General features: G+C 35.1%; 2 protein-coding genes across 4 annotated transcripts; one reads left to right on the forward strand and one right to left on the reverse strand.

The window, feature by feature from the left end:
* Positions 1–15,628: 15,628 nt before the first annotated feature.
* MTF2 (metal response element binding transcription factor 2) lies at positions 15,629–62,659 on the reverse strand. 2 transcript variants are annotated; one of them, XM_051993330.1, is made up of 15 exons: positions 62,545–62,659; positions 43,226–43,424; positions 43,017–43,098; positions 39,424–39,519; positions 38,883–38,983; positions 38,281–38,429; positions 33,592–33,687; positions 32,884–32,952; positions 28,943–29,066; positions 23,692–23,759; positions 23,116–23,286; positions 20,734–20,842; positions 20,545–20,597; positions 20,343–20,447; positions 15,629–19,398 (listed from the first exon to the last, which is right to left on the reverse strand). In XM_051993330.1, exons 1-15 carry the CDS (start codon positions 62,547–62,549, stop codon positions 19,041–19,043), a joined length of 1,785 nt encoding a protein of 594 aa, XP_051849290.1. In that variant the 5' UTR covers positions 62,550–62,659; the 3' UTR covers positions 15,629–19,040. The 2 variants fall into 2 exon arrangements, with proteins under 2 accessions (XP_051849290.1, XP_051849291.1); XM_051993331.1 differs by lacking the exons at positions 43,017–43,098; positions 43,226–43,424; positions 62,545–62,659 and adding an exon at positions 42,173–42,193.
* Positions 62,660–85,862: 23,203 nt separating this feature from the next.
* On the forward strand, positions 85,863–109,316 carry C4H1orf115 (chromosome 4 C1orf115 homolog). Of its 2 annotated transcripts, none has more exons than XM_051993333.1 (2): positions 85,863–86,486; positions 91,723–91,820. In XM_051993333.1, exons 1-2 carry the CDS (start codon positions 86,154–86,156, stop codon positions 91,801–91,803), a joined length of 414 nt encoding a protein of 137 aa, XP_051849293.1. In that variant the 5' UTR covers positions 85,863–86,153; the 3' UTR covers positions 91,804–91,820. The 2 variants fall into 2 exon arrangements, with proteins under 2 accessions (XP_051849293.1, XP_051849292.1); XM_051993332.1 differs by lacking the exon at positions 91,723–91,820 and adding an exon at positions 106,494–109,316 and having other exon boundaries at positions 86,009–86,486.
* The last annotated feature ends 34,863 nt before the right edge of the window (positions 109,317–144,179 follow it).

The raw sequence follows: 144,179 nt of genomic DNA on the forward strand, positions 1-144,179 counted from the left end.
CTAAAGGTAAAAGGATGGCCGAAGGAATAAAGTCAATTTGGCAGAAATGGGAATCTAGGCTGAAACGAAGATGAGAGGCAGCTAGGTAGAGAGCAATCAGCAGATTTAGATTGGACTTCTGTCTGCCCTGGTCTTGTCATCATGCGCATCTGACAAGTATAATCTTGCACACAGATCTTATGCTGCCAAGTTGACAAGATCTTATACTGCCTATTGGGCATCATTGGGAGGAAGACTCTCCCAAACTGATGATTCAATCTAAATTGTGCCATTGTTCCTGTGAGCTAAGCAATGAAGGGCCACAGCTTCCTCTGAATTTGATGGTTAGAGAATTGATAATGTTCACATGGTTATGGAGCAGTTAACTATTTTCAGTCATGTCCAATTTTTAGTGACCTCGGGTTCTAGCAAAGTTATTGGGTTGGATTGCCATTTCCTTCTCTGATTCATTTTATAGAGGAGGAAACTGAGGCAAAGAGACTCCAGGGTCACACAGTTGGTGCTTGAAGCTAAATTTGAACTCAGATCTTTCTGACTCCAGACTTGGTGGTCTAACTATTGTGCCACCTAGCTGTCCCAATATTCATGTTGGGCAACCTCAACTTTTTCATTGAAGTTAGAAAGCATATATTGAGGGAGTGAGGTTGAGTGGATCAAGTGTGGAAGGACCGGGTCATTACTATACCAGCATCATTGGTAATTTCTTCTTCATCCCTCCATTGTCCCACTGGCATAAACTAAGGTGATAAACAGTATGAAGATGGGGATTACATCTATTCTTTGTATTTCTTATAAGTATCTAGCACAGCGCAATACACATTTAGGTACAGAGATCTGTTAAATGTACCCACAATGACTTCTTCATAATTCCTTAGAAAAACTATTCCAAGTTTATCTTTTTCTTTAAAAAAAAGATTACTTTTTGAGAACATGTTATAGCCCTTAAACTTGAAACATTTGAATTTGAATCCACAGTAAAAACATCAGCAAAGACACTTATACTTTGGGGCTCATAAAATGCTTTACAGGCATTTTATTTGACTCCAATGAGATAGGTGCTATAGGTTTCATCTTCCTCATTTTACAGATGAAGAAACTGAACCTGAGAGGGAATACAATGATTTATCCAAAGTCACACAGCCAAAAGAGAATTAAGGCAAAATTTCAACCCAGGACTTTTTGACTACAAGGCTATTTGTAGTCTCCATCTCCATCTCACACTACTTAACCAAAAAACATGGTGGCTACCATATTGGCTGAGTCCATTTTTTGTTGCATGAATATAGCATGTCATTCCCAAATTCAAAATTTTAGTTATTTATGCTTTTCTCTCTTCCTCAAAGACAGCTCATTTTATCTCTGAGAATAACTGCCTTGAATTGTTAACTTGTGTCTTATCTACAAGTTAGTTGAGGTGCCTGCAAAAGAGTAACAAGACCATAGGTTTTTTTTTGTTGTTATTTTGGGGAGTGAGGATAACATTATTACTTAACACTTTGAATTAGTTGCCTAGATTAGTGGTAGTGGATTCACTTTTAGAAGTTTTTAGGTAGATAAATCTCAAAAGATTTTCTAATATAAATGTTAAGATGCACTGTGGTAGTAGATATTAAGTACCATGGTGGGAGACACATTCCTAAAGATGCTTCAATTAAAAAAGCATTTTAAGTCTTGCTAACTTTATGCTAGGTGTGGCAACTATATCATAGATACACAAATTAGTATGATCCAGAGTAGAATATGATATACTAAAGGACTACAACTAAGAATGAACTATTCAGCAAGATTGAACATAATCTTTCAGAGGAAGTAAAGGATCTTCCTTAAAGCAGAGGACTTTCAATTGTTTCTGATGAAAAGACCAGAACTAAACAAAATTTAATCTTAAAATACAAGCCTCAAGAGGACAAAAAGGTAAATATGAAAAAATTATTTTTAAATATTTTTATTATTTTCAAAATACATGCAAAGATAATTTTCAGCATTAATCTTTGCAAAACCTTGTGTTTCAAATTTTTCTCCCTCCCCATTTCTCACCCCTCCACTAGACAGCAAGTAATCCCATAGATGTTAGACATGTACAATTCTTATATATATATTTCCACAATTATGTTGCACAAGAAAAATGAGATCAAAAAGGGGAAAAAATGAGAAAGAAAACAAAAAGCAAGCAAACAACAACATATCACAGGTGAAAATACTATGTTGTGATCTACATTCAGTCCCCATAATACTCTTTCTATGTGCAGATGGTTCTTTCCATCACAAGTCTATTGAAATTGTCCTGATTGTTGAAAAGAGCCACGTCGATCAGAGTTGATCATCATATAATCTTGTTGTTGCCATGTACAATGTTCTCTTAGTTCTACTTGCTTCATGTTCATGTAAGTCTCTCCAGGCCTTTCTGAAAACAAACATTATTTAAAGGTTAAACTTCCCATGTAGGATTAATATTCCTACATGGGAAGATGATAATAACTCTTAGAGAAGTTAGAAGGGGTATACATAGACAAAGATGATAATACTCTTAGGGAAATTAGAAAGGGTATACATAGACAAAGGGTATGGGTATAAGTTGATTTTGATATGCTAATATAAGGGAAAAAGAGACAGTAAGAGGTAGAAAAAGGATTGTACTGGAAGAGGAGGAAAGGGGAAGTAAAATGGACTAAATTAGATCACAGGAAGAGGCAAAGACCTACGGAGAAAGAAAGAAGGGAGAGGGGGATGAGAATTGTCTGAAACCTAATCTTATCAGATCTGACACAAAGAGGCGAAGTAACATACACACTCATTTTTATATAGAAATTTATCTTATAGGAAAAGAGATGAAATGAGAAAGAAAAGGGAGAGGCTAAATAGAAGAAAGGGGTAAGAGAAGGGAGGAAGAATGATAGAGAAGGAAAGATAGATTGAGGGAGAAGGTGATTAGAAACAAAATGCTTATGAGGAAGGACAGAGTGGAAAAAGAAAAAAAGTATAAACAGGAGAAAATAAGATGGAGGAAAATATATAGCGAATGTGAATGGTATGAACTCTCACAATAAAACAGAAGCATATAGCAAAGTGGATTAAAAACCAGGATCCTACAATATGTTGTTTAAAGAAACACATTTAAAGAAAAGAGATACACAGAGAATAAAGGTAAAAGACTGGAGCAGAATATAATGTCCTTTAGCTGAAGTAAAAAAAAAAAAAAACAAAACAGGGGTAACATTTCTGATCTCAAAAGAAAAGCAAAAATAGATCTAATTAAGAGAGAAGGAAAGAAACTACATCTTATTAAAAGGTACCATAGATAATAAAATAATATCAATACTAAACATATATACACTGAGTGATACAGCATCCAAAATCTTAAAGAAGTTAAGTGAATTACAGGAAGAAATAAGATAGCAAAATTATACTAGTGGGGGACTTCAACTTCCTCTTCTCAGATCTGTATAAATCTAACCACAAAATAATCAAGAAAGAAGTTTAGGAAGTAAATAGAATCTTAGGAAACTTACTTATGAGAGACCCCTGGAGAAAACTGAATGGGAATAGAAAGGAATCTTAGGAGTACATGGCACTCACACAAAAATTGATCATGCATTATGTCATAAAAACATCACGGTGAAATGCAGGAAGGCAGAAATATAAAATGCATCCTTTTCAGATCATGATGCAATAAAAATTACATGCAATAAAGGAACATGGAAAGATCAACTAAAAACTAATTGGAAATTAAGCAGTCTAATTCTAAAGAATGGGTAGGTCTGATAGGAAAAGATATTGATAAATGTTGGAGGGGATGTGGGAAAACTGGGACACTAATACATTGTTAATGGAGTTGTGAAATGGTCAACCATTCTGGAGAGTAATTTGGAACTATGTCCAAAGGGCTATAAAACAGCATACTCTTTGTTCCATCAGTGTCTCTACTGGGTTTGTATCCCAAAGAGAGCATAAAAAAAGGGGAAAGGACTATGCAACAATGTTTGTAGCAGCCCTTTCTGTAGTGGCAAAGAATTGGAAAGTGAATAGATGACCATCAGTTGGGGAATGGTTGACTAATAATATAGCATATGAATATAATGGAATATTATTGTTTGTTTTATAAGAAACAATCAGCAGAATGATTTCAAAAAGGCCTGGAGAGACTTATATGAACTGATGCTAAGTGAAGTGACTAGAACCAAGAGAACATTGTACACAGCAAGAACAAGATCAACAAGATTATACGATGATTAATTCTGATGGACTTGGCTCGTTTCAACAATTCAGGTGATTCAGGCCAATTCCAATAGACTTGTGATGGAAAGAGCCATCTGCATCCAGAAAAAGGACTATGGGCACTGAATGTGGATCACAACATAGTGTTTTCACCTTTTTTTTGTTATTTGCTTGCTTTTTTTTTCTCATTTTTTTTTCTTTTTTGATCTGGTTTTTCTTGTGTAGCATGATGAATTTGGAAATATGTATGGAAGAAATGCACATGTTTAATATATATTTGATTGTTCGCTGTCTAGGGGAGGAAGAGAGGGAGAAAATTTTGGAACATAAGTTTTTGCAAGAGTGAATGTTGAAATCTATCTGCATATATTTTGAAAAATAAAAAGCTATGAAAAACATTTTTAAAAAAGGAAAAAAAAAGAATGAGTGGGTCAAACAACAAATCATAGAAACAATAACTTCATCCAAGAGAATAAAAATAATGAGACAACATATCAAAACCATGGGATACAGGCAAAGAAGGTCTTAGAAGAAATTTAAATCGCTATTAAATGCTTACATGAATAAAGTACCAAAAGAGGAGATTACTGAATTGGGTATGCAACTAAAAAAGCTTTTTTAAAAATCCCCACAAATTACCCCCCCCCCCAATTAAATACAAAAAATTATAAAAATATTGTAAAAAAAAATTAAAAATTGGAAACCCTGAAAGTCAAAAGAAAGATTAATAAAATTGAAACAAAACTATTGAACTAATAAAGCTAAGAGTAGGCTCAGATTAACAGAAGAGGAAATAAAATACTTAAACAATCCCATTTTAGAAAAGGAAATTGAACAAGTCATCAATGAACTCCCTTAGAAAAAATCCACAGAGCCTGATGGATTTACAAGTGAATTCTACCAAATATTTTTTTAAATTATTAATTCCAATAGTATACAAAGTATTTGGGAAAAACAAATATAGAGTCCTGCCAAATTCCTTTTATGATACAAATATGGTGCTGATACTTAAACCAGGAAGAATCAAAACAGAGAAACTTACAGACCAATCTCCTTACTGAATATTTATGTAAAAAACTTTAAATAAAATATTAGCAAAGAGATTATAGCAATTTTTTATCACCACGATAACACACTGTAACCAAAACTAAATATATATATATACATGTATTTACATACATATATATATTATAGAACTAGAATAAAAAATCAAAATTCATCTGGAAAAATAAACGATCAAAAATATCAAGGGAATTAAAGAAAAAAAAAATGCAAAGGGCAGTGGCCTAGCCATACCAGACCTAAAACTGTATTATAAAGTGGCAGTCATCAAAACTATTTGGTATTGGCTAAGAAAAAGAGTGGCAGATTAATGTAATAGGTTAGGTACAGAAGACACAATAGTCAATGACTGTAGCATTCTCCTGCTTGGTAAACCCCAAGACTCCAGCTTCTGGCATAAGAACTCCCTATTTGACCAAAATTTCTGAGAAAACTGGAAAACAGTATGACAGAAACTAGACATAGAACAACATCTCACACTCAGTACTAATATAAGGTTGAAATGGGTTCATGATTTAAACATAAAGGGTGATATTATAAACAAATTAGGAGAACAAGAGATAGTCTACCTTTCAGATCTGTGAAGGAAGGAGGGAATTTATGACCAAATAAGAAAAAAAACATTATGAAATCCAAAATGGACAATTTTGATAAAGCCAATGAAGTCAAGATTAGAAGGAAAGCAGAAAGCTGGGAAACATTTTTTTATAACCAGTCTTTCTGATAAAGGCTTCATTTCTAAAACATAGAGAACTGAGTCAAATTGATAGACTACAAGTCAATCCCCACTGATAATCAAAAAGAATTTTCAGATGAAGAAATTAAAGCCATTTCTAGTCATATGAAAAAATGTTCTAAATCACTATTGATTAGAGAAATGAAAATTAAGAGAATTCTGAACACTACTCAGATTGGCTGGCTGACAAGATGATAAATATTGGAGGATATGTTGGAAAACTGGAACACTAATGCTTGTTGGTGGAGTGAAATGATCCAACCATTCTGGAGAGCAATTTGGAACTCTGCCCCAGTGGTTATAAAACTGTGCATATTCTTAGATCCAAAAGTGTCACTATTGGGTTTGTATCCCAAAGATCATAAAAGAGGGAAAAGTACCAACATATGCAAAAATGTTTGTGGCAGCCCTTTTTGTAATGGCAAAGACCTGGAAACTGAGTGAATGTCCATGAGTTGGGGAATGGCCGAATAAGTTAAGAAAGTATATGAATGTAATAGATTACTGTTCCATAAGAAAACAGATGAACAGGCTGATTTCAGAAGTCTGAAAAGACATTCATTAATTGATGCTGAATGAAGTGAGCAGAACTAAGAAAACATTGTACACAGTAACAAGATTACATGATGATCAACTATGATGGACGTGGCTCTTCTCAACAATGCCATGATTCAAGGCCAATTCCAATATTGTTGGGATGAAAATGCCAATCGTATCTAGAGATAGAACTATGGAAATTAAATGTGGATTGAAATATAGCATTTTCAACCTCACTTTTTTTTTTTCTCATGGTTTTTGGTCTCATTTTTCTAGTATCACATGATAAATATGGAAATGTTAAAAAGAATTGCACATATTCAATATCAGATTACTTGTCTTAGGAAGGGGAGAAGATGGGGGAAAATTGGAACACAAAGTGTTACAAAAATGTTAATTTGCATGTATTTGGGAAAATAAAATATTAAAAAAATTTTGTAAGGGGGAGAGGGAAAACAGGTAAAGTGACAGTGAGAAACAAAAAATGTCAAAAGCATGAAAGAGGATAAATCCAGATGATGTTTATGATTATGTAATAGTGAATGATATTCTAGAAGACAATGGAAGGAGAATATAGTCCTAAATCCTTTTCTCTTCATCCATCACACTTTTTTTTAGTGATCTCATCTTCTTACCATTGCTTTATTACCTCTATGCAGATGGCTCTAAAATTTAAAACCCAATCAAGATTCTGGTAGCTATATCCAACAACCTCCAGGACATTCCTATCTCAATGAGTTTAGCACCTGGCTAATATTTTCTACCGGAAAAATTTTCTTGGCTTTATATTCCCAGCACAGTGCCTGGCACATGGTAAGCAATATATGTCCACTGATTGACTTCCAAAATTTTTCATCTGAAACTTTTAGCAATCTCTCTTGAGGTTCATCCTATCCAGTTAGAACATCCTATCCATGCATAGTGGCTATTATTTACTGATACCCATGTCTGCCTCCTTTCTGAAGTAAACATTGTTTAATACCTGGCTAAGTGTTTCTCTCAATCCTAAAATATCCTTCTACTCAAGACTTCAACATATATGCTGAAGTATCCTCAAATATTTTTGCTACCTGATTCATCCCGCTCCTTAATTTCCATGATCTGCAACATCATTCTCCCTCAATTACATATTGGGATATTGTACTCAAATAATGAAATTACTTACTCTATTATTAAATTATTTACTCAAATTAATGAAATTTTTTAGTTGATCAAAATCTTCTAGCTCTCCCTGAACCTTAATATGTTCTAAACTATTTACTAATCTCATCAAAATTTTCAGTCATACTATTCTTCCAAGTACAACACCTGATTTGGTCTCACCTTCCTCCCAAACATTAGAATTTTAAAAATCTTGAGCTTTTAACCAATGCAATTCTATACTGTCTTTGATTTTTGAATCTTATCTCCCAGTATCCTAAATCTACTCTTCCCAAACCCCAATTCTATATTACAACATTACATCCACATACCACTCCATTTGTATGTTCATCTCAACTGGATTTTCACTGCTATACCTCCACCTTTTCATTCTTCTGATTAAATGTGTGTTACAATTTCCCCATTTGGCTGCTGAACAAAACTTCAATTTACCTATACCCTCACCTTTCTGCTCCCTCTCAACATATAATCCTTTCTCAGATGAAAAAAAGTTAAGGCCATCTATCTCAAACTCTCCTTGTGATTTCCCACTCGAAAACCCTTTCTCTCCACTCTTCTGAGGTCCTCTCTGCATAGGATGAAGTGGTCATTCCAAAGTCAGCTCCACTTCACTTGGACCCTTCAGCCTCTCCTAGATATCTATCTCCATATCCAATCTATTTCTATTCCCATCCTGCATTTCTACCTGCTAGACATCTTCATAGGTATCTATCTTCTCCGAACTATTTCAATTTTAGTATTCCAGTCATGCTGGTTCACAACCTGTTATTTTCTATTTGTCTTACTCCCCCAACTCTACTCCATATCCAGTCATTTACCATCCTGAAGATACACCTTACATGACTGCTTCTCTTTACACCTATCCTAATTTGTCTTTCACTCCTCAGCTCACTCTGACCCCAAAGATATTGCTCTAAATGGTCTTCTTGTACTCATTCTCTATACAGTAATAGCCCATTCCCAGTGTAAAGTATAAACATACTCAATAACCCTAAAGTAAAATAAACTATTTTGGGAAGACTAACAAAGGCATAAATATTCATGTTAGGGATCAGTAGCTAGTATTGGAACTGGTGTTTTGGACCTAAGTTCAAATCAGACACTTGACATTTAAAGGCAACTGGTGGTACAGCTGAGAGCACCAGACCTGGTCAAGTTATACAGCTACAAAGTATAATCACAGAAGTAATTTAACCTTTGTTGGCTATTCATCAAAATGTAAAATGGGAACCACCACCTCCCAGGGGTGCTATAGGGATCAAATGAGACATCTGTAAAACCTAATTAATGCTGCCTGGCGCTAAGTCGCTAAGTAGACACAATATACTTATGTCCTTTACTTTTCCCCTTCCCTCTTACTGCCCAACGGACAAGCTGCAACCTTTTTGTGCCTTTTATGTGAAATGGGGAAAATTAGAATAATCAGCTTCTAGGACTATTTGGAAGGTCAAACCAGGCATTGTGAAGAAGAGCAATTCTAAAAATCTTATGGGAATATCAGGATATTTCTGTTAAGTGCTAGACTAGACAGTCTTTCAGGTTCCTTCTAATTCATATTATGTGATGGATATAGTATTTGAGAGAATGAGAAAGCCTTGGCAAAGAGACAGCAATGTCCATCTTTGAAGACAGAACAGGAAAGCAGATTGACAAATATGATACCTGGAAAATTCCAATAGTTACTTCAAATTCAGAAAGCATTTAAAATATGACAACAGAAAAAGAATTTGCTTTATTCCATTTAGTCTCACTCATTTTAGTCCATTAGTTTATAAATGGATACAAACCCTAACCCTAAATTCAAATTTATTCAAAAAAGCTATTAAGTTTTTAAAAAATAATTTATCTAAGATGAATGTGGAAATCTGTAAGTGAATTATTTTGCAATATTTATTTGAAAGGGTTTTTCAAGAAAAAACAAACTTTTAAAATAATAGATATGTTGTTACACATTCCAGTTTTATTTTAGATATAGTTGTAAAATAGACAAGATTTGGTAACTGCCAGGCTTGTCTTCATATTCTAGGCTATTCTTTAGTTTAGGTAGCAGTTATACTGGACATAGCTGGAAACTTAAATTTTCAGAGTGAGCATTTCCACCTTGGAAATTAACAATAGGGCTTGATTTATTTCATTATCTGGCTTAAGAATGTAAGGAAGAACTACATAGAATTCTCAATCCTTCTATTTTTGTCCGCCTGCATTTTTGATTTCCTTCACAGATTAATTGTTCACTATTTCAAAGACCAATTCTTTCTGTACAGCAAAATAACTGTTTGGACATGTATACTTATATTGTATTTAATTTATACTTTAACATATTTAACATGAATTGGTCAACCTGCCATCTGGGAGAGGGGGTGGAGGGAAGGAGGGGAAAAATTGGAACAAAAGGTTTGGCAATTGTCAATGCTGTAAAATTACCCATGCATATAACTTGTAAATAAAAAGCTATAATAATAATTTTTTTAAAAGAATGTAAGGAAAAAATGTTCATGGAAATTAAAAAGGATGGCATTGAGTGCATTTCTTTTTTTCAAAAAGTCCATTGTTAAACATTTACCAGGATATTGCAAGTTTAGGTACTCAGTTAAATCTCTGTTTTAGTATCACCAACATAATTATTATGTTTTCCTCTAACATTATTTAAATCAACAACTCAATATAGAGTAAGATTTGTTCTGTTAAGATTTTGGCACTAATGTAATCCCATTACATTAGTTACATTGCCTATAAATGATAAAATTGCATTTCAGTGATGTTTTCATTATAACATAAATTGTATACTATTTTCTTCTTACAATTCCCTAAGTGCTGCTTTGTAACTATAATATTCTCATAAGGTTCATGTTTCTTGGGTCCTTTAGAGAACATCTACATAAATAAATTTTAACCCTAAATCAGCTTTCTCCTACATCTTTTCACACATGTTCATGAGTTGTCATTTTTGCTACACAAATTATTTGGTTATAGCATGCTAAGGAAATGAAAACTAATTCTGACATAATGAAAAGAAAAAATATATTCTATTCTAAAGCTAGATTCAAAAGTATAAGTAATTTTGTATTTTTAATGTGTTGTTTTGGATGATCTCTAATAGTAGTTACCTAAAGTGAATGAAAATGGTCCAATAAAACACTTCCTTTCAAAATAAATGGTCCAACATAAGTTTAAATTATATTTCAAACATCTGGGCATTTAGCACTTATTCAAACATTGTCCCATAAGACAAAAATTAATGCATTTAACCATTTAACGTTATTAGTCATGGTTAATCTCTAACAAAAGAAATAACAAGCATATAGCATCTAAACTTTATTATCTATGAGAATGATCATACATCTACCAAGTTTCTGCTTATTAAGTCTGGGTCAAATTTGGAAAGAAAGTGTTGTGTGTATATGTATACACACATACATATGTATTTTTTCCTTTTAGGATCCCATTTCCAAAAATTACATGAGCCTACTATAAGAATAATCATCCCAGACACTAATTTCTGAAAGAGCAATAATTTCTAACAAAATAACAATTTGAAAGAAAAAGTGTTAAGTTTTAAAGGATCAATTTCATCGTTTAAGCTATTAAAAGATCATTAAAGAGTATTTCAGGCTTTCCAGTTGTCCAAAGGATTCATTTGAAATTGCTGCTAAAGATTAATGGTCTTATTCTCATCTCTTCTTTGATTATAGTAGGCATAAAATAATTATACTTAAGTAAAAATTTTTTTCTTCTTGCCTATATTATGACAACTATTATGATAAGATTTTACAGTTATGTGTTTTCCTGGAACCAATAGCTAAAGTGAGCCAATATAACCTTTCTTTTCCACATTTTCATTAATTCCAGAAAACCCTAATATACATGGCTCTGAATATTCTGGAAGCTAACAACCTGTATATTTATATTCCTTACATCAAGGATTCTAAATAGAACTCCTCTCATTCAAATAAGTCAATTTACTCCAATCTTTCTTAGTTAATATCTGCTGATCTGGCAGTCTAAAGCACTGTGCTATTGTAGCATTAGTCCTATCCATTACTATTAGCTTCTAGTTACCTTTGACCTTCAGCAAATCATTTGCCCTAATTAAGCCTAAGTGTCCCCAAATTAAGGGAATTGGATTAGATTATTTCTAAGTCCTTGTCAGTTATAATTCTGAATTTTTATTAACAATTATCTAGATTGGTGCTATCAAACTCAAATAATTTGACATGAAACCTCCAATCCATACAAAAGGACTCCCATAGCTTGCATGTTAAATTTTAAAATGTAAAATCCTATGTTTCATTATATTTTTATTTATTTTAAAATACATTTCTAAATTATAATCTGGTTTTGGTAGCACTTGGGAGTGCTGGTGCATGTTTGACACCTCATTTAGACCACCATTTCAAATTTTAAATACAAAGAACCCCAAACAGCAGCTGCTGTAAAAGCCCATATACTTTACTTCAAATAAAGAATATAGTCACTTCCAGATTCTGACTAAAATTATTTATTTAGCTAAGGCAATTAGGATTAAGTGACTTGCCCAGGGTCACACAGCTAGGAAGTGCTAAGTGTCTGAGGCCAGATTTCAACTCAGGTCATCTTGACTTCAGGGTTATTAGTACTCTATCCACTATACCACTTAGTTGCCCCAACTAAAATTATTTATAAAATAACATTTAATGATTTTAATTTTCTGGGGCAAGTTTAAATACCTTAGGTTAAAACATTTTAAAGTTAGAAGTTTTAAAACAGATAAATTAATAGTTGTGAGAACTATGAAAACAAAACTAACAAAAAAATTATTTTATTAAAAGGGAAAAATATAATAGCATATGATAAAAGCTGTACTAGGTAGAGACAAGCAGCCTATGCATCTCAAGAACTCCTGAGAATAGGAACATTTTATTTATTTAATAACTGATGTTCACAATTAACACTCTGAGGCATCAAGAAAACCAATATATTCTAAGAAATCAAGGAATTATGGAATGTATTATTTTAAAATATTTTATAAATTTTTTAAGCTTAAAGAACAAGTTTTAGGGTGGTAATATCTTAGTAACCAAAGAAATACATTTATTATTTACTGTTCAGAAACTGAAGCAAATCTAGTAACAGGGAAGAATGGAGTAAAAGGGAGAGCAGTATGCACCTAGTGATTATCAGCTGGTAATAACACGTGACAAAATCCTCCAAAGTTCACAGTTAAAAATTTATCCCATTTATTTGCTACAGATTAATGATTTCATTAGTATAGGGAACTCTTAACTCAAGTAGGGAAAATTATTTCCTTCAATGTAGATGAAAAACTGCTATATATAATTGGTGCTCTTCATAGTCACTATGGTTAAATTATCTTCCTTTGAATGAACAGCTAGTCTATCTATGGACTGGAAATTACAAGATGAATTCAGATCTTGGTACTGCCAATTTTTTTTTTTGATTTTGCACAAATCACTTAATTACTTTAACCTATTTTCTTCCCAGAAAAAAGGACCTCTAAGCTACATTCTATCTCTAAATAAACGATCTTACCAAAAGCAGAGCTAAAACCCAGATCAGTCTTCTTGATTTTAGTGCCTGAGGTAATGCAATAAGCAGCAAAGCATTTAAGTATTTTTCATGCAGGAACAATCTAAGACTTCAATCGTAGGATTTGTGGTAATGGGCAGAGTGTTGATAACTTTTCAAAATATTGACTCTCCTTTTACATCATATTCATTTTCCAAATATGTTCATTCTCTATCCTCTCCTCAGTGAACAATCACTTTTTAAAAAGAGAAAAAAAGACAATTCAGTCAAATTAACTTATCCATTAAATAAGGGCATCAAGCAAAAGAGCGCATTTCGAAAACTCACTTATATGGAATCTTCATGTAGTGGCCTAAATGAGGTGTTCTAAATGTTTCTTTCCAATCCTTCTACACAGTGGCCAAGGAGATACTTCTAAAACACAGACCTGACCCAGAGCATCTTATTACTTCTATGATTAAAAAAAAAAACTCATGTTGGGCATTTAAAGACTTATATCACCTACTCTAATCTAGCTATCCAGGCTTACTGTGTGAAGTCAAAAGACTTACTCCCTTTCACAGTCCACATTTCTAGTAACAGGACTTATTTTCTCTCCCCTCCCTCTTTTGCATAAGATTCCCATACTTGGAACATGTACTTTCTCATCATCTCTTAGAAATGTCCAACTTCCTTCAAAATTCAGGTCATGTTTCAACTTCCACATGGTGGGCCTTTCCTGATCTCACTCCACCAGCTGTTTGTGCTTCCCTCCTAAATTATCTATTTATACTGTATATTTTCGTAATATTTTTATTTACATGTTAATTCCCCTAAATAGCAAACCTTCTTTGGTTTTAAAATGGTAGCTTGATTTATGTCTTTGCATCTCCAGCACCTAACATAGATCTGGCAATATTGTAGACACATTATAAATGTTTGCTTAATGGCTGGGAGTAGAAGTGTTGCTAATTTGAAAACTTTAAAATTAAAACGGGATAACAAGTCATTGCTCCTACATACTTATTCTGATACTTTGATAACATAAGTTTAAACATTTTTAAAGTATAGCTGTTAATGCAACTAAAATTAGAAGGCAAACAGGTTAACAGGAGGGAGGATGCCCTTGCAGCAAGTTTCTCTAACAAAGGTTTCATTTCCAAGATATACAAGAAATGGATTCAAATTTATAACAATTAAGTCATTCCCCTAATTGTAAAAAGTCAAAGGCAGCTTTATAAAGAAGAAATTCAAGGTATCTATAGCCATATTGGCAGAAGGGTAGCTGGTATAGCAGGGGACCTGGAGTCCAAATGAGTCTAGTTTAAATTTAGCCTGACATTTACTAGCTGTGTGACCTTGGATAATCCGTTTCAATTTCCTCAACTTTAAAATAGAAATAATAATAGCATTTATTTCAAGAAATATTGTGAGAATCAAATACTATGAAGTTCTTAAAATGTATTTCGCATAGTGCCTGGAACATAGTAGGCACCATATAAATATATACTCGCTTCCCTTATAAGAATTGTTCAAATCACTAATAGTGAGAAATGAAAAATTAGAGCAATTCTCAGGGTTCCATCTCACCTAGAACCATCTGCCTGACAAAGCTGAGAAAAAAGGAAAATGACAAAAGATGGAGAGATTGTGGAAAGAGGGGAATCTGTAGCTATGTTCTAAAAGTTACTAAGCCATGCAAGCCTTTGGCTCAGCAATATAGATCAAAGAGAAAAAAGAAATCTCTACAAAAATATTTATAGCATTATTCTGAGGGGGTCCCAAGAAGTTGAAACTGAGGAGCATCCATCATTTAGCAGAACAAATCACAGAATACAAACATAAGGGAATACTTTTGTTGCTCTAAGAAATGATGAAGGGGACAATTTCAGAGACACCTGGGAAGACTTGTATGAACTAAATGCACAGTGAAGTGAGTCAAACAAGAACAATTTATACAATCACAACCACACTGTAAAAACAACTTTAAAAAACTTAAGAATTCTGATCAATGAAATTTCCAGTCAATCTCAGAGGATACATGATAAAACAATACTACCTACTTCCCTAATGAAGGTGTTGGGACTCAGCAATCATATTAAAAATGTTTTTGGACGCAGCCAATGTAGGAATTTGTTTTTCTTAAAAAGAACTTTGATTTTCACTTTTTTCTTGTTGGGGTGAGAAAATATATAAGGGAAGGAAAATCAATTTTTGTTAACAGAATAAAAACCTAAATAAAAATTTTTAGATTAAGGTAGAATTCACTACTTTAACTGAAACAATTTGTGTTCTGAGAACCATAGCTCATATTAAATAGTTTTTTCCATGCCATATATTTATGCCAGATAAACAGTAACTTAGATTTAATTGTCCCCATTGAAAAACACTCACTTAAATCACATTAAAATCTCTACTTTAGATATGTTTAATTTTTTGGTTTTTTTTTTCTCTTCCAAAAAGCATGCCTGATCAATTACCACAAAGAAGCAGAAGAAAATTTCAGGCATGTATACTTAGGAAAGCATTCATATAAAATTTGGAAAAAAAATTCCCACATTTAAGGCTGAACTCATATAAATATATTCCAAACAATACAGTTTTGTAATAAAGTCATTATGCCTTATAACTAAATTCCACTTAACACTGTTGCATTTCTAACATTTTAAAGATAGTTCCTATGGAACTAACTGCTACCTGTATACTGTTTCATCTAATATTGTTTCCCTGGTACAAATAAGTACCATTAAGGATGAGTATACCTAGAACAGTCATTTTAAAAATTATTTTCCAAAATTACAGAGAAACATTTCTTTTCTAATCAATCACAAGACCACTCCCAATCTATATAACCACCTAATTATATGACAGTCTATTATTATTTATATAAACCAGATCATGTCTTCTCCCTCCAAACCTAACAGTATACAGTAAAAGCCTCAGCAAGAAAGAATTGTTGTACATTCTACATTATCAAACATATACTGTACATAAATAAACACACACAAAATACAAAAAATGGTCTCTCACACTCCTAGTTTGCTTTCATTTCTTGGCAAAGTTTGATACAAGAATATTGAAGACCTTGACAACTGCATTACATCTTACAAAAGACAAGAATATTTACTAGCATTATTTTGATATTTGTATTATGGTCACATTTATCTGAAATTCTAAAGATATATCATTTCTTAGTAGCAGAGTAAAGAAAACCATGGTTAAAAATAATTCCTTGCATGACAATTTAACTCTGGATAAAATGAATTTTAAAAATCAGTATCTTCCTTTACAGTATGTAGCAGATTTTAAAACTGAATTCTGGAGAATCCTAACACAAAGATCCTGTTGAAAAGCAGGATGAAAATTTAATTGGGTTACTTTTTTGAGGGGAAGAAATCAAATATTTAATATGCATGACGGATAAATGTTAAATTTATTATTTGTCAAGCAGGCAATTTAAGATGGTCCTGAAATAATTACTTATTTACTTTGGAAGGTAAGGGGGGAGAATGAGTGCAGTAAAAGTTTTCAACCATCAATTAGAACTAAATATATTAGCAGTGGAGTTGGAAAATCCTTACCTCCATGGCTAAGATCAGTTAATTACTGCACCAGTGTGTATTTTAAAACAAATACAAAAGCAAAACTCATTATCTCTTTTAAAAATACACACATTTAATATTGGTCTGTTTTAATTCTAAGTAAAGCAATTCCAAAAATACAAACTGAACATCAGAGCCACGTGAATCACCAAGATAAAATTGAACAGACATTCACAATAATTAAATCTAAAGACAGTTTAGCTGGATAAATTGTCTTCCAAGCATGTTATAGAAAGCTTTACTACAAATACTGCTGGTGTTCAGTTAGAATTAAAGGACTTTGGGAGAATGAAATAACGTGAATACAAGTGGAGTGAATCATATTACACTGGATTTACACTTCTTTTTTCATTACCCCTAGATTTAAACAAACATTCAAAAATCAACACAAACTTTGTGTTATCAAAATATTGCAGCTGCAGGAAAGGCAACTTTAAATGAATAGCTAGGGGGAAAATCAGGTTCTGGCAGTGGCAAACAGAAGTGAGTTTTTAATGTGCACTTTTGTAAATCTCCTTTACACCTGGTTGACCAAGAAACCAAGTAAAAGGACAACCATGTTCTCTGCTTCTTTTGGCTATGATGTGACAGGAAAAAGTCATCTTTTGAAGATGTTTAAGGAAATAAAACAATTCTTTTTTTTATAAACAGTCAAATAATCAATTCATGGAATAAATAAGCACTAATCCACATTTTTAACCAATCTTCTACGACAACCTTACATATTTTTCAATTTGGTGGCAAATTCCCAGTTTTTAAGCTAAACAACATCAGTCATTTTTAAGAGTAAAATGAATAGCCACCAAAATATGAATATTCTTCTGTTTACTCTTTGGCTAAAAAAACCCCAAAAAACAAACCAATAAAAAAAATCCCAAAAGGAAAAAGACAAAGAAAATACATCTAACACTGGTGATAAAAGAAATTGTCTTTTTACATGTAAAATAAAGTTATCAATTTAAAACTTGGTACATTTTATAAAAACAAGAGGTAATGTTGTAATAAAAACAGTGGTAGCCTAAACAGGCAACATACTGTTTGTGAACCCTGTGCAATAAAATACTTTGTTCATTCTACTACATTTATCAAACATGACTAACATTACTATAGATGCTATAGGAATCTTTTGTGGAATCCCTACAGACTTGTTAAAACTGGGAGACATTTACAATCATAATGTGCCACAAAAACTTGAACACGCTACTTCTAGTAGAAGATAATGTTTGTATCTGATTTTTGTTTTAGGTTCTGAACAGCTGAGTTACAAGGACCAGAACTGAAAAGCATTACACGAAGCCCATGAACACTGTTGTTCACACCCTTTCATCAGAACACACTGCACTGGTTTGACATATTTCTCTTCATATATAGCAAGCAACAGCACCTGATAAAGCCTGAGAAGAAATGCTGCTGTGTAAATACTGCAACTATTCCTGAAAAAAGAATTATGGGATATATATATATATACATACACACACACACACACACACACATATATATATATATATATACTCCAAAGCTGCCCGTTCCCATAATTTGTATTGCATAGGTCACATAATCACACACATATATATACATATAGTTATGTGTATATATATATATATGCACATGCAAAGAATATATTAAGACGACAATGAAGTCTAGTCATGGAGCAATTTACAGGCTCAATATATTTTTTACACTTTGCTTGAAAGAAAAATTTCAATATTTTACAGTCTTTCAGTAGGCATTATATACACTGCACTTTACGAAATCTAAAAGGTATTGAAATAGAAATTCATTTTTGCAAACATTTTGGTAACAAAACAGACAACGTTTCTCCAAAGACTTGTGCTATCTACATGATCTGTTTGCACTGAAAACCACTAATCACAAGAACTGACTCAATGGAATACCTAGAAAAATCATCTAACACCATGCACAAGTTTGAATCATTTTAATAACCTATTCTAGAAACAATCTACAAATCTTAAGATTAAAAAATTAAGTCTCTGTTCTGATTTTAAAAGATAGTTTTTATGACAATATCCATTTTGTTAACAGGTATATGTTAAGGCTAATATTTCCTTGTGATGTTTGTTTAGAGTGTGTGTGTGTGTGTGTGTGTGTATGTGTAGTTGTATGAATGTGTTTTCAGAGTAAAAGCCAGCTCCTTCAGGGCTCTCAACTGTATCTACAGAAGATGCGAGTGCAGTGAACATAATGTTCGATCAGTCCTACAGTCAGGATGCAGTTGCTCCTTCCCACTCCACCAGATACTGCACCTTTCCATCAAGTGTCACTCGGCGAGCCAATACTCTATATTTTTCACCACATGCTATTCTACCTGCAGCACCAAAATAACTGGTAATAGAGTTCTTTAGATGATTAAGCTGTAATTCCTGATCTGCTAAATTATTAAGAATTTCTGTGTTAAGTTCATCAAACTGATAATCTTCTTTGCCTTCATCATCTTTTACAATTTCAGAATTCTGCGTCTGGAGTGCTTTCCGAGGAAGGCGCCCCCTTCTTCTCCGCAGGTGTGGTATTGCAGTAGGCCACGATCTTCCTGTTCGAGTTCTCTTTCTGGAGTCAGATAAACTAGAGAATATTAAGAACATACAAAATGTATAAAGTTAAAAAGTTAAGACTCTCTGCTCATACATTGCTAAAGCAGTGCTTTCTAAGATGTCTAAGTGCTACAAGCCCATCATGAATATGAATACATTCAATAAACAAAATAACAAGAATTAAAAGGACCCATTAAATACTATGTCTCAGAACTGAAATGAATGTTAGCCATCAGCTAGTCCAACCTGTACCCAATTAAGAATTCTCTGCTCAAAGGGGTTCTTAATTCTATTACTTCTTACTAAGCAATGACCTCTTGTGGGCTGACACTAGCATCCATTTATTATTAAGATTTAATTAATTTAATTAAGCTATTTATTATTAAGGCAGTTATTTTAAAATTTTCTGCCCATTTAGAGGTTTATCCTCATCAACTTTTTCTTTTTTAAAACTCCACATCAAAGCAGCATCTGGGGGTTAACAATAAATGGTTCAGAATTGGTATTCCCATGTGAATTTTTATGCAAAGCAAAAGTAATCTATTTCAGAGAAGATTTTTATAAGGAAGTCTAAGATGCTATAGGAAAGGGGTCATGTCTTATCTAAACATTTATGTCCCCCAGGGCTTAACACAGTGGTTTAAAAATAGTAGGTACTTAATCAATATTTCATTTCTTTTTGTGCAAGAGGATTTTCTTAAAACAAAACCCATCTATATTTCATATGAAAAAACATACAAAATGGACAGGCCCTGAAGAAGCTAAAATATTAAATTTATACTGCAATGTTTTGAAAAGTAGAAATCACCTGACAGGCTAACATAAAACATGGCAAATCTCTCAGCAAAGCTATATTGTACTGCTTTACAAACTGCTAAAATGTTCTGCTATTATCTTTAAAAAGAAAGTCCAGAAGAAAATCGATATAAAAAATGATTGCTTCAAACAAAAGAATAAATCAAAGCTAGCTGTTACCCATAATGCCTGGAAATGGTAGATGAGGTAGTTTCTTTTGTACTGGCAGCACCCGTGAAGTCCACATCTGAGGTATTAGATGAATGTGCAGTTCCATCAGGTTTCCTAAAAAATAAATGAGAAGGATATTTTATAATATTTTTACATAAAAATTAAACATTCAACAATAAATTTCAAGGGAGAAAAACTATGCTCTACTCACCCTACAGAGGAAGGTACATCCAAGATAGGATTCTCTGGAACTGATTCCTTTTCCTTCAAATATAAGAAAATTATTGAAGTATGAATTCTAAAATAAGTTTCTGAAACTTTTCAACCAGGAATGCAATCCTTCCCTACTTTGTCCCTGCCTAACAAGACCCTGAGAAAATATAACCATTCATATACTTACCAAAGAAGATGGTTCAGAAGTCTTTTGAATCATCTTTCTTGTATATGGGCCAGGTGGGCGACCTACAGATTTTTTCTTTCCTTTCTTTTCTATACCATTACTTATATCCCTGCAAAGAAAATACATAGCATACATTATAAAATGTATGTTAAATGTTTGTTAATTTTTTTGTTGTTAATTGTTATGGTTAAATGTAAATTGTTAAATATTGTTAAACAATTGTTATTGTTTTAATTGTTAGATGATCTTTTATTTCTTTTTTTAAAATATACATGTAGCTAACCAGAAAGCAATAGTATAGGTGTGAAGTTGTAAGGATCTGCTATAGAACTGGGCGGTGTTGGAAAAGAGAAGGAGCATATGGGGAGATGTTGCAAAGGCAGAATCAATAGGAACTTGCAAAAGACTGTGTGTGTGTGTGTGTGTGTGTGTGTGTGTGTGTGTGTGTGTAAAAGAGAGAGAGAGAGAGAGAGAGAGAGAGAGAAACAGATAGAAACAGAGACACAGAAAAATAGAGAGATAGAGATACAGAGAGAAACAGATAAGAGAGAGACAGAGAGAAACAGAGAGACAGAGACAGGAAAAAAGAGAGGGAAACAGGCAGGCAGGCAAACAGACAGACAAAGACAGACAGGCAGGCAGAGAGAAAAAGAGGAGGGAGGGAGGATGAGGGAGAGGAAAATAGAGAAGGAGGGAGGGAGTGATAGACAAACAAGCAGAGAGGCAGAGGGGAGAGGGAGAAACAAAGAAAGAAAGAAGAGAGAGGGAGAAAGAGAGAGAGAGAGAAAGAAACGAGAGAGAGGGGGAAAGGGGAAGGGGGGAGGGAAAGGGGGGGGGGGGAAGGGGTGGAAGACCTAAGTTGAAAGTCTAGGTGTCTGGGAAGATGGTGGTATCCTTGATAGTAAAGTTAGCAAGAAGGGAGGGCTGGGAGTGTTGGGATGTTGAGTTTAAGAGAAAGAATTCAGATGTTGAGTTTAAGATTTCTAAGAGGTATCCAGGTCCAAATGTCCAACAGGCACTTGGAAATGCAATATCTGAGAGCAGCAGAGAGGTTACAGCTGGATCAACAAATCTATCCTCTGTACAAAGATAGAAGCTGAAATAGAAATACTGATGGAATAACAGGTCTAAAAACAATATTGACTAAACTTCATAATATTCCACCTAAAGGTGAACTAATTGATGTCCACCTAACCAAATGGGAGGGTGCATAAGAGGGAGAGGAGGAAAATAAGAGGGGAATATGTCATGCACCTTCATCAAATCAACAATAAAAGGGAAAATAACTCCTATTGCCTTTTGGAAAGAAGAGGGCCTTATAAATGAATGGGTGAGAAGCCAAAAGAGGGGGACTAAATCTGGGGTAGGGGGCCAAGAAGGAATTCTGATTTCAGTGGTGGGAAGAGGGGGTTTATCACTGGGAAAAAATGCTACCACGGGAGAAAGGAAATATTTTATAAATGGAAGTAGGAACCTTACAAAACTCTAGAGATTTGGTACTTAGGGAAACTACTTATCCTATCTCAAGAGGTGAATCAAAGCTCCTGGGAGAAACTGACACCCAGAAATGGGAGTTTAGGATTGAGACACATTTCTTAGCAAAAAGAAAAAAAAAAAAAACCATTATCACTGGAGAAGATAAGAAACAGTAATGAAAATAATCAGAGACAAAGAAAAATTCCTATAATAGAGCAACATTTTATTTTCATCTTCAGTAGCTGTTATTTCTAAGAGTAGGGTACAAACAAAAATGAGAAACAGAAGGCAATCTCTATAAAGCAGTAATACAGAATTCATTTTGAAGAAGCTCCAAATTGATATACCTTAGAAGTTTTAATTCCATGAAGAATACAGAGACTAAAGGATCAAAAAAAAAAAAAAAAAGTTAAGACTAAACAGAAAAAGGGAAGAAAAAAATCCTTTTTAGAAGGTACAGAAAATGAGATGAAAAACCTAACAAAATAAGTTGGAAAGAGAGCAGAGGAACTAGGAGAAAATAGAAGGGAAAATTTAGGTAAGTAAAGAAAAGGCAACTAATTAAGCAAAAGTCCCAAGCTCAAGAAAAATCAGAAGAGTGGGAGGGTTGAGAGCGAGTGGAAGAGATCCAGTGGGAAAATGATTTCATTAAAGTAGATTAAGTTAAAATAACTAAAATGCTGTCTTTATAAAAGAAAAGTAGTTAGGGAGAGAAAAAAAAAATCCAAGTAATATTAACTCAAACTAAATAATTGAAGCTTTAAAATTATTTTATATGGCTGAATTATGATATCCATAAGCCAAACATTAATGTTCAAAAGATCAAATTATTAATTTACCAACTAAATTTAGAAATGAGCTTAATTATGAATAAATGAAAAATTTAGGCAAGAGAAAAAATTTTACCTTGGGTCAGGTATAGGTTTAGATGCTTTTCTACCCTTAATTTTGAATTCATGAGATGTTCCTTCAGGTTCTTTCTCTGCTTTAAAAGCCACATTGGGTGGCACAGGAGGAACACGAATTCTCAATCCAAATAAATGTTTCTTCTTCTTTATTTCTTTTCCTGACATAAACCTACATTAATTAAAAAGAAGGTTTTTAAAATTTGTGTACTTTTAAAAACTATTTAAGGTGATATTTTGAAAACTGTTTTCAAGAAATGTCACCATCCTGAGAAAATGCTGGAATTTTGACTTTTTTTTTTTTTTTTTTTGGCAAGAACATATAGTATCCATCACCATCTGATAGTTAATATCAAATAACTTTATCCATTGCTATTACTTTTATGCCGTTAAAGGCCATCATTTTTGCCTTAAGGCTTAGGGTACCTGGAAAGAATAGAACTGACCAAGTTTAAAATGTAATGTACTTCTATTTTAAATAATGTTTCTAAATCCCACAGCTCTTAAAACAATGCCCTCAATCCTTATACTTACTAAGTGTCTCCCACATGGGGATACATAAAATAAATCAACTTACATGGTCTTGTAATCATTTAATGCCTCCAGAACATGCTCATATCTTTCAGATTTTGGTGTGTCTGCCAGCTGTGAAGTATCAAGAAACAATTTAACATACTACAGTTTCAGCAACTAAGAATATACAGGTGTGTTGGATAGTAATTAGATCTATGGTTTTAAAAACATTTCTATGGTCAGAGAAAATTAATACACTAAAATTATTTTAGTGTCAATCATGAAAATGTCTGACTATATTTTATTGCCTTGCCTTTAGTCATGGGCTTTAATATAAATAGCTTTAAAATACCAGAAGAAAAGCATCTAAATGGGAAAAAAGTAGGTAGATACGATGATTTTTATCATTCAACACCTCTTCTTGAATACAATGGTAAGAAATACCACCCTCTATAATTTTTTAACAGTCTTATCAGATCTATTATTAAGTTCTGAGGCCATTTCAAACTACAGCCAAACCTGGCTCCTAACAAAAAGTGCAGAAAGTTCCTGCAATCACAACTTGAAAACTTCAAAAAAAAAAAAAAAAAAAAAAAATTAAACAAAACAAAACAAAACCAAAAAAACACCTTGAATTTTTCATTCTGGAAAAGATTCAATACTGCTCAACTTGGACTCTGAAAAGATAAATTTCCTTCCTCTTTCTCAATGTTTTAAGCCATAGGGCCCATCAGAAAAATCTTAGCTGCTAAGCCAATTAGATTGATTCAACCTGATTTACCAAAGCAATATTAAAATCAAGAAACTTATAAAAGTATCATTTTGAAAAACATAGAAAATGATATCAGTATTTAGTAAAGCCATTTTATTCAGCCTACATAGAAATTATCAGATGTTTCATCCAGCATGTTGATATTCCCAGGAGTTTTTCAAGAATTGTTCAAAATGAAGTATATATTGTAAACGTCTACTAAGGAGGCCCAGATGCATGAATTAATTTTTTAACTTCTGTCATGGATTTCTGAAAGGCTAATGAAAAGATGTTATTTTCTTAAGAGGGAAGATGAAAGATCCCAAAACTAGATGTGATCTTAGGTCATCTAGTCCAACTTTGAACTAGATAAATCTTTGGCAGATGAGCTGTTAGAATCATAATTCAATTCAAATAGCAGTAAAATCCAACAAGATACTGTGTTAGGTATTAGGTTATAAAGACAAACAAACTAGTTCCTGTTACATGGAGTTTTTATTTTTATTTTTTACTGGAGACAGCTAGTTAGTCAAAATATGCCATAATTTAGCTATTTCTAAGAGGCAGAGAAAAAGAGGAATCATTCCAGGCATTCAACAGATGGAAGATAAAATATCATGCAAAGGAAATATAAAAAATAAAATTGAGAACTTTGACTCAAGTGTGGCATGAGATGGAATAATACATAATCACTATGGAAAAATAGGCTGGAGCTAGACTATGCAGGGATTTAAATGCCAAATATGAGTTTGAATTTTATACTAAAGAGATAATAAGCTTCTTGAGTAGGAGAATAGTGTGGTCAGGTTTGTGCTTTAGAAATACTTTTATCAATTTCCCAGAGGAAAGAAATAGATCCCACTATTCAACAAATTTAATGAACTTACAAATACTTCTATTGATAAACCTAAAAAATAAAATAAAATACTTCTATCAAGTACTCACTTTTCCAAAGTATTATTATTATTACGGGCTTTTTCTTATATTGAATGAAAATCGGCTTTCTAGGAATTTACATACACTGGTTCTTTATCTTCTAAAGCAATGCAAACTAAGCTTATTATTCCCTTTTCAACATAATAGCCCTTCAAATATCTGGATATTTGAAAATTAACATGTCCAAGTCTAAGCTTATCTCAGGGATATTAACAGCTACAACTTGTGATCAACTAAAGCCAATAGATATTTAATACACATCAATTTATTTGCCAAGGTATATTTCCCTTTATGCTTGCAGAACTGAAATTAAAGTTAAATGTCTTCATTTTGTTTTCAGTTTAGCATTCCAGCTTATGGGTAGCATTTACATTCATGATCTGGTCATCTCTCTAATCAACTTAACCCTTCCCAGTTTGGTGTCATTTATAAGTTTTCTTATTCTAACATAAATTTTTAATATTAAAGATTCATGATGGTAAAGGATGTTGTAGCAATTATCCTTACTTTAAAACCTGTCTAGAAGCTCAAAACATTTTATAGATATTTGTTTTTAAAACTATGTATTTATCTTTACAAATAGAAACTAATCTTTAACAGAAAAATATATATTCTGCTTCTAAAAAGGGTTATTTTATAGTAATTTTTAGATTTTTCTCAGTTATTAAAGAGACTACAGAACCATACAAACAAGGCATTCATTTTAATTTTGCTTCTTAAGTGGTAAAACTAAAAGTAACTGACAAAGAATCAATCAAGAGAGGCAGCATGGTATGTGGTAGGAAAATACTCCAAAATCAGAAGTTAAGAGAATCTGAATTTATTAAATCTGCTTCTGCTACTATTTACTACCTGAATGAGCCTCCTTTAAGTCATATTTCTTTGATAATATTTCCTCATCAGTAAAATGAGGTATCCGAACTAGCTGAACATCCTAGATTTCTTCTCACCATAAATGTTAGTACTAGGAATTTTTTTAATGAGAGAAATTATGTACCTGGTGATTAAATTTTGTAAAGTATATAGGTTCTAGATATTGGGATGTAAAGTAAAAGTGATTTGCCTAAAGTCATAAAGATTAAGTCAGGACTTTGAGTAGAAGAGTCAGAATCTGAATCCATGTCCTCAACATTATGCTTCTGGATTTGAGCCAAGGGTAAGGATCAAATTGTATGTCTCTTCACTATATTCTAAAGTCAAAAAGAGGAAAGTATTCTATATTAAACTAATTATCTGACTGTTTACTGAAAGTTTTTTAAGAGAGAGGGAAAGGTAAGAAAATATATTTTACTTTTTAAATAAAACAATAACAAAATAACCCAACAGAGATTCAAGTGTTGGGTGTGGAGTGGAGCTATTTTTTAAAAAAGGAATTCTGATATATTTTGGGGTTGGTATGCATTCACTTCTATTTTCTATGCCATCTACAATTCTAAATAAAATAAGAATTAATGTTCAGAATTGTGACCCGTATTCAATTACAATTGAATTGTAATTATTTTGTAATCATTACAGAAAAGGCTATTTTTTTTTTTAATAGTTAACAGGCCACTCACCATTGTAACACAGATTAAAATATTTGTGTACCTTACTGATGAAAAAATTGGAGGTTTTCAGTCTACTTGGTAATCTGATTATTACAAAATATTCCACACAAGATTCCATTAAAAGATATTTCATAATGGCTAATGTAAAAACATAAATAATGTACTAACAGACTTTAGAAAGATATCTAATATCGAGAAGAAAAATAAAAAGAGGGGTGTTTTTTGCTTAATCAGGCTAAAGATCTGAAACATTATGTACCCAAAATATCTTCAAGATGCCATAACTTTCCTTTGTCTTAATAGAGCTTAGATCATTGCTCTAAAACTAATTTTTAACAGTTTTTTTTTTTTTAAACATTATTTTCCCAGCTTTATGGAGCAAAGAGAAACTGATGAAACTTGTGTATTTTTACATTATCTGCAAACTACAAAAATAGAAAATATCGTCCCAGTGGTGAAACAAAATTTTTTCCAGAGTTGAAATGAAGACAAAGCAGTTTGATAGTCCTTAATCGTACAAAATTAACTTTGAAGAATTTGAAAAAAGAATTCTATTCTATAGGGTATTATTTGATTTTTAATTTTATATTTTTCTCATAAAAATAAAATCTAAGCCTTAATACTTAAAACAATATACCAAGATTATTTTAATTAAAATCAAGTTTAAAACTCAGTCAAATCTGAGGTTGTAGTGTATAAAGCAAATAATTACTGAAGAATTTCATCACTTTAAAGAATAAAAGTACTAACAGGTAGATCTTATGTAGTCAAATCTAGAAGTATCTGCAGTAGTGCTGAAAGTACCAGCCCCTAGAAGAAGCAAAGTATTTTAAATGAAAATATTACAGTTTTCTAGATATACAAACTTCTAATGAAAAAGGAGATCATAGTCATTATCATTTTAATCTTATTTTCCACTTTAATGATTATTTAATGAGATGGATAAAATACTTTAAAGTTATTCTTTCAGTTTTGTTCAATGAAGAAAGCAACACCAAAGGCAATTCATATTCTACTTTTTTATTTTTACTATTAATAATGCTACTTACTGTAATTGATTAGCAAGCTTTCAATAGATAATAATACCTCAGAAAATGCAAAGTGTATCAATCTCATGCAAAAATGTACAATCTCACTAGCCAATGAAAATGTAAATTAAGAAAAATGTGAAGATATGTTTTAAAAAATCACCTAGCAATGAAGAATAATTTATTCCTTGACCTGGGGGGGAGGGAGAGGGAGGGAAGATGCTAAAATTAAGTTGACCTTAAAGATTATGCTCCCTGCAAATGAAAGAGACAAATACATGTTGGAATTCCTGACAATCTTCACTTCAGCTAATTTCACTAGTTAACTTGCCTCATTCTGACATACATATAATGTTCTTTTCATGTTACACAAACCTACAAAGAAATCAAGGTGATAGATTAAAAACATCATTCACAACTCTACTGCTCATTTGAAAAATTATGATTTTGGAAGAAAAAAGAGGCAAAGCCAAAAGCATATAGTATAATAGAGGACAGCCTGGCATAGAGGAAAGAGAATTCCTGAATTCAAAGTCTAGAGGTTCGAAGCATGCCTCAAGACATTCACTAGCAATGTGAGCATGGACAAACCACTTCATTTTATCAAGATCCTGGTTACTCATCTATCATATGAAGATAGTAAAAACTGTACCAACTAACTCATAGGGTTATTGTAAGGAAAAGAATTTTGTAAAGTTTAAAACTACTACATACATTTAATTTATTATAAAATCCCAAACTAGAAGCCTCCCCAATTCCATCCTTTATAATTTTGCTGTATAAAATGGAACTAGGGAGGCTCTCCTCTAAACTGTTCTAGTCTCTGAAAAATATTTGTATCTTTTATAGTCAATAGGCAATATCAGAGAGATGGGACCACTGGTCCCATATATTCTCACTAGTTATTTCTCCTCACAATCAAAAATATGGTTTACTTTAGGTCTGCAGATCATTAAGGCACAGAGGTTTCAAATATGTTGTGGTTTCATTAACAAAAAATAAATAAATAAAGAGAGAGAGAGAAGACAACTAATGAATGCTAATGCCACCTACCTCTCCAGGGTGCAATCTATCCCAGTTTTCATTAATGTACGTCATAAGTTCAAGTTCAGAATCAAAGTATTTCTTCTTGTGAATAACACTTAGGTTGTAAAGGCAAAGGTGTGCTATATCTACCCTGGAATTAAGAAATTGTCAGAATTTAAGAAAACAAACTTTTGAACATTCTCAAGAAATCATATGCATCTTCTTTCTCAAAAAATTAAAAACCACAAGATGAAATAACACAAATGGATCAAGTGTCATGACTTGCCAAGTATATTGCACAGGACATCCTTTTTCAGATATGAGTTAGAGAAGATGGCCTTTGCTCTGAGATTCTTTTCAATGCTGAAATTCCGTGATTCCCCAAAACAAAGTCCAGTAATACAAAAATTAGTACAGAACAAAAATAATGGGGAAGCTTAGCTGAAAACTTATTTCAAACAATTTATGATACAAAAACAATTCTTATACAATAAAAAGTTTGGGAGTAATTCACTGTATAATTTGCCCTCTATAAAAAGTACCAACAGCTAAAGAAAAAAGAATTCCTTAATTCATGGGGATCAGTGATTAATTTTAGAACAATGATATCACTAAAGAATAATCTAAACATAGGTCAAAATGTTGTGTTTGCTATACACAGGTTTCAATTCTATTTGCCAAATTTCTCCTTGAAAAAGCTGCCTATAGCACCAGCTTTGGGGATAAGAATTCACTATTTGACAAAAACTGCTGAGAAAATTGGAAATTAGTATGACAGAAAGTAGAAATAGACCCACAACTAATACCATATACCAAGATAAAAGTGAAATGGGTTCATGATCTAGACATAAATAATATAAACAAATTAGAACATAGGATAGTTTACCTCTCAGATTTGTGGAGAAGGGGGGAAGGAATTTATTACCAAAGAAGAACTAGAGATCATTATTGATCATAAAATAGATAATTTTGATTATATTAAGTTAAAAAGGTTTCATACAAACAAAACTAATGCAGATAAGATTAGAAGGGAAGCAATAAACTGGGAAAACATTTTTTATATCCAAAGGATCTGATAAAGGCCTCATTTCTAAAATATATAGAGAATTGACTCAAATTTATAATAGTTCAAAAGCCATTCTCCAATTGACAAATGGTCAAAGGAAATGGACAATTTTCAGATGAAGAAATTGAAACTATTTGTAGCCACATGAAAAGGTGCTCCAAATCACTACTGATCAGAGAAATTCAAATTAAGACAACTCTGAGGTACCACTACACACCTTCCAGATTAGCTATGATGACAGGAAAAGATAATGATTAATGTTGAAAGGAATGTGGGAAAACTGGGATACTGATATATTGTCGGTGGAACTGTGAATGGATTCAACCATTCGGAAAGCAATTTGGAATTATGCTCAAAAAGTTATCAAACTGTGCATATACCCTTTGATCCAGCAGTGTTACTACTGGGCTTATATCCTAAAGATATTCCCTCCTTTAAAGTAGGGAAAGGGACCCACATATGCAAAAATGTTGTGGCAGTCCTATTCGTAGGGCTGGAAACTGAGAGGATGCCCATCAATGGAGAATGGGTAAATTGTGGTATATGAATGCTATGAAATATTGTTCTGTAAGAAACGACCAACAGGATGATTTCAGAGAGGCTTGGAGAGACCTATGTGAACTGTTGCTAAGTGAAATGAGCAGAACCAGGAGATCATTGTATACAGCAACAGCAAGAATTATGATCAATTCTGATGTACATGGCTCTTTTCAACAATGAGATGATTCAAACAAGTTGCACTTGTTCAGTGACAAAGAGAACCACCTACACACAAAGAGAGGACTGTGGGAACTGAACTTAGCCTTCTCACTCTTTCTGTTTTTATTTGTTGCATTATGTTTTCTTTCTCAGTTTTTTTCTTCTTGTTGATCTGATTTTTCTTGTGCAACAAGATAACTATATAAATATGTATATGTATATTGGATATAACATGTATTTCAACATATTTAACATGTATTGGACTACCTGCCAGCTAGGGGAAGGGGGAAGGGGGAAGAAGGGAAAATTTTGGAACAAAGGGTTTTGCAAGGGTCAATGTTGGAAAAATTACCCATGCAAATGCTTTGTAAATAAAAAGCTTTAAGCAAAAAAAAGAAAAAAAGAAAGAGCTGCCTATACCTTCTCTCGTTTTCTTCTCAAACCCCTACAATCCAACATCTGATTTCACCAAAACTTCTGTCTCCCAAGTTACCAATGATGTAATTGCTAACTCCTTTTCTCCATCTTCCTCCTCGACTTCTGTAGTCTGTGACCCTGCTGAACACTCTTTCCTCTTTGATACTTTCTTCCCTCTAGATCTTCAGGGCACCACTCTTTCCTAGTTCTCCTCATCAGTCTCCTTTCCTTACTCTTCATCCAGATAACACTAACTGATTATCCCAAAGGACTCTGTCCTCAGTCCTTCTCTTTTGCCTCTATATCACTTCTCACTTGGTGATCTCATTGGCTCCCAAAAATTTCATCTCTCCATGCTGAAGATTCTCATATCAATTTATCTAGCTCTAACTTCTCTGCTGATCTTCAAAATTGCACTCTAATTGTCCTTCTGACATCTCAAATTGTATGTCCAATAGACAGACTTTTTAAGTTCAACATGTTTAAAACTGAAGCTCATTATCTTTCTCCTTTAATCACACCTCTGCCCATCCAAATTTCCCCATTACTGTCAAAGACACCACTACTTTCCCAGTCTCATAATTTAATGTCATCCTCAATTCTTCATGATCTCTTACCTTATATATCCAATGGATGCCAAGGCGTGTTGATTTCACTCTTGAAATATCTCTCAAATATGTCCCCTTTTTTCCTGACAGTGACATCATTAGTGAAATCCCCCCAGCTTGGACAACTATAATAGTCTATTGGTGGGTCTGCTTGCCTCAAATCTTTCCTCACTTTAATCCATCCTCCATTCAGTTGCTAAAGTTATTTTCCTAAAGCAAAGGTCTGACCACAATATCCACCCATTTATCGATAAACTTCAGTGACTCCCTATCACCAAATGTATTTGGTGTTCAAAGACCTTCAGAACCCACTTCTTACCTTCCCTATCTTCTTACACCTTATATCTATCCAGATGTTCTTTGAGAAGGACCTTCTTACTGTTTCATGAACAAGAATACACCATCTTCAATTGAAGAGTATTTTTTCTTCCTGTCTCCCATATTTAGAATGCTCTTTCTCTTCCATCTCTACCTGCTGGTTTTCTTCAAGTTCCAATTAAAATCCCAGGAAGCTTTTCCTAACACTTCTTTACAAAAAAATTATTTCCTACTTGTCATATAACTTGTCTATACATATTTGTTTGCTTTTTGTCTTCCCTATTACACTGCAATCTCTTCAAGAACAGGAAGTGTTTTCTACTTTTCAGTATCTCCAAAACTTAGTGGGGTCTAGTACACAGTAGGCACTAGGCACTTAGTAAAAGCTAGCTGACTGAAACAATTAGCATAGTAATCTATAGACAGTGATGGGTTTCCAAAATTTTTCTTCTTTTCTACTCCCCAAGAATTGCAGTAGAGAATGGAGGCTACATAAAAGTTACAAGGGTCCATTATAAATATAAGAATTGTCTATAAGATATCCCTATCCCTAAGACCCATTTCCCCTCCCCCCAAAAAAAGAAAAAAGAAAAAGAAAAAAAAAGATAATTCAAATATGAAAACTTATGGAAAATAAAGCATATAAGAGAAAATGACTACATTATTATGGTGAATTCTCTGGCCAAAAGAAAATTAACCTGGTGAAAGCTATCTACAGGCTCAAGGAAAGAAGGAAAAAAGGACTAAAAAAGACAAGTTTACAGAGGGAATAATTTTTATTTAAATACATTAAATAATTCATCATAGGAAGTATAAGTACATGGGGGGAAAGTTGTTGTTTTTAATATACCCATACTTACCATTGTAAGGGCAGACGTTTGAGGTATTCTGGTCCAGAACTACAGACAGAGCAAATGAATGTATAAAATCTAAGAACGAAAAAAAAATAAAAAATATACCAAATAACCAAGGGCACCCATAATATTCCAGACAATGTTCACCAGGCTAAACTTTAGCATAATCAAAAAGACTCAGAAGGTGACAAAGTGCTTCTGATTGAATGAATACATATAAATGATCTGGAAGATTAAACTGTTCACACCCCAAGAGAAGGCGATAGGAGGAGAGAATGAGATGGACTAAACTCCAAACCTTGGAATTAAGAGACCTTATATTCATTCAATTGGACATCTGCTACTATGATCTTGGACATCCACAGGCCTCACTCAACTATATATGAAATGAGATGATCAGTAATGTTCCTTCTGGTTCTTAGAGTCTAAGATCTTGTATTTTATATGTGTATGAATATTAATTAAACATTATATATAAAATTCCCCAAGTATAATAAACCAAATTTATTCGAGTCTACTCTTAAACTTCCCACATTATTTATATATGCAAAATTTGTTTGAAATTTTAAAGCACAGCATGTTTTTTTCCCGCTTTGAGGTGGTCCAATTCCAACTCTTAAAATTCTATGTTTTGAGTTAACTGTAGGAATCTGAAACAGCACAAATATTAAGCATATTAAAAATAAGGAAAAGCAGTAAAGCTTAAATGCTTACCTGTCACCAAATAACATTGGCTTTTGAAGGCATTGCACACAAGCCTCATGAAACCACTGCTTACATTTGCAGCACTGCAACATTTTTAAATACCAGCTTCAAAAAAAGAAAAAAGAAAAAAAGGGATGTCAAAATTATTACTTTTCTATCTGAATGTTCTAGGAAAAGCAACATTCTTCACATACTAGAAAAAATTTTGTTGATTTTAAAATTTTTTTTGATTCATCAATGAAAACAAAGTGCATTTCTTACTTATTTCTTTATGTGACTTAACATTTATCAAACAGAAGAAGATAGGGATGGTAGGAAGTGGGTTCTGAAGGTCTTTGAACACCAAATACATTTGGTCCTGGAGGTGATAGGGAGTCACTGAAGTTTATTGATAAATGGGTAGATATTGTAGTCAGACCTTTGCTTTAGGAAAATAACTTTAGCAGCTGAGTGGAGGATGGATTAAAGTGAGGAGAGATTTGAGGCAAGCAGACCCACCAATAGACTATTATAGTTGTCCAAGCTGGGGGGATTTCACTAATGATGTCACTGTCAGGAAAGAAGGGGACATATTTGAGAGATATTTCAAGGGTGAAATCATGCTTCATAAACTTTTGTTGAAAAAAATCTGCAGTTCTGTCAAGAATGTAGTGGATTTCTTGTAATACAAAAGACTGAGAAAAGAGCTTTCCCTACCTTTCCTTATGACATCAGAGTTCTCCTAAGGAAATAACTATCAGTAATCTCCAACTTACAAAATACCTAGTGTGTGTGTGTGTGTGTAAATTTATTCTTGGAACAATGTTGCTGTTAACTATACCTGATATTTTCTTGGTTCTGTGCATTTAACTGTTCATTATTCATGTAAGCCTTTACATGATTTTCTAAAATCAACCTGTTCATAATTTCTTCCCCTAGTATTATTGCAACACAATCATATAATTACAATTTGTTTAGCCATTCCTCAATTAATGAATAGCTCAATTTCTAGTTCTTCACTACCACAAAGAGAACTAAATATTTTAGAGCATAATGGTTCTTTTCTTTTTTTCTCTGATCACTTTGGGAAATAGACCTAATAGTGGTATTGCTGGTTCAAAGAGTAAAAAGAGTTTTATAATTCTTTAGGTATAATTCATATTGCTCTCCAAAATAGAGACCCTAACACTAACCCTAGGGTTTTGACAGGGTCCAAGCTGAATAAACAACCCGTAGCAGTCATGGATGAATTGTAATTAGATCCCTTTAGATCTAAAGCAAGGGAACAAGGGGTCAGTTAGATGGTTCAGTGAATAAAGCACTAGCCTTGGAGTCAGGAGAATCTGAGTTCAAATGTAGACTGGGATACTTAAAACTCCCTGTGTAAATTTGGGACAAGTCATTTTACTCCAATTGCTTTGATCCTTCTCCCAAAAGAAAAAAAAAATAAAGACGCTAAAGGGGAAAAAAAGGGGACAATCTTATAAAGTTTAGTAATCTTTCAAATAGATTCCAAGAAAGAGTTGACATATAATGGGTATTTTTTACTACCTTCTCAAAGTACACCTTGGAAGAAAGAGACTCTGTTTAAAATGAAAGTGTCCCATGAATGTTGGATAAGGGTGTGGGAGTCTTGTCAATTACAAATTAGCATGAATTAGTTTGACTTCCCTCCTCCCAATATCAAGCTATATATTAATAGAACTAAGAATTTAGATCTAAATAAAAAGGAAATATGCGGTTTTGAACCATAAAACACTTCAGGAGTTAGGGCAAAATGAATGAACTGGGTTCCCGAGGGAGTGGGACACTAGAAGATATGAAAAGAACACAAAAAAAGGAAATGGAGTCCCAAAGAAAAATGTTTGCTTAATAGATTGCCTAGATTTGATTTTGTATCTAAGTAATGCCTTCTTTTCCTTCCTGCACTGTTTTTGTTTATAGATCATTTGACCTGAGCTTAAAATAGTACTCTACTATGCTACAATGTGGATTTAGAGAGTTCAAAACATTTGGATGAGTTAGTCTGGAAACCAAATCACCATTTACATCTAGGTCCTGATTAGAGCAACTAAAGAATCCTCTGAATTGTTTGCATCACTCAAATTCACACTGTATAATTCCACTGGACTAAAACCAATTATTATATATTATACTGTAAAATATTCATAAACTTGAATACTTGCATTAATCAAGACTTAGCTGTACAAAACCTTCTTTCTCTCAGAACATATTCTCAGAGTTCTAAGCAAGTCTTCCAAGTATATTTTAAGAATACCACTATTTTGTAAGATGAGGACTACTCACTTATCACATCAGTTTTTTCAATCAGCATAGCAAAACAAAAAGAACACTGCTCAGAATCAGATCTGGTTCCAATATTTACTAGTACTGAACTTATGCAATTCCCTTAACCTTGCTAAGGTTCAGTTTCTAACTATACCTATCTTAAAGGGTTGTTGTAAGGAAAGCACTTTTAAAAATGAAGCATCAAGTATTAATATCAAAATATCTTAGCACACTATGTCGCCACAACCATATATTATCCCATCATCACAGAGGGAAGCCTTAAAAGGAAAAAGGGGAGATCTTATCAAAAGATCCAATGGTAGTGATAAGGAAGAGACAGAAGCAATACTACTGCGTTGCCTTAGTGAAAAATGGCAGAGATGAGCTTGTGGCTTTGTGTTTTTGTATGCATACAATCAGGTGAATATGGTATTTCACATGGAGTGCTTCACATAGGTATATGATCTTTTGTGTCTTTCTTAACTCTGTAAAAATCACTTCTCTTAATAGATGCCTCTTTGACTAACCACGCCAAAGCATGAGAACAAGGCCAATTCCTAACTTAAGATATGGCTCTGTACTTAGTAGCTCTTGAAACATACAACTATCTATCTTCAGACCCACATTATCAGGTGATTCCAGAATGCTTTATTTGAGATGTCTACTTCAACCTCTTGCTCAGCATAATCTGACAAAAAGAAAAAACTAAAATGATCAAATCAGTAATTTATTTGCAATTCTACTAACCCTCTCTGGACCCAAGATGATTCTACATACCTATGAGTAAAACATATATACAGCTTTTGTTATAGGTATCTTAAGACTTTTCTGTTTGACATTTTACAGAAATATTGTATGGTTAGTTGATGTTACTTAAGTCTGATCACCTTGTACTGTATTTTTTAAATAAGAGCTGCTAAATCTTATCACCCTGGTTCTGAAAAACAATTTCCTCCCATTCTCATCCGAATACTAGATTGTACAACTCAACAAAACAAATACTAAATGGATAAAGAATGTATAGTGTCCACATTACAACATACAGCTGGATAGATAACCTATAGGACTAAGTCATCAGATGGTACAAATGTACAATCACTTGGGTCTTGAGGTGAAAATGAGATTGGTCTACTTTTAGGACATTTACGGTTTTATGACCCTAAACTTCTCCAATACATTAAGATCCATCTTTTTAAGAGCAATATTCTACCAGTATTATTGTATGACTACAAGATGTAGAATACTAGTCAAAAAATAGTCGCAAATGAGTATCACACAGAAGAGTAATGAAGGTTCATGATGATGGAGGAATGACTGTAACATAGCAAAACAAGTAACTTCAAAGAGGAGGTATAGTATTTGTCATCAGGGAAATGTACAATAAGAAAAGGAAATAAATTGGTAACATGGAAAGGCAAGGTTATGACAAGTCAATAGCCCAAGTATTCCACTATTATCTTTGTGATTCGGGAAGAAAGTGAGATCATCCAATGTACTGGGAATTTATGGAAGAAAATAGATAAGGACCACGCAAATGGGTAACCATAGATGGACAAATTTAACACAAAATGAGAATGGTGAACTAAATCAAATGAGAAATAAATATAACTCCTGAATCTTGAGTTAAAAAAAAACAAACTACCACTATACAGGTATCTATCATTTTTCAGCTGTGCCAGACTTCATGACACCATATTGGAGAATTGGCAAAGATGTTGGAATACTCTGCCACTTTCTTCTCCCACTCATTTTACAAATGAAGAAACTCAAGTACAAACAGTGTTACATGACTTGCTCAAGGCCATATAGCTAGAAAGTGTAGAAGGCTGGATTGGAATTCAGGAAAATGATACACAACTACGTGTGAATTAAGAATAAAACTAGGAGAGTATTGATTTTAATACTAAGATTTAAGCATCATGTGATCATTTATTAACTAACCTAATTTTAAATTTTAACTCCTTTTTCTACTATAAAATACCTGGCTAGAAAATTCTTTGTTAAAAGTACAGAAGAACAATTTCTTAATGGTATCTGAATATGATTTTATTTAATCTTGCACTATTGCTGAGAATTCTGTGAATATTTTTATTCTTATTGAGTACTTAAATGTTTAATTGAATTGCTTATAAAACATAATCAATCATATATCATCACCACTATTACCACCAGACAAGAATAGTAAAATCGGTGTCAATTAATAACAAATCCACTTTGTTCCCAAATTCATACTAATACTTACTTTTTATTTTGTCATATGCCACTGTCAGTTTCTAAAGGACCAATAACAATAAAATGCAACAATAAACTTCTTCCTTTAAAGTTAGCTTAAGCCAACATTACCAGTATTTACAAATCCTCTTAAATACCCAATAAATAAGGATTTATGGACTGTATTAAATAACTGAGTAGAAAATATTATCTACTTACTCTCCAGGGCCTCCACAGTAGCAGTAACACTGCTGAGCATTGGTCTTATGGCCTGGATCCCATTCTAGGTCTGCCACACTATAGGGTAAAGTCTGCTTCATGACTTGCAATGCTTTGGCATTTGGTCCTTTCTTAAGCGCACCACCCCTCTATATTAATTTAAAAAATTACAAAGACAATCAGCTAACAATGAAGGCTACATTATAAACACCATTTAAATATTAATGACTTACAATATGTCTAAAAAGTTTCCAAAATATTGTTTTATAACTATTATTAAAAATTTATTTTTTGCTTCTGTCACTAAAAAAAATACAAATCAGTTGAGACATTCATTAATCACTTCTTTTACATTCATTAATCACTTCTTTTTCATTATTTTCTTTTGTATCATAAACCCAATTTCAAATTTACTAGCAAAATTGGCAGGGCAACTACAATCTAGTAATTCTTATAAAACAAATTGTAAAGAGTATTTGTTTCTATATAGATTTAGTTATTCTTATTTTTCCACAAAAAAAGTTAGATATTTACAAAAATCAAAGGAGAAAAATTTACTAAGTTTACTTAGGACCACAGACAAAAATCTTAAAAATATATACCTTTGTTGTTGTTGCAAAAACACACTGTCTACAGAGCCATTTTTCATCGGAATCAATCACGCTGGAATCAATATTAGGTGTATGGCACAACTGATGATATCCTAAATTTTGAAAAATAAATTTAGATGCCCAAAGGGGGACAAGTGATTCACCAAAATTTCAAGGATATATTTCAAAATAAAATTATCTGGCTTATAACACTTAATATTCTTTATTAATATAAAATATTTTTCTTTTTAATGTAAAAAATGTATGTCAAATTTCATTTTCATTCTTAAGTTGAACACAGAATTTAATTTCTTGTCAAACTACATTTCACATTTCGGCATCAATAAATTAAATTAGTACATTGAATTTATTCAAAATAACACTACATAACATTACATAATATTATGTATAATAGAAGTTACATGTAATTTAACAAATAAAGCCCCAAATTATCAATGTATCAAAATATTTAATACTTGTATATAAAGAAATCTATCTTAAAACTAAGGATAAATTTTTTTTTAACATTTTAATGAAATTTTATCCTACTTACCCTGTCCACACTTATCACATATAACCATTTCATTAGGAGCTTCTGAATACTCTTCCTGACATATTGTACAGACCATTTCCCCACTTCCAGTGGCTCCTGAAGATAATTAAAAATATTTTTAATCAAGAAAAAAAAATAGTGAAAAATTAAAAAAGGGCTTTATACAAGTCATTTCCACGAACCACAGAATGTTTATAGAAGATTGCTTTGTTACAGGTAAATTCTCATTAAGTAACATTTAACAAAAACTTAAGGAAAGCTGCTATTTTTTAAAAAAGGATCTTATTATGTCACCATGCAAATCAGAGCAACTAACAATTCTGCTATGAAGTAGAACTTTTCTTGCTCACATTATTTCTTATGTCAAAAATATACTTTTTCACCCACTGGATTCCTACACATTCTTTAAAGTCTATTCCAAATACAGCTACCTTTTCTAATTCTATATTTCTTCCTATGGCCCTCACATGGCACTCTGATTTGCAACTTTTTAATGTACTTACTATGAAATATGATTTATCATTCATCTACCTATCTCCCTACAGACTCTAGCTGTGTAAGCTCAATGAGAATAGTAATGATGACTTGCCTAACTCTTTTAACTCCCCACCCAGTAACTAGCAAAGTCCTCTGCTCATAGCAGGAACTTTACAAATCTGTGTTTTAGTTCCCCTTAATCATGACAGTTCTCACTTCCAGAGATCTACCTAAACTCCAAAACTAATCACCAAACAAAATAGAAAAGGAGTAATCATAACGGTACTAGACTGGCGTGAGCTTGTAATTGGATAAGTCAACTCAAAGCAACCTTTTTAAGTGATCTAATTATTCTTTTTTTATGTTGATATGAGAAGATAAATCCATTATTTGTAGAAACTTACACATTCATTCTCTATCCATTAAAATATCATCTATCTCTGGCTCACTCCTGGTGGTGGGTCTCTAGCTTCATTTCTTCCCCTTCTAGAGCTACTTATAGACACCAAAGATTAAACCACAACTGCACACACATCCTTTTGTCATTTTAGTGGCAGCAACAGTAGCCTAGGCTAGGCAAGGGGAAGAACACAGAACTGGACTGTCAGGGGATATTTCAATAGGATCTTCTAGTCATGTGGGCTTTATGACCCACACAGATGTTCCCTTTTCCTGCCACTTGATACCACTTCAGAAAGACTAAGAATTTAAACAAAAACCAAAAACCGTTTGTCTAAATTATCTGGGAAGCAGCAAGGAGTCGTCACAGGATCATAGGAAGAAGCCAAGAAAGATCTAAATTAGAGTGTACAATCTGATAGCAAGTAATATGATATTAGGTTCCAAGAGGTACCGTTCTCTGAGGATTCCTTGGGGCTCCCCAAAATCCTTTCAGAGAATCCAAAAGATCAAAATTATTATCATAATATTACTAAGACTTTATTTGCTTATTAAAATGTTTTTCCCTGTTCTAATTATGTACTTATACAATATCAGATTTTCTTCATATGCTTCAATCAAAACAACACACATCAATAGACTGAATGCAAAAGCAGGTATGAGAATACAGCTGTCTTAAATTAAACCAGGTATTAAAAAGAATGGCAAAAAGCATATAAAACACAATGCCACTCTTCTCAATTTTTGTTTTTGAAAATATAATTTTTATTTAAAATGTTAATGGATTTATTATTTTTAAATGAAATAATTTTTTAAATGTTTTAATTTCTAACAGTAAATACTAATGTAACCTACAAAATAAAGACAAATTCTTCTAGGTCCTCAATTTTTAAGTTTCTGAAAACTTTACTGATATAAAGATTCTGAAACCAAAAAGGTTGAAAATCACTGTTCTAAAGTATAAGTGAACCCCTACTGTGAAAAGACAGTTCAAAATCCAAATTTACAAATCAAAGTCTAAAAATTATTCTTTTGGGATTAGAGAGATGTTTCAGCCTACTAAGGTCATTGCTGTTGGAGCCCTGCTGTCCCTTTAAATCCTTTGGCTTAGTATGTTCTCACTGACTCCTCAGTTCCATCTTCAAAGTATGCCACCATCCCTCTGAAAAGATTAATTACAGAATGGTTACTTCTTTAGAATTATTTAAGCTTTTGAGTATCTGAGATCAAAGTGATACATTTATACAGAATGTGACTTTTATATTTTCTAGTTTTCTTCAATAACTTAATATGCGTTTGTTAAATGTCTTATATACATATATATGTGTATATATATATATATATATTTACTGTGCTTGATCATGAAAACCTTCCTTCCAAGAAACCAGGAAATGGAAAGCTCTAGTAATTTACTACATAATTATGACTTGTGCCCCCAAAAAAGAACTCAAAAGCTAAATTTATTTTTCTAATAAAGCAACCATTATGTAGAGAAATTATTCCCTTTAATGCTGGTAACTAAACTTTTAAAAGGGCTGGTGGAAAAGGTCCTGGAGCTGAGATAGCAGCAACAATACTTTAAACCAATCAACTTCAGACTCTCTACAGGGAGTATCTTCTTTGGAAAGGACTTTAACAAAAGAAAGCTCTATATCAGAGTTCTAAATAAACTAATAGCTAATATTCCTACATGTTTCCTTTCTAGCTTGGACAAATTTTAGATTCTTTCCTGATTAGTTATCTGATAAGCAGATAAATGGAGCTTTACTGAACTATCAGTATACTTAGAATTTTGATATAGAGATTTCAACATTCTTTTTTCAATTAAAGGACTTTCCAGAGAGAATACACCTTGTAAAGGGCCCTTACTTACCAGATTTAAAGGGCAGCTGAAACAATGATCCCAACAACTTCCATGACATAAGTATCTGCAATTATAATGTGTGTTAATGGGAATTTTTTAAAATTTTATTATATTTTAAAAGGGATACTTCAATTTATTCTGATATCAACCCAAATCTAACTATTAACACCTCATCAAGAAGTAACAAAAATAAATGGAGCAGCAATTTCCACCATACAATTATTTATACATGTTTTCTATTATTACATAGAAATAGTAGAGATCCATATAATTTGTGCATTTCATTTAGTCCTAAATGTGACTCAAAAGAATTGTTGTTGGTCAATCATGTCCAACTCTATGACCCCACAAACCATAAGGTTCCAGGCCCTTCTTTCCTTCACTATATCCTCAAGTCTGTCCAAGTTCATGTTCACAGCTTCACACTAGCTATCCATCTCACTCCTACTCCATGTGCTTTCACTCTTTCTCTATAGCAGGGTCTTTTCCTTTGAGTTCTCTTTTCATCATATGACCAAAATATGACTTTTCAATGAATCCTTAATAGTTACTAAAAATTTTTATGAGAGTTCACACAAGTGTTCACTTTTTACCTAACATTTTTTTCTCATGTATATCAGTAATGTTTCCAAACTGATGATTCCAAACACATGATGATTCTACTGACAAAGATCCAACTTTTTATGACAAATGATCTCTCAAGACCAATGACTGGGGAGTAGATTGATGATTTTCCCTCTTTTATTTTCTTTTTGTTTATTTTAATACCCTCAGTAAAGGGGCAGAAAATTTTGAAAATAAATAAATAAATAAAATGTCAACATAAATCACTTTCAAGAAAAATAACACTTGCCTGTTTGTATGTCCTTCCAGAGAACCCAGGATTTAGAACTATCTTCAAATATGATGAAACAGCTCTGTTTCAATATGTTTATCTGTAACACAGAAGAATATTTAAGATGAATTTTCCAAAAATTACCAATAACCATAAACTCAAAACTAGGATATGATTTTATGTTAAAATTTAAGTTGTGATAATAAAAGACTTTTAAAATAACTTGCCTTTTTGATAGTTCCAAGATAAAATAAGCCATCTGACCATCTAGCTAGGACATCCTGACCTTCTTCAAATTTACATGCTGGCTTTTTGGCTTTTTGTCCATCCTGTAAAGACAGTTTGGTCAAGGATGTCGGGGTCTTTTGGTTTCGACGTAAAGGAGACCGCTTATGGACCAATGAATTACACGCCCCTGTAGAGTCTCTGTTTAGGAAACAGAAGTCATTAAAAAACATACACATACATACAAAATAAAATAAGCACATCCTACATTTACAAAGTATTCATAAAAATTCTCAGGCAAGCAGTGCAAGAATTATACTAATTTTATAGGTGGGGAACCAGATTGAGTTAGGTTAAGTAACCTGTTCAGGAAATACTTGGCTGGTAAGCAATGAGGTCAAATACTAGACTTCTGTTGCCAGCTCAGCAGTGTCTTTTCTCTAACTCCCCAGCAAGGCATACCAGAGCAAAGCAGGATGTCCCCCTATTTGAATAGGTACTATGCTCTTTGGACATGATTATACCATTTTGCCTAAAGAAAAACAACATGTAGTGTTACTTCTATACAAATTGTACTAAGAAATGGATTTGAGATTTACAAACAGATGTCATAAGACATAGAACCATAAAAATAAAACAAAACCTTTCTAACGAGACTCAGAAGTACTGATCCACTTCTCATCTTGTTCAGTGATTAATAAACATACTCACTATAGGAAATGATAGCAAGAAACTCAAGGTCATGTCTGCAAATAAAGAAGTGGGAAAAAAGTAAGCTGCTTCAGGTAGTGAGATGGCAAAGTAGACAAATACTCAGCCTGGAGTCTGGAAAACCTGAGTTCAAATGTAACCTCAAACACTAAGTATGTGATCCTGAACAAAGTATTTAACTTGTTTGCCACAGTTTCCTTAACTGTAAAATGAAGATAATAATAACAGCACCTATTTCCAGGATTGTTATGAGGCTCAAATAAGTATTTCTAAATTACTATGCACAGTGCTAGCACACAGTAGACACCATATAAATGCTTATTCCCTTCCCTCCTTCTCTTTTCTTTTCTACTTTCCACACACTAGGGGGTTATGGATCAGTAAGCATTTATTACTCATAGTCTTTATAGATTTACTTTGACCACCATAGGCATGATTGAAAAAGGCTAGGAAGACAAATGAGAAAGATATTTATGCCAACTATTCCTGGTCCCTCTAAAGTCATAGTGGTATAAGGGGAAAGCAACACCTCTGACAGGACATTCTCTATATGGACAAGTAAGTTGCAGGTGGTTCTGTGGATAAAGCACTGGGCCTGGAGTCAGGAAGACCTGAGTTCAAATTAGCATCAGGCATTTACTAGCTCTGTGACTCTGGGCAAGTCATTTAACCTCTACTGAATCTTCTGGAGAAGGAAATAGCAGATCACGCCAACAAATTTGCTAAGAACCCAGTAACAGGGTCACAAAGAGTCAAACAGTGCTGATCTAGTTAGTGAACAAGGGGGCACAGTAGAGAGGTGCGCCTATATTTAAGATCCGAGTATCTCAGACATTCACTAGCTGTATGTTCTTGGGCAAGTCACTTAACCTTCATCTGCCAAAGTTTCCCCAAATAAAAAATAGGTTTCAAATAGCATCTACCTTACGGGGCTATTAAGGAGATCAAATGAGAGACTATCTGTGAAGTATTTACCCTGGTGTCTAGCACCTAGGGCTATGTTTGTTTGCTTTCCTTTCCCCTGAACCTTTCTTATGAAATATAAGATTCTGGTCCTCAAAAGTTATGTTTCAAAAATATTAATATGCCTAGATATTATCAGCTCACAACAGGAATTGGCTTATGACTAGTTGAGAGTAAGAATGGGAAACAAAGAGTTCTGGGAAACAGAATTTAATGGAAGGGAAAAAAAAAAAAAAAAGCACTGAAAGGGGACATGGAGTAGTGCCAAAATAAACTGATCTTTTTCATGATTTTGCCCTGATTACATCTCTCAAAATTATCTCTCATAACAAGAGACTACTTATTCTTTTAGACATTATGGACCACAAAATTCATTGAAAACAGGACAGTTTTAGAACTACCATGATGAATGTCTTAGATATTTTTAAATTTTTATTTTTAATTTATGGCATAAAACAAGCATTTCCACAACAGACATGAAAAAGATGATTGTACATGAAACTGCAAATGTACTTTGCACAACTCATTATTCCTTTTAAATAAAGAATAAAGTTATTATGGAAAAAATTTCCCCATCCCACATAGACAAATGCATGCATGTGTGTATGTAAAATTATTTTATACATATCAGTTCTTTCTCTGGATGCAGATCTTTTCTCATATGTCCTTTTGAGTTAATTTAGGTATTTATAATAAAATAACTTATTCACTCAAAGTCATTCTTAAAACAATATCACTCTTACTATATATAATGTTCTCTTGGTTCTGCTTTTTTTGCTCTTCATTATTTCCTGAAAGTTTTCCCATGTTTGAGCTCATGATTTCTTATAGAACAGTATGGTATTCTATCAATCATACCACAACTTGTTCAGCCATTCCCCATTTATGGGCATCGCAGCAATTTCCAATTCTTTGCCTCCACAAAAAAAATCTGCCAGAAACATTTTTAGAATATATAATTCTTTTTCTTTTCCCCAATCACCATTGGAAATAGACCAAGTACTCGGGTATTGTACTGCATCAAAGGTATATAGATAACTTTAAAATAACTCTTTGGGCACAATTCCAGATTGCTTGGCTCATTTTACAATTCTACCAACAATGAGTCAATGTCCCAATTATTCCAAATCCTCAAACATTTGTAATTTCCCCCTTCTATTATTTTAGTTTCTCTCTGATAAGTGTAAAATTCATATCAAGGTTGTTTTCAACCATATTTTTCTATTCAATAACGATTTAGAGCATTTTCACATGACTAAAATTGTTTTCGATTTCATCACTGATCTGCATTTTTATAAACCCTGTTTTTTGCATATAGAAATGGTTTGTCAAGATTTTAATAAAGAACATTTACAAAACAAATCTTCCTAGACTCTTCCTTAAAAACACACACACACACACACACACACACAATTGCTAGGCTGCTAAAGCACACTAGGTGAGAATATAGTGTAGCTGGATTTCTGAAAGGCTTTTGACAAAATCTCATGCTATATTTATGAACAAGATGAAAAGAATTTGACAAACTGATAATATTGTTAGGTCGCTTTATCTAATCTCAAGTGGGCAATTCTTTTCCATTGTTAAGATAATTGTATCAATTCCTATGATAGTTATTTCAAATCTCTTCTATCCTCAAACCACTAAAATAGCTTATTTCCCTTTCAGAAAAAAATCTCACTTCACTTTACTGAGAAGACTAAGACCATCCATCATGAGCTATTTTCCCCTAAATATATATTGTTCATTCTCAATCTCTGTACCCAACCTCCCTTTTCCCTATCTAGAGCTGAGCCTTTTACCCAAGGCTAATCTCTCAATTTCACACACTTCCAACTCCCAATACCATTCCCTCCAGTCTCTTATCAGCTCAAATGTTCCATTTCTTTATCTTTAATGTCTCCTTATTGCATTGTCTCTTTTCTCAGCATCTGCAAATATGCCCAGCTTTCCTTGAATCTTTCATTTTATCCTTGTAATCTCTTCACATTACAATTCTGTATCTCTTCTCCCTTGCACAAACTCCTGGAAAAAAGATTTCTACACTCATTTCCATTTTCTCAACTTCCACTCACTTCTTAATCACTTACAATGTGATTTCATTACTCAATTTAAACTACTCTTTCCAAGGTTACTAACAATCTCTTATAGGCTAAATCCAATGGCTTTTAGTTCTCATTCTTCTTGACTTTTTTAAGTGTATGGTGTTGCTGAATGAACATTCCCCTCTCTTGTAGAGATTCTTCCTTGGATTTTCTCTCATCAGTCTGACCAATCCTCAATCTTCTTTGTTGGATCATTCTCCATGTCCTGACCCCTATTCTCTTTTGATGGCATTATCAACTTGAGTTCAATTATCCCTATGCAAATAACTATCAAATCTATAAATCCAGCTAAAAAGTCTCTCTAGAGCTCCATTCTGCTCTACAATTACCCACTATACCTCTTTACTCAGATGTCCCTGAGACACTATAAACTCAACATAATTCAAAACTGAATTAACTATTGTTCTTTTTCCAAACCCTACCAGCTTTACAGGCAATCAATTTCAAATCCTTGGAATTATCTTTAACACCAGCTCCAACCCAGAACCTGAAAGTCTTTAAGACCTGCATTCAAATTTAACCTCAGATACTGTGTGATCCTGAGCAAGACACCTAATCTGTTTGCTTCAGCTCGTTATCTATAAAATGGGGATAAAATGCACTGACACTCCAGGGTTGTGATGAGGACATAATGAGCTAATATTTGTAAAGTGCTTGGCCAACCTTAATATATAATATATAAATATATAAATGCTATTATTAGGTATACAGATCCCTTTCTGGTTCACTCAATTGTGAGTACTCTTTTCCTCTCCATTAAATTATGTTTACTTTACACATATTTATCTGAATATACCTATTTTTTTTTCAAACCCCTAGTCAATAATTAAGTTTGCTGACAATAAAGATCTTCATTTTTGTCTTTGTATCCCCAGCACCCACCCTACAGTCTAAGATATTTAACAGTACGCTTACTAAACTGATTTGAATGACTGCTACAAAGGGAAAGAAGTGATGAATTAATATCAGTATGAAGAGAGGTCCCAAATGAAGTTCCCTGTTTTTAGTCCTGTGTTGTTCATACACTGACTTGGACAGTTGGCCTATCCAATCTATTGTTGATAAAGAGCCAAAGGATAGCAAACACACAGATCCAAACAAGACAAATCCAAAATGATTTCAACAAAGAAGCTACATTTAATATAATAATTATGTAAGTAAAGCGCTTTATAGAATTAAAGTGCTATATAAGTTATCTTATCCCTAAATGTGCCTTAGGGACATTTGCATGAAGATGTACAGTAGATAATTGAGGAGTGGAACTATATTAGAGAGACTATATAGCTGGATGTGTAGATTTGAGTTATTTGCATAGGGATAATTGAACTCAAATCGATAATGATGGCAATTAAGAAGTCATTGTGTTTGGGAAAGTTATAGATTCAGTGAAAAGTCTTAAGACAATTGATTGGGACATTTTTTCCAGAGACAATGACAGTATTGACTTAATTATTGTTTCAGAAATGAAAAGAGTTGTTGGAGAAGAAGAAAAGAAAAGAAGATGGGGAGACGACAATAGGGTTGTTTTAAGGAAAGCATTTTGTAAATCTTTAAGGAACGATCATCCACTGTGTAAATGCTTATGAGTATTAGCATTACTCTAGTAATAAAAAAAAAAAAAAAAATTGTCTACTAAAGATTTATAATATAAAGAAAAAATGTCCAAGGCAATTCCAATAGACTTTGGACAGAAAAAGAACTATGGAGATTGAATGTAAATCTATAATCTATGCTATGTCCACTTTTTTTTTCTGTTTTTTTTTCTCCCATGATTTTTCCCTTTTGTTCCGATTTCTCTCCCAATATGATTCATAAAGCAATATGTATTAAAAATTAAAAAGAAAAGTTGAAAGATAGTTTCCTGCACAATCTTTCACTTAACCACCTCAGTCTTTTTTCTACTACAACCATGTTATCTTAACAAACAAAACTTGAGAGGTGCATTCTGTGGTAATGCAGAGCAACAATTCCCCCCTTTTGCAACATTAGGTCCATACAAAGGCTGTCTCCACAGAGGTCACTATCAATAAATTCCAACCAAAATCATCCATATGAATAGGTTCTCACTACTTACATATTATGGCTCTCTGTAGCATTTCTTTATCTAAAGTTTAATTTCTTTGTTATCTATTTTGCTGTACTTTCCAGTGTGGAGAGAAAACAGAAGTAAAATAGAAGCTGAGTAATTCTGCTTTCTCTCTATCATCTGTCAATATACATCTCATCTCTTTTCATGTCTAAAAACAAGAGCCCTACCTTTCTCCCTATGTCTCTTGACTCCAACAATTTTTTAAAAAGAAAAAAAAATCTAATTGCATTTATTATAAAATTCAATTGATACTTAGCTTTAGCCTGACATACCTTTGCCCCACCCCCACCAGTTTTATTCATGTTGGTTTTACTTTTTGTATATTTTGTTCCTTTAGGTCTGAGATTATGTGATAAACTTTTTCTGCAGCTACATCAGTCTCTTTAAGACTTTTTCTCCTTTTCTTTCTCATCAAAATATTTTGTAATGGCTTTATCAGGATCCTGCTCTTAAGGCACCAATCACTCAAGTAAATTTCCCTTTTAGATTATGATTAGAATCCTGTGATCAGGAAATCTTCATTCCTGAAAAATCCTTCTGGCCACAATTCTTGGAAGAATGAAAATATAAATACAATGAATGTCAATGGGAAAATTTTTTATGTGTTCCCAAGTCCCCAAATTAAGACTGCTTTGTGCCAAAATATCATGGAATTACATTAAAATGGACACAATTACTTTAATACTAATAAGGACGACTAAGGAATCACTTTCACTCATAGGTAGCCCAGAACTCAATATAGACCACAAGTCTTTGGTCCCAAAGAAATCTAAAACTTTTCCTTTATTACTGTTTTAAGTGTCATGGGAGATGATTCCCACCTTTTTCCCAAGAAAGTTAAAGAACAAACCTCTTCAGATTCTCGGATGACAATGAGAGGGCAGGTTGCTCTAAGGACAATTGAACCCAAACAATTCCCTTCTTACCCCCATAATTAGGAGATATATGTGTTCAGTTCCCTGCTCATTGTTTCACATGGAGTCATTAGCTCAAACAATAATAGTGCCTTTTGTCTTATGATAATAAAACTCAGGGTCATGTGAGGTTTTGTGGAACCCTTTCCACACAACAAAAATTAAGTTTCTTCATAATTCAAATAATACTTCAACAAGTTACACATATAGATACATATCTACATATATTTTCTCCTTTGAATATAGCTAAAAAATGAAGGCTAGCACCTTTGTTATCTTATACTTCAATAAGCATTATCATAATTACATTAAAAGTTAAAAGCTTTTTTTCTTAATTCCCTTCCAAGCTCTTTGTTTAATTTTATAACTATTTCCTTAATGAGATATTATAAGGAGCTCAACTGAAGAACTAGGGTTCAGCTACTTATAAAGCAATGAAATTCAAAAAGGTTTGAGTAAATGTGAATTATTTCAACAACTCAAATCACGTTCTCCTAACCCAATTGGCTTTTCTCAAAAGACAACAGAGTAGACAAAGCATAGGATTTAAAGGTGTTTGAATGCTGCCTCAGAAACTTAACTAACTGTATGATTTTAAGCAAATAATTTAAGCTCCCTGGGTCTCATTTTCCTTATATGCAGAAAGAGAGGTTGGACCTGATGACATTAAGTTCTACATCTTTGGTACTATAACTGTATATTCTAAGTTCCATGAAGGAAGGCATCGTATATCTTATTTAATCTCTATCACTCACCACTGCCTCGCTTTCACTCACTCATGTACTTCCCTGTTAAGGACCATGCCTAAGTGAAGGGGTAGGTCAATTCTCCAAGAGCTTCCACAGCTGTGGATCATAAACTTGAAGGAGTTGCAAATCAGCCTTCGAAGATGTTCCTTGTGGATCGGGAATGAAATAAATTGGAGGCAGAGGGGAGAAGAGAAAGGTCAGTGAACAGCAACTGCCTCTGTCTTCTTGTATCATCATCTGCTCACACGAAGAGATCCATTCTACAGATCTGAGTTAGACCTCCAGCAGCCACTGGTAGTTGGCTTCTTTATCACAACATTTCTCCCCTCACCCCCCACTTATATGTATGTGTGCATTTATTTATTAATATGTAAAATCTAGAAATTTGCTTAAATAAAACTAGTGAGAAAAAAAGAGGATAAAGGAATAATAAATTTAGTTATCTTCTCAACACTACCTTTTACCCATACTTTGCACACCCCCCAATTTTTTTCAATTGTCCCTCTAGAACCTCACTCTCCTGGTCTACCCTAAATTCCACTCCATTCATAGAACTTAAGCAATGGGCTTGAGAATCTGGGAGAGTCCCAGAGTCATAGTAAACTGGCAGTTATGGCAAAAAGTCATTCGTTACAACTGCCATAGGAAAATACATTAAATTCTAAACAACTGCCTTATAAATGATTTGGGGAACAAAATCTTTTCATAAATTGCAGTAATAAAAAAAAATTAGTAACTTATAAATGATATGTATGGTTATGCTCTCAGTTAAGGTAGCCAATTAACCAGATTATTCCATTACTAAATCAATTTAGTTAAAGAATTAGAACTCACTCTTTACAGAAAGGGAAAATATGATTAAATTTATTGTAAACCCTATTGTTCAGTGACATCCAACTCTTTCATGACCAAAGATAACTGAAGCAGTTTGTCATTTCCTTCTCAAGCTCATTTTTATAGATAAGAAAAGTAAGGCAAATAGGGTTATGTGATTTGCCTAGGATCAAAAAGCTAGTAAGTCCAGAGGCCAGACTTGAATCAGTCTTCCTGACTGCAGGCATAGCATTCTATTCATTGAACCTAATTATCAACTTAAACCTTACTCTCCCTTAAACTGATGTATTATACTGGTAGAATAGTAGCTGTAAGTTTTCTCACATCAGATTTGTTAATTTATATTGTCCTCATTGTGTTCAGTCCTTGACCAGTTAAACCATAGTTCTTAATAAAGTAAGATTTCTTTTCACTTCAAAAGTGAATTCCTGGGTTAAAAAAAAAAATGTACTTGGGCTGAAACCCACACCAGACAAACAGACTCATCCCAAAGATTCAAAAACAGCATGGGAGAAGCAGCTAGATAGTACAGAGGATAAAGCATCAGTCCTGAAGTCAGGAGGATCCAAGTTCAAATCTGACCCCAGACATAATACTTATTATCTGTGTGACCCTAGGCAAGTCACTTAACCCCAATTGCCTGAGCAAAACAACAACCACCCAGCATGGGAACTGCCAACTTATCAAGCAATAACCAAGTTATTTTCAATTCCAGTTCCAGTGGCTTTCAAAGTTACATGTGACTTTGGAGGGCTTGAATTCATTAAAAGAAAAAAAACAAAACAAAATGGTGGTAAGCACTGGTTTTACAATTATTTTATAAAAAATCTTAAAATACTTTTGTTTAAATTGTTGCCACAAAAATCTTGCTAAACAATCTTAACACAATGCAGCAAATAATGGAACATCCAATGAGTCGCCATATACACATTCTAGTTTACATTTACTAATATCACTAAGATATTAGTAGGAACAAAAAACAAATTCTAGAGGAAGAAATATGTAAATCAAGTCAAATAAAAAAGGAATTTATTAAGCCCTTACTCTACATCAGGAACTGAGATAAGCACTACGGATACCCTCCCCCAAGAAAGGGGGGAACAAAAACAGTCTCCGGCCTCCAGGAGTTTATAATCTAATGGAGGAAACATATTGGACACAGCTATATAAGTATAATATACAAATAAAATTTGAGGTAATCTCAGAGGAAAGGCATGGAGGCAGACCTTGAAAGCCTTCTTGTAGATGATGGGATTTTAAGCTGGGGCTTAAAGAAGGAAGACAAAAGATAGAGAACAAATTCCAGGAATAGAGACAGAAAGTGAAAAGGAGTGTCAGGAGATGGAGTTGTATGTACTGTTTAAAAAATAGCGACCAGGACCGTGACACTATAGACATGAAGATAAGTATGAAAATAAAAGAGAGATAGAAAGGAACCAAGTTATGATAAGAAGTTTTATTATTTGATTCTGAAAGAATAAGGACCCAACAGACTGGTTCACAATCCAGGATTATTGGTCACAACCCCATCTTATTGACTAGTAAAAGACACTGTCAGGCTTACAAACATTAAGCTCATGTTAGTAGCTGAAGTGGAAGATAAATTGGGAGTAGGGAGATATGGCAAGGATAGCAATCAGCAAGCAACTGCAATAATCCTGGAATGAGGTGATGGCCTGAAACAGATTTGGTGGCAGTGTCAGAGGACAGAAAGGAGCATATACAAGATCTGGTGGGGGTGGGAGAGTGGAGTAAAAGAGATTAAGGAATGGTGGATGCTGATGCTTAGGTGGAAAGCTGGATGACTGGGAATATGTTGGCATGGAAAAAAAGGGTTTTGAAGGAAAGATAATGAGTTCAGTTACAACCTTAGTTACATGTAATATGAATGGTCTCAAAGAACTTTTTATATATTCTATATTGTCTCAAGAGCTATTAAAGAACTTACTTTGAACACAAGATCCAAGGGTAAAAGTATTTTAAACACAAATTTTAAATTCATTTTTATGGGGAAAAAAATTAAACTGCAATATAAATAACTTAGAATTGTTTTATATCCCAAAATTAATTTATTTTAAAATTCTCATTATATACTACAAGTACTCTAAATGTATAAGACTTTCAATTTTGAGCTATACTGCTAAATATTTAATGGTATAACAAAAATGTTTTTAAGAGAATTCAAATATGATGATTGGCTAAACCCTGACATTAAATTATCTAAGTAAATTGTCTGTATGAACAGAGTGGTAAAGATAAACCCATCCAAGTAATTAAAAGAAAAAACTGGTTAAGCACACACAACTCATCCACGCTGACCTCTCTCAGTAGTATATAATGTGTGCAATATACCACAAAGAACCATAAAGAATTGGTCAAAATTTATATAACTGGAAATTTGGCATTAGTTTATTAGTGAATACTGTGATATAGAATCAGATAAATTATCATTGTTTCAAAAGAACATAAAACTCTTTATAAGATGGCTTTTTTAAAAAACAAATATCCATGTAATTAGATCCCAAAGCCAAATAACAAAAACAAATGAAATGTTCAAGTATGAAAATAATCTCCAATTTACTTCTAGTGATTCTATTGAAATGATTATTATTTTACCAAAATTTTTTTTAAAGTTTCATGGTTCTTCAAAAAATTTTTGAATTTACAAACAAAACATGTATAAACTTAAAAGGAGCAACTGATAATCACATTATTTACTAAATAAACTTGTGATACTTTTAGGTTTTTAGAAAAATTAAGTTATGAATTTTTAAAATAATAGGTCTTATTTAATACTATTCTCATCAGGCATTTCTTGAGAAATAAATCTTAAAGGAGCTTTCAATTTTTGCAGAATTTGACTTTGAAATCAAAGTTTTTATCTGCAAAGTTTAACAACTGCAACGTTATTTATCTTTGTGGAACTAGATTTTCATTACTAAACCATTTTTATTAGCACTAATTTTAGTTCAGTTGCATTCCTCAAGCATTTATTAATTTTGAGGCCAGTGGCCAGTGAAACAGGTTTAAGAGAGCAATAGATATCAAGGAAAGCCAACTAACAAAAAAATTTCCCAAGATGATCAAAATAAATAATTCCCAAATATATGATTAAGAACAGTCTACATTCATGCAAACCCAGATTCCAGTTTTTACTTTAAGCATGGAAGACCCAAATAATATGCTAACCCTGGTAATCACAAATTCTGTCAGATCAAAATATAAATGAATTGGTTGAAACTTGGGGCATTTTTTACAATCCTGATGGAAAGAGGGGGGAAAGAAGATAAATCAGCCTGTCATTTCTGGCAATTTCTACATCCATCCCAAGGTTATATAAAGCAGCTGAGAACTTAAAAAATAAAGAAAAGAAAAATAAGAAAAGAAAAGAGAAAAGAGGAGGAGGAGAGGGGAGGAGAAGGGAGGGAAGGGAAGAGAAGAGCTTAGTTAATAAATACTAAGATCAATGAACAGAACTTAGTAATACCTACCATTGTAAGTTTGCAAAACACTTTCCCAGTTTATGTTACCTTTAGACCTATATGAAGGTAAAAGGAATTAGTAACTCAACTGACAAGGAAAGAAACTAAGGCAAAAAGAAATTAAATGACTTGCTCCAATTCCCATGATTCATTGATTAATCAGTAATAGAATCAGGACCAGAGACAAATCCATTAATTCTAATGTGACACTGTCTACTCTGAAGTTCAGAAAAGTGAGCGATTCCTACTGCTTTAGTCCTCAAAGTATTAGGATCAATATTATATTTAGTTTACAATGTGGAATGTCATATCTCTGCAGTATATCTAAGGTTTCTCTTGGACTATTTTTAATTACAATCTAACCTTTTTTTCTGGAGAAGCCAAAAGGCTTCTCCAGATCCAGTGCAAACAGTAAAAGTGGGTATTTCCATGCCTCATCTAAATTGATTCCACAGCATTCTACCATATAAGTGATTTAGGAAACAGATTTATAGTAGTTTTATGAGATGCAAAAGCCTCCAGTAAACTATTTCTGAGCTCTGAAATTTCAAAGCCCCTTTCAGATGATTTCACAAGCAATTCGCAAACAACCCTTCAAATATCAATGAGAAGGTAGGAAGGCTTTGTGAAACTACAACTCCTGTAATCACAATTTTAATGAGCCCTTGTCCCTGAGCGCCCCCGGCCCCCAACCATGGGACTACAAGTCTCTGGGAGGGGTTATGTTTCATCTTCACACTTTCTTAACATACTAGGTATTTACTTGCTAACAATTATAAATGAAAGGTTATATAGCATCAACACTGAACACGCTAAGTTTTGAAAGAAAAGTTAATAGTTTTATTTTGTTTTATTTTTTTTGCTGAGGCACTTGGGGTTAAGTGACTTGCCCAGAGACACACAACTAGGAAGCATTTAAGTGAGTGTCAGGTCAGCTTTGAATTCAAATCCTCCTGACTTCAGGGCAATCCATTGCACTACCTAGCTGACCCAAAGCTAAAAAATTTTTACAGTTGAAAGATATAGGGTCAAGGACTGGACCTTATCTCCAATTTATAATCTTAGAAACTACCAGAGCATTAAGAAATTAAGATTTGTCTGAATGTGTCAGAAGTAGGATTTGTATGTTTTAATATTTGAGAAGGACTTTAGAGGATTAAAAAGGCACAAGATTGAGAGTCAGAGGCCAAAACGCTATTCTTTGACTCACATACTTTTGACTCATTCCTTTGTGACCCAGGACAAGTCATTTAATTTTATAAATGAGGAAATAGACCCAGAAAAGTTAAGTCGGACTAAGTCATCTGTATGTATACTTTCAACTCTAAATCTCTGATTCTCCTGACTGGAGACTGCCTCTCCTAGCGCATCATTTCAGAGCTAACTATTTCATCTTCTACAGGAATTCTTTTCCAAGTCTTCTAAATTCTAGTACCTTTCCTCTGTTAATTATTTCCTATTTATCTGATATATAGCTTGTTTATAGATGAGCTCCTTGAGGGCAGGAATTGTCTTTTATCTCTTTTCTGCATCCTTTAGCACACTACCTTGATTGGCATAGTTAATAAAACCTGACTCTAATCTTCCTTTCCTCCCCTCCCCCATTCAATTTTGGAAGAATGACCATAATCTTTATATAAACTTTGCTATTATTTCTAGATAAGTGTCTCATTCCCTAGGGTCCTGTTCGCCATTATTGAAACTTTCAGGACCAAGTGCCCCTCTCTGGCCAGCAATGTCTAAAAACGATTACAGTTACAAATTTTTCAACAAAAGTAACACCAACTTTGGTGAACTGGGAAAAAAGAATTGAGAGCAACCTTTCTGCTATTAAATGACAGAAGGCTGACAAACTCAAACTTTTCTATACCCGATTCTGTCAACCTCTGCTCCTTTGAATTTCTTATGAACTCTCAACTTAGGCACTATGTAGCCTGTTAATTTTTCCAATCAAAATATTTTTTTACCACGTTCACCAACCATATAAAGAAACTCCTCTATGTTAGACATATCACATAATACAATTACCAATCTAAATCATCAAGTACTGAGTACCTACCATTTCTAGGCATTATACTAAACACTGAAGAAACATGGACTAAGGTGACATTGACCTTGTCCTTGGAACGTAATACAATCACAGGAATTGTGTGTGTGTGGTTATTTTTTTGGGGGGCCTCCTGTTATCTTTTTTTCAGCAGGAAGTAATGATTGTGGTAGAAGGGGAAAGATCTAGAAAAAATGACTTCATGTAGGTGATACCTGAATTGCATCTTAAAGAAAAAAAGAGATGGTAAAAAGGCATAAGTGAAGAGGAAATACATTCCAAGCATGAAGTTCAGTCAGTTGGAATGCTATCATCAGGTACAGTAGGGAGATCAACTTTGGTGAAAATGTAGAGTGAAGGAGGTGGGATTAAGTCAGTTAATAAACATTTCTTAGTGAACACTATGTGCCAAATATTGTATTAAGTAATGGAGAGTTCATTGTATAATGAAGAAGGTAGTATGAAAACAACTATGTACAAAAATACATACAGGATAAACTGGAAATAATCAACAAAGTGAAGTTACTAGAATGAAGAGGTATTGGAAAATATTTCCTGTAAAAAAAGTGAAATTTTAGTTCAGACTTAAAAAGGAAAACCAGAAAGCAGAGATGAGGGAAAGCATTTCAGGAATGAAGGAAACAACCAGTAAAAATGGTCAGTTTGGATGTCAAGTTCAAGGACAACAAGGAAACCAATGTCACTGGATGTTGTTTGTGTGTGGAATTGGTGGTGGGTTTAAAGTAAAAAACTGGAATGATGGGAGGAGGGGTCAGTTATGAAGGATTTTAAATGTCAAACAGAGGATTTTATATTTAATCCTGGAGGTAAAGAATGAAGATGAGAACAGCCATTAAGTTTTGTAAGGTTACTGTTAACTTTGAGAAATTTCAATTGGATGATAAAGTTCAAAGTCAGAATGTAGAAAGAGAACAAGAGGAAGGAAATAGAGTTATCTATTGTAGGAGAGATGCTTAAGGGGGATGGTCAGATCAGTAAGGGTTTTTTTAGTTTGGGGGAGACATGGGCATAAATTCCTTAGGAAAGATAATAGACAAAGAAATTGAAGATTGCTAAGTGGGGGAAAAAAATGGTAAATTTCTGAAGCTGAAATTACTTGTGCACATCAAGGGCTTTGCCTTGGCAAGAAAATGGACCCCCTCAATACATAAGACAGTCAAAGAGGAGATAGTAGCAAAAAGGAAATCTGGAGGATATAAAATGAGGAAGAAGTGAGAAGAGGGTTCTCTCAGGCAAATAGCCTCAATTTACAGTAAAATACTAGGTAAGGTTTTCAGTTGATATTGGAAAGAGGGAGGTTAGAGAAGGGATGAAAAAGTTTAATATAGCAAATATGAAATGAGTTAATTATGGAGTTACAGTAGCAATGAAGGCCCAACTGAGGTTATTTAACATAGATATAAGAAATGTCATGATTTTCCCCAGTTTGACTTGGCAGTCTTAACTTGCAAAGGTAATAATAGATAGCGGGAGTGATCCAAGACTGAGGCTTGGCAGGGCAAGTGACCGATAAGGACAATGAAGAGTTAAATTAGTTTACCAGGAATAAAGATGAGGTAGAAAAGTGTAACTATCAAAGAGATCATGGTCTGAGAAAGGCCTCAGCGAGTAGAATACAAAGCCAAGGTAAAGGGAGAAGAATAGGGTTTGGGGTTGCAAGACAGATGAAGAAGTGGAATGGTACTAGATTGTGATTAGATAAAGAAACAGTTCGTGAACATGGAAGTGGTGCACTTGCAATTTAGGGCAAGTTCAAAGGTCTCATTCATGTTTGTGTGGCTGATATGGAATAGAAGAGTGAAATAAGAAATATGAAATAAGTAAATTGAGGAACTACAAGCTTGAGATGTGTGAGGGAAATCAATATGTATGTTGAAGTACCCTTGTATGAGGGGGCAAGAATTGTGAAAGAGATCAAGACTGAGTCAGGCATTGAATTCATTGGGCAAAGGGGAATGTACTCAAGATCAGTTGACAACAACTATTAGAATTCTGATAAGGTGGTAGCTATGGATTTAGAGAACCTCAAGGAGGAAAGGTTCCTAAGTGATGGTAGTATAGGAAAAACTTAAAAGTGGCTACAGGAAATAAGAAATACTCCAACTCCTCTTGGGGAGTAAAAAGGGGGAATCAGTCAAAGTGAAACCAATGCTGGAAAAGAGATCAGGGAAGTTGTGTAATGAGAAGGAATGCAGGTCTCAATAAAGGGCAGAAGATGGAAGAAATGGGAAATGTAAGGATTTAAGATGAAAACAAATTTGTTGCCTACGGAATAAGCATTCTAGAAAGCACGTTGGGATGCTAAACAGTTTCAGAGGAGAACCATGGTGAGCAAAGAGGAATATCCAGTTTGAATAATAATAATAATGAATCAGGGGTTTGAATGATGATATCCACAAATTTGGAATCAGTGGGATGGGGAAGGTATGATCAAATTAGAGTTTGTTCATTCTTAAGAAATGAGTTCTAGGTACATTTTCCTTGTCCAAAGGGGTTTGGCCCCTGGGTAGTTTTCTTATGACCTTAGGTAGCTCAGGAAGAGAATGCAAAAGGCTGGCAAAAGCAGATTGAAACAAGGTTGGTTGTAGGGTTCTAAATTACAAACAGAGGAATTTACATTTGGTTTTAGAAGTAATGGAGAGTCATTAGTTTACTGAGTACTAGAGTAACATGGTAAATATTCTTGGTCAGACTGTGCTTTAAGAACATCACTATGTCATTTCTGTCACTATATGTCTCTTTATAGCTGTGATTTTCAAGTTGATAGAAGTCCTAGTATTTGAAAACTAACAAAATAAAAAGAAAAATCTCTTGAAATGGAAAAATCAAATTTGACATCTTTTTCTGACAAAAGAAAAATCTAACAGCAGATCTTACAAGTATATTTCAATTGGTCCAGAAGTGGTTATCCCGAGAGTCTACTGTTAATCTTTATAGTACAGAAAATGTCTAATTTAAAACATTAAATGAGTTTACTTTTTTATATGAATCAAGTCCATAAAGATATTTCTTCATTATACATACTAGCAATTTTTATGTTCTATTCTATTTCAATAAATTATCTATACTAAAAAAATAGTATCAATCCATATAAATATTACTTTGAGGGGAAGCATTCTAGATTAGTAAAACAAAGAGTTTTCAGAAGAAGTTACTCATAGTACAACCATTAAATAGCTAAAGAGTGTGACAAAGCTAGCTCCTCAAAAGTTTCAATTTCTCCATATGTTAAATTGGGTTATCACTGCTGCTCTCTATCTCAAATTAAAGTTGTATGGTCAGACAAGAGAAATCATATCCGTGAAATGCTATCCTAAAATATTAATAAAGGCAATCCTTTCAGCCTACAAATATTTGCTTTAGTACAGGACACTACAGGGGAATATAAAATAATATGACAAAACTCAACTCTTCTCAAGGAGTTTACAAAACAGGAGACATAGAATCAACAGAACTACAAGAGTTGGGTAAGTAGATGAACAGTAATTCTTGGGGGTGGGGAGGGAGGGACTATGTTGTTTCTGATATATTAACTTAATGAAGGCTATTCGGATTATTCAATTTTTCAAAACTATAAAATGAGGGAACTGAACTAGATGGTACATCTAAAGTCCCCATTAGCTCTTACAATTTCAGATCTAGAAATAGAGCGGGTTGAAGTGTGTAGGATGGGAAGTCTAAGAGGCTAAACCTGTGATTTCATTGATACAGGAATTTTCCAATGAAGAAATTCCCTCCCCAAACATCTGCAAATGTTCTGCAACTCAGTATCTTAGAAAAGTTTCTAAGGTCACTCTGAGAGATTAAGTGACTTGTCCAGGGTCACACAGTATGTATCAGAAATAGGACAAGAAGTTCATATTACTAATTTCCTTTTATATTAAACGCATTTATGAACACAGGTCAAGAAAAACATGTGAATAACCAAATGAAGTATTTTAGGTAGCTTTTGGTATTAAAAAAAAAAAACCTATCTGAAGACAAAAAAAATAATTAAATATAACTTCAAACATTTTTGTTTGCACTATTTTTCAAGCTATCATTCCTAGGAAAAAGCCAACAATGTGCCAAATCTTAAACAGAAAACAGAATATTCAGAAATGTAAAACTGTTTCCTGTCCACAACTACAGAGTTCTAAAAGCTGTCACTCAAAATGGTTCCATTTAAAGAATTGTGGAATCTTTAAGGAAAAGAACACAGTACATAAATGTGCATTTTATTGGAACCACAATAGATATTTTAAAGGAAATTTTTTTTTGCAATCTGTCAAAATATTCAGAGCTTGTAATAAAAATATGAAAACTAAAACCAGTCTGTAAACAAGTTATACAAGGTCACATGGAATCAATCTAAAAGAAAAGCTTCAGCTACTACTAAGGTATGTGGAATAAGGTAATATTAGACAATATTTACATACTTCTAGCTACGGATTAACCTCAGATTTTGTGCTCCACTGTTGTATGCATAAGAATATTTCTAGTTTCCTAGTTTAGTCAGATGCTTTCTAACTGTTATAACCAAAGCAAAATTTCTCTCACACACCCCCCCCCCTTCCTATTGTTCCTATCTCATTCTTCTAATTACCCTCAATATTCTCGACCGTTTTCTTCCAACTGCAAATTTCGTGACCAAGAACACTAGACGGGAAACTAAGAGACCTGAAGTTTCATTGACTGGCCCTGCCAATAATTTACTTAAGGATTTGAGGCTTATGATTTTAAGTCGTTGACATCCTCAGTTGTAAAACAACAAAAACCCAACCCTCGAATTCCATCTGGGCACACAATTGCTACCTACTAAGAATGTACGGAAAAGCAGATTTAAGGAACCCAAGTCAAATCAACTGCACACGTTCCATCTTGGTTTTCCCCACTTAGTCCTGTCCTTCTCCCCCCATCTTCCTCCTGAAACCTAATTGCTTTTTCTCCAGCCCCGTTAAGTCTTTGCTGCCTGCCCTCCTCCCCTCCAACCCCCCCTCAATTCTTTCCTGTTCCTCATGTCTTTCTTCACTTTCCGTCCCCCAAGGTCCCTTCCTGTCCGTTGACTCGGTTCCCCCACAGCACCCCCACCTGGGGAGGCAAACGAGCCTTTCCCCCAGGGCCCACCCCCCACCTCCTCGTCACCAGGTTTCATCCTGCCCCTCCAACCGTCTCCCGCCCCCAGGTTCCTTCCTGCCCCCTCCAGTAGCTCAACCTTAAGCCGATCCCCCCACCCCGCCAAGGTTTCCTCCTGACCCCCCCGCACCCAGCTTCTTTTCACCCATCCTCTTCACCCTCCTCCAACCCTGTGCTCCATCGGACCCCCCCCCCAGCGTCCATCTTTCCCCCTTTATCCAACGCTCCCCTCCCCCCTCTCCCAATCCTCCGAGCCCCGGAAACACTGAGTCCCAGTCCAAGGTTTCTCACCTCATTCGGTCACTTCAGTGGTGCCAACCGCTTCATACAGGAAAAAAAAATAAAAATAAAAAATAAAGTAAAATAAAACCACGTCCCCCTGGGCGGTTCCCCCCCTTAGACTCCGCGCCCTCGCCAGGCAGCCGCCACACCGGGCTGCACACACAAGAAAACACACGCCGAGGTCCTGAGGAATGGGGTTTAAGGGGAAGGTTGAGGGGGACGGGGGCGGAGCGGGGAGGGGGGGGGTCCTCACACCCGCCTCCAACACAACCCCGCTTCGCTACGGCCCTTCGCCATTTTGGTTTCCCGCGGAGTGCCGGTGCATTGTGGGACCGCGAAAGAGTCCTTGTGCCGAATGGCAGCTCTCCAGAGCCGCGGGGGGGCGGGATCTGCGAGGCGGCCGCGGAAGGACGCGTTGCCCTTCGGCTCCGGCCGTGGGTGAACAAAGAAGGACTCTTTTAACTGCTCGATCGACAGGGATGGGATTCTTCCGCCGCCGGCACTAACACAATAGTGCAGCCGGCAGAGCTCGAGCTGTTGTTGCCTGGCTCTCCACGAGCTGGTGGTGTGGGTTGGGGATCGTCTCCGACCAACAATCCTTTTTTTTGGTTGTTCTTTCGGAGCTGCGTCCGCCGCTTCCAGTTCCTAAAGCCCTATCCCCATTACTCGAGGGCAAGGACTCTGCAGTACAAAGGACGGGCCCCAGAATTCTCCGTAACTTAGCCACAGGCCTGCTAGTGGTCAGGAAACCCTCTCATCTCTAAATTCAGGTTCTTTCAGGAAGCGGAATTAGATTTTTATACCTACCCTGCAAAGGCTTCAGACTAGACATCACAGCTCTTGTACTGGAGAAGTTCTCAGGAGCGGGCTGGTCCTCCTTACTCGTTTTACGAACCGAAGTCCTGGGAGGGTTCAGAATTCACAACTGGGCAAACTTCTAAGTTCCTTTTAAAAAATTCCTTCTAGCAATTAATGCTCCTTGAGGGCAGGTACTTCCGAGTTTTGGTCTTTATTTGATGAGGTGGGAACTTAGTAGGCACTTAGGATAAAGCCATTAATGAATGGACTAATTTTGCTACTTAAATAGAATAGCAAGTCTCGCACGCTCCCCTTCCCATTTTAAATAACAATAGTTTACAAGGACTATTAACCAAGCGAATTCATATACATTTCTTCTTTTTAATTCTCCAAAAGAAGTAGTGCAGTGTCTCGATCTTGCAAGAGAAAGAAACTAAGTGCAGAGATTAACCGAACATAGACTCTAACGCCCGATTTTTGCGTCTTTTAAACCCAGATCCTTTGAGGAAGACAAGTTCAAGAGACCCCATTTAAAAGATGAAAGAAAATTGAGGCTTGGGGATTAAGTGATTTGCCTAACTTTCTAATCCACAGTTTTTCTTTTGGCAATCCATTAAGACAATCCATAATGATCTTTGGAGGAAGTTTTCCCATTTAACAGATTAAAAAAACAGACAAAAGTTTAAGTGATTTGCCTTTGGTCATAGAGTTAGTGAGAGGCAAAATTAAAACCCAGAGCTTCTGACTTTTAAATTTAGTCATTTTTCTTTTGTTTCAGGGTTCCTAACCTTGCGCGTGCTTGTGTGTGCTCGTGTATGTGTGTGTGATGAAGTTTATGAACCCCTTTAACAAAGTTTTTAAATGCATAAAATAAATTATATAGGATTGCAAACGAAAATAATTATATTGAAATAATTATCCAAATCATTTTTTTTAAGTTCATAGAGACCAGATTAAGAATAACAGAAAGCGGCTCCTTCAGGAAATCCAGTCCAACAAAAATTAAGCATCTTTTTGAAAAACATGGCCTTATAGAGACCAGAAAGACCTGGGTACAAGTTCTTCCTCTAACATGTACTAGTTGTGTGACTCTTGGACCGTCTCTTAACATTTTAGTGCTTTATTCTCGGCAGTTTTGAGACACGGTTAATTATTGATTCATTGGAGTTCCCTGAAACATTGAAATTCTTGGTCTGGCTACATATCTACACCCTCCATACCCCAATAACAACAACAAAACAACAACAAAGAACCTTTTCAAAGCACTGCCAGGTGACAGAGACAAAGCAAAGAGGAAATTGTCCCGCCGATAAAAGGAATGTATATTCCATGGTGAGGATAAAACATGTAAACTGCTATCTATGTGTATATATGATCATTTAAATGGAAAGGGAAGAAAAGGACGAAGGGGGGGGGGTGATAAGTGAATGAATACCAACCATAAGAAATAACTTGCACAAAAACACAGAATTCTGTGTTTCTATTGCTAAATTCAAGGAAGAACAAGGCCAATTTGACTGGAAAGGTGGTAGTGTACAACGAGCCTAGAATGGTGGATTGGATTGGAGCCAAATTGCAGTGCCCATTTCTGGAGTTTTAATTTTATCCTAGAGACAATAAGGAACCATGGAAAATTCCTAAATAGGGATGTGATAGAATCAGAATTGTGACACCCCTGCAGAAAGAAAGATGGTAATGCTTTGCAGAAATAAGGAGTTTTAGAAGAGGTTTGTTTAAGAGAAAAGATGACAAATTTAATTTGGGAAGAGAGGGGTTACAGATTTTAAGTCAGAATCAAGGTCCATTTAGTCCACCATTCTATTGCCAGCAGAAACTCCAAGAAATTAGTAATAGGAAAATATTTCAATGCAATAAAATGTTATTAAAGGTTTAATGCCTGCTTTCAATGAGCATATGATTAAGTGGCAATGGAATAAGATATTTATATAAATAATCATAATACAACTTATGATTAAATGAAGAGCTCAAGCACTGAGAGTTGGGGGGGAAAGATTTTAAGAGGGGGAAGGAATTAGAGAAACAGAGGTTGAGATAGTTCATCTAGATTTTTTTTAAAAAAGGGATTTCAGCAAGTAGGATGGGGAAATAGAAAAAGGGTTTGGGTTTGAAGTATGATATGTTTAGTAAAAGACAAGAGAAAATTAAATCAGGCAACAGCTACTATTCTAGTTTGGCTGGAGCATATAAAAGGGACTAGTGTGAAATAAGTCTGAGAATGTAGGTTTGAGGTACATTGTAAAAAGACTATAATTTTAGGAAGAGTTAGTATTTTATCCAGTCGGTAATGGGAGCCGCTGAAGCATTTTTGGGGCAAGGGAGTGCTTTAGTATTATCAGGAAATGAAATCATGCTTTAGGATTTGCAAAGAAAAAAAAATGCAAAGCATTTCTTCATCTACATTACCTTATTTGCACTTCACAACAGATCTGTTCGATAGGAACTTTGGCACCACTTTTATTTTTCAAATGAGGAAACTGGGGGTCAGAATGGCCCATAGCCAATGTATTGGAAATGAAATTCAAACTCAGGTCTTCAAATTCAAATTCAAGGCAGTCAACTTAGTCAACAAATATTTATTAAGAATTTACTATGTGGCACTGGAATGCCCCTCCTCCCCCACCAAAAAAAAAAAAAAAAGATAAGAAAAGGTCTCTGCCTTCAAGGAAATCCAGATCCAACAGGGGAGAGAACATACAAACAACCACATATAAACAAGATATATGCCAGACAAATTGGAGATAATCACAGAGGAAGATTACTAGCATTAAAACAGGGATTGAGAAAGATTTCCCAAGCAAAGTAGGATTTTAGATGGAATTATGAAGAATCTAGGAGACTGAAATAGGGAGAGAGAGCATTCTCTGCATGAAAGCAAATATCTGGAGTCCAGAGAAATATACTGTATAATGAACTGTTGCTGAGTGAAACAAGCAGAACCAGGAAAACATTTTACTCAGCAACAAAATTATTTGATGATCAACTATGATAGACTTGGCTCTTCTCAGTAATTCAATGATTTAAGGAATTACAATAAACTTTGGGTGGAAAATGCCATCAGAATCCAAGAGAGATAACTATGGAGACAGAAGAACAATGCATTCTCTTTTTACCTTTTTTTCTTGTGTGTTTTTTTTTCCTTTTGTTCTGATTTTCTCTCCCAACATGACCCAAATGAAAATATGCAAAAAATGAATGTGTATGTATATATATATGTACATATACATATATATATAAAATCTAAAAAATAAATTTAAATAAAATTTAAATTTTTTAAAAATAATAATGATAATGATAAATATCCTGTACAAAACACAGCAATGAGGTCAGTGTCGATGAATCACTGAGTACACAGAGAGGTGTAAGGTGTAAGAAGACTGGAATGAAAGGAAGGGATCACATTATGAAAGATTTTAAAGCCCAAAGGATTTTATTTTTAATCCTGGAGGTAATAGGGAGCCACTTGTCAGATCTGTGCTTCAGAGAGATCAGTTTGACAGTTGAGCAGAGAATGGACTGGATTGCAGAGACCAGGGAGATGAACAGCAGTGTGAGGTGATAAGGACCTGGAGATGTATGTATGTGTATGTCATTACACACACACACACACACACACACACACACACATATATATAACACAAATGTGCAATCATCAGGAATTGGCAACAAATTGAATACAAAGAGGTGAGAGAGAATGAGAAATCGAGAAGTTAAGGACCATATGTGGATTGTAAGTCAAATAAAAACTGGAAAGGGGCAAGGGTGGAGAAGAGTGGGGATATAATGAATTCTATTTTGGATATGTTGAATGTGAAATGTCTAGAAGATGTCCACTTCAAGATACCCCAATAGGCAATTGGAGATGTAAAATTGGAAGTCATGAAAATTTCAGTTTTGGATAAGCCGATCTGAGAGTACACTGTATAAAGATGATATTTGAAACGATAGGAGCTAATAAGATTACCAGGTGAGATAGTACAGAGGAAGAAGAGAAAGAGGTTCAGGACAGAGCCTTTGGACACCTCCATAGTTGGTGGACATGATCTAGATGAAGATATAGCAAAAAAAAAAAAAAAAAAGACCAGTAAAGAAAGTGGGAGAAAAACTAAAAGATTCTCGGTCTCTCTCTCTCTGTCTCGGTCTCTGTCTCTCTTTATCTTTGTCTCTCTCTCCTTCCCTCCCTCCTTCCTCCCTTCTCCTCCCCACAACTAGAGAGAGGAGTTACCAAAAAGGGAATTGACAGTATCAAAGACTGGCCATAGGTCAAGAAGTATAAGGCTTGATAAAAGGCCATCAAATTCGGCCATTAAGAGATCATTGTTAACTTTGAAAAGAGCAGTTTCAGTTGAATGATAAAGTTCAAAGCCAGAACTTGGAAGGTTAAGAAAAGAGTGAGAGGAAAAGAAGTGGAAGTTTTGATTGTGGATGACCTTCTTATGAAGTATAATCATGAAAGGTGAGATATAGGCTAACTACTGGGGATGGTTAAATCAAGTGACAATTTTTTTTTGAGGGTGGGGAAAATACAGGAATTTCTAAAGGCAGTAGGGAAGCAGTCATTAAGCAGGAAAAGATCGAAGATAACAGAAAGAATGGGGATTATAGACAGGGCAATCTGTTGGAGGAGATGGGATGAAATGCGGTCACCTTTGGAGTTTTGGAGAGGGCTTGCGTTAGGAGAAAAGCCTCTTCGTGTGAAATAGAGAGAGGTAAAATAGTTATAGAAGGTATCTAAGAAATTTTCTGATAAAGAGGAGTGAAAAAGAGGGAATTCTTATCAAATGGTCCCAATTTTTTTCAGTGAAATATAAGGGAAGGTACTTACCTAGGAGGATAGATACAACTTCAGGTACTGGATAAAGTAATGGATTTGGAAGTAGAAATATATGGGTTAGAAATCCATTTCTGCTACTTACTAGGTATTTGACTATGGACAATTCACTTAATTTCTTTGAATCAGTTTCTTCATCTGTGAAATGGGAATAATGAGTGACAGGAGCTATCAATTTAACCAGATGTCTATTAGAGCTTTTTCTTTTTAATTAAAGCCTTTTATTTTCAAAATATGTGTATGGTTAATTTTCAGAATTCACCCTTACAAAACCTTAGGTTCTAATTTTTTCTTCCCTTCCCCCCACCCCCTCCCTTAGACAGCAAGTGATCTAATATATGTTAAAAATGTACATTTTTTTCTATACATATTTTAGAGCTTTTTCTTTGCCAAAGGTGCAACAGCGATTTCTTGACTTGCTTTGATGATTATTTCATTCTTCAAAAGACAGAGCAAGATCCCAATTATTGGATCAGGGATTATTTGACAAAAATCTCTTAGAGCAAAATAGTGATATCATATACAAAATAGTGGAGCATTCAACTTCAGATGTATGGATAGGGGAAGAGTTCATATATAAGCAGAGGTAGAGAGGTTTGTAGGAAGTAAAATGGATAATTCTGATTACTTAAAATTAAAAGGGTTTTGTACAAACAAAACCAATGCAGCTAAAATTAGAAGAAAAGCAGGAAACTGGGTGGGGGGAGGGGAAGGGATAGGAGGATAGTGATTTCTGTAGCAAGTTTCTCTAATAAAGATCTCAGATCTAAAATATATAGGAACTGAACCAGTTTTATAAGAATAAGAATCATTATCCAATTGATAACAGGTCAAAGGATATGAACAGGCAATTTTCTTTCTTTTTTTCCTCAGGAAGTATATATATAATTATTATTATTATATCTTTTTATTTACAAGTTATATGCATGGGTAATTTTACAGCATTGACAATTGCCAAACCTTTTGTTCCAATTTTTCCAATTTTTCCCCTCCTTCCTCCCACCCCCTCCCCCAGATGATGGGTTGACCAACATATGTTAAATATGTTAAAGTATAAGTTAAATACAATATAAGTATACATATCCAAACAGTTATTTTGCTGTGCAAAAAGAATTGGACTTTGTAATAATGTACAATTAGCCTGTGAAGGAAATCAAAAATAGAGGGATTGGGAATTCTGTGTAGTGGTTCATAGTCATCTCCCAGATGAACAGACAATTTTCAAAGGAAGAAACAACAATAGTTATGTGGGAAAATTCTCTAAATCATTATTTATTGGAGAAATGCAATAAAACAACTTTTGAGGTATCTCTTCATACCCATCGGTTTGGCTAAGATAATAGCAAAGGAAAGTTGTAAATGCTAGAAGGGATATGGGAAAATAACTACACTAATCCTGTTGATGGAACTGTGAATTAGTCCAACCATTCTGTATGGCAATTTGGAACTGTGCCTCCAAAATCTAGTAAACTGTATATACCCTTTGACCCAGAAATGCTGTTATTAGATCTATAACATAAGAGATCAAAAAAAGAGAGGAAAATAGCATGTATGTACAAAAATGTTTTTAGCAGCTGAGGTCACAGAGAGCTGGAAATTGGAAAATAGCCAAACTAGTTTTAGCTTATGAATGTGACAAAATATTATCTTGCTGTATGAAATGATGAAGGGAATGGTTTGAGAAAAACCTAGGAATTGTACAAATTGATGCAAAGAGAAGTAGAACCAAAAGAACAATTCACACAGAAACAGTAGTATAAGTAAAAAATCAACTGTAAAAGACTAAGTAACTGATTAACACAATGAATGATCCACCTCAATTCCAAAGGATGAACTCATGTGAAAAATGTCGTTCATCTCTGGGTAGAGAACTGATGAATTCAGATTGAAGCATATTTTTCCCTTTTTTTTCCTTGCCATTTTTTGGAAAATGACAAATGTGAAATTTTGCTTTGTATGATTTCATACCTTTTTTTTGGTACTTCTTGCCTTTTCAATAGATAAGAAGTAGAGGGAGGGAAGAAGAGAATTTGAAATTAAAAATAAAACAAAATTTTAAAAAATTTATGAAGCAAAGAAATCAAAAAGAAAATCTTTTCTGGATCAATTTGCTAGTGCAGAAATGATGCAGATCTTAGAGAGAAAAACAACCATTCCGCCTTATAATTTGTAAAAGAGAGAAAAGATTGGAAAATTCACCCTATTTTGAAAAAATAGATATCAAAAAGTTCAGAGAAAGGTTAGATCAGATGTCATGAAATAAAATTCTGGAGGGGAAATTTGCCTAAAAGGAATGGAAAACTTTCTGCACATGCACTCGCATGCATGAGCACACACATCCACACCCACACAAGAAATGTCAATGGAGAGGGAAAAATATGTCAGAAGTTGATAAAGAATATAAGAAACTCACAAAATGACTTTTAAATTGTTTATTTTTTTACTCTTAATGATATTTTATTTTCCTAATTACATGTAAAAATAGTTTTCAACATTAATTCTTGTCAGATTTTGAGTTCCAAGTTTTTTCTCCTTCCCTCTCTTGCTTCTTACTCCCCAAGACTGCAAGCAATCTGATATAGGTTATATGTACAGTCATTTCAAACTTATTTCAATATTTGTCATGTTGCAAAACAAGAATCAGAACAAAAAAGAAAAAAACTGAAAAAAAGTAAAAATAGTATGCTTTGATCTGCATTCAGTCTCCATAGTTCTTTCTCTGGATGTCACAAGGATGACTTAGATTTTAAAAACATATGCAGAAGACATAAACCTCTCAACTTGGAATTGGAAGTCTTTCATAATATCATTCCAAACTATCTTTCTAGACCTACTGTTCATCATTCACTTTCATATATTTCCATACTTTAGCTAAACTGCTATGCCATCATTCTCTGACCCTGGCAGACCAGCCTCTTTCTCTGTACCTTTTCAGTGGAGGAAGCATCATGGAAGTTTCACTTGTGCATGCAGAAGCCACTATGCAAAATGCTGGGGATACTAAGAAAAGCAAAAATGTGATCCCTGCCCTCAAGGAACTCATATTCTAAAAGAGGAATCAACTGGCAAAAGTAAATGGCCTATATAAGATGAATTTTCTACAATGTATGGGGTGGAGGAGATCAAGAACAGCAGCTAAGTGCACTCTAACTGTTCATCAGTTACTTTGGGACTTTTCAATCCAAAGACAATTTTCCTGACACATAACAAATGTTTAACAGATACTTGGTTTTTTTTTTTTTTTTTAATTGCTTTTTATTTACAAGATATATGCATGGGTAATTTTTCAGCATTGGCCCTTGCAAGACCTTCTGTTCCAACTTTTCCCCTCCTTCTCCCCACCTCCTCCCCTAGATGGCAGGTAGACCAATACATAACAAATACTTGTTGACCAACTAACCTAATGACTCCAAATCACCTGGCCCAGATGAATCCTTAGATTCTGGATAAACTAGCAGACATGCTTGTACATTGTCAGTGATAGTTGAAAGGTTTTGAAAAAAGGGAGAGCAACTATAGGTCTGGAGAAGGGCAAGAGTCCAGGTTTTCAAAAAAAAAAAAAAGTAGTGCACTTTATATGCTAATGAACCTTACTTCAATTTCCCCCAAATCCTAGAAGGTATTAATAAATAAATAGTGAACACCTAGAAAGCGCAGGTAGTGAGAGAGCCCTGTGATTCATGGAATAAGGTTCTGGGCCTGGAGTCAGGAAGATCTGAGTTCAAATGAAGCCTCAGATGCTTATTAGCAGTTTGACCTCGAGCAAATCATTTAATCTCTGTTTGTTTTAATCTACTACAGAAGAAAATGGCAAAGCATTCCGGTATCTGCCAAGAAAACCCCACAAACAGAGAGCCATGAAGAGTCAGACACTACTGAACACCTAGAAAGAGGAGGAGTGATTACAAATAACTTGTAAGGCTTCATTAGGAACAGGACTTCTTTTCCAGACAGTTACCAAAACACTCTCTCAGGGTAATGATATAAAACAATAATAAAGCTTCTCTTGCTACTCTTATGGAATAATATAATGTTGTAGTCTCCATAAATATACAAATAATTAGATTGGCACCTGGTTAAATGGCCAGACTCAAGGTGTAGTCCTGAAGGAACGTCTATTGAGTAGTGTCCCAGGGATGCTGTTTAACAATTTTAACAGCCACTTGGATAAAGTCATACAGAGCATGCTTATTAAATTTTTCAAATGACCAAAATTGGGTGACATAGTTTACACACTGAATTGACAAAGTCTGGATTTTAAAATATCTAACAGCTTAGAAGACTGAACTGAATTTAAAACCGAGGGAGGAGGAGAGAAAAGGAGATGATGGGGAAAAACCTAGCAGTGTTAAGGTATGAAGACAAGATGAAGACTTGTTACAGGACCTCAGTCTTCTTAGTAAAATAGAAGAGATGTCTTTCTTGAGAGACATGAAAGCAGAATTAGAATATGGAAAGAGTGCTGGGAAAAGTGGGGAAATCAAGAGAGAATTAAAATTAATCCTGCTTTACACACTTTTTAATTCTAATATCCTGGGCAAGTTTGTTAAATTAACATCTGAAAGAAGAAATAATCTCATGTATCTCACAAAGTTACATGAGGATCAGTTTTTAAAACTATGAAGATAACCATAGTCAGTTCACAGAGTAACTAATATCAGAATCTTTTGAATGACTTAAAAATACGAACAAAAATGGATTTAATCTTAACTTTTTGATAAACTTGAGCTCCTTATCAGAATCAAGATTAGAAAAATATGAAAATGAATTATGATAGTAAAACATTAGATAATTAGATAAAATAGATAAAGTTGAACTTCTAAAAAGCACAAAACATTAGTTGTTCTTGAAACCACTATAGTCATATGGCAATAAATTCTCAACTACTTATCAACCCAACAGTATTGAATACTTACCATGTGCTGAATTCTGTGCAAAGTGTTGAGAATACAAAGAAAAAGCAAAAAAAGCCCCTGACCTCAAGGAGTTCACATCCCAATGGGAGGGAACACACATATAAATCAGAACATACACGATAAATACAGAAAAGATGGAGAATAACTGTGGAGCACATAGCAGTGGAGGTTGAGAATACTGGAATGGTTTCTTGGAAGTAGTGGAGCTTGAGCTGAATTTTAAATCACTACAGACATTCTAAGAGTTGGAAGTTGAGAGAAAGAAAAATGTGTCTTTTATGTTGATCAACATGTGGAGGGAGATAAGATAGACTTATCAGAACCCATAAGCAGACAAAACATTCTAAGATGACTTCTCTCCTTCCTGAGCTCCTTATCAAAGATCAGGAAGATGATCACTTAAAATAAATTCCTTTAATATTAAAAAGAATGCCAGTTTTATTAGAATAATCAAACTACTAGATGATTTATCTCCCCTTCCCACAAATGTTAGAATTATGTCTTCCATATACCAATTTATTTGATTTTCCCCCCAAACCTTTCTCCCCAGTTTAGATACTGTTCCCAATCAAGTAATGTGTTGTAAAAATTTGTGGATGAATTTAAGAAAATAAACAAAACCAAGCTTCTTATTTATTTTGAGACAAAATAGATGATTATTGTTGAAATGCATCAATACTAAAGTAAGCCAAATAACAGATGGATGCGTACTAACATTTTATTAAATTCAAAAGAAATAATTTTGATTAATGGTGAAATTGAGAAGTAAGTGCTTAAAAATTGTGTATTAAAAACTTTTTGATGAATTTTAAAGATTTTTGCATTATTTTGATATTTTAAAATATGTGGAGCTTTAAATATAGAATCTTTTCTGATTATGAAAACTACAAAAAGAATCAACAAAGGAAAAATCACCTGCAAAGTAATATCCCACAGATAATTATATTGTAACTTTCCAAAAGGCAATTTTCTTTCTTTCTTTTTTTTTCACAGCCAGTACATGTTTATTGCCATTAGTGATCTATATCTCAGAGAGCCAAGAGAGGTCTGCCTCCATGACATGATAATGTGATATTTTTCAAAAGGCAATTTTCAAAGTCATAGCGTTAAGGAAAAAAATTGAAATCCATCCACACATAGAAGGATTACTTCCATGAATAAAACCAATTTACTTAACTTTTTCTATCCATTTTCTATAAATGCAGGTTTAAAAAAATTGTTTTCCCCTCCATCTAGTCAAAAGGTCATTTGTCTTTTTATAAAAGATGGAAATGGACTATGTTGGAGGGGAAGTGGGAAGAAATGTGTACTAATTTATTGTGGGTGGATCTATGAATTAGTACAACTCTTCTGGAAACCAATTTGTAATTATGCAATAAAATATCCATTTCTTTTGACTCAGAATTTACATTGCTAAACACTTAATCCAAGAAGAATCATAGATAAAGAAAAGCTCCACATAAACAAAGAAATTTATGGTAGCACGTTTTGTGATAGTGAAGAATTATAAAGAAAGTAGATGCCTATTTATTGAAAAATGACTAAAAAAAAGTAGTACACAAACATTATGGAACATTATTGTTCTGTAAAAAGCAAAGAATATGATGAGTTTAGAGAAGCATACAAAGACTTAATATGAATTGAGGCAAAGCAGAGTAAGCAGAGCCAGGAAATCAATAAATATAGTAATCACATCAGTATATAATAGAGATAACAACAAACACAAAACAGTTGGATGATGAAAAAGAATGTGTGACTCCAAAGAAGAAATATGATCATTTCCCTTGATTTCTTAGATGTGTAACACTGCATATAACACAACATTTTTCAATTACCAATTTTGTTTATTTTTTCTCTCCCCACTTTTTTTTTTTTTGTTGTTGTTGTTAAAATGGATATTTTTCTGGAAGAGAATTGTTACAGGGAGAAATCTGGGCACTACAAAAATAAGACATACCTAGTATTTCACCAAAAAAAAAAAAGTCCACTCCTCTAAGTCCACTTTCCCCAAAAAACTCTTAAAGGACCATTTGGTAGAAGGTAAATTGAAAATTGTGACATATGTCAAAATCTCAAATTAGCAACATATATGCTTTTAGGACAGAATGGTTACTGATGAGTTGTGGCTATATACAATACACATTTTTGGTAGTTGTGAACTTTGCATTTGCTTTAATTTATTGAAATAATAAGTTATCCCTTTGTTCAGTGAATTCGGATTTTATTTTGAGTAATTTTACTAAAAAGTTTATGAAACTGAAATAAGAATATCAAAGATCATTATATGAGAAAAGTTGCAAAGAAATTGCTTGGTGAAGATTATAAAAGTTGTTATACAACTGAATATATCTTGTTGATTCTGTATATAAATGATAGCATTTCCTTTGAATTCTTGTAAAGTTATTTTCAGGAGGACCAGATAAATGTTTGAGGGTTATCTACTCACATTTGCATTCTGTATGGGTGGGGATAAGTCAGGAGGATGCTTATTTCAATAGGGGAGAAAGTTCAGCATTTTCTCAGACTACTCTGGGCCTTTCTATTATAAACATGTGAGAAATCCTAAATATAATTTCCTCTTCCTTCTATTTTACTAAAAATAAAAAAAAATCATTTCTCTCTTCCCCCAAAGAATATTATAGCATAAAATAGGGAGACAACTAGTAAGAAAACAAGACTGTTTTGTATTAAAGAAATCATTTCTAATTATGAACACCACAAAAAAAGGAGCAACAAAATAACAATCTTTGAATGTGTATAGAAATGCATAAATTCTAACATACATAAGGGACAGAGATTGCTCAGGGAAGCTACCTGATCAACTTGATAAAATTACGGGATTTTTTCCTGTTTTTGAAGTTTTGGAGACAAATCATTGAGTGGGAAACATGTTCACTAATAACGCCTTGCTTAGAGGACCGGAGATAACTTGTGATTGAGTTTCAGGGACTGGAGCTGTCTCCAAGACTACAAGCATATATATCCTGGAGGTATCACAAATTCAATTCCAGACCATCTCAATAAAGCAAATACTGCTGTACAGCAAATATTACAATAAAGAAAGTCACAAATATTGTGGTTTCCTAGTGCATATCAAAGTCACATTTACAAAGTCACTAATTTGCTAAGTGTGCAATAATATTGTATAAAAAGCAACAATGTACATACCTTATTTTAAATACTTTATTGCAAACAAACAAACAAACAAACCCAAAACCCATAACCATCATCTGAGCTTCCAACAAGTCATATCTTTTTGCTGCTGAAGAGTCTTGTCTCAATTTTGATGGTTACTAACTGATCAGGGTGATGATTGCTGAAAGTTGAGATGTCAATTTAAAACAAAATAAGGAGATAATGAAGTTTGCTCCATTAATTGACTTCCTTTCACTTGAACATTTAGAGGCCATTGTAGGTTTATTATATGGCCTAATTTCAATATTGTTCTGTCTCAGGGGATAGGGAAGTCTGAGGACAGGAGAGAGAGAAAGGAAGAAGGAGGAAGGAAAGGAAAAGAAAGGAGAGAGACAGACAGACAGACAGACAGAGGAAGAATGGGAAGAGGGAGGGAGGGAGGGAAGCAGGGAAGAAGGTAAGGAGGAAGGAAAGAAGGAAGAGAGGGAGGGAGAGAGGAAGGAAGGAAGGAAGGAAGAAAGGAAGGAAGGAAGGACGGACGGAAGGAAGGAGAGGGACAGAGACAGAAACAATGTAATATACAGTCGATGCCTTTGGATCTTGAAAAACCTAGGCTCAAGCACCAATTCTGACCCCTATTGGCTGCAAGAATCTACCTAAGACATCTCTGTACACTCTCTAAAACTCTTCAGTTGTTGGGCAGGTTCTAGCCTGCATGGCCAAAGGAAGTTCTTCACTTGAAACTACTTTCAACAAAGAAATAATAGCTCCAGTAAGAAGAGTGTGTTTGTATATAAAATTAGCTTGAAAAACACAAAGTAAAGCTTTCACTCATTGTCCTTTGATGGTGAAAATTTTTCAAGTGTGAAATAGCATTTGGAAAAAAAATAATATCTCAATTTTTTCCTCCACTGTAAAAAAGTGCTTGAAAAGAAGAAAGGTGTTAAGGATATTTATTTTGAAAACAAAAAGTGTGGAATTGACAGAATCATAGAAGGAAACTATTTTCTTCTTTCTTTCTAATTAATGTAGAAGCAATGATGTCAGCTCTAATCGTGTAAGAAATACTATTGGGAGGATTCTGGGAAAATGTCAGAGTAGATTGATAAAATTCAAGCACCCTATTTCCTCCACAAATAGAACAAATTTGCACCTCAGAGTGAACATAGACTGGTGAAAACCCAAAAAGACTTGGGGGCAGAATAGGGGTCCTACAGATACGACACTATAAGATCTAAAGAAAGATCTCATGTCGGGATTAACCTGTGTGAAGTGCAAACACCTATGGGCTAGCTCCTCAGAAACAACAAGTGGGGATCCCTCAGGCTGACTAGTTGTGGCTGGAGTCTTAATAGGAACCACAGAGACTTTCACCTCCTGGGCTATTTGTCGAGTAGTACTTCAGTCTGGGCCCCCAGCCCGGCTGTGCTGCTGAGACACTCACCTGGGCGAGAAGGAACCAGCACTTGGTGAGTGCAGAAGCAGCAAGGCAGGGTCACTGCTGGCTGGGGGCACTTGCAGGAAGATGGAGCTCTTGGTTTGGGATTCCTGGTCTGAGTGGAGAGTTGAAGGGAAGCTTAAGGTACCATCCCCCCCCACTCCATGATTAGAGGTGCTTATACTAATAACGCTTATTAAAAAAAAAAAAAAAAAGAACTGGCAAAGAAGAAAGAACCCCACCATTGAAACATATTATGGGGAACAGGGAAGAGCAAGATTCATCCTCAGAGGAGGACACTTTAGTATAAAAAAAAAAAAGCTTCAAAAGCTGGAAAATGAATGGATGCCCATCAATTGGAGAATGGTTGAGTAAATTGTGGTATATTATTGTTCTGTAAGGAATGACCAGCAGGATGAATACAGAGAGGACTGGCAAGACTTACATGAACTGATGCTAAGTGAAATGAGCAGAACCAGGAGATCATTATATATCTCAACAATGATACTATTTGAGGATGTATTCTGATGGAAGTGGATCTCTTCGATAAAGAGAGCTTTAATTGATCAAAGATGGACAGAAGCAGCTACACCCAAAGAAAGAACACTAGGAAATGAATATAAACTGCTTGCATTTTTGTTTTTCTTCCCGGATTATTTATACCTTCTGAATCCAATTCTCCCTGTGCAACAAGAAAACTGTTCGGTTCTGCACACATATATTGTATCTAGAATATACTGTAACCTGCTCAACATGTAAAGGACTGCTTGCCATCTGAGGGAGAGGTGGAGGGAGGGAGGGGAAAAATCGGAACAGAAGTGAGTACAAGGGATAATGCTGTAAAAAATTAGCCTGGCATGGGTTCTATCAATAAAAAGTTATTTAAAAAAAAAAAGCTTCTATTCCAAAGAATAGTGTGAAATGGCTCCCTGCCTAGAGAATTTATAAAACTCAAAAAAGAATTAAAACAATCAACTGAGAGACATTGAGGAAAAACTAAAGAAAAAAATTAAAACTATCCAAGAAAAATATTATGAAAAAAAGTCACCAATTAGAAAAGGAGATACAGAGTCTCAAAGATAAAAATAACTCTGAAAATTTAGAAACAGCCAAGGGGAAGCCAGTGAAGTTATGAGAGACCAAGAAATAACAAAACAGATTATAAAGAATGAGAAAATAGAACAGAACGTAAAACAACTCATAAGAAAAACAACAATCTGGAGAACAGATCAAGAAGAGAAAATATAACAATAACTTGACTGCCAGAAAGTTATGACCAAAAAGAGACTTTGACACAATAATGTAGGAAATAATCCTAAAAAAACTGTCCTAAAGTGATTGAACATGAGGGGAAAATAGAAATAAAAAAAAATCCACAAATCACGACCTCAAAGAGATCCTCCATGGAAAACACATAAGAATATTATTGCCAAATTTCAAAACCCCCAAATCAAAGAGAAAAATTTTCAAGAAATAAGAAAAAAAACAATTTAAATACACTGAAGCTACAATTAGAATTGTACAAGACTTATCAGCAGCTACTATAAAAGACTGCAGGTCATTTTCCAATTGATAAACGTTCAAAGGATATGAACAGACAATTCTCAGATGAAGAAATTGAAACTATTTCTAGCCATATGAAAAGATGCTCCAAGTCATTATTAATCAGAGAAATGCAAATTAAGACAACTCTGAGATATCACTACATACCTGTCAGATTGGCTAGAATGATAGGGAAAGATAATGCAGAATGTTGGAGGGGATGTGGGAAAACAGGGACACTGATACATTGTTGGTAGAATTGTGAATACATCCAGCCATTCTGGAGAGCAATTTGGAACTATGCTCAAAAAGCAGTGTTTCTACTGGACTTATATCCCAAAGAGATTTTAAAGAAGGGAAAGGGACCTGTATGTGCCAAAATGTTTATGGCAGCTCTGTTTGTAGTGGCTAGAAACTGGAACCTGAGTGGATGCCCATCAATTGGAGAATGGCTGAATAAATTGTGGTATATGAATATTATGGAATATTATTGTTCTGTAAGAAATGACCAACAGGATGATTTCAGAAAGGCCTGGAGAGACTTACATGAACTGATGCTGAGTGAAATGAGCAGGACCAGGAGATCATTATATACTTCAACAACAATACTGTATGATGATCAATTCTGATGGATATGGCCCTCTTCAACAATGAGATGAACCAAATCAATTCCAATAGAGCAGTAATGAACTGAACCAGCTATACCCAGCGAAAGAACCATGAACCACTACGTAAAATTCCCAATCCCTCTATTTTTGTCCACTGCATTTTTTATTTCCTTCACAGGCTAATTGTACAATATTTCAAAGTCTGATTCTTTTTGTACAGCAAAATAACTGTTTGGACATGTATACATATATTGTATTTAATTTATATTTTAACATATTTAACATGTATTGGTCATCCTGCCATCTGGGGGAAAGGGTGGAGGAAAGGAGGAGAAAAGTTGGAACAAAAGGTTTTGCAATTGTCAATGCTGAAAAATTACCCATGCATATATCTTGTAAATAAAAAGCTATTAAAAAAAAAAAAAAGACTGCAGGTGTTGGAATCATATCTACAGACAAGCAAAAGGACTAGGTTTGTGGTCAAAAATAACATATCCAGCAAATTTGTTTATAATTTTAAATGAGAAAAAACTGACATTCAAAGAACTTGCAGATTTTCAGGACTTTCTATCAACCAAACCAGAACTTAACAGAAAATTTAACAGATAAGAGCCAATATCAGATAGCAATTTTATAGAAGTCGACACAGACAAACTGTTTAAACATGGACAAATTTGTTTATGTTTTTTCCTACATGGGCAATGTGTACTTTATGTTTAAGATTTACATCAACAAGCTCAAATGAAAGATTGGCAGAGTAAAAGTAAAAGTAGTAATCGTTATAAAAATGAGGTGCAGAGGAAGAATAGACACAGAGGCATTAGAGGACTCATAATTCTGAAAACCTACTCACATTGGGAATGGCTTCAATAGGCAACAGTACATATATAACATGAAGGATATAGCACCCTCCAAAATAAAGGGGGAGAGATAGGTGGATGGGGAAGCAAAAGATGAGGGAAGAAGACAAGGGAGAAATCCCTGAGTTAAGGTAGGTTAAGTAAGTCAAGTTATGGAGCAGAATTTAATGAAAGAGTCAGCAGGAATAGGAAAGACATGTGTGAATGTGGGGTATGTTTATGTGTGAGTCTGTATACATCTACATATTTACATAAATATATCTTTTCTTAACTGTAGCTTGCTTGGAGTGGAGGGGATGAAAGGGATATATGTGTGTGTTTATCTGTGTGTGTATGTATGTGTATGTATATATCCACATATGTATTTATAAATATATCCTTTCTTAACTATAGCCTGCTTGGGGTAGTGGTGGGGCTGAAAGGGGAGAAAAGAATAAAGTAAATAAGGTGTGCAATAGAGAACAAAAGAACAATTTACAAGGAAGTGAAGAAAAGACAGAGACTCATGAATAAAATTTCTTCTACTAATATATATACTTATGTATATATGTATGTATACATACACACACATACACACACACACACATATATATATATATATATATTTCTTAACTAGATATTTGTCGTTATATATTTTGAATCCCTGTTGTTCTGCTGGGCACATAATAATATTCTCTTTTGTTTCATTTTTTTTTTGTATTGCTTTTCTGTTTTTGTTTTTGCTTATTTCATTTCTTCAAATAAAATGAATTAAAAAAAATAAAAATAAAAGCAAAAAAATAATCAGGGGAGAGAGAAAGAAACACTATCACATTTTTCTGACACAAGAGCAATAAATTATTGAAGTGGGAAAATTTTGGAAGAGAAACCATTAATTTATGTTGACTATGGGGATTAAATTTATCCTATCTACAATAAAAGATACTGAGGCAGAGCTCTGAGTCAATGGTACTTTATTAAAGGATCCATGGTTCCCTCTAATGAAGTGTACCTCAGATCTTCCTCACAATCTGAGATGCCTCCTCCTTCTAGGACCCTATTTTTATAAGGCTGGATATCCAAGAACAGAATAATTTTATTGATTGATATGTGACACATAAGCCAAAATAATGTCAGAAAAGGGTCATGGGTAGGAGTCCAAATGAATTATTTCTCACATGGCAAAACATAATTTCTCTTCATCTAAAAGAATTAATTTCTCTTCATTTAAAAGAATTAATTTCTCTTTCACTTTATGTGACGAGAGACTTGTGGGTTTTCCCTCAAGAATGACAAGTCCCAGCAGAGGCAAAAGGCCAATCTAAATTGAATCTTTATGAAATCAAAGTTTCTATTCCCTGGTGGATGGAACAAGTTACATGAAGTTGTTGTATCATTAAAAATTCTTGTGTGGGGCAGAGGAAGTTGGGAAAGGCAATAATAACAAAAGCGTCTTTTCAGTTGCCAGTTGTCTTTTTTTTTTTTTAATCTATTTTTTTATTTCAAATTTTTTTCACCTCAGGCAATTCTGATGAATCTTTTATTCTTTTTACAATAACTTTGTTCTTTCTACAACACAAAATTACTTTCTCAGACAAGGTTTCTAGAAGGCAATGTGACAAAAGCTGAAACTGAAGGATGGTTAAGCTTTCAAATAGCCATATATGGAACAGATAAGATTTTATACATTGGGGGAGGAGAGTGCGGGAGGCATTTTAGAAAGTGCCAGATTAGGAAAGGGATAAGGTATGTATCTTGGAGGTTTTGTGTAGGATATAAGATTTACATCAAAGGGAGGCTTGAACCAGATTACAAAAGACCTTGAATGCCAGGCTAATGGAGGCTAGAGTTTGGTTTGATTCAGTAGTCAGTGGAAAGTTACTGAAATAATTTGAAGAGAGTAAAGGGATTATTCTGACCCTCAGAGAGCCACCAAAGTTCACACAGCCAGAATGATAGAGCCGTGATTATCAGACCTTTCTGACTCCATGTCCAATGCTCTTTTCAACAGTAACACGCTGAAGTGGTTCTACTATGTCAAATAAAACATCTGAATAACTCAGAATAAAATAAAACATCTGAATAACTCAGAATAAAATCACATAGAAGATGATGGAAGGGCACACAGAACACACAAGCAGAGGCCTTAAGGGAGCTTGATACTTTGAGATTATGACACGGGCCATGTCTTTACTCTCTGAGTTTTACTCCTTGCTCTCTGGATTTTCTCTTCCATACCCTCTTCCTTACATTCTCATCCCTTCCTCCCCACTTTCAGCATCTTTTATGTGTCTTTTCCCCTTAAGATCAGGAACTGTATTTCTTGAACAGAAAACCAATGAGAAATTCTAAAGATCAAGAAATTAAGGATGTCATCAAAAAATTCTAAAACAAAAAGAGAAGATGGACTAGTGAGTACAAGGGATTCTAGGATTATGTATATAGGTACAGAGGTCCAGAAGTCCAGAAGTCCTTTAAATAGAAGGAGTGTGTGCAGTGTTCTGGATCCCTGGGTTCCAAAAATAGTTTCTTAATCTCCAAGCACACCCACTCATACATATATCATCTATCTATATACACACAGAGCATACACACTGTAGTACACACTATATATATATATATGTATATATGTATGTATACATTTAATGTATGTGAATGCATGCACATATATGTACATATTTTAATATTTTAAGAATCCATAATTTTGTTGGAGTCTGTACTCTAAGAATGCAGATGAAACTTTCCTCTGAGCTTTAGTACAGAAAGATCTACAATTAGGAGGGCTAAGGAGGGGAATAATAAAAGTCATTTAGTGTAACTCTTTCAGTTTATAGATGAGGAAACTGAGGCTGAAGGAGGTTGCATTTGCCCAAGGTCAAATAGGTAATAAATGTCAAAAGAAAGATTTTCATGGGCTGTATGAGTTCCTATGGTAAAAATAATCAAATATATAATATAAATATATGCATGTATGCACAGAAATATATAATATACATTATCCCTATTTTGCAGATGAAGAAACTAAAACCTAGAGATTTAGTCATCCATTCAAGGTCATGTAATTCATTAAAAAAAATCCTATGAGGCAGATATTAAATCTAACACAAAGAATTTCAGAGCTAGGATTCTGACTTAGTTCTCCAGTTCCTAACCCAGATCTCTTTTCATGGTACTGCAACACTGCCCCCTAGGAACAGGTGTTACAGAAAAACTAAATAGAGTAACTTTCTGCTTTAACTCCTTCTCTTCTTCCTTTTAAAAAAAGTAACTTTAGAAAAGAATACTTGACAGAGGAAGAAATAGTCAGTAAAAAGCCTTCACTGTTGATATGTCCGTTTCCTTGAAGATCAGTGAAGTCTTCATATTCTCCTGGGAAGATACTGTTTTTCCTCAGTTTGCCCTCTCCAGTTTTCTGCTTCCTTTCTCGACATTGTTGAAGGAGGTTTTAAAAACGGAGCATTTCTGTCGTGGAAGAGTTTCATTTCCTGCTCTCCCCTTTCTTCTCTTCCTCTATTTCTATATCTACAATAAGAGGAAAAAACCTTTAGTAAGTTAACTGAATTCAACAGACAATGTTTAATTACCCAATGCGTACTGAGGAAGATACAAATGTTATATAAAAGTAAACTTCTTGTTCTATTCTTATGAAAATCACAGTCTAGTAGACTACTCTCCCTCAGTCAGATCATTATTTACAAATAGAAGATAGAAAACTTATACAATTATGTTTCCTTGAACAGTTTATTTGATATAGCTTGGTCACCTTATTTTATTAACTGCCCTGTATCTTTGGCTAGGGGCTGGAAATTTATTTTTTTAAATGTTTCTTGATCGTCCCTCTTCAGAGCAGTTTTAATTTTCTATTTTTCACAAACCCAAGAGGACAGAGTAGTTTGAACAAACCCTCTTTCAATCTCAATAACAGCATTTCTATTTTTTTTTTGTTTTTACATAATTATCTAGTAGTTTGTCCAATGCAAAACACATTGCTCAAAACAATTTTAAGTAAGCATTAAGAGAGGAAAGCTTGGTAGTTTGGGTGATATGTGGAGTCAGAAGAACCTGGGTCATTCTCAACACTTCATTCTTTTTTATTATGATTCCCCCCAACCTGCCTTACCCTAGCCTGATAGCCAATCAGTTGCTTAGTCTTACCTTTGGAATATCTCTCTTCCCCTTCTCTGCTCCCTTTCTTTCCCTGACAAAGTTTGGTATAGGATATTGTTACCTCATACTTAGACTATAGAATTAATCTGATGACTGGTTTCTCTGCTTCAAGGCTTCCCTCTTCTCTCCCCTCCAAACTATCTTCCACTCAGCTGTCAAATTGGTTTTTATTTTTTTTATTTGCTCTCCCCTAGCCTTCACCACATTCTACGATCCAGTGTTACATCTCTTTCTTTCACAATAAATTCTATCTGTGATTCTGGGCATTTTCCTTTCATTTCTTTTGTTGGAGGCAATTAGGCTTAAGTCACTCGACTAAGATCACACAGTTATTAAGAGTCTGAGGTTCGACTTTGAACTCAAATCCTCCTGACTTCAGTGTCGGTGTTCTCTCCACTGCGCCGTCTAGCTGCCCCTACTCTGGGCGTTTTCATTAATTGTCCCCGTTCCTGGAACTTTCCCGTTTCAATTCTACCTCGGCTACCCAGGCTTCCTTCAAGCATCAACTACTGTCTCATCTTCTGCAAGAAGTTTTCCCCAGTCCTCCCTTAATCGTAGTACTTTTTTTTTTTTCTGAGATTATGAACAATTTACCCTATAATGGATCTTATTTGTATATAGTACATTCATTTCATGTTGTCTCCTCCATTAGACTATGAACTCCTTGAAACCAGGAACTGGTTTATTTGCCTTTGTATCCCTAACACAGTTCCCGACACACAGTAAGCATTTAATAAATGCTTTGTCTATACAGCTTCTCAATTTGCTCAACTATAAAACACATGCAATTAGACACTACTTACTGTTGTGTATGTGAAGATTTGCTTTTTGGAAGTTATAGTAGTAATCTAAATAATAAGGTTATTTTTATTTGGAAGTAGTTTACTAGCCTACTAAGGAAAATCTGGAAGTCCTCGTCTACAACATCTTTGATATGACGCAATATAGCACAGTGGAGAGAGTGCTTAGAATCATAGGATTTGAGTAAGAACAACAATAATAAAGTGATCTGCTCTTAAGGATAATAATATGTGCACTTCCTACTACATTGCGTTGTAAGGAAAGGATTTTATTGGGTTTCACTCTAATCTGTAAGTATGAATTAGTAGAGGGAGCTTTAGTAGTATTAAGAGCTAGCAATACTGGCTCTTGTTACCAGGGGGCGCCAGGAAACCTCTTCTGCCCCTGGTCTGGTTTTCTCTTCTGCCCCTCAGGTCCGGTCCAGTGCGGTCACGGGGCCGAGAGGCAGGGAGAGGACTGGGAGCAAAAGTCCTCTCCTCTCCTCTCCTCTGCTGTCCGCCGCGGTTCAGCAGCTCCGTTGGCAGCATGACGGTGGGCGCCAGGCTCCGAGGGAAGGGGGACGGCAGATACCGTCGTCGGTTCCCGAGGTGGGAGCAAGAAGAGGAGGAGGAGGAGGCCTGTATCTTACAGCACCTGCACTTAGAAGAGGAGGAGGGAGAAAGAGAGGAGACTGAGGGGCAAGAAGAGAAGCCGCCGCAGCGCGCTGGGATCCAGGGTGAGGCGAAGGGGGATAAAGCACCCCATTCCAAGAAAGTTCACTTTGCGTTTCTCCCGGAGAGATACGAAACCTTGGAGGAGCAGACAACCGGAGAAAAGCCCAAAAAGAAATATCGGAAGAAGCTCAAGAAGTATGGCAAGGTACAGTGTAAAGAAAGGGAAGTGAGGGAGGGGGAGACAGCGATCAGAATTGCCCATGTTCCGATGTCCCTGCTGCTGGTGACGAAAGGGACAATTTTGTCTGCTGTTGTCCTCCGACAGCTGAGATGCTGGAGAAGGGGCGCTCCTTGTCTTGTCAGACAGCTGAGATGCTGGAGAATGGGGCGCTCCTTGTTTTGTCCGACAGCTGAGACGCTGGAGAAGGGGCGCTCCTTGTCTTGTCCGACAGCTGAGACGCTGGAGAAGGGGCAGCTCCTTGTCTTGTCCGACATCTGAGACGCTGGAGAAGGGGCAGCTCCTTGTCTTGTCCGACAGCGGAGATGCTGGAGAAGGGACACTTCTTGTCCAACAGTTGAGATGCTGGAGTAGGGGCGCTCCTTGTCTTGTCTGAGAGCTTAGATGCTGGAGAAGGGGGCGCTTTTTGACTTCAGAACTCCAGCACTAAGGGTCTTCCCTCAGCGTCCTTTGCATTACTTCTTCCTCCATCTCCTTTCTGCGCTTGAGGTGCGTTTACGCAAATCTCCCTGACACAAAACTTGTTCAGGGGCTGAGAGCTGGATGAAAGGTGGCAGGGGCCCTTACGCAGTCTAAAGTTGGCCCTCTCAAGTTGGTCCTCTCGGCTTCTGACACTCATATTCTGGACACAGGATCACTGAAAAATTCAGGAATCAATTCTCCAGGTTCCACCCAACCTAGTCCCTGTTTGGGAAAGAACACTTGGGGAAAACTATTAGATCATCTTATATAACAAAATAAGAGCCCAATAAATGCATGTTGTTTTACTGCCTGGCTCATTTGAGGAGTAAGCTCTGCAAATTTTAGGCTGGGTTATCTAGCTCTAGTATCTTCCTTGTATAGAGGAGTAAACTGAGGCATAGGATGATGGAGTAATTTAATCAGCATTTCACAGAGAATTAGTGGCAGAGTAATGAGTAGAACTCAGTTATCTGCTTTTTCCATTACAAAAATGTTCCTTGGTTTTCTCTGGGTCAGAGGGATTTCTGCAATAGGAAAGACTTCTTCTTGATCCCTTTCTGTTTTCTCTAGGCTTCTAGGGCACTTTTAATGGAGATACTGCAGGATTTTGAGTTTGTATTTCAGCTTTGGTACTTCAGAACTAGTAAATTCATTTAATCTCTTGTGCCTCAGTTATCTCATCTGTGAAACAGAAATAATGCCTTCATTATTTCAAAAGATTGTCTTTAAGAAAACAAAAGCGCTCAAATGCTATATATTGTGAATTATTATGAAGCCCATCCCACCGTTCCCTCCCCCTGCCCCTATTTGTTTATCTGTTCTAAACTATCCAATTTGTATGCTCATCCTTTGATGATTACTACTTCGAAAAGGATAACAATCTACTGTTTTACTCAGAACCCCAGTAACCTTGAGTGGGAAGCATGGAGTAGTAGATTATCACAGTGTTTCTGAGAAGTAGTAGATTGACTAGGCTCAAAGCTATTCCTTTCCCTGCTACCATTCCCTATTTAGACCCCTTTGCTCTCCATCACACTCTAGTCTTCCAGTTCAGCCTTTCAAATTTCCTTCTACTTTTAGCAAATTATCCTCCATATAATTTTTTTTAACATTTATGTTTTTTATCACAATGGAGTGGAAGCATTTTAGGATTGGAATTATTTGGTGGTCTAACCAGCCCGGTACAAACTAGGTGTTTGATAAATGCTTATTGAAGTGAAACAAAAAACAAAATTTGGCCTAGAATGTGTTAAAAAAATTTTTTTTAAATCAGTAATTCTGTCAAACTGTTTAGAATAGGGACAAGAATAGTCTGATACATGATGGTGGTGTTTCATTTTTTTTAGTCATGTCCAACTCTTTGTGGCCCTATCTTGGCAAAGATATGAGTGTGGTTTGCCATATCCTTCTCCAGCTCATTTTACAGTTGAGGGAACTGAGGCAATCAGGATATTGGAGTCATTTGGGAGATGTCAAGAAACCTCTTCTAAGGTAGTCTTTAGGGGATGTTCTGACTATAAAAATTGATCCTCAGATATAGCCTTTCAAGCTGCCTGGGATTATAGGGTCATAGAACTCTAGAGCTAAAAGGGACTTCATAGACCATCTAGTTCAATACCTTTATTTAAAAGATGAAAAAACTGGGGAAGTTAGGTTACCCCTGGAGTTAGGAAGACCAAAGTTCAAATTCAGCCTCAGATATTTTTACTGTAGCTGTGTGATTCTGGGCAAGTCATTCAACTTCAATTGCAAACATGAAAGCTCTCTAACTCCAGAAGAATTTCAGGAAATCTAACCCCTATTTCTACTAGACTCCTGAAGTGCTACCTTCTGCAAGACATGTTAATCTTAGTACCTTCCTTCTGACAGTATCTTTATTTCATCGGGTACTTATATTATTTATATATAGTTGTTTGCATGTTGCTCCCTCATTAGTTTGTGGAGAGTAGCTGCAGGTTTTTTTGTTTGGTTATTTGATTTTGTCTTTCTTTATATTTCCAGCAGCATGACTCCTGGTACATAGTAGGTATTTAAGAAATACTTGTTGACTTGATTGACCAGACTATAGCAAAACTTATATTCTATTAAAATAGCTTTGGAGAACACAGTGCCAACCTCCACAGCTTTGGAGATACCGTTTCCCCCAAACTTCCTTCCATTATTTAAAGATATTTCCAGGAGCAGTGAATTCAACAAAATATTGTATTTCTCAACTCTCCTAGTCCCTCTTCCAATTGGTTATTTCAGTGCTGAATGTTTTGTGACCAGCAGGCAAGGTATGTTTGCTTTAGATTGGGGGATGGAGGACGAAGATCAGAGGGGAAGAAGTTTTAAAGTCTGTGGGGGGGAACGGCAGCAAGCGAAAAGCCTAGTAGGTTTCATGTTTCATGTCTAACAGTCAGGTATCAAGATTTTTCCCTATCGGTGCTGCAGCTTCACATATGCCAATCTTTGTAGTTTCTAATTCCTTGCTATTGTGGGTATACTGTTCAGCCTCTCTGAGCCTCAGTAGAGTCTTCTAAGGAGTTTCTTCCCAGGTAGAGATAGTGTTTATTGGTTTTTATGGTTCCATTGCACTCAAAAGAGTAAAGTTCTGTTGATATTAGGGCTTAGACTAAGGTAGGGATTTCCAACTTGTTCTGAGTATCTTAAGTTAAAAAAAGAAAAGTGATAATCAAAACAATCAATTCTGTCTCCTCCAGCTTTCCTATTATTACATACCATTCATTTTAAAATGAAATGAAATTAAAATTAATGTTTAATTAAATTAATTTTTCCCCTTTTTCTTAGCAATTCTCCTTAATTAGGAAAAATTAAATCTATCCTAGAGAGGTAAAAAGACTTAGAACTGGAAATTCATTCAAGATGGGATTGAAGTAGGGTAGAAAAAGGGAGCAAGTATTTATTAAGCCCCATTATATGTCAGGCTGGGCCACTGATCACTGGAAGAAAGAGGGAGGTTGATGACCTTGCACCACTCTGTTTCATTTAAATCCAATTCACTTGAAAATCAAGACACTGCTCTTCAGATATCACTAGTCCCCAGGCACTGTACTAAGCACTTTACAGATATCATCTCATTTGATCACAACATTCAAGATCATAGATTTAGAGCTGGAAGGGTCTTTAAAGGTCATCTAATCCCATCCTCTCAATTTACAGAGGAGGTGGAGCTTGAGCTAAGGTCACAAAAATTACAAATAGTGGTGCTGTGTTGGTACTGCTTAAGATTCATATTTATATAATGTAGTGGATAAAGCGTTGCCTCTAAACTTGGGTTAACGTTCTTCTTGACACATACTGAACTATAATCCTGGGCAAAGTCCCAGAGTTCTCAGGCAATTCTTTAAGACTCTTTTAAGTTTTACAGAAAATGCCATTCCATCTTGGCAGAAGGAGTTTCCCCATCTAGAAGTTCCCTATGAAATCATAGGTCCAGTTATTATTTCAAAAGATTATAGCCCCAGAATCATAAAGTTGGTCATTAAAGTAACAACTGATAATGATGAGGCAGAAACGAGATGGAGCAGGAGATAGAGAATCTAGGAAAACCTGAGCTCAAATGCAACCTGAGACACTTATTTTCTGTGTCATCCTGAACAAGTCACTTCTGTTTTCTCTAGTTTACTTAACTGTAAAATAGGAATAATAGTATCTACTCTTAGGATTGTTATGAGGATCAAATGGGATCACATTTGTAAAGTGCCTGCCTGGCATTTAATAAATTCTTCTTGCCTTCCCCTTCTCTTTTGAGATATAGTGCTTTGAAGTTTACAAAGTACTTCGGCTGAGATTCTATCATTTGCCTTTGGCCATACAGAAAAAGAGGCTCATTCACAATTGGAACTCAGTTCTTCTTGACTCAAAATATAAATTAGATAAGTAGGTTAGATAGTATCTCTTTCAGGAAATTGAGGATTAAGGAAGTTTAGTGATCTCTGTCCAATGTCTTCAAGCTTCTTATTTGGCAGTGAACCTGTGGACCCTGCAGTCCATGTGTTATCCTGGCAAAGGTACTGGAGCTGAAGTCATTGGAGTTCAGTCAGATTCTCATTATACCAGGATATCAAAATGATGGATTATGGGGTGACACCCCCAAAGTATATTGAGATTACAGGACAGTGTCATGGATTGTCTCAAAACCTTCTCCAAATTAAGGGGCAAAGATTTTATTAAATTAATAACAGCAGGTTAAATCCATAAGGGTTTTTAGCAAGGAAAGGGGTTTTTAGCAATAAACTAAGGACCTAATACTCTACTGGGGAAAGAGGACTTAAAGATGTAACAAGTGGAGAGGTGGCTGGTTAATCCTAAAGAGGATTTAGCATCCCCCAAAAAGTTAGCTAGGGAATTACAATAGAGTAATCTTTTATAGGGGAAGGGGAAATGTAACCTGGAGGTTTGACAATTTAACTTTCTGTTTGTATACTGTAACTCTGGAGTTATAATGGTTTTGCCAATGCAAAGAATTCAGTTAAAAAGTGTATCCATAGTGTCCACCTGGGGTGGGGCTATAATAAAAGTCTACTTAAGGAACAAAAAGCCTATTCAAAATTTAAAAAGATCTATTTATAAACATTTTATTTGTGCTCCTCATCATTTGCTTCAGGTTTTAGTTAGGCTTCTCTGCCAGATGCCCACCTACCCCTTTTTAGCTAGTAAATGTCTGAGTTTTTTTTTTTTTTGTTGTTGTTGTTGTTGTTGTTGTTTGTTTGTTTGTTTGTTTGTTTTTTGTACTTAGGTCTTTGTTACTCCAGGTCTAACAATCTATCTACTGAACCACCTAGCTTCTTCCATCATGAAGCTAATAAACAATAAATAAAACAGAACTTGATCCCAGGTCTTCTACCACAATGCCTCCTTTCTGTCTGCTAAACTACTTTCAATGAATATCGTGGTAAGCTGGGTTTTTTAAAATCATCTTTTAGTGATTAAGAATTCTCATTCTCTCTTTGAGTCAAATCCAATGAGATGAAGGCTTATTCCCCTTCCTTCTTTCCCTCAATTCTAATATGTCTTTTTTGCCTCTTCATATGATGTAATTTTCAGAGGTTTGATCTAGTATTGATTCTGAGGGAAACCAGGAAGTGCTCAAAGACCTCTCTACTCTCTACTTTGCCATCTCGGCTTGCTCCACTTTTGTTGGCTTTCTACAAGTGTGGTAATAAAACAGTGAATATGAATAAGCCTCTCCACCTTCACTGGAGAAGTAAGGGTGTTCACCTTTTCAAATAGGATAAAGATTATGTCTTTCACATATAGTGATATAGTTTCCCTTTTTTAAAAACCACTTTCTACATATAGAAGCTTGCTTTCACTTTGAGTAGATAGATTGAGCACCTGTTAAATATTTACTATATACTAGGCACTATGAAGCACTAGGGATACATATAAAAGACAAAAAAAACCCCACAATCTCTCTTCTAGGCATTTATATTCCAGTGGGAGAAACCAATACATAAAAGGGAGATGGAAAGGGGAGTATTGGTGAAGAGAGGTAAAACTTATAGGGTGGAGGCATCTTTAAGGTAAGAAGGTTCTTCTCAGAGTGGAGGTAGAAGAGGCTGGTGTGCCAGGAGCAGAGCTGGTTAAAAAGGGGAGTATTTAATATGGGCATCACAGTCAATAGCTAATCCATACAACTACATTGCTTTTAGCAACATCATTTCAGCTTTTTGGTACAAGTGGTGTGGATAAGGTAGAAAATTATGTGGTTTGTAGGCACCAGATGTTGAGACTGATGTAGGCACTAAATGTTGGGGTTTGATCATATGAAGAATTCACAATAACTGTTCTTTTTGGCAAAGGGTAGTTTTATTTAGGGGAAGAGGTTATAGACAAAATGAAGAGTTACAATAAGCATTAGAAGTGGTAAATATGAAAGAGAATTGGGAGAGCACATAGCAAGGAAAGGGATTTTTAACGATTAACAATAGCAAAAAATGATGTGGGATTCATAATTCACCAATAGAAAGGAGACTCCATGAGGTTGGAGTATGCCCTTAGCTGGCAGCACCCTAGAAGAATTAGTTAGCTGTAAGAAGAAGAAAGATACTATAAGGCAAGGTGAGGTTTGAGAGGAGAGATATGTGGCACAGGGGAGAGATGAAGGGAAAGACACAATGAGGCATAGTGCCATAGTGGACAGCCCCAAAGGGGTTCAGCAAAGATGGTATGGGCCATAGGCAGATTTATAGGGGAAATTTAAGCTCAGGGACATGACTGGGATTTCTGATGGAACACAGCAAGGTAGGGTCAACACTGGGAGAAGGAAACCTCCGCAGAGAGTAGGATCACAAGGCTGCCAACTGCCCTCAGGACCTTATCACAATCATATTAGCTCCTGGTTGTTACATGGTATATGTCCACATAGAATATCATTACTCTTATCTACAGATGCTCTTAAGAGTATTTTTCTTCTTCTCTTTTGTACCTTTGAACCTTCACAAGATATCTTGGGGTTTACTAACCAGATTTTTTTCTTAAAGACCAGGCCTTAAAACAAAACCAATCTGATTTTAATTGGCCACCAATGGGTCCTAGGCTATGCCCCATATGGTCATTGTTTGGGTCCAGAATGACTCAGATTGAATGTAAACAGCAATCATTCCTGCTTTGACCAGGAACCCTGAGAGTCTTCCCCTCCCAGATTCATTCATTTATTTATTTCAATTTTTTTTTTTTTTGACTAGGTGAAAGTGGAGATTCTTTGCCTTAATTACTCCCTAGTCTCAATCACCGAATGGGTCAAACTGAACATCAAACTTCAACTCATAAGGTTGAAGACCTTAGCTTAAAAAGGCCAAGGTCTCCTATTTTAGGGCCATCTCAAGTCGTCTTGATTTATATCTGGCTACTGGACCCAGATGGCTCTGAAGGGGAAAGTGATGACTCTGGAGGGGAAAGTGTACAGCCCTTCCTTACTTAAATCCAACTCTTGCATGTCATGATATCACCTCCCAGATGCCATGAAAAGGGCAAACAACAACAGTAACAACAACCTTCAAATGTCACAGGCAATTTGATTAAACTTACCAATTTGGAAGGATAGGAGTGGGTCATAGATTCAGAGATCAGATATTGAAATTTAGAAAGAATCTTAGGGGTTCATTTAGTCCAACCACCTCACTTTACAGATAAAAAAACCGAGGAGTTGCATGATTTGTCTAAGATTATGCAAGTAATCTGTGCCAGAACTCCCAGGAAAATTCAGATCCTCAGACTCCAAATCCAGCAGTTTTTCCAATATGTCACACTCTTCCATGTAGAGATTGCTTTTGCATACTAATATTGAGACTATAAATGTGAAGTATTCTAATTGCTCTAAGATTTTGTTTTCAAATCATTTGAGTCAAACTGGTGAAGGGAAATTTACTAGAAAAGAGCTTGGCTTCTAAAAACAATTCACTAAAACATGGCAAGGTAGGATAATAGCTTTTTTTATCAATCAGATTTTCAATTTATGTCCAAGTCTCTTCCTGCTACTACGTAAAGAAAACAACTGTTGTAGTACATGAGGTCTGGTGTGAAAAATCTTTGAGAGTATGACAATTCAAAATAAATGATTAAGTCCTTGCAACATTTTTCTGAGTTAATGTTGCTTCATTCTCCATATCCCATTCTTTCTACTTTATGCTACAATAATGAAAAATGATAGATTTCAATTAAAGTCAATAATTATTTATTAAGTGTTGACTATGTTCCAAACATTGCAAGATTGAGCATGCAAAAAGAAAAAAGAAATGAAAAGAGAGTAGACTTTAATTTAATTTCATAAATACTTATTAAATGCAAAGTACCAGACAAATAAAATGTATCCCCTTCCCTAAGAATCACAAATTTTACTGGGAAGTGGGATGAGTATTATTGTTGTTGTTGTTGCTCAGTTGTGTTTTTGTCTGTTATTCTTTGTGATCTTGGAATTTTCTTGACAAAGATATTAGAGTGGTTTGCCATTCCTTTTTCTAGCTCATTTTACAGATGAGGAAACTGAGACAAATAGAATTAAATGATTGGACCATGTTCACACAGTTAGTAAGTTTCTGAAGCCAGATTTGAATTCAGGGAATTCAAACGTAACTCTATCCATTGGGCCATTTATATACCCCTAAATGTCTACTGGAGGGGACAAACAGCTAAGTAAATAAATTGACATAAGATCATTTGAGATGCTGAAAATTTCCCTCAGCTAGCCAAAAGGGGGATCAGAAAAGGTTTATATTGGGAGATGTCTCAAGAAAACCTTGAAAGAAGTCTCTAAGAAGATACATAAGGAGGCTTTTTTTTTTTTTTTTGGCAAGAAGAATTGTTGCTTAATTTTTTTTTTAAAATGGGAGAATGCATTCATAGTTGAAACATTTTAACCAATGAGACTTTTATTCCATCCTCTTATATTTCCCATGAGAGTGCTCTTGTTCCACAATCTCAAATGGCAGCAAAGTCTGGAATCAGGAAGATGTGAGTTAAAAATCCAGTCTCACACTTGTTAGCCACCTAATAGCAACTACCTTCTAGAGTTTTTTGTGAAGACCAAATGACATAAGAAATAGTTGTGAAACAGATGTTATCGAAAACAGGAGAGATAATTTAAGAATCATTTGGTGTCTCTAAAAACCAGAATAAAACAAAAAACCTGGATACCATAGTTTGAGAAAGTTGCCTAGAATTACTGGAACGAGGGAACAAATTGAAAATAGACAAAATCTAAACATTACCATCTGAGAGAAGCACTAAATTATATGTTCACTAAATTCCAGAACTTTCAGATCAAAAAAAAAAAATTACTATAGGCAGTTGGATCTAGTAGAGTTTACGTACCAAGGATCTCCAATCAGTCAGCATTACACAAGATTATGCAATAAACATTAGAAAAGGAAATGGAATATAGTATGCTAAAAAGAAAATTAAAGCCAAATTACAATCAAGAATAACTTATTTTTAAAAGTTAAGCATTCTCATGTTATGGAATATTATTGTTCTGTAAGAAATGACCAGCAGGATGAATATAGAGAGGCTTGGAGAGACTTACATGAACTGATGCTAAGTGAAATGAGCAGAACCAGGAGATCATTATACACTTCAACAACAATACTATATGAGGATGTATTCTGATGGAAGTGGATTTCTTTGACAAAGGGAAGATCCAATTCAATTCCAATTGATCAATGATGGACAGAAGCAGCTACACTTAGAGAAGGAACACTGGGAAATGAATGTGAACTACTTGCATTTTTGTTTTTCTTCCCAGGTTATTTTTACCTTCTGAATCTGATTTTTCTTGTGCAAGAAGAGAACTGTACAAATATGTACACATATATTGTATATGTTTAACATGTTTAACACGTATGAGACTGCCTACCATCTAGGGGAGGGGGTGGAGGGAGGGAAAGGAAAAGTTGGAACAGAAGTGAGTGCAAGGAACAATATTGAAAAATTACCCATGCATATATTCTGTCAATAAAAAGCTATAATTAAAAAAAGTTAAGCATCATCTTCATCATAGTATTTACATAATGTTTTAAAATTTTTATAGCACATTAAATACATTGTCACATTTTATTCTCACAACAACCTTGGGAGGTAAGTGCTATTATTATTATTATTTTTTTTTGTTTTACAGAATAGAAAACTGAGGTTAAGTGACTTGTCTAGGGTCATACAACTAGTGAATGTCTGAGGTCAGGTTTGAAAAATCTTTTTAGATTTTGTTTTTTCACATATTAGGGTATTAGATTATACAATTTATAAAGTCCCTTTCTGCTCTAAATCTATTATACTACTTAATTACTGTGAATCTTTGGTCAAATTAATTTATTTCTTTGGAGTTCATTTTCTTTATCAGTAAAACAAGGGGTTTAGATTAAATAACTATTAGGGCTTCTTCTAGCTTTAACTCCCATGGTATTTTGACAAATTCTCTCTTTTCCCTGAAGGCAGGATCTGCTCTCTATAATTATAGTGACATTTATGTAATGCTTCAAGGTTCACAAAGCCCTTTATATATTTAATTTGTTTAATTCTCACAACCCTGTGAAGTTAATACTACATTCATCCCCATTTTATAGATGAGATAGGAGGTCCATGCTCTTGCCTATGATTATATAGCAAATCATCTTTGTAAGCAAAATCTGAACTGGAGCCTCCCAGACTCTGACTTCAGAGCTCTGTTTCTTATACCATACTGCCTCTATGGGAGCAGACTTCTCTAAGTATTAGTGAATCTCAATTTGACCCATTATGGGAATGAATTTAAAATTTAAAATTCTCCTTATGTCACCAGTTCATTGGGTTCCTCAGAAAAAGGCTTTGTATAATAATGAATTTGAGAAGCATTTATCAGTTCTTACTATGTACAATGTTCTGTGCTCTGTGTTACAAAGAAAAAAGAGGAGATGATCTGTGTTCTTTAGAGAATCACAGTCTAATGGAGGAGATAAGACATATAATCGGTTTTAGTTGGAAATCAGATAGAAAGATTCCATCATTCTTAAGATGTAGCCACAAAGAAGAAGGTAATGCTTCTTTATTATTGTTATCATCAAACTTTATATCATAATTATACAGGGTGTCCCCGAAGTCTTAGTACTATTTTAAACTTTAATACTTTAAAATCTCAGTAAGAATTTTCAAGCACCCTAAATACCTAATTATATGTTGCATTTCCACAGCTGCTGCTCAGTACTCATGTTGAATGTCATAGATCACAGAAGCCCAATGTGGAAAATGGGTTTCATTTTCTATCTGATTTTTAATAATATCCAGTTTAAGATAAGAAAAGAACGGAAAGTCATGAGTCACAAGCATAAAACAGAAAATCTTTCCTCAACTGTTCTTTTGAAAACCATAAGTTTACAACTGATGGGTTTGAGAAAGCCATGATCTAAAGTAGAGATAGCCAGATTTTAATTAAATAAAGAAATTAAGTGAAAGGAGAATATGAGCAAATCAGAGCTTCTGAGTAGCTTTGATGAAGTGGTAAGACTGCTAGACTTGCAGCCAGAAGATTGAGGATCTTGTCCAGATTCCACTAATTATTAATTATATGACATCAGGCAATTTTGAATCTCAGATTTTTCATTGGTAAAATCTAGACCTCTTGGTAGGCAGCATGACTATGGAGAGAGATTCTATCCATATGACTTTGAGCAAGTCATAACCTCTCTGACCCCAAATTTCCTCCTCTGTAAGGGAAGAAGGGAGTGGTCCCTGACCAATTGTTAAATCCTTCCAAATATAAATAAATCTTTGGTTCTATGAAATACCTTACAGGATTAAAATCAAGTCTTTCTCATTTTGTGTATTTTGGGGTTAGTAGTAGTAGAGAATTTTTAACACTCTCTTGTTTAAAACTGTTTTTCCTTTTGAAATAGAATGGGGAAAATCCCACCACGAAAGGAATATCTTTTTATTTATCAACAAGAAACAGAAATTATTTTCTTTTCCTCTCTGACTCTTCCTTTTGTACTCAGATTGCCCCCAGGCTGAGGAAGATCCTGATTCTCTCCATCCTATTGGCTCTGTTGGTAGCGTCTCTCCTTTAACACAGGTTATCTCCCCAGCTATGGGGAAGAAGAGACTGTGTATTTCTTAGACTTTAATTTCTGTAATTCCACTAAAATGGAAATCAGTGTGGCAGAGTGTTAAGAGACAGGTCAATTCTCCGGGAGCCTCCACAGCCGTGGATCACAGCATCTGAAGTTGCTAGGCAGCCTTTGCTGATACAGGTGTTGAGAACTGGGAATGAGATAAATTGAAGGCAGAGGGAAGAGGAGAAAGGTCAGAGAACAGCAACTGCCTCTCAGTCTCCTTGTATCATCCTCTTACACGAGAAGATCCATTCTGGGTTGGACCTCCAGCAGCCACTGTCAGGTGGCTCCTGTGTATTTCAACAGCTCCTGTGTATTCCAACAACAGAGGAAAGGGCAGTTGAATTTAATTACCATTTCTGAGAAGTCAAGATCTACAGCCCCAGAAAGAAAAGCAAATTTCAATTAACTCCCAATAGCTGAAGCCTCCTCACTGGACTTAGTAACGGAACACAAAGAATCAGGAAAAAAAAAAAACCTCAAAAATTCAAAAAAAGAATCTGGAGGACACTAACAGATTATTCCCCCCCTCTTCCTTCTAAATGGGATTGTTCTCATAATAATCCTTGTCTTTTTTGGCCTTAAAAACATGGCATTCATTTGTTTTGGTAGCTGGAAGAAATTTGATTTCTTGGTGGATTTTTTTTTTTTTAAACCCGTTTCAGATTCTCTCTGGTAACCTGAGTCCAACTTCAGACTCAGCCTGTCCTTTTCTCATGGATTCCTACCTCATGGCTGCTGAATCATGTACTGATTTAGAACTTAATTTGGAAGGAACATCTCTACCATCCATATTATAGCTGAAAGAAATCCTTATGTAACATTCTTTTAAAAAAGAATTTTATTTTTCCACAATTACATATATAGTTTTTAACATTCTTTTTTTAAATTTTGAATTCTAAATTTTCTTTCTCCTTTCCTCACCTCCCTTTTCTTAAGATAATAAGCAATCTATACATTATAATATACTTTCATAAGGAAAAAAAATACCTGACTTTTTTTTTTCTTCTCAAGGCAATTTAAAATCATTTTTGTGGAGATAAGTTTTTTTCTTGTCTCTTCTTTTCTCATAATGCCAAAGCTGGTTTTCAAATTGTATCTGGTAGGGAGGGACTCCCTGTTCTGCTGTATTCACTGGGGTGTCAGGCCCCCATCTTTCTGCTACAATATTTCACCATGCTACTATAGAACATATCTTCTCATTTATATGAAGCCCATTCTGGACCCTTAAGTCAAGTTTTTGACCATTTGTACTGGTAAACTCCATTCTAATCATTCCTTGTTTGGAGAGAATTTCCTCTTATTTGTCTGATTAATTTCTCTCTGAGGTCATTAACAAGAATGTGTTTTACCTCCCCACTCTCCCCCCAAATTAGCTGACAGCCTTGCCTACTTCTCACCTATTTTGCTCCCAAGTCATATAGAAACTCTATTCCCTGGAAATCAGTAATGGTAAGAAAGAATTTCTCTCATTTTCTCTCCCAAAATTGAAAAATTGACTTCTCCAGGGGACATTGAGATAAACTTTGGAACATAGATGCTTTACATGTCTTTATTCCACTTATCTCAAAGCTATGTTTTGATAATAAATGAGTTATTTTTTTCCCTTCCAAGATTTTTTTTTAATTTAGCTTTTTATTTACAAAACATATGCATGAGTAATTTTTTTTTTCAACATTGACCCTTGCAAAACCTTTTGTTCTGAATTTTCCCCTTCTTCCCCCTCCCTCCCCCCTCCCCTAGCTGGCAGGGAAATGTTAAATATGTTAAAGTACATGTTAAATCCTATATATAAAAATACACACATATATATATTTATACACACACACATATCCTGTCCAGCAGGACATCAACAGTGGGTCATCGAGGGGAACCGGGGCCGAGGGGGAGCAAAGGCTCAGGAAGACAACAGTCTGGGAAGGCACATGTGCCTGGGAACAGGATCGGAGAGACAGAGAGGCAACTCAAGGTTTAGGTTGGTGAATGTCTCTGCTTTATTGTGTCCTCAAGGAGTTTATATATGTTTTTGACCACGTAGGCAAGGAGGGAGAACATTTCGTGCACAATGTCACGTAGGCAAGGAGAAGAAAATTTCGTGAAAAACATGTTTATGGTTGGGGGTAACAAGACTTTTGTTTGAAACAATCAGATAAGGGGCTCAAGTATTTGAATATCCTGAAAGGATGGAATGGAAGGGGGAATGGGTGAGGGGTTGGGGCTTGAAGGTTCAGTCTCTAGCACACACACATTTATACACTTGTCTTGTTACACAAGAAAAATCAGATCAAGAAGAAAGAAAAAGAAAAACTGAGAAAGAAAACAAAGTGCAAGCAAATAAAATCAGAGAGTAAGAATGCTATGTTGTGGTCCATACTTAGTTTCCACAGGCCTCTCTCTGGGTGTAGATGGCTCTCTTCATCACTGAACAAGTGGAATTGGTTTGAATCATCTCATTGTTGAAGAGAGCCATGTCCATCAGAATTGATCATTGTATAATCTTCTTGTTGCTGTGTACAATGATCTCCTGGTTCTGCTCATTTCATTTAGCATCAGTTCATGTAAGTCTCTCCAAGTATCTCTGAAATCATCCTGCTGGTTGTTTCTTACAGAGTAATAATATAAATGAGTTATTTTAGTGATATTTCTGTCTGTGACAAAGATGAAATGATAATTTCTCCTTAAGAGATAATTCAAGAATATAGATGACATAAATGTCACAAAACAAAATTTAAGGAAAGAAGTATAAGCCATCGTTGATTTTAGTGGCTCAACAAAAAAGGATTTCTCATTGCTTTTCTTTATTTTGAACAATTACTCTGTTGTTTCACAAGTAAAATATCTCCTCTGCAAGAGCATTCCACAAATATCATTCTCCATATCATTCTCTTCCTCCACCTGACTACTGCTTATTGTTGTCATTCAGTTATATCAGTCATGTCTGACTCTTTGTGATCCCATTTGGGTCAAGAAGTGGAGGACAGTTATCAGTAAATAGTCTCTTCAGGGCACTGAAAGGCATTATGGAATAATAGAAAGATCAGATCAATCATATCAACTGAGTTAAATACTAGCTCAGCTGCCAACTACTTAAGGGATCTTGGAAAATCATTTCCCCTCCTTAAGCCTTGTTTTCTTCATCTGGAGAATAACTCTCTGAGGTTTCTTCCAGATCTTCATTTATGATTTCTTAGAATAGTTGAAGGCAAGATCAGAAAATATGAGAGAGAGTAGCCATTGAGGTATATAGTTTCAAATAAGGGTATTAGTTATCTAAGATGTATGCTTAAAGTTTCTTGGAATGTGGCAATTGTTGGTTCTTATAATGAAATATAGTAAATTCCCTTTAAGAGATTCTCCATTTCTGAAAAATTGGTAGGAAGAAGGAAAAGAAGGGGAAGTGGATCATAGGACTGATATCTTTGAGATGATGTATTTTTTAGCATCTACTTTTATAGAGGAGTAAACTCCTAGAAGAAGTGATTTTCCCAAGATCACTTAGATAGCAAGTAAAGCAATAGAGTTAAGATTCTAGCCCAAATATTTTTGTTCCAAATCTTTAGACTGCAGTTTTTCACTAGATATCATGCTGGATAGTAAGACAAACATTGGATTCTTATTGAGAAGACCTAGATTGTAGTCTCAATTTCATGGTTAATTGTTTCATCAGCTGAAAATGATTTTTAGATCAATAAAGTTTTACATTCATTGAAGCTTCTTTGAGCAGAGGTACATGTGTGCATGCGCACACATGTACATAACACGATCCAGTGAAGAGATATTTCTTTCACCTACAGGGAAGGATAAGAAGGGTGTGTGTGTGCAGAAAAGTCTAAATTCCTTGCCAGTGAAAAGCAAAGTCGAGAACTTTTAGGATAGAGGTGCTATGAGAATATCTTCTGGTTTCAGTTTTTTCATCTGCAAAATGGAAGTGTCTAGGGAGTGCTGGACACTTTTCTTGAAGTTGTGATGACTGAAGTGCTTTGGATTCTGAGTTGCATAGCTAAAAGTTGTGGGGAGAGAAAGAGATGGAAAGAGGGAAGGAGAATTCCTACTATGGATCAGAAGCATGAGATCATAGATTGGTTAAGATGATAGGAAAAGATAATGATAAATGTTGGAGGGGATGTGGGAAAACTGGGACACTAATACATTGTTGGTGAAGTTGTGAACTGATCCAGTCATTCTGGAGAGCAATTTGGAACTATGCTCAAAGGATTATCAAATTGTGCGTACCCTTTAATCCAGCTATATTTCTACTGGGCTTGAATTCCAAAGAAATCATAAAAAAGGGAAAAGGACCCACATATGAAAAAAATGTTTGTAGAAACCCTTTTTGTAATGGCAAGGAACTGGAAAGTGAATGGATATTCTATCAGTGAATTATGGTATATGAATGTTATGGAATATTATTGTTCCATAAGAAATGATCAGCAGGATGCTTTTAGAAAGTCTTGGAGAGACTTACATGAACTGATGCTAAGTGAAGTGAGTAGAACCAGGAAAACATTGTACACAGCAACAATAAGATTATAAGATAATCAATTCTGATGGACTTGGCTCTTTTCAACAATGAGATGATTTAGACCAGTTCCAATAGACTTGTGATGGAGAGAATCATCTCCCCTAGAAAGAGTATTTTGGGGACTGAATGTGGATCACAACAGAATATTTTCACTTTTTGTTGTTTTTTGCTTGCTTTTTGTTTCCTTTCTCAGTTACCCCCTTTTTGATCTGATTTTTCTCATGCAGCACGATAAATGTGGATATATGCATAGAAGAATTGCACATGTTAAACTTATATTGGATTATTTGTTGTCTAGGGGAGGGGTGGGGGAAGGGAGGGAGAAAAATTTAGAACACAAGGTTTTTCAAGGGTGAATATTGAAAACTATCTTTGCATGTATTTTGAAAATAAAAAGTTATTGGGGGGGGGAGTAAGTGGGAGACTTCTTTTCACAATCTTTGAGCATCCCAACATTTCCTAGCTTCTTTGAAGTGCAGAGAGAATTATGCAATTCCAACAAAAATGATTACCCTCAACCTGTTTTATTAGTTTTCCTGTGTGGATATCATATTTCCTGACATTTTCTAGTTATGTGACCCTGGGAAAGTCATGTAATTTTGCCTCAGTTTGCCCATTTGTAAAAAGAACTGGAGAAGGAAAAGACAAACCACTCCAGTATTTTGCCAAGAAAATCCCACATGGGATCACAAAGGGTTGAACATGATTTAGCAACAACAAATGTGTAGGTCTAATGGAATGGGACTGGGGGGTTATGAGATTCCAACGAGATAATGAATGTAAAACACACTGCAGACTTTAAAGTGCTATTGAAAGACCAATTATTATTGTTATATTTATTATTATCATCTTTAGCCTTCAGCCCTTAGGCTAGCATCTTGATGTTGATTTCCTTCCGGGAGCCTTCTACTGACTTCCTGCAGAGCTCAAGCTGTGGTTATAGAGGAGTACTGGGGTGTGCTAGGAAATATTTAACTAGGCAGGGAGGGAGGGGGTTCACTCACTTTTAGGTTTTAACCTGCATTACTATCACTTTCCTAAGTCTAGACAATCAACAAAACAATTGCGCAAGCCCTGATTTGTAATATTTGTTGATTTCTAAGGTGTAAATAAATGCTCACAATGAAGGTTTAACAATTAATTCTGACAAACAGCAGGTTTCTACTGGCTTCAGCATACCTCTGTCTGGGACACACAATATAGTTATATAATGAGCTATGTCTAGAGTTTATAAAGAAGAAAAGAATGAAATGTATTGGATTACTTTTGGAAAATGCAGTGTATCTTTATTGACCCCAAGTTTCCATAATAGCAAAGGCTCATTTTTTTTTTTTTTTCAATTCAAACATTTTATTTTCAATGAGATATGTAACAGCAGTGCCTAGAAAAATGCCTGGCCCATAGTACATTCTTAATAAATGCTTGTTAATTATTAGACTAAGCAATTGAGATAAAAAGGCAAAGAGAAAATTGCATGGTGAACTATGAAGAAAAACCAAGAGTAAAAGATGTCATCAAAAACTTATATTACAGAAAGAGAAGGGCTGGCAAAATAGAATGAAGGCTGAAATGTTTGTAGTGCTTCATTGGTATCATCTTAGCATTGTGGCAAAGTGATAAAGTCCCTCTGACACATTGGATGGATACCAGTGGGGAACTTTTGGGAGGACATGGATGAAAATCACATAGGATGGATGAGTAGGTGTCGATTGTGAGGGGTATTATTAGAGGCAATTTGGGAATTAATGAGGTCACAAATTAATTTCAATATATGGGAGGAGAGACAGAAAGACAGAGAGATACAGACACAGAGATAGAGATGTAGAGAGACAGAGTCAGAGAGACAGACAGAGGAAGGGAGACGGCAAGGGTGGGAGAAAGAGAGACTAATATTCTAATATTTATACCAGCACTTTATAGTTAAAACAGAGTTTCATAATGATTATAAGTATCATTACTCCCATCTTATAGATGTAGAGAATGAAGCTCAGAGGTCAAGGAACTAACCTAGTATCAGGTAGTCAGGGAACATTAACTAGTTCATTCCTGTCCCAGATCCACTAATATCTAATTTAATGTAGCTCTCTTAAATAACACTATTAATTCTTCTGGGATTGATTTTTTTTTTTTAATAAAAGAATAAGGAACAGTGAAAAAAATTCATTCTCCAGTCACTCATGAAGAATTTGAATACTGTTTTGTTTTTTTGTTGTTGTTTAGTTATGATTCTTTGTAATTCCACTTGGGGTTTTCTTGGCAGAGATACATGAATGGTTTATCTTTCACTTCTTTAGCTCATTTTATGAATGAGGAAACCGAGGCAAAGAGAGTTAAAATAACTTGCCCAGGTTCACACAGCTAATAAGTGTCTGAGGCTGTATTTGAACTCAGGTCCTCCTACTTCCAGGGCTGGCAAGCTATGCACACTGTCACCATTTAAAAACTGACTGATATACTGGCTAGAATGACAGGGAAAGATAATGCGGAATGTTGGAGGGGATGTGGGAAAACAGGGACATTAATATATTGTTGGTGGAATTGTGAATACATCCAACTATTCTGGAGAGAGATTTGGAACTATGCTCAAAAAGTTATCAAACTGTGCATACCCTTTGATCCAGCAGTGTTACTACTGGGCTTATTTCCCAAAGAGATACTAAAGAAGGGAAAGGGACTTGTATGTGCAAGAATGTTTGTGGCAGCCCTGTTTGTAGTGGCTAGAAACTGGAAACTGAATAGATGCCCATCAATTGGAGAATGGCTGAATAAATTGTAGTATATGAATGTTATGGAATATTATTGTTCAGTAAGAAATGACCAGCAGGATGATTTCAGAAAGGCCTGGAGAGACTTATATGAACTCATGCTGAGTGAAATGAGCAGAACCAGGAGAACATTATATATTTCAACAACAATAGTATATGATGATCAATTCTGATGGATGTGGCCATTTTCAACAATGAGATGAACCAAATCAGTTCCAATGGAGCAATAATGAACTGAACCAGCTACACCCAGTGAAAGAACTCTGGGAGATGACTAAGAACCATTACATTGATTCCCAATCCCTATATTTTTGCCCGCCTGCATTTTGGATTTCCTTCACAGGCTAATTGTACAATATTTCAGAGTCCGATTCTTTTTGTACAGCAAAATAACGGTTTGGACGTGTATACTTATTTTGTATTTAATTTATACTTTAATATATTTAACATGTATTGGTCATCCTGCCATCTAGGGGAGGAGGTGGGGGGAAGGAGGGGAAAAATTGGAACAAAGGGTTTGGCAATTCTCAATGCTGTAAAATTACCCATGCAGATAACTTGTAAATAAAAAGCTATTAAAAATTTAAAAAAATAAAAAAATAAAAACTGACTGATAATTTTTCTCTTTCTCTAAAAACAGAATGTTGGGAAAGTGATCACCAAAGGATGCCGGTACTTTGTCATTGGTTTGCAAGGACTTGCCACGGCTTATTCCTCACCTTTTGTAGCATCAGCCACCATTCTTTCCTTGGTTCGCTAACAGAAGTCACCGAGGCTACCCAGAGACTGCTGTCCGGAACACGATGAACATCATGGACTTTGACTTAAAAACTACTTGTGGCTAGAGAGGGAAAAAACCCAACTCTTTCTTTTCTTTTTAATTTCCTCCCCCCTATTTTCTTATGGAGATTGAGGTGAGATGTTAATGAATCAGTTCCTTCACTCCTTCATCTTTGGAGTGTTCTGCCATCACACTTACTGTTCTGATTCTATTCAATTTTGAATTGAATATTGTTCTGTTCTACTGAGTCCTGGTCAAAGGGGAGCATATACAATGAAGTTTAGGGCCAAAAGAATGAAGTAAGATTCCTCTCAGATGAAATGTCATTTAAAGAAAAATTAGTTTGCTAATCCTGAGTTTGACGCTCAGCTGTCTGAAGGAGAGCCATGTAAAAGGTTGAATGCATTCAGATGGACTTAGTGGAAGGGGAATGCTCAATGACTTAAGATGAGAAGAAATTTTTACCAGAGAATTGGCCATTTGGCGATCCTTTCCCAGCGTGAATCTTGAGATGATTTATAACTTTTACAAAACTCCCAGAATCCTGTTGTCCCAGAAGTTTCCTAAGCAATGCTTCCCCACAGGTGTCCTCATTGAGAGGATAAGATTTCTTTTGTCCTCTAATTTTGTTCTGTTGCTGAAATCTTAGTTATTGTGGGGAAAAAGTGGAGGGGACAATGAATTTTGAAGAATGAGGTAAATTGAAAGCAGCTATGATGAATTTGGGATGATTATTTAAATTTAAGAAACACCTATGATAAACTAAGCCTATATCTTTGGCTTGAAAGGGGTATTTCCTTTGGAGAAACGAGTAAAAGTGAGATTAGAACAAAACCTGGAGATATTAGGAAAGTCACTTGTTTGATGAGCTCCTTGTTTAAGGCCAGCCAATTTAAAACTGGCCAGGTCTCATTAGGGACATCTGTTTGTCATCTGATTATTGCAGATAAAATGTCTACAGGAGGTGCTGAATCTCCTATTAGAATTTTCCCACTTATTCTACTGGAAATCTCTTGTTGTTATTCTCCTTTGAAGGTGAAGAGTACAAGTGAAAGACTGAGATGGTTTGGGTTGGGAACAGGTTGGGGTTGGATCTGGATAAGACAGTTAAAACAGAGGATTCAGGCTTTCCATTCTTGAAATGGGCAAATTGAAAGTAACAAGAAAGTAGAGGGGGGAGAGGGGAAAGAGAAACAGAGACAGAGAGAAAGAAAGGAAGAAAGGGAGGAAGGAGGGAGCAAAGGAAAGGAAAGAAGAAAGAGAGATAATAAAGAAGGAAAAGAAAGTAATCAGATCGATGGAAAAGAGAAGTTAGAAATAAAGTTTGGTTTTATTATTAGTCACCAGGATTTAGAATCCTTGAAGTAGCAGAGAAGTTATATTACTAGTTGGTACTTAAAAAAACACAAAACACCCATCTCCCATCCCCAACCTGAATTTTATATACTCATAAACACATTCAAAGTTAGTACTTAAAGAACTGTGACTTTATTTTAGCTTAATTTTATCTTTGTAACCATCTTGGTAGGGAACACCATTTGATTTGCTAAGGGCCTCACATCTACTCAGGAATAGTCTATTGATAGCAACAGGACTAAAAACACAAGAATGTTACAAAGTAATTAAAAAAAAGTCACCTATATATAAGTGGGTCTATTGAACACTAGATGAAACCCTAAACTTTCAGGTTTTTCTGAATTCCAGTTTAATGAGAGGAAAAAGCAATGAGGGAGGAAAGGCTTGAAGGGGAGCTTGACTGCAGTATGACTAGATTTTTCAAAGTCTAAAGCATTAATATTACTATATTTATGTTTAAGACATGCTTGGCCTGAGTACCCATGCTGCAACATGAAACCAACATTGAAGATATTACTCAATGGTCAAGTTTTAGTCAAACTAATAAAAGGAAACTAGTACAGGTTATAATTTTTCATACCAATAAGATAATTAGAGAATTCCTGTCAGTCTTATTTCTTTCCAAACTCATCTCTTTTCCCTTTTTTTGATCTGTCAATAAAATTAGGTTTAGAGATATAGATCAATCAATAATTTTGAGATTTTACTATATGCAGAATAAATAAAGTCAGAAGAAGGGATCGTTGGGAGAAGAGAGCAAGGTTATGTGTGGTGGTCATTCCCTGGTGCAAAGTAACTATTTTGTGTTCAATTGTCACCTTCAAGTTGACAGTCTTCTAATAGAGACCAAATAGAATGGCTTATTCCTTGGGTGCACGAAGGTGCCTGTAGTGTTTTCCCTTTCTCTGATTTTTTTGGGGTGAAACTATTCCTAACAAAAAAATGTATGAAGAAAGATCAGGCATGATCTGGCCTTGGCAAATGTAAAAACTGGTTAAGAATTAACTCAAATTTTGAAAGTCAAACTAACCCCGTTTTGTCCTCACGACTAAGTTCATTTTGAAAGAAGATAAATTCCTGCAACTCTTGCTCCCCATTAACTACAATGATGTTTTTGAGACCAAAGAACTGATGTTTTTCCCTCCCTCATTTTCACTGGGATTAGTAAATCGAGTTATTGATGGCAACATGATTGGGGTAACCCCCCTTTTCTGTTTTTCTTCAATCACTTCTGGAAGTTTTGCTCTTGCTTGTTCATGGAATAAACAAGGAAATGTATTTCTTTTTATGTTCCTGCAATGTAAATAAAAGTTTGGATTTGTTTAATGAATGTGGGGATTTTTTTCCCCACTGTGTAACTTTACTTGACTTTCATTGAAGTCATAGGGCAGCTAGATGATGCAATATATAGGGCCAAGCCAGGGGTTGGAATCAGGAAGATCCCTCTTCTTGAGTTCAAATCTGACCTCAGACACTTTGTTGTGTTAACCTCGGGGCAAGTCACTTAATCAGGTTTGCTCTAGTTTCCTCATCTACAAAATAAACTGGAGAAGGAAACAGTAAACCACTCCAATATTTTAGTCAAACAAAAGAAACAAAACAAAAACCCCCAATGAGGTCACTATGGGTTGGACACAACTGAAAAACGATTAAACAACAATAAGGTCCTACAATGATGATCTTTTTGAAGCATTAAAGTAACCTTGATTTCTTAAGTATTGTACCAGAAAAGCTCAAACTCTGGTACACCTTTACTATGCTATTAGGAATAAGAATAACAGCAGCAAGTATTTACATAATACTTCTTTATTCTTTAATTTTTTTCTTCCAATCAACAAGCCCCTTTTCTTCATATGTCCCTTTCACCCACTAGAAAAAAAAAGAAAAGGAAAAACAAAATTCTTGTACATGAATAATGAAGCACAACATATTTCCATATTGGTCATATTTTTAAAAGCGCACATTCTGCATACTAGTCCCTCATTTCTCTATCAGCTGGTAGGCAGCATTCAAAATCATCAGTCCTTTTTAGCATCTTGGCTGATCAGACTTAATTACGCCTTCCAAAATTGTTCATTTTTATATTGTTGTTATGGTAGAAATTGTTCTCCTGGATCTTCTCATTTCAATTTGCATCAGTTCAAAGGAAAGGTCAAGGGATGCCTGCCCCCTTCTCCTTTCTCCACTTTATATCTGCTGCTCAGCCTGGGTTTCAGTTCCACAGAACAAGATTGCTCTTCCCCTCCTTCTCCTGTGTCTCACCCCCACTTGTCCTGTCTCATTTTACATATTGTCTTCCCCATTAGATTAGAAGCTTCTTGGGGGCAAGGACTGTTTAGCTTTTTATTAATTATACCCCAGCTTTTAGCACAGAGATTGACATGTCTCTAGGTGCTTAATAAATGTTTATTGGATTGAATTTGTTTTGACTTCTGCTTACATCTTGAAATAATCAATGCTTCCTCTGCTCATTTCCTCTCCTCTTCTTCCCCAGTATATCCTTTCCCTTCCTCACAAATTTTTCTTTCCTTCATGTAAGACCACCTTGGAAGTAATGTTTCTATTTAAAACTAGAAAGAATCTTGGCAGGAAACTAGATTCTGCCAAGGTGATTTGGCAGTCACTTCATTTGACATCCTCATTCTACAGATGAAAAATTGAAACTTTTGAGTTATAAAGGAATTTGAATTCAGATCTCAGGCCTGCTAATCCCTAGTAAATTATTTTTACCATTCTGTGGTTTTGTAATGCCGGAGAAACTGAGGCAGGAGAGAGATTAGAGAGTTTTTAATATTTTATTAATGGGAGAGTAAGATTGACTGGACAGGACTCTTGTCTCAAATTATCCAGTCAGACAGAGATAAGTATACTTGGGACCAAGGAATCCATATTGGTCCCAGGACTGGAGGACCCAAAGAATCCAGCGTCCAGCATACAGCTGCCAGCCGTCATCCTCCAGCAATGAATGGAGGAACCCCAACTTCTTAAATACCTTTTCTCTGAACAAAGGAAGGGGTGAGAAGCAAGGGAAAACCTCTATCAGGATAGGGAGGCCATAAATCCTAGAAAACCCAGAGACAGGATGTCTGAATACAAAGAAGTAAAGATATCAATGAGATATCTTGGAATATTTTAGAGGGATATTGTAAATCCTTGAAGACAAAAAAGAGTCAGGAGGCCTACTCTCTTGTTTATTTTGCTAATTTATAACCTTTGAACAAATAATCCTCAGTCTTACTGGGTCAGAGGGGGATTTACAACTAAAGAGATTGAGACAGAACAGTTAAGGAAACTGAGACAAGGGAAACTCATACAGAGAAACTGAGTCAGGACAGTTAAAGAGAACTGTGGCATAACATTTTCTCCTTTGGGTGGGAAAAAAAAGATAAGAGATTAGATTAGATAGTATCTAATTTGTCTGGCCTTTTTATGATGCCATGAACTCTCAGCACCCAAATCCAGCGCTCTTTCTCTTACTATGTTGTTGATAGCTTCTCCAAGACCACACCCATGGTATGACTCCACGGGAGAGATTTGATAGTTTTAACAGGAATACAGATTGTTCCAGAGGACAAAAATCTTAAATTCCCCTAAGCATTTTGAGAAACCTGAAAACAATTGAGTTATAAATAGGGCTCTCCTCTCCTCCCACCCCAGCAAAAGAATATTTCTAGTTTTATTTTTTCCACTTGATTTATTTTTATTTTAAATGTTAACTGCCAACTGAAAATTGTATGTAGAGAAAAAATCAAAACTCTTTTCAAATATTTCACACTAGTCTAGGTGCCAGGGTTTTTCCTCAGGTCTTCTACAATAATCATTTAGCTGTATAAAAGATAAGTAGGATCAAAATTCTAAATTTGGTACTTTGGTAAGCAATAAGTTGATTTCTTAAAGGCATTTCTCAGGGCATCCCTCTTATTGATAATTTGTTAATAATTCCCAAAGAAGGATGATTTGTTTTATGTCAGAAACTTGTTCTTGGTGAGAATAGGAGGGTTTATTATCACAGACTCAAATTTCCTGGCTGAATTTCATCGTTATTTTAATTGATTTTTTTTTTAATTTTCAAAACATATGCAAGAGTAATTTTTCAACACCGACCCTTGAAAAAACCTTGTGTTCCGGTTTCCCCCCCCTTCTCTCCATTCCCTCCCCTAGATGGCATGTAATCCAAAATATGTTAAACATGGTAAAAATATATGTTAAATCCAAAATAGGGATACATGTTTATACAATTATCTTGCGGAACAAAAAAAAAATAGTTTAAAAAAATGAGAAAAAATAAAATTGCAGCAAACCACAACAAAAAAAGTGAAAATGCTATATTGTGATCCACCCTCTGTTCCCACAGTCCTCTGTGTGGGTGTTGGCTCTCTCCATCACAGGTCTATTGAAACTGGTCTGAATCATCTCATTGTTGAAAAGAGCCACGTTCATCAGAATTGGTCATCATATAAACTTGTTGCCACTTCACCAACTTTTTATTTGATTCCAAATTTTATTCCAAAAACTACTTCAGGCTTCAGTTTTCCATCAGAAAAGTGGGAGGAATAATCTAGTTTTCTCTGACTTTTCAAGGATTTCATAGGAAATAAAAGTGGGTTCATAGAGGTAAAAGTGATGACTTACAATGATAATAATATGAAGTTATGTTCAAGTTAGGAGAGAGAACAGTAAACTGAAGGGTCAGCCTTCCAGATGGTCTTTAAGCTAACCTAACTCTTCTGAATAATTTTGCAGGAGGAGGGATGATATCAGATGATTATTACAGAAGAATAAGGACTCTTTTCTCCATTTCTCCTTTTTTCTTTCAGACTCTGTTAGGATCAAATGGAATGAGGTGAAATGTTTTAGTCCCTGGGCTAGTTTGCCCACCTCACTCTAAGCTAGCCCAAGGGTTAAAGCACTCTCCTTAGCACTGAATGAAAGCAGCACCCCTGAAGAAAACCCCTTTGGACCTGTGGTGGGGGTTAGGCCCAAGCAGAGTCCCTAACAATCATTTTTAGCACCTGAGCAACCTCTTCTTCCTCTGCTTGGAAAAAGCAGCACCACTTGGGGTCTGCTTCACAAAATGGAGCCTCAAGTCAACTTTGTAATTGTTGATGTGAAAGTAGTTTAAGAAGTAATTAAAGCCTGGGACTTTTTAAACTAAGATCATCAACAGGTCTAAGGTTGACAAAGGCCACATTCAATTAGTGATTATGACTAGGTAGTAACTGAGGCAGAGTCTCCTCTTTTACCTAGCCAAAAAAAACCCCAAAAAACAATTAAAAACAATTAAATCAAAAAAATCAACTTGGGAGGGGAAGACCCTCAGGGTTTCTGGCCAACGCAAAAATGATTGCTATTTCCATCCAAGAGTAAGGTGTAAGAAAACTGGAAAGGCTGGAGGGGGTGGGGTTAAGAAGGACTTGGAACAACAACCAGAGTATTTTTGCATTTGATCCTGGAGGCATGAGGGAGGCACTAGAATTTATTTGCAGCCAGAGAGAGAGTGATGATAGCGTCAGAGGAGAGAAGGGGGTATATTTGAGGGATGCCTCAAAGGTGAAACAGAGAGGTCTTGAAAACAACTTGGATATGAGGGATGTGAGATAGTGAGGAGTCTAGTATGACTTTTAGATTGTGAGCATGAGGATGGTGTTGCCCTTTTCAGTAATAGGAAGCTAGGAGTTAAAGACAGAGGTTGGGGAAAAGATAAAGAGTTTTGTTTTGGACACATTGAGTTTAAGATGACTCTTGGACATCCGGTTCCAAATGTCTGAAAAACAGTGGAAGATATGAGATTAGAGGTCAGCAGGGTGGAAAGGCAAGATAGGTAGATCTGAGCGTCATCAGCAAAGAGATAATAATAAAATCTATGGAAGGTGATGAGATCACTAAGTGAAGTAGCATAAAGGGAGGAAAGGAGAGGACCCAGGAAAGAAGCCTGAGGGGCACCTTTAGAGTGAACTGGAAGAGGTTCCAACCAAGGAGACAGAAAAGCACTAATAAGAGAGTTAGAATGAGAACCAAGAGAGTATCCTGACAATCTAGAGAGAAGATTATCTAAGGGGACAAGGTTAAGAGCACGGAAGGCTGGAGAAAGTTTAAAGAGAATGATTGAGAAAAAACCATTGGATTTACCAAAAAATCATTAGTGACTTTGGACATCTAGTAGGTTCAGTGGAATGAGAAGGTCAGAAGCTGGATTGTGAGGGGTAAAGAAGAGCGAGAGAGGAGAGTAAATCCAGGCATCTGTTGCAGGCCTTTTTGAATTTAAATACAAAGGGCAGAAGAAATATATTATGATAGTTAGCTGGGATGGAAGGATCAAGTAAAGGTTTTATTTATCAGGATGTCATGTTTGTAGGCAGTAGGGAATGAGCCAGCAGACAAGAAGAGATGGAAAACTAGCATTTATTAAAAACCTACCATGTACCAACTACTATGCTAAAAGGATCCAATAAGTTATCATTCTGACTTCCAACACTTTCTCTCCACCCACAATCTACTATCTTTATTCAATTCCTTATTATCTCTTATTTAAATTATTGCAGCAGCCTCTTAATTGGTCTCCATTAAGTCCTTTCCCATTATAACTTATCCCACACGCTTATTCTAAAGCAATTGTCTTTAAATGCAGTTTTGACTATATGATTTCCCTATTCAATCAACTCTAGTGACTTCTTATTGACTATAATATACATGCATACATGTAAGCACATATATAAATATATATCTTTATTATACATACATGATATGCAAATATAAAATCCTGTTTAGCTTTTAAAGCCCTTCACAAGCAGAACCAAGAGAACATTATACACAGTAACACATTACTGTGTTGATCATTATGTAGTGATCAATTATGACTAACTTAGCTTTTCTCAGCAGTACAGTGATCCAAGACAAGTCCAAAGGACTCATGATAGAAACTGCTATTTATATCCAGAGAAAGAACTTGGAGTCTAAATGCAGAGCAAAGCATACTGTTTTCAATTTTTTTCTTTCTCATGTCAGTTCTCTTTTGTTTTGATTTTTCTTTCACAACATGACTAATGTATAAATATTTTTTTAAAAGAGCCTTCCCAGCCTGATCTCAGGCTATATTTTCATAGAGCACATTACTCTTCCTCTTGTAATCTGCAAGCCAGACAAAATGAATCCAGTTCCTCCCATAGCTCTCCATTTCCCATCTCTATATCTTTACAAAGACTATCTCATATTCTTTTCCTTCCCTCAAACTAGGGATGTGCTGTAGAAGCTTGTGAAAAACAATTGTTAAATTTTCAATGTGAGCCTCGATACCTCAGAAATCAGGCAAATGCTGCAAATTAGATTGATTTATGTTTTGTTGATTATATGAATTTGAGAAGATGATGCAGAAAATATTAATAATGCATAATAAACTCAAAAGTATGTTTTGTATAAGGCAGAATCTACATTATTAATATTGTTTTAGATTATTCAATAAGGTTGGAATATTGCTGTGGCATAGGAAATAATGAGTTGGTGGATTCAGAAAAATATGAAAAGACTTGAATTTAAGAAGGATATCCACAGCATCCACAGCACAGTACATAAGATGTATGTGTATATACATATGTGTACATGCATATTACATATGTACAAATATGTGTGTACATACATAAATATATCCGTGCTTAACTGCAGCTTACTTGGGGAAGTTGGGGGTTGGGAAAAGGGTGAAAAGGAATAAAGTAAAAAGTTACATGGCAGAGAACAAAAGAAAACCTACAAGGAAGTAAAGAAAAGATACATAGCTTGGAATACAATGTATTCTATTAATATATACACTTTCTTAAAATTGAAATTTATTGTTACACATTCTGAATCCTCTCATATTCTGCTATGCACATGACATTTTTTTTCCTTTTTCTATTTTGTATTAAAGTTTTAAATAAATACATTTAATTTCTTCTCTTCCCTTAAGCTACAACTCAAGAATCATCTTCAGCTTGAAGCCTCTCTTGATTCCCCCCAACTGCTTATGTTATCTCTCCTAAACTACCTTGTATATATTTGTATTTATTCACTTTATATTTATGCTATTATATTCATATATGCACTTGTTGTCTCTCCCATTAGAATATAAGTTCTTTGTAAGTGGATTGTTTGTTTCATTCTCTGTATTTGTATATATAGCACCTAGTACAATACCTACCTTATAAGATATGTTTAATAATACTTATTGATTGATTTAAAGAGACCTCAGAAGTTACTTAGAAGAGGCCACTGAATTTGGGATCTCATCTTCTTGTTCTATTCCTCTATAATGAGGGTTTTCAGCACATAGCTTATAGAAAGGAAGGTTGCAGTAGCAAACAATGTAGTGACTGTGTTCAGTTCTATTGAGTCAAGAAATTTAGTTCTAGAATTAAATGGTTTGGAAAGTTGAATGAAATACTTCATGTCCTTGACCATTGCAATACTCATGTGTCTTTCTAAACAGACTAGTGAAAGCCAATGGAATGCCAGAAATTATCGAGGTTTGAGTAAATTTGACTATTCTGTCATTGGAGGAGGCATTTTTACCAGACCGGGAAATCTTTGATTACGGGCTCCTTACTTCTACTGTCAATTATGTCCCAGCTTTTTAAATTGTGGTTCATGTCCCTGTATTGTATCTTGTCACTGAATCTGAGGGTTGCAAAATTATGATTTATTAACAGTATATGTTTAATTTGCATACATATTTTACTATAGATACCAAGGTTATGTAAAAATTTCTTTGGTAAAAAGAGGTTCCAGGTGGGAAAGGTTTAATGTCTTGATTTATGTTACTGTGCGCTTTGAAAATAGATCAGCCAGAGGAGGCAGAATTACCAAATAGTGGACTAGCATCTAGTTCAGAAAAGTGACAAAGTTTATCATAATAAATACTGATAATGGAGGTACTAGGAGGTTGAAATCAAGTTGACACAATATTATAAAACCAAAAAATTAGTCAGAAATATATAAATCTTATGAAGGAATGAATGGTGCAGAACTTAATCAAGTCTATCAGATAGATATAATATGGGGCAAATTATTATCTCTAGGATAGTTATGATTCTCAGAATAAATACAGGAGTGGATTAAAAACTTCAGTCAAAAAATAAAGCAGGAAGAAAGGGGGAAAAACCAAGCTAGAGAAGAAACAGGTACATGTAGCTGTTTAGTGAAGGAGTTTCATTAATCTCTTCTTCCTCCTTTACTTAATCTTTTCTTAAAATAGAAGAGAAGCAGCCAAATTAATTAGAGTTACATCTCCTTTATGTATTAAGGAGTTATGTTTAAGGTATATAGTGGCCTGTGCCAGCAGTTCCAGGCTGAGGCTGGTATCTGTCTATCAATCAACAACTATTTATTAAGTACCTCCCATGTATGGGCCAAACACTGGGGATATAAAGAAAGACCAAAGACAATCTCTACTCTCAAAGAATTCACAGTCTAATGAGGGAGGCAACATGCAAACAACTATATACAGAGAAGATATAGACAGGATGAATTGGAAAGATAATCACCAGAGGGAAGCATTAAAAGTTCTAGGCTTCAGTGGGCTAGGCCTATCTAGGGCCTTCACTAAGTTCAGCATCAATATGGTAACCCACTATAGCACCCATCATGCTCTGCAGTGGGATTGGCCATGAGCAACAGATACACTTACATGTTTAGTTTTAGCTTAGTTTTATTAGGGTCTTGTGCAATCATTTAATCCACCTACCTCATTTTACAATGATAATTGGTTTAGCTAGGTGGCACAGTACAGGACCCAGAGTCAGGAAGATCTGAGTTCAAATCCAGCCTCAGACATTTACTACCTGTATGACCCTGGGCAAGTCCTTTAATTGCTGTTTGCCTCAGTTTCCTCATCTGTAAAGCAGGATAATAATAGCATCTACCTGGAACAGGATTGTTGTGAAGATCAATTGAGATAATAATTGTAGTGTTTAGCACAGTGCCTGGTATTTAATAAGTGCTATATAAATGTTAGCTATTAGCTATTATTTCCTAAAGTCATACAGTCAATTATTAAGTGCCAATTATGTGCCAGGCATCATGCTAAACATGGAGGTAGTAAAGGATTTGAATCCAGGATTCCAATTACAGGTTCCAAGGTAGCTTTCTTCCTTTCTCTCCTCCACACCTCTGTGCAACTTATCCTCTGTATTATGGTGCCTCCTTATGAAACAGAAGTATCTGAAAGGTAAGAAATAAACAGAAAGAGAAACAAAGAACCTGGATCAAGACTCTTTCAGGGATCTCATCTAGATTTTCCAGTAGTCAACTGGGGACTTTGTGAATTCTTGCCCCTGGGATTCTTTGGAGGATAAAAATAAAGCCCTTTGGACTTTTTGAAAGAAAGTTCCTATACAAGCATAAGGCAAAGGATGATCACAACCACTTATTATGATAGCAGTAATCTCTTAGTATGAAAAACTGCAAGTTAAACATCAACTTTCCTTAGCTGAAATCTGATTAGGATCCTGTTTGTGCTTGTATTGAATGAACTCTGGTCTCAAGATGATGTTTATTTTCATTCAACTATTATCAAACCTGTTGACCAATGCTTTGGAATGTCATCAGCAAATTCCCTGTTGGAGGCTGAGAGTTCTATAAGAAGCTTTCCCCCAGTCCTTAAATCTTACTGCCTTCCCTCTGAGATCACCTCTACTTTAATCTGCTCTGTTTCATTTATACATTATTGTTTGCTTGTTGTATCTCCCATCAGACTGAGGGCTATTTTTTGTTTTTGTTTTTCCCTATCTTTGTATACTAAGGGATATTAACTGGCACTCAGTATGTGCTTAATAAATGCTTGTTGAATGACTGGTTAGGAAAATGAAGACTGATCTTTAGAGTAACGCCCACATGGTAAATAGCCTGAACTTTCATTGTTAACTCAAGGAAGCAATAGTATATATAAGCTTGGAAACTCTTATCTAGTCAGCAGCTACTCTTGGAATTTCCTGGTTAATTGAGCAGAAGTCCTTTTAGCCAGGAGAAAGGAGTTAGGCATAGTATAGCTTGAAGGATGTCAATTATTTTTCCTACTCTTGATCTCAGTTAAGAAACTTTTTTCAATGTCTCTTTTTAAAAATGTTTCTCTCATTGTCTCACCATCGCTTGTTTATTTATTTTGCCAGATCTCCAACTTGACCTCTATATCCAATACCAACTTCTCACAATGTGCCCCCAAACTCTATATCATTATACCTGGGCAACCTCTCTGATAGAAGAAATCTAGGAGCAACTAACTTTTTATATCTTGATAGCATTCTGTCTTAGGGCATAGCGTAAACTACTGATCCCAATGGGCATATACTTTGAATTGATTTTTCAGTAGTGGAGTTTTTTCTGATTTACATACCTGGCCTTCCTGATTCCCTTTATAGAAATGACTAGACAAGATTAGTAGATACAAGAGAGTCTTTGGAGAAATCCAATTTTCCCCTATGTCAGCCTGAAGTATGATCTTCACCCTTAAGGACTTGTAAAATGAAAAAATGAAATAAATGCTTAAGGCTTGACTCCAAGTCCTAGATTTGGTAATCATTCCATTCAGTTTAATTCAACAAGCATTTATTAAGTGCTTACAATGGGATAGGAACAATGTAAGGTTACAAAGACCAAAATGGCAGATCCCACACATTAATTTGGCACTTTATATTTCACAAAGCTATTACCATCACAACAAATTTACCAAATATATTATATGTATATGATCATCCCCATTATCTAGATGAGAAGCTGAGATTCAAAGAAATTGCCCAAGATTACATACATATTAAGGGTCAGTGTCTAGAGATGAGACTTAAATCCATGTTTTCTGAGTCCATTCCACCATTACTGAACGAGATAAGGTGAGATCTTTCAAGACAGTTGTGAAAATCAAGTAAGGCTTCATCTATTTCAAAGTTTGAGTAGGCCTGAAGGACTTTAAGCATTAAGTCAAGGGCATACTTAAAGTGTCTCCTCCCTGCTATTTTCCTAAGGGCATAGTTAAAGTCTCCTCCCTGCCATCCTCATAAGGACTTACTTAAAGTCTCCTCTCTGTTATCCCCTAAGGGCATACTTAAGTCCCCTTCTTGTTAGCCTTTCTATTTCAGCCAAATATGGGCAACTATGTACTTATTGGTCAAGTTCAATTTCTTGGGTAGTTCCTGCATTTAGAATGTAAAGATCCTCAGCTAATAAGAATGAGGAACAGTGGTGGGAGGGGAATTTGCGTTAGGGATTAAAAGCGTTGACCCTGCCCCTTATGATGCTTCCTCCCTTCTATTGTCTGCTGGATGCTTGGGATCCCTGATTCTCCTGAGAACTTATAATAAACTTTGCTTTGCTTCTAGAAATCTCTCCAGTATTTTTTAAAAATGGTTTCTGACGCACACATTACCTTAGATCCATGATCACACTGCTTGACATCTGTTACATGTAAATCAATATTCCATTTTTAGAAACCCTCAACTATGGAGGGTGTAGATATTAGGGAGTATCATTGGTACAGATGATACCAACCAAAGCTACCATACAGCATCAAAGATGGAGGTTTAGAGCAGAGGTTCTCAAACTTTTTGGCCTCGGGACTCCTTACATTCTTAAAAATTACTGGGAGTCCCAAAGAGCTGGTGTTTATTTGAGTTGTATCTGTCAATGTTTACTGTAAAAGAAAATAAAATGATACATTTTAAAATGTTTATTTTAATATTAATTAGTATAACTAGGTGGTGCAATGGATAGAGTACTGCTCTTGGAATGAGGAAAACTCATCTTTTTGAGTCCAAATCTGGATTCAAACACTAGTTGCGTAGTTGAAGGCAAGTCCTTAACCCTGTTTTTCTCAATTGTCTCATCCACAAAATGAGCTGGAGAAGAAAATGGCAAATCATTCTAGTATCTTTTCTAAGAAAACTCCAAATGAGATTATGTGTCAGTTGGACACAGCTGAAATGATGAAACAATAGCAAATTTAAAAATAAGAATAAAATAATTATGTGTTAATATAAATATTATATTTTATGCAAAAAACCCTATTTTTCAAAATAATAAAAATTAGTAAGAAGAGTGGTATGGTTATATATATATTTAAAAAAATTTTTTTAATGTTTGGCTTAGTAGAAGACATTTAGGTTCTCATTTCTGCTGTTTTGATGAAAAGAAATGAAGAAAATCTGGTTTCATAGTCATGTAGTTGGAAAAGAGAAGAGCATTTTCATAGACAAATAATATCTTAGTATTTTTTTGGAAATAATTTTGATCTCAGAAATCTTCTGAAAGGATGCAAAGGGACTATCTGGGAGTTCACAAACCATACAATTGATTTAGACTTAATTCTTTAAGGTTTTTATGTCCTAATATATGGTCAATTTTTGTATAGGTTCCATGAACTGATGAGAAATATTTTTTTCTGTCTCCATTCAATTTTCTCCAAAGATCTATCATACCTAGCTTTTCTAAAATTCTATGTACCTTCTTAACTTCTTTCTTATTTATTTTGTGGTTCAATTTATCTAATTCTGAGAGAGCAAGGTTGAGACCTCCCACTAGTATAGTTTTGCTGTCTATTTCTTCCTGCAGCTCTCTTAACTTCTCCTCTAGGAATTTGAATGCTATACCACTTGGTGCATTAGTATTGATATTGCTTCATTATCTGTGGTACCCTTTAGCAAGATATAGTTTCCTTTCTTATCTCTTTTAATTAGATCTATTTTTGCTTTTGCTTGATCTGAGAGCAGGTTTTTACTTCACCTGAAGCATAATGGATTTTGCTCTAGCTTTTTACTTTTACTTTTACTTCTGCTTTAAATGTGTTTCTTGTAAACAACATATTGTAAGATTCTGGCTTTTAATCCAGTCTGCTATCTGTTTCTGTTTTATAGGACAATTCATCCCATTCATATTCACAGTTAAAATGGCTAATTCTGTATTTCTCATCATCTTATTTACTCCATTATGCTTTTTTCTTTTCTTTCCTCCTTTCCCTTCTCCCTAGTATTTTGCTTCTGACCGTCACCTCCCTCAAACAGACCCTCCTCCTTTATAGCCCCTCCCACTTTCTTATACCTTTCCCTTACTACTTCTGTTTTTCCTTTCTTTAGCTACCCCCTTTCTTTTCCCCTCCCACCAATTCCCTATAGGATGAGACAAGTTTCTCTGTGGAGCCAAATATGTTTTATATTCTCTCTTTGAGCCAAATCTGATGAGAGTAAGATTCATTCAATGTTCATCCCACTCTCTTCTTTTCCTCAATTATAATAAGTCTTCTGTGCTTCTTCATGAGATCTAATTTCCCTCATTTTACTTCCATTTTCCTCTTTTTCCAGTATAATCCTCTTTTTACTTCTAGTTTCTTTTTTATATTATCACAATAAAATCAAATTATGCCCCCTTTCTCTAGGTATAACAGAGATATAGTTCTTAAGAGTTCTTTCCTTTTTACCTTTTTATGCTTAAGTTCTGTATTTGGAGATCAAATTTTTTGTTCAACTCTGATCTTTTCATCAGAGATAAAATGAAACTCACCTGTATCACTGAATGTCCACTTCTTCCCTGAAAGATAATGCTCAATTTAGCTAGATAGTTGATTCTTGGCTTCAATCCAAGTTTCTTTGTCTTTTGGAATATCAGATTCCAGGCCCTTCAATCCTTTAAGGTGCAAGCTGCTGGATCCTGGGTAATCCTAATTGTGGCAGCTAGGTGATGCAGTGGATAGAGCACCAGTCCTGAAGTCAGGAGGATATGAGTTCAAATCTGGACTCAAATACTTAACACTTCCTAGCTGTGTGACTCTGGGCAAGTCATTTAACCCCAATTACTTCAGCAAAAAAAGAAAAGAAAAAAAAGATATTTGAATTGTTTTTTTCTGGCTGCTTGCAATATTTTTCTCTTAGTCTGATAATTCTGAAATTTAGCTACAATATTCCTTTGAGGTCTCTTTCAGGAGATGATCAGTGAATTCTTTCAATAACTATTTTATCTTCTGATTCTAAGACATCAGGGCAGTTTTCCTTGATGATTTCCTGAAAGATAATGTCTAGGCTCTTTTTTTTTCATCATGGCTTTCAAGAAGTCCAGACTTATATTCTTTTAAAAAATTATTTAGTATTTTGCTTTTCCCTAATTAAAAGTGCAAACAATTTTTAACATTCATTTTTAAAACTTTGAGTTTGAAACTCTCTTCCTTCTTCTACCTTTCCCCTTAATTAAGAAGCCAAGAAATTTGATCTAAAATTTACATGTATTAGATTAATATTCTTCATCAACTATTGCGTCAATCACTATTGCTATTGTTGACAGAACAAAGGGTTATCACCAGAAAATGTTTTTCTAAGTGTATTCATTCACACTCAGCTGTGCCACAGAATGTCCAGTAAGGAGAGAAGTGATGCTTATTGCAATAGGGTAGATCAGCACAAGCAACAGAGTGAAACAGATGGAGTTTATTTTTTACAACACCACTCTATCCATGGTCATTTTCTCTCTCTGAAAGAACCCCCTGCCCTCTGGTTAGAGGGAGGGTATCACATTGCCCAGGGCTGGCTCTCCCTTATATAGCGTAGTGAAGAAAAACTTGAATAAGTTTTTATGTCAGGCAGAGAGAGAAATAAAGTAATACTTGGTCACTCCAAGCAGATAAAAAATTTAAGAGACCATTGCAGAGCTAGCCTTGTAGCTCATTTACATCTGAATAGTGGTAACAGAAGAAGCCTAAAATACTTCCCACATTTCATCAGAATGTAAGGTTTGACAGATTCCTTCTGCTTGTGCATTAGATTAATCCTAGACCAAATGCAGAAGGTGCAATTCCATTGGCTATTTGTCATCAGGTGTGTGTAATGATGGAGAAGCTTCACACGGATAGTGATGGAATCATGGAAGTACAATTAAAAGGGTCCTTAGAGATCACTTAGTCAGTCCTCTTCATTTTTATAGATAACTTTAACAACAGGTGAAATTAAATGATGTTCCTAAGGTCATGCAAATAATAGCAGATAAGTGATTGGAACTCTGTTCCTTAGACTTCAGATCAAGCACTGGATATTTTCACTGCACGATGGAATTCTGACATCCAGTGTCTTTATTTACTTGTTACTTTTTAGTGCCATTTCTACTAGTCCAGTATTCATTGTGGTACAATGGGGAAAGAACACTGGGTATGAATCTGGGTTCTCATCCTAGATCTAATCTCTATTATCTGTGTAAATTTGGGCAAGTTACCTATACTGTAGCCTTATTTTCCTTATTTGTTAAATGATACTTAATCTTTAGATATTTTTCCAATTTTTAATCTATGAACTCATAGTCAATCTGTAATGCCAGAGAAACTGAGGCAGGAGAGAGATTAGAGAGTTTTAATATTTTTATTAATGGGAGAGTAAGATTGACTGGACAGGACTCTCTTCTCAGATTATCCAGTCAGACAGAGATAAGTATACTGGGACCAAGGAATCCATATTGGTCCCAGGGCTGGAGGACCCAAAGAATCCAGCGTCCAGCATACAGCTGCCAGACGCCATTCTCCAGCAATGAATGGAGGAACAACAACTTCTTAAATACATTTTTGGAGACAAAGAAGAGAAAGGGAGGGAAAGTTTTTTTATCAGGGAGGGGAAGCCATAAAACCTAAAAATTCCAGAGACAAAGAAGTAAAGATATCATGGGTTGGTCTTGGAATATTCTAAAGGAATATTGTAAATCCCTAAAAGAGTCAGGAGAGCTACTCTTTTATCTTGCTAATTCATAAGCCGAGAGCGAATAATCCTTAGTTTTACTGGGTCAGAGACAAAACAGTTAAGGTAACTGAGACAGGGAAACTGAGTCAGGACAGTTAAAGAAAACTGTGGCATAACATTCCACACTCTTTCTCTCCTAAATATTCAAACCTTTGAATCTTAGCACCTTCCTCTAGGTATCCAGGAGGTCTTTGATCCACCTTATGTAAAGCAAATGAGCCAAAAATAAAACTAGAAAAAATGTAAAGACTCATTGACAAGAGCAAGTCTCTCCCTGATAATCCCAGAGTTAACAGCTGTACAAAGGCTCCCTTGTTGCAAGCATGTCAGGCCCTCTCCAGTTCTGGAGCACCATCTCAGCCAGAGAATCCAGTTTGAGATGGACAGTTAGGTCTGTGGTCATTTGTGCACTTAACTCAGTCTCTGCTTACAAAGCAGCAGGGTCCAAGGCCCATTCAGAGAGGCAGCCCTCTCCATGGGGGAAGGATGAGGCTTATAGTACTCCACCCGTCCCCACCCAGAGAAACATGACTGCTATTAGAATACAGATTTCCGAGCAGATTATGCAATTAGACCATCAAGGCAGGCAAACTCCAAACTTTTTAGGTGCCTCAAGCCAAACTTCAAGGTCCTTTGAAATGCTGAAATACTTAATGAACTGGGGTTACAGGAATGGAAAAATAGATCAGAGAGACTGCCAGTGTCAGGACAGGTGTCTGATTTCTAAAACTTTTAAAAAAAAATCTCAAAACTGAGTCTGCCAGGGAAATTTTAACAAAATAAGGGATTCTAAAACTAAAGCATCCAAATTCAATCTGAACTAGTGAGATAGGGGGTGGGGCAGAGATGCCTAAGGCAAAGTGAATAGGAAGCTAGGGGTTCCCATTCTTTCAGGTATTTTGAAAAAAATATATCAGTTTCCCCAATGTTCTATCTCTACCTCCCTTTTTTTTTCTCACGGAAAGGAATTATCAAATGACCATTCCCCATATAAATCCCAAGAGCAAATCAAAATCCCTATACATAACAGACTTAATACAGTAGCATTTCCTAAAAAGGCCTAAAAAGCCCTCAAACATAACAGCAATAATTACACAGTTTTAACAAATCCCATCCCAAGTCTTAAACACACAGTAATAGATGATCCAGGCAAGGTTTAACAGTCAGTCAACCATTCCCAAAGTCCCTCATATCAGTCCAAAGTACACTCGATGCAGGGTCAAGTCCATGGTCTCATTTTAAAACTCTGCTTCAGGCTGTGAAGTGATAGGAGGCTCTCATTCCTTGCAGAGTGGGTGCGTCATGCTGGCAATCAAAGCTGATCCAAGCTGATCCAGGTTCCAGAAGCAAGTCAATATCTGTAATTTGACCAAAATCTAAAACAAAAACACAAATCTAACACATAAAGATTAGATCAGTCTCAGATAGACTCAGTTCACCAGACTGTTGCAAAATATGAGGAGGCCAAAATAAATTGACGTGCAGTTTCCTACGTGAAGAGATGAGTTTGCTTTACAGGCCAAGCAAACGGCTGCAGTCTTACAGACTTCTGTTAATTGTCCACTTATCATGTAGAAACCTTAAAGGAACAAAACACAAATCTCCAGTAACAGACGGATGACCAGGCGAAATACTCAGTTGCCCAAGCATTTAGGATACATGATTACATATAACCAGACTGAAAATAGCAAAGCATGACATAATTGAGTTGCAGTAACAGTTCTATTGACCATTGCTCTGATCAGAGAGATCAGTTACAGAAGGAAAAATGCAAGAACATAACTATAACATAACATAAGCAATTGAGTTTTAACAGCTTATCAATCAATTGTCCCAGTAACTGTCACAGGGTGGATCTTTAAAACTCCCAAATAGCATTAGCTAATTAACTCTAAGCCCAAAAACTCCAATAACAGATGTCATTAAATTTCGGATAAATCTTAAACAATTATTTATCATATCCTTATAAGTCATAACAGAAAGCAATTTTGTCTCAGTAAGTTCACAACTTAGAACAATTATCATATCTAGGTAGATGTTACATGAGTGAACATTATATACATACAAATCATTTTGCTTTTAAAATACCCAATACATAGAAAAACATCCCAAATTGCATATTGTCCATAACAGAAACATTTTCAAAAGGACAAAGAAAAACAACTATTATGTTCAGAGGCCCTTTAAATAACCTCAGAATGACCCAATATAATCAATTTAAACTTTATACAAAAGACCCAATTCCACATAAAAGAATTCAAGGTGGTTTTTTTAACATAGCAATTAAACTAGAAATACTCGGACCAAAGTATGGATCACATTTATGACCATATCTCTTAACCAAGAATTATGAAGAAACATAGGCATGTCCTTAAAAATCACACTTTGCTGCACTGCTGCAATCAGATAAGAAAAAAAAGCGGCAAGAACATACTCAGGGGGGTGAGGGGCAGAGAAGATTCCATATGGCCATCCTTCCCCCACTCCTGACCCCCTAGAAAAAACTTCCCTCAGGTTCCCCACTCAATTTCCCTTACTACTTCTGTTTTTCCTTTCTTTAGCTACCCCCTTTCTTTTCCCCTCCCACCAATTCCCTATAGGATGAGACAAGTTTCTCTGTGGAGCCAAATATGTTTTATATTCTCTCTTTGAGCCAAATCTGATGAGAGTAAGATTCATTCAATGTTCATCCCACTCTCTTCTTTTCCTCAATTATAATAAGTCTTCTGTGCTTCTTCATGAGATCTAATTTCCCTCATTTTACTTCCATTTTCCTCTTTTTCCAGTATAATCCTCTTTTTACTTCTAGTTTCTTTTTTATATTATCACAATAAAATCAAATTATACCCCCTTTCTCTAGGTATAACAGAGATATAGTTCTTAAGAGTTTTTTCCTTTTTACCTTTTTATGCTTAAGTTCTGTATTTGGAGATCAAATTTTTTGTTCAACTCTGATCTTTTCATCAGAGATAAAATGAAACTCACCTGTATCACTGAATGTCCACTTCTTCCCTGAAAGATAATGCTCAATTTAGCTAGATAGTTGATTCTTGGCTTCAATCCAAGTTTCTTTGTCTTTTGGAATATCAGATTCCAGGCCCTTCAATCCTTTAAGGTGCAAGCTGCTGGATCCTGGGTAATCCTAATTGTGGCAGCTAGGTGATGCAGTGGATAGAGCACCAGTCCTGAAGTCAGGAGGATCTGAGTTCAAATCTGGACTCAAATACTTAACACTTCCTAGCTGTGTGACTCTGGGCAAGTCACTTAACCCCAATTACCTCAGCAAAAAAAGAAAAGAAAAAAAAGATATTTGAATTGTTTCTTTCTGGCTGCTTGCAATATTTTTCTCTTAGTCTGATAATTCTGAAATTTAGCTACAATATTCCTTTGGGGTCTCTTTCAGGAGATGATCAGTGAATTCTTTCAATAATTTATTTTATCTTCTGATTCTAAGACATCAGGGCAGTTTTCCTTGATGATTTCCTGAAAGATAATGTCTAGGCTCTTTTTTTTCATCATGGCTTTCAAGAAGTCCAGACTTATATTCTTTTAAAAAATTATTTAGTATTTTGCTTTTCCCCAATTAAAAGTGCAAACAATTTTTAACATTCATTTTTAAAACTTTGAGTTTGAAATTCTCTTCCTTCTTCTACCTTTTCCCTTAATTAAGAAGCCAAGAAATTTGATCTAAAATTTACATGTATTAGATTAATATTCTTCATCAACTATTGCGTCAATCACTATTGCTATTGTTGACAGAACAAAGGGTTATCACCAGAAAATGTTTTTCTAAGTGTATTCATTCACACTCAGCTGTGCCACAGAATGTCCAGTAAGGAGAGAAGTGATGCTTATTGCAATAGGGCAGATCAGCACAAGCAACAGAGTGAAACAGATGGAGTTTATTTTTTACAACACCACTCTATCCATGGTCATTTTCTCTCTCTGAAAGAACCCCCTGCCCTCTGGTTAGAGGGAGGGTATCACATTGCCCAGGGCTGGCTCTCCCTTATATAGCGTAGTGAAGAAAAACTTGAATAAGTTTTTATGTCAGGCAGAGAGAGAAATAAAGTAATACTTGGTCACTCCAAGCAGATAAAAAATTTAAGAGGCCATTGCAGAGCTAGCCTTATAGCTCATTTACATCTGAATAGTGGTAACAGAAGAAGCCTAAAATACTTCCCACATTTCATCAGAATGTAAGGTTTGACAGATTCCTTCTGCTTGTGCATTAGATTAATCCTAGACCAAATGCAGAAGGTGCAATTCCATTGGCTATTTGTCATCAGGTGTGTGTAATGATGGAGAAGCTTCACACGGATAGTGATGGAATCATGGAAGTACAATTAAAAGGGTCCTTAGAGATCACTTAGTCAGTCCTCTTCATTTTTATAGATAACTTTAACAACAGGTGAAATTAAATGATGTTCCTAAGGTCATGCAAATAATAGCAGATAAGTGATTGGAACTCTGTTTCTTAGACTTCAGATCAAGCACTGGATATTTTCACTGCACGATGGAATTCTGACATCCAGTGTCTTTATTTACTTGTTACTTTTTAGTGCCATTTCTACTAGTCCAGTATTCATTGTGGTACAATGGGGAAAGAACACTGGGTATGAATCTGGGTTCTCATCCTAGATCTAATCTCTATTATCTGTGTAAATTTGGGCAAGTTACCTATACTGTAGCCTTATTTTCCTTATTTGTTAAATGATACTTAATCTTTAGATATTTTTCCAATTTTTAATCTATGAACTCACTTATAGTCAATCAACAAATATTTATTAAGTGCTCACTATATACCAAACTTTATGCTCGGTATCTCTGTATCTGCTTGTTGAATAAAGGAGAGTTAAGAAAACCTGGAATGATTAATTGGGTATAGATGAATCCATGAAGAGCTGTGTCTTTAGCACTCACTGACTGTCATAGCAGAGAATCTTTCAAAGAACTCCATTCATAGGGTTGATGAGTCCTGGATAGCTAAATGGGTGTTGACAGGGGAGAACCTGTATTACTGTAAACAATATGGAAGCCTAGCTACTCCCTGAGGCCAATGGAAAGGAGGACTGACAGAATCTTAAATAGACTTTTGATTTTGATTAGGCCTTTTGTTCAAGTGAATTTTTATTACCGCCCCACCTCAGAGGTCTTTCATGAGATTCTTAGCTGAATTCTTTACATTGACAAAAACCATTATAATTCTACAGTTACTGTATTCAATCAGAAAGCCAAATTAAAAAAAAAAAGTTTTACTTTCCCCTAGTTACATGTATAAACAATTTTTAACATTCATTTTTAAAATTTTGAGTTCCAAATTCTCTTCTTTCTTTCCACCTTCCTCTTAATCAAGAAGCCAAGTAATTTGATATGGATTATATATGTGTTAAACTAATATTCTTAATCAATGATTGTATCAATCATTATCACTATCACTGTCGCTATCACTATTGCTAATAAAGGTTATTACCAGAAAATGTTTTTCTAAGTGTATCCATTCATACTCAGCTATGCCACAAAGTGTCCAGTAGGGAGAGCAGAAGAGATGCTTCCCCCATCCCCAGGTTATATTTCCCCCATAAAAGACCTATTCCCTTGTAACTCCCTTGCTAACTCTTTTTAGGGAGTTAAATCCCTTTTAGGGTTATCATGGCTTAATCCCCCTCTCCTCCAACTCCTTTTTAGAGTTAGCTGACTTGCTAAGCTTTGAAGTAGCTAATGCCTATTGGGACTTTAACTCCTTTTCAGGTTAGTCAGTCAATCAAAACTGGTGTAATCCTTATTTGCCATTTCATGCCTCATGGTATCTTCTTCCTGATTAATTACTAAAACCCTCTTTCTTTACTAAAAACCCTTAAGGATTTAGCCTGATGTTAGTAGCTTAATAAAATCTTTGTCTCTTGATTTGGTGAAGGTCTAAGCCTACAAATTCTTTTGAGACAACCCATGACACCAGCCTTTAACCCCAATATACTTTTGGGGGTATTACCTTACATCCCCTTCATTTGGTGGCCAAACCCTATCATTTTGATTGCCTAGTATGGGGAAAGTCTGACTGCATCCCATAACCTCAACAAGATTGCCCTGTGATTTCCTTTTAGCCTTATCATAATACTATGAGCAAATCTTGAATTAAGAACAGGGAACATTTTCTAAGTAATCTATGTTCACTCACCCCCTCTCTTCAGACTACTTTTTCCCCCATCCCTCTACCACCTAGAAACCACTCAGAGAGACTTGCCTTTTCTTGGGGAAGGGTGGTAAGAGCAGGAGGTATGGCTCAGGTTTCTGGCTCTCCTTCCCAAGTAGAGTGGGTAGAGGAAATGACCTCTGATCAACTGCCATTTTCAATTTAAGGAGGTAGGAATCTTTAACAATGTGGAAAGAGTTTGTTTCTTTGAGTTCCAAGCTCAGACTTCTCTTTATTTACTTAAGCAGTACAATGTCCCTAGGCTATGCCAGGAATCCAGAAGGGCCCAGAACTCCCAAGAACAGGCTATTTTTCAATGTAATATTATTTTGCCTGTGAGTCTCTGAAAGATACACATATCTGCACATGGATTCCTGACCTAGGCCCCTGCCCAGGAAGGCAGGTCTTTTTGTTCAGTTGTGTCTTATGATCTGTGACTCCATGGGAAGTTTTCTTGGCAAAGATACTGGAATGGTTTGCCATTTCCTTCTCCAGTGTATTAAGGCAAACAGCATTTAAGTGACTTGCTCAGAGTCATAGAGCTAATGAATATCTGAGGCTGGATCTTCTTGACTTGACCCTCCCTGACTCAACCTTTAAATACCTAGATGCTCCTTAAAGATCATGATAGGAGATGGGGGCATGGGATGAAAAGTACTTTTCCCTCCAAACTTCTTCTGTCTCTTTCTTTCCTCTAAAGCTCCTTTGTTAATTGTTAGTGAGTGCTGCTCTGACTATGTTTAAGCAGTAGAAAAATAGATTATAATATCAGCCCTTAAAAAAGTAATAGAAGGAACTTCTGAGTTTTTTATTACAAAATTATGCAATCATTAAAATTTGCTTTCATCTCCAACCTACCTACGATGGCAGAGGTATTAGGCACTCCACTGTTAAAAGATAAATCCTGATTTGAGCTTCACCTTGGTTAATTAAAGGCAAACTCAGGAAATAAAATAAAAAAGTGTTTATTGGCAACTACCACACTAAGCAGTTGGAATGGGGCAGGAAGCCAAATCCAAACTCCAGTCTGCTTTTACAGACAATAGTGGAACAATTTACACATAAGGGGAAGTCAGTTCTGATTGGTAGACTTTTTAAAGAAGAGGTGAAAAAATGTCATCTCAGTTTCCCCATTATGGCACAATGGGAGGTGAGATTTCTTCTCAGGTAATAGGAGTACTCAGCAGGATGGGACTTCATCCTCTCCTGCAGATAGGCTGAGTACCCAAAAATGAGCAAGGTTAAAATATGGTGGTTACTCAGATGTTATTTTGCCCAATGGCCTGACTTATTGAAGTCTATCCTCCCTGTACCGAAAGCTTCAACCCTTCCTCTCCCCTCCTTGTTATCCCTTCATGGATAAGCTCCACCAGGGTTGCAGCTCTGTTTTATTATAGCAGTACTCTCCAACACCCTCCCCTCTAACCTTTAACCTATCTCACAACAATACTGAAGATAAATGCTATTATTGTTTTCTTTTTACAGATGAGGAAACTGAGGCAGACGACGATAACATGATTTGCTCAGAGTGGAAATTGAATTTGAACTTAGATCTTCCTGAGAGAAAGATATCATCCAAAAAACAACCTGGATGCAAACCCAAGACTATACAAAGAACCTATCAAAAAAAAAAGGGACACCATACCTAAAGGGAATGTTTTTAGAACTCCAGCAAAAGAACTTCTAGGAAGCTTTTGGCAGACATTAAAGATTCCGTAATCACTCATCACATCCTGGGCGCTGACCAGTCATCTTGACTTTTGTCTTGCCACTGGACTTTAATGACTCAATAAAAGACAATTCTGTTTTATTTAAATCCAGTTAGTGCAGGAATCAAGACATCACCAGGATGTCACTGGTCCTCCTAATCAAGCTCTGAGCATTTTACAATGCCTGCTTAATCTGCCTTCTTGGCCAATGGAACAAAATGTTCCCATCCATTCGTTTTAACAGGAAAAGTTTTTACATGGTTGGATTTAGACATCTCCCTAACTCACTGGTTAGTTTGATACTCATCACTTATCTTTGACCTGATTTAGCCTGTTTCCTGAAAGAATTTTTTTGGGCTATTGTGCAAACTATAGCTTCTTGGAGCCATAGGGAAGAGTTGGGTGGACAAGAAAGGTGGATGAATAGACCTGAAAAGGCCTCAGGAAACCTTCATATCAGAGGCATTAGTTCTTTCTGATTTCCCATGCATGTCTTGGAAAAAGAAAGGGTTAATTGAGTAAATCTAACATATTGAAAGTAATTGATAAAATACCACTTCCTGATACCTTAACCAGTTGAGAACAAGTTTTAATCTATCAATCAATCATGCATTTTGGACTAAGTGAGATAGGGATATTATTGCATAAGAAAAGAATTTGGATTGTCTGAGGAAATTTGGCAATGCCCTGTGAGACCTAAATAACATCAAAGAATGAGTTCAAAATTTAGGAAATTGGATAAAGATGAGAAGAGTGTACTGACTAAATACCTGAGAAGTATTAAATTGTGGGATCAGGACTGTGAAGCAAAGAAAACCTTTGGTTTTGGCTTCCATCTTCCCCCTTTCCCTTTTGAGTGGAGAAGGACCTTATGAATGTCTAAGGCCCTGGGGAGTTTGGGATTTCCCATCTTTCTATCATATCATAGCAGCATTCCTAAATCAGCTGACACTACTATCTGTGTTCAGAGTCAGGGACAGTCAAGGGATGGTGAAAGAAAAACTATATTGTACCTAAGGACACCAATGTAAGGACTTCAGCAAAAGGACCCTTAGGAGCCCTTTGCTATATGTATTTTTATTTTTTAAGTTTTATTCTACTTTCCCTTGGACTCCAGTGTGTGTCACTGACTTTTGAGGGCTATTTTTCTATCAATTTATTATACTATCTTATTATCCTTATTATACTATCTTAGTAATAACCCTTTCTAAAAACTAGTGGAATCCAATTTGAACTTAGATCTTTCTGACTTCAGGTCCAGCACTCTATCTACTGTTGTCTACTTTGATTTTCCTCATTGTTAACTTCTTGGGTGTGGATAACTCACATAGATTCTATAGTTACAGTTCTGACTTCCTTATTCATTGACAAGTTCAGCCCTCAGAGCATGATTATCTATTTCCTTTCAGAGTACTAAAATTAGTCCTGATCAATTAGTTGTTGTTTTTCCATTATTTAAAAATGTTTTCAATTTAATTTTTTAACTAACAAAAATCTATTTTCTTTACCTCTCATATTCCCTACATTAAAACAAACAAAAAAAACCCTTGATCATATTTATAGTCAAGCAAAGCAAATTCCTACATTGGAAATGCACAAAAAATGTTAGATTTTGAATTGATTCTAGCACCTCTCTTTCAGAAGGCAGGTAGCATGCTTTTTCATCAACTCTTTAGAATTATTAAAGTTGCTTGTTTTCCAGTGTTGTTATTGTATTCCTTCCATTTGTCATCATTTCTTATGGCACAATAGTATTTCATTACATCTTTTTACTGTAATTTGTTTAGCCATTCTCCAATTTACTGATAGGGGTTGTTCTAATATCATTGCTCATGAATACCTTTTGATATACTTCCCAACAGACATTGATATTTATCAGCCAGCTAACTCAAATTAGGTTTTTAAAAAGTTTTCAAAAAGTTTTTTAAATTACTAAGATAGTATGGTAAGAATAATTGACAGAAAAATAACCCTTAAAAATCCTTGACATCCATATAAAAACTAGGGGAAAAGTGGATAAAGTTTAGTGAGTATATGTGGCAAAAGGTTCTTAAAGATCCTTTTGCTGGAGTTCTAAAGACATTCCCCTTAGATGTAGTGTTCCTTTTCTTTGATAGGCTCATAGTAGAGTCTTAGCTTTGCATTCAGATTGTCTTTTTTTTTTTTTTTTTTTTTTTCTTTTTTTACTGAGGCATTTTGGGGTTAAGTACAGCCAGAAAGTGTTAAGTGATTGAGGCCATATTTGAACTCAGGCATATTGTCTTTTTGATGATATCTTTCACTCTGCTTCTCCTGCCTATTTTTCACTAGTGTTATATAGCAACCAACTCTCATGTGGCCCTCCATTGCTTTTCAGGTAACTCAGAACTTTATTTCTTCAAAGACTGGGATATTCCCATACAACCATACAGTAAAGGAAAATATTGTTGTCAAAAATATGAGTCTTTGTTTTAGACCTTCATTGGAACTAGATGATACAGTTGATAGAATGCTGGACTTGAAGTTGGAAAGACCTGAATTCAAGTATAGTCTCAGCACTCACTAGTTGTGTGACTGCATGGATAAGTAAGGTAAACCTCTTTGAGTGGTTGTGACTCTCACAGAAGAGTCTTAGCAATCTTTAAGACTCGAAGTATTGCTTATAGAGATAGAAATAACGTTAAAGGAAAAAAAATATGGATAGAAACACTACATTAGATCAGAGAAGAAGTCTTTATTATAGGTGGAATGGTATTAAGTCAGTAAGTCATCAATTCTGAAATTGTTTGAAAGAGTGGAATCTCAAACACTCGTCACAGATCACATACTTCGTTATTGTCAGAAAAAAGTGACCAATAGAATAATAATAAATTTTAATTATTACTAAATAATATGCCCACTTTCAAATCTAAAGAAAGATTCTGAGAATAATTTACATAGACACCAAGGGAATTCTTGATGAAGGTATAAGAAATATAAGATTTTTTTTAGTCCAAAGATGTAGAGAAAATAAGCTTCCACTATGTTTATTGTTTGTTAGCTATTTTTTTAATTAAAGCTTTTTATTTTTCAAAACATATGTTTGGACAATTCTTCAACATTAGCTCTTGCAAAACCTTTCCCCTTTCCCCCAACCCCTCTCCTAGATGGCAAGTAATCCAATATATGTTAAACTTGGTAGAAATATTTATTAAATACAATATATGCATACACATTTCTACAATTATCTTGCTGCACAAGAAAAATCGAATCAAAACAGAAAAAAATGAGAAACAAAATAAAATGCAAGCAAACAACAACAAAAAGAGTGAAAATGCTATATTGTGAACCACACTCAGTTCCCATAGTCCTCTCTTTGGGTATAGATGGCTCTCTTCATTAAACCATTGGAACTGATCTAAATCATCTCATTGTTGAAGAGAGCCACATCCATCAGAATTTATCATTGTATAATCTTGCTGTTGCCATGTATAATGATCTCCTGGTTCTTCTCATTTCACTTAGCATCAGTTCATGTAAGTCTCTCCAGGAGGCTCTGAAATCATCCTGTTGGTTGTTTCTTATAGAACAATAATATTCCATAACATTCATATACCATGATTTATTCAGGCATTTTCCAACTGATGGGCATCCACTCAGTTTTCAATTTCTTGACATTATAAAAAAGACTGCCACATACATTTTTGCACATACTGGTCCCTTTCCCTCTTTTAAGATCTCTCTGGGATATAAAATATAAGATATCTTTGAGATAGTTTGTTAGCTATTTCTAAAAGCATTGATTCAGTAGAGCTAAATGCTGCCCAAAAATGTCCTTTAATGAATCATATCTCATTCATAGATCAAAATCACATAAAATTATTTTAAAGTAATGACAACAGTTTTATTAATTGATCCTCTGATTATTAATATTAAAGTCATACAAAGATGTAGGTATGTTTATCCCTATCCAGTGCACATTCTACATAGAATAGTGATTTCTTCTAGATTATTTGATTCTATTGATACATCTACCAAGATGAGATCTCTTGATTGCAATGCATTGAATATCATTTATAGTAATAATTGCTGGGTCTTGGAAAAAACTCTTGAGAAAGATTTTCTAACCTCTCAGACAAATAGCATCCTGTAGACCATCCTGTTATTGCATACTTTCCTATTTCTCAACAGGACATGTGTTGCAAATATAAAAAACAAAATCCTTTTGTGACAGCCAAAGAAAACAAATGCAGGGCAAAAACACTCCAAGGTCTCAAGGAGGAAGCAGGCAGCTGCAACTGCCAAAAAAGCTTTGAAAATCAGAGGAACAATGATTACTGAAGGAATTGTGTTGTCACTCCAGATATATGGTGCTATCAGGTTCAAAGGGGTCCCTGTTCTTTTAAAATTATGATTTACCTATGAATCAAATAAGGAAAAATAATTGTTTATATTCATATTAGGTTTTGAAGTTTGAGAAGTTCTTTCTGTATATTTTCTTATCTGACCCTCTCAAAATTCCTATGAGAACAATGGCATAAGTATTATTGAATCTTTCTACAGATTGGAGATTTTGAGAATTAATCAGAACTCTCTACAATAATCCCTACCCTTGAGGAGCTTGCGTTTTATTGAGGAAAACATAAGTAGTATTCTATTGAGTAAGACATAAGCAAGAATATATATAGAGAATGAATACAAAATAAATGCAAAATAGGGAGAAAGGGGATCAAAAAGGACTTTATGTAGTAGAAAGTGGTACTTGAGCTGAGTACTGAAGAAAAACAGAATTCCGAGATGGGGGTGACGATGAGATGCATTCAAGTCATGGGATCAGTTAGTACCAAGGTACAGAGATAAAGAGATGGGCAAAAATCGTAGGTTTGGCCAGACCCTGTAGAATTTGTGAAAGAGTGCAATGTGTGTAGTAAAGCTAGGAAGGTAAGATGGTTTTTAAAGCCAAATGGAATAACTTATATTTGATCCTGGGGTTTATTAAGTAGGTGAGTGGTTTGGCCAGATCTGTGCTTAAGGAAAATAACTTTAGAAGTTGCATAGAGAATGAATTGGAGTGTAGAGAAACTTGGGATAGAGAGAGAAATTAGGAGGCAATGAGTGGTTCAGGACAGACATGATGAAGACCTGAACTAAAATTACATGAGATGAAAAGGGGAATTAATGAGAGTAATGGTGTGGAGGTAGAAGTTGCAAGATGTGGCAACTGAATAGATATAACAAGTGACAAAGAATGAGGAGTCAAGGATGACATCAATATTGAAACCTTGGGAAACTGGAAGGATTATGGTACCCTTAAAAGAAATAGAGAAGTTCAAATGATGATAGGTGGGAAGGTTTGGTGAAAGAGATCTTGAGCTGTTTTGGACATGATGGGTTTGAGATGTTGATTGAAAATCCTGTTTGACAGAACGAATGCAAACAAGATTAGTAGGGAAGTAACTAACTGGGAAAACATCTTTACAATTAAAGGTTCTGATAAAGGCCTCATTTCCAAAATATATAGAGAACTGACTCAAATTTATAAAAAATCAAGCCATTCTCCAATTGATAAATGGTCAAAGGATATGAACAGACAATTTTCAGATGAAGAAATTGAAACTATTACCACTCACATGAAAGAGTGTTCCAAATCACTATTGATCAGAGAAATGCAAATTAAGACAACTCTGAGATATCACTACACTCCTGTCAGATTGGCTAAGATGACAGGAAAAAACAATGATGAATGTTGGAGGGGATGCGGGAAAACGGGGACATTGATGCATTGTTGGTGGAGTTGTGAACGAATCCAGCCATTCTGGAGAGCGATCTGGAATTATGCCCAAAAAGTTATCAAACTGTGCATACCCTTTGATCCAACAGTGTTTCTATTGGGCTTATACCCCAAAGAGATACTAAAAAGGGAAGGGGACCTGTATGTGCCAAAATGTTTGTAGCAGCCCTGTTTGTAGTGGCTAGAAACTGGAAAATGAATGGATGCCCATCAATTGGAGAATGGCTGGGTAAATTGTGGTATATGAATGTTATGGAATATTATTGCTCTGTAAGGAATGACCAGCAGGATGAATACAGAGAGGCTTGGAGAGACCTACATGGACTGATGCTAAGTGAGATGAGCAGAACCAGGAGATCATTATACACTTCGACAACGATATTGTATGAGGATGTATTCTGATGGAAGTGGATTTCTCTGACAAAGAGACTTAACTGAGTTTCATTGGAGAAATGATGGACAGAAACAGCTACACCCAAAGAAGGAATACTGGGAAATGAATGTGAACTATTTGCATTTTTGATTTTCTTCCCGAGTTATTTTTACCTTCTGAATCCAACTCTCCCTGTGCAACAAGAGAACTGTTTGGTTCTGCAAATATGTATTGTATCTAGGATATACTGCAACATGTTTAGCATATATAGGACTGCCTGCCATCCTGGGGGGGGGGAGGAGGGAGGGAGGGGGAAAAAACGAAACATAAGTGATTGCAAGGGATAATGTCGTGTAGAAATTATCCTGGCATGGATTCTGTCAATGCGAAGTTATTATTAAATAAAATAAAATTTAAAAAAAAAAAAAAAAAAAAAAAAAAAAAAAAAAGAAATAATTCCTACTTTGAAAAAGCATTTAAATTCTATTAGAGGAGTCAACACACTGACCTAATATTAGAACATAACAATAAATTTAGGAGGATCTCTAATTTTTTTAAAACAGGATCTGACCTACAACAGAAAGGATTTCTCTTTTCCTTCTCTCTTCTTTTCCTGTCCCTCCTTTTCCTCTTCCCACCTAAACAGAGCCTCTTCCCGTTTGCAAAGTTTGGCTTTGTTTCTTGGCCTTCAAATTCCAGTGGGTCTTAATTCTAGATCTTTGCTGGGTTGAATCATTTAAGCTACTCTTTGGTTTCAAAGAATTTCCTCTGTAGAACTATCCAGGAAGCCAACAATAGTTTTCTTTATTGTCCATCAGGAAAAGCAGAAGGGCAAGCTCCTTCAAGTTCTTTCTCCCTATTCCATTCTCCAGATACTCTGGTCAGAGCTCCTCTCTGTGGATACCTAAAGCAAGTACACTGTTGGTCAATAGAGACTTTCACTTTTTAAATTTTATTTATTTTCATTATACTGAAGATTTCCTTCTATGGATAGATCAACAAAAGTACCTGTACTTTTTAGGAAACAAAAAGATCAAGACAAATAAAATACCATTTTGGGGCTTTTGTCATTATCATTGATCCTTATCTTTTTTCCCTCTGATTTTGTTCATTTCCGGATTTAGAATGTGTTATAGGAATACTGATGCTTGATGTGAGTTAACTTTATATCTTCTTGCTTTGCTGGAATTATTATTTCAATTAACTTTTTAGTTAAATCTTTAGGATTTTCCAACTATATCAATAAACCATCTGCAAAAGGAGATAGTTTTATTACCCCATTCCCTATTCTGATTCCTTCTATTTCTTTTTCTTTTCTTATTGCTATTGCTAGGATTTCTAGAATAATATTGAATAATTTTGGTGACAACGAGCATCCTTGTTTCATACCTGATCTTACTGGGAAGGCTTCTAGCTTATTTCATTACAAATAATGCTTGCTAATGGTTTTAGGTAAATGCTTCTTATCAATTTAAGTAAAAGTTAATTTATGCCTTTGCTTTCAAAGTGTTTTTTTTTTTTTAATGGAAATGAGTGTTATATTTTTGTTTCAGGTGATCTTTGAAGTGCCACAAGAGCAATAGCGGCTCACATCTGTCTCACATACTTCTTTGTATACACTTACAAAAAAGCAGGACAAAGAAGTCGGGCGTCTATGAGCTGTCACTGGCAGTGGTAATAGGCTCTGTCAGGGCTGCTAGAGTCCTGTCCATGGGCATTATGCTCCTACGGCCTTCCTGAGCATATTCTGGAGCCCCTGGCATAATGTTCTCATGAAAGTTAGAACATCTTCTAGAGTGGTTCTCAAACTTTTGTTTTCAGTATCTTTATCCTATTAAAAATTATTGAGGGTCTCTCCAAAGCGTTTTTGTTTATCTGGGTTATATTTATAGACATTTACCATATTGGAAATAAAAACTATTTTTGAATTTGTAGACCCTCTAAAAGGGTTTCAGAGCTCCCCAGGATTCTCTAGACCATACTTTGAGAACCACTGCTCTAGACAGTGTGGACTTGACTTTGAAGATCTGAGAGATGAAATTGTTAACATTGAATCCGAAATCAAGTAAAAAAGTTTGAAAATAAAGATGTGATAGTTCAGAGAGTTCATTTTGGTGAACTTGGGAGTAGTAGAAATGGCATTAATATGATTGAAATTTTAGTTTTCTTCATTGTTCTAATGAAGATTGTATTGCTGTTACAAGGAAGGCCCATGAAAATCATGAAATAATTTGCATGGAGTCACACAACTAGCAAGTGTCTGAACAAGATCCAAACTCAGAATTTCCTGACTGTAGGTTCACCACTCTATTCACGGTCCCAGCTAGTTGCCTTAAAGCACTATGTAAATGCTAATCATTATAATCATTGTTTTTGTTATGATGATTAGAAAAAAAATTAAAAAGAAATAATTCCTACTTTGAAAAAGCATTTAAATTCTATTAGAGGAGTCAACACACTGACCTAATATTAGAATATAACAATAAATTTAGGAGGATCTCTAATTTTTTTAAAACAGGATCTGACCTACAACAGAAAGGATTTCTCTTTTCCTTCTCTCTTCTTTTCCTGTCCCTCCCTTTCCTCTTCCCACCTAAACAGAGCCTCTTCCCGTTTGCAAAGTTTGGCTTTGTTTCTTGGCCTTCAAATTCCAGTGGGTCTTAATTCTCGATCTTTGCTGGGTTGAATCATTTAAGCTACTCTTTGGTTTCAAAGAATTTCCTCTGTAGAACTATCCAGGAAGCCAACAATAGTTTTCTTTATTGTCCATCAGGAAAAGCAGAAGGGCAAGCTCCTTCAAGTTCTTTCTCCCTATTCCATTCTCCAGATACCCTGGTCAGAGCTCCTCTCTGTGGATACCTAAAGCAAGTACACTGTTGGTCAATAGAGACTTTCACTTTTTAAATTTTATTTATTTTCATTATACTGAAGATTTCCTTCTATGGATAGATCAACAAAAGTACCTGTACTTTTTAGGAAACAAAAAGATCAAGACAAATAAAATACCATTTTGGGGCTTTTGTCATTATCATTGATCCTTATCTTTTTTCCCTCTGATTTTGTTCATTTCCGGATTTAGAATGTGTTATAGGAATACTGATGCTTGATGTGAGTTAACTTTATATCTTCTTGCTTTGCTGGAATTATTATTTCAATTAACTTTTTAGTTAAATCTTTAGGATTTTCCAACTATATCAATAAACCATCTGCAAAAGGAGATAGTTTTATTACCCCATTCCCTATTCTGATTCCTTCTATTTCTTTTTCTTTTCTTATTGCTATTGCTAGGATTTCTAGAATAATATTGAATAATTTTGGTGACAACGAGCATCCTTGTTTCATACCTGATCTTACTGGGAAGGCTTCTAGCTTATTTCATTACAAATAATACTTGCTAATGGTTTTAGGTAAATGCTTCTTATCAATTTAAGTAAAAGTTAATTTATGCCTTTGCTTTCAAAGTGTTTTTTTTTTTTTAATGGAAATGAGTGTTATATTTTTGTTTCAGGTGATCTTTGAAGTGCCACAAGAGCAATAGCAGCTCACATCTGTCTCACATACTTCTTTGTATACACTTACAAAAAAGCAGGACAAAGAAGTCGGGAGTCTATGAGCTGTCACTGGCAGTGGTAATAGGCTCTGTCAGGGCTGCTAGAGTCCTGTCCATGGGCATTATGCTCCTACGGCCTTCCTGAGCATATTCTGGAGCCCCTGGCATAATGTTCTCATGAAAGTTAGAACATCTTCTAGAGTGGTTCTCAAACTTTTGTTTTCAGTATCTTTATCCTATTAAAAATTATTGAGGGTCTCTCCAAAGCGTTTTTGTTTATCTGGGTTATATTTATAGACATTTACCATATTGGAAATAAAAACTATTTTTGAATTTGTAGACCCTCTAAAAGGGTTTCAGAGCTCCCCAGGATTCTCTAGACCATACTTTGAGAACCACTGCTCTAGACAGTGTGGACTTGACTTTGAAGATCTGAGAGATGAAATTGTTAACATTGAATCCGAAATCAAGTAAAAAAGTTTGAAAATAAAGATGTGATAGTTCAGAGAGTTCATTTTGGTGAACTTGGGAGTAGTAGAAATGGCATTAATATGATTGAAATTTTAGTTTTCTTCATTGTTCTAATGAAGATTGTATTGCTGTTACAAGGAAGGCCCATGAAAATCATGAAAAATTGCTCCATCTAGGAATTTTTAGGCAGGGGATGTTCTGATTGATGTGTATCAGGAGATAATGTTCTTCTGAACTAAATGGCTTAGTAGCTACATTGGAAGTAGCTAAATAAGAATATTAAAGGGCAGTTATGACATCATGGTGGACAACAATGAAGGCGGCATTAAACCTGGCCTCAATGTCAATAAAATGTATAATACATGATTCAGGCAACTGAGGACAAGTGATCAGGCGTTGTGGATACATTTTACTTTGGTGGAAATGTTTGGGAGTATACAAACTATAGCATCAAGACTACAAGGGGGGGGGGGCAGCTAAGTGGCAAAGTGGATAGAGTACCAGCCCTGAACTAGTTTACAAATCTGGCCTCAGACACTTAACACTTCCTAGCTGTGTGACCATGGGCACGTCACTTAACCCCAATTGATTCAAAAAAAAAAGAAAGAAAGAAAGAAAGAAAAAAGAAATAAGAAAAAAAAGAAAGAAAAAGAGAAAGACTACAAAGGGAACGAGTTTATGTGGGTAGAGAAGCCTATTGATTAGGTAGCTTATCCCTCTATATAACATCTCGGTTATTCTAGTCATATCTGACTCTTGGCAAAAAAGGCTGGAGCAGTTTGCCATTTCCTTCTTCAGCTCGTTTTACAGATGAACAAAGTAAGGCAAACAAGGTTAAAGATTTGTCCAGGGTCACACACAAGGTCCAGTGTCTGAGTCCAGATTTGAACTCACTAAGGGACATCTTCTTGACTCCAGGCTCTACATTCTATTCACTGCACAATCTATCTGCTCCCTTTGTGACCAGTTCTCATTGGCTTTGGAAATCTTTCTGTAATGTATTTCTTTCAAGTGCAAGAAATCTCATCAACAAGAGGTTAATATGATATGTGGGAAAGATCTCAAAGTGCATATTTGTAAACTAGTTCAATGTCTTTGCTGCTTTTGTGGTTCTGGAATTGTTCTCACATTCGGAAACATTGTTCAACTGGACCAGAAGGCAGTGTAGAGGGGTGACAGAAAATGTCTGGTGGATGGTGTCCAGTTTGGAGGTAAGATAGAAAACCTGATCTTATCATCCACAAAAGCTTTGGAATAAATCACTCAGTGCTAATATTTTCAGAAGAGAGAACAAACATTTTTTGGTAATTATTTAACTGCAAACTTTACAAGAAATCTTGTTAATAATTCTAAAAATGTAATATTCCCCCCAAAACAAAAGCATCCAAATTCTAACAATTTATTCATTAACAAATGGCTGTAA

The sequence above is a fragment of the Antechinus flavipes genome, chromosome 4 (assembly GCF_016432865.1).
Source record: "Antechinus flavipes isolate AdamAnt ecotype Samford, QLD, Australia chromosome 4, AdamAnt_v2, whole genome shotgun sequence".
In the NCBI taxonomy this organism is placed as follows: Eukaryota; Metazoa; Chordata; class Mammalia; order Dasyuromorphia; family Dasyuridae; genus Antechinus; species Antechinus flavipes.

Bases quoted from the DNA above. Each gene is read 5' to 3' on its own strand.
- C4H1orf115 (XM_051993332.1), top strand. From the start codon at position 86,154: ATGACGGTGGGCGCCAGGCTCCGAGGGAAGGGGGACGGCAGATACCGT. The intron at 86,487-106,493 runs GTACAGTGTAAA...CTCTAAAAACAG, and splicing joins AGCTCAAGAAGTATGGCAAG to AATGTTGGGAAAGTGATCAC.
- MTF2 (XM_051993330.1), bottom strand. The intron at 43,099-43,225 runs GCAAGTTATTTT...TCTGTGTTACAG, and splicing joins ATCTTGGAACTATCAAAAAG to ATAAACATATTGAAACAGAG. The intron at 23,287-23,691 runs GTAAGTTGATTT...TAATTAATGTAG, and splicing joins TTAAATGATTACAAGACCAT to GTTTATGTCAGGAAAAGAAA.